Here is a 144,179-nt window from a genome sequence, read left to right as displayed (position 1 = left end):
AAACGCTGTTTTCCAGACCCTGAAAAGTCAGGAATTTTGTGTGAAAGTCTTAATAAAGTATGGAAAAAAGTTTCTCTCAGTTTAATTTTTGAGTGTGTTCAAAGGCATATGATCTTGTAAGATAAGAAATACATGAGGAAAGCATCTGAAAAACTTTGTATGATTTCATTAACTGGTCGGTACTGGAATGATTCTAGTGAAACTTGTTTGTCTGATATCCATGCAGATTTGTGATTTTCATTTTTTGAAAACCTTTCGGTCTATAAAACATAATTCACTCCGAAATATGCATTCATTCATTCATACAATTATAAAAATGAACTATTCTACTATACACAACAGGTACAATCTCAACCAGAAAAATTGTAACACAAGTATAAAACTACATAAAGTCAAGGTCTTGGGGGGGGGGGGGGGGGGGGGGGGGGGAACTGCAGTTTTGTGAAAGAGCGAGCACTCTGTCATAGACGGCATTGTGATGTAGCCATCTTGATCAAATGCCCAAGACCACTTTCACTGGCTCCATTCAGTAGATCTGTGTATTTTCATATTTGTGCATCAAACTCATTTTGGCTGCTTGTGTTAATGATTCCACGCTCGTGTTTCCAATTCAAAGCTCACAACTGAAATGATCATGATTCTGCACCAGCTCTTTCCTCTCCCTTTTTGGCCCCCTTCAGTCCTTTCTCCCTATCTTTCTCATCTGGTTTTCATCAGTCCAGTTCCAGTGTCCACATTCATGGACCCACCAATTTTAAAATGTGTTTCCATGAAGCCCGTGATGACTTTGGCTGACAAATCAACTGAATGCAGACTATCATGCAGACATTTCAACCCCTTTTTTTTGCACATTTACCGCATTTCAGCAGACTTTGCCTGAGGGACTTACCCACAGTGCATGGTGTTGTGACGTTACCAGAGGAAGCCCTGAAGCATTTGAAATGGTAAACAAGCATATTTACAAAGAAAGACTACACTAAGTACTTAAGATGGTGTAAAAAATTGAAATCAGAGGCTGTGATCACATGACATTTATTATTTATGTTTTGCCTAATAGGGCTGTTTTGGAAAAAAAAAAGTTGGAATTATTATTTTATAATTACCTCTCCTTTACTATGTACGACTAAAATGTACAGTACAGCAAACCATCTACTCATTTAAGCATTTAATGTCATGAAGGAGGTAAAAAACTGTTACCAAACATTCAGGAATCAATACTGATACTGCTAAAAGTACATGATTCTCAATACCAAATCGATACCACGGCAAAAAAAATAAAAATCAGAAGAACCCATGAACTTAAACAACAAATACTTTATGTATCTGCATATAAATGAATATTGCTATTGCCTCTAACTCTCATCTGTTGCACTGTCAGTCACAGTTTACTGTTTTGAATGCAGACGTGACTGGCTGAGTGGTATCACGTGGGATGGTCCTAAATACATGCAACTGGTCTGTGCGTTTCCACATCTACTCTACTGTAAGCTGTGCTGGTTAAAATAAAAGCGCTCCACCACCGGCTGTAGGTCCAGGTCCGTATGGGACAGCTTCTTTGTCCAGACCTGGACCATGGTCTGCCTGATAGTGACCGCTGGTATAGTTTCTTATTGTCAACATTTTGTTTCAGTGGTGGTCTGAACGGGCCAGGCTGTAAAAACTGCATCAGACTATGTTTAAAACTAAATAACAGAACTCAGCTTTAATTCTTTAAACAGATCTGGGTGCCTGTCTCGAAGGTGCTTTGCTAGGTTTGTGGTATTCTGCCCCTTTGTTTGAATTCTGCAGTGGCAGCGTTTACACAGTGGCTTAAGCATGTCCATAACCACGCCGTGGTCGTCTACCTGAAATACTTCCACACACGACTTTTGGTCCTTTTTTGTCCATTAGATGAGACGGAGCATTAACTGCAGCTGTTCCCATTCTTTCATGAGTTCTTGTACCTGTTGCATGTGTACTGTCAGCACGTACTGCCCCCATCAGTTCCGGAAGAGTAGTAGCGTACTGATGGTATCGATTCTTATGCAGGCATCGGTTTTTCTGTTTATTAAAAAAAATTAGTATCGACGATTCTTTTCTTTTTTTCATCATAGTATCAAATGGTATCGTGAGTTTAATTCCCATAAGATCCCTAGTTTGCACTATATTGTGACGTTTAGGCAGGATTAAGTCACAGGAGAGGGAGCTAGGATTGCACTTCTCAGGCCCCAATACACCACACGACAACAAGAAGGCAGTTTTAGTGACTTTCTGTTTTAACAACAACACATGTGAAATACGGCACATAGTCTATTGCCACAGCACAGACCCTTCAGTCATGGTGTCAAACTAAACATTGCCTCCACCCACTCAACTCAGCTGCTCTCCCCCATAGGCACAACATAAGTCCCATAACTGTGCAACACAAAACATGAACTAACTTTTAACGCATATTTTCAACATGCAATGTAGCACACCATCACATAACACAGTAACACTGCAAATCACATGGGTCACATGACTCAGCACAAACCAATCAGTGTGGTTCGCTACAATATGTTAAGTGTAATGTGTTCATGCCACACTCATGTCTAAAAGATGACATTTGGCTTGAGTTTTGACCACAACTCAATGATAAATCAGTTCATTGTTGAGTCCAAGTGAATGCTTGTGCCTAGTTTTAATAAATCCCCTGAAGATATCACAGTCATAAGAATGAACAGATACGGGGTCACAGTGATCTGACCTTTGACAACTAAAAGCTTGGTCACTCATCCTTGAGTCCATTCTCCGTCGATTCCCCGCCTTCTGCTTATCTCCTTCAACTGTTTTCCTAAGTAGACTCCAGTCCAGCATTTCAGTCACAATAAACCTTTATCTGCCTCACCTGAGTTCTGCATTTTGTCTCCCTAAAGCAGTATACTGTTTATACAGTGAATATTGCCTACCATTGTGCTTTACCTTTTATTACTGGCTGTAGAAATCATGTTCACCACTGGACTCTGTATGCCATTTCCAAGTCTCCTTCTCCATATATTCAGGGATTCTCACATTAGTTGGCCTTTATTTATAAATCTCACCATGCTGTACTGCTGCTACTGCCATTTTATCTTGTACAATACAGTTGTGGAAAAAAATATTAGACCATCAAAAGTCATCAAAAACAATGGTTAAGCAATCAAGTGTGTAACTCCTGTGTGTATCATGTGACTAAAACAGACAGAAAAGAAAACATGGAATGTCTAAAAGCACGTTTTTTTGTGCATATGTGTATGTTATTAATGCTGCTTATAACAGCACATTTCTTGTATCTGAAGAAAGGAGACTGTTGCTTTGGCAGGGTTGTAAAAAGCATACATACTTACTTTTCAAAGCTAAATGTGACTTAAGATTTTTGTATATTTCATTTCCTTTTTTCTAGGCATTTTTACATCATCGGACGCTTCTACAGTCACGGAAAAAATGATTAGACCATCAAAACTCATCAAAAACAATGCTTATGCAATCAAGTACTAACTCCTGTGTGTATCATGTGACTAAAACAGACAGAAAAGAAAACATGGAATGACTAAAAACACTTTTTGTCAGTACAATGCCATAGCTATTGATGTAAGAACTGAAGTGATTTTGGTTATTATCAAGAAAACATGGAAAATGTCTAGATGTCAGCTCTGAAATTAAACTCTTAAGAACTAGTTTTGTTGTTATCATTATATTTGTCCAAACAAATGTACCTTTAGTTGTACCAGGCATTAAAATGAACTAGAAATTGAAGAAAACAAGGGTGGTCTAATAATTTTTTCCACATCTGTATATGAGTAAAAGGAGGCGCCCTATTGTTAGAAGGCCTGTCATTCAGAAATTTCTGACTAACTTTTCTGACTAACGAGCCTTCAAACAATAAGATGGGCACCACGAGTAAAAATCAAAAGCAATATGGTCTGACAGCTCTGAGTTTCTTGAGTCAGAGAGGAGTTTGGTACAGGTTTATGTGCTGATTTACAGAAGGTTCTGAAACTGTTACCTTGCAGGGATTTATATCTGTTTTAAAGGATTGATAAAATACTTCTCTTGATCATTATAACCGCTTCTAAATGTGCATAGGAATCGTTTCTGCATTTTGTGTTTTTTGTTCTTGATCTTTCATTACATGCAACTAGATTGGTATTCATTGATTTGTTCTATACAAAAGTGGTTTGATAAGATAAGACTTTATTTATCTCAGCACGGGGAAATTTCACAGTGAACAGCAGCAACATACAACAAGCAAGTGCAGAGAAAAAGACAGGTAGAAAAACCACAAATTAGTGAAAAATGAAAATATATGCTTGTTTGTTTTCTCACTGTTGTAACACTTTTTATGCTGCTCCCTTAGCCAGGTCATTCTTAGAAAAGAGTTTCAATCAATCACTCACTCAGATTTTATTTATATAGTGCCAAATTATAACAAAAGTTATCTCATCACACTTTACATATCGAGCCGGTCGAAACCAGACTCTCAAGCCAGTTTCAGTTGTAGGCTGATGTCCTTCATCACCTCTGGCCAACATTATTACAGTGCCACTTCCTATGTAACAAACCCTGCCCTTTTAAAATAAAATGGTATTTATTGGTGAAATCATCTTCACCGCTTTGTTTTCCTCCTTGGTGTCATTTGTTGGTCTGGCACAGTTCCAAAACAAACTGCACACTGGGAGCTAACTGTCACTAGTTATATAGCAGTAGTAGAAACTAAGTGGTTTTCTATCACAGAAGTGTTATTTCGTAACACCAGACCTTCTTCCTGTATCTCCTCTCTTACTCCTACCTAAGGTTCCTCTGACCACTAAGCAGAGTCAACATTCTCACATAGTTTTTATTGTGTGAAAATAAACTATTCCAAAGGGAAAAACACCAGGCTTACAAACTCATCAACTGATCTGGACCAGAACAAACAAACTCTAGGTGTGGAAAAAGTAGTTAGAGTGTAACATTGGCAAAGGTTTTGTCAAAACACCAATCACAAAGATTTACTGACGGTTGGATTTCATTACCTGGTACACAGGGCTGTTTGAGGTAACGGCTAAGTTATGAAAGACCAGCATGATCTGTAGCTATTCACTGTTTCATTGCTTCGTAGAAACAAAGGTGGGAGGAATAAGTTTCATTTTTAAAAATCTGAACACAGTGTTGGTATCTCTGTGCACAAGTTGCATCATCAAATATGCCCAAAGGAATAAAGTTCCTGCGCCTCTCTGATCTCTGAGCCCCAGTTTGAGTGCCTGAAACTGATGGAACAGACCCTTCATTGCATTGCATACTACACCTCCGCTTTATCCCACTCCACTGAAACTGCAAACCTTATCCTCTGTATTCATCCCATTCTTGTCTTTGGTCTTTTGTATGCCTAAACCGCACCAACAAACTTTTTTCCAAGCCTGATCACGACACCCTTTGATTTTGGAAGCTTAACAATGAAATCATCTTAAAAGTGCCACACTGGGGATATTATTGGAGATGAAGCAGAGTGCGCTGTTAGGAGGTTCCTTTAAACTTCATAAAGACAAGAATAGACAGATTAGGAACATAGGATGCCAATGACGAACCCAAGAGAACACTCCTCATTATGATATGTGACCTCTATAGTACTTGATTATAGGTGAGAGTTTATTAATCCTGCATTTTGGCATAACCTTAGGGTATTAGAGCACAGCAGGTTTTATAATAAAATATAAATAAAGTATTAAATTGGTTCATCAGCTTTGCATTAATATTTCCTGTGATGAGATGTACACTGACTCCAACCCCCCGTACTACTTTACCTCCCTCTAGGTCCTTCAAAATATATCAACCCTCAATTCCAAAAAAGGGGAAAAATTGTGACTTTGCTGACTGCTGAATACAAAGTGAAGTGATTACATGGAGACCTCCCACTGTTCTCAGCAAACTGCTGCTTCTGTAACTCACACTGACATAGAGGTTTGGCACCAGCTATGCCTGGGTAGTGTGCCCCCCCTGCGCCGTTATTAGCATACAGGCCATGTCTCACTGGCTGCCAACCTTTAGGCAGTGATTCCATCTTGTCGTGATACGCAGTGAGGGAGTGCAGTAAAACTGCCATGCTGCCAGGCTCTGACGGCTACAAAATTGCAGGAAGGCTGTGAAAAGAAAAAAAGAGAACAAAAAAAAAATTACAACCTGCCTGGCAGAATGTCAAGAAAGAAAGGGGACTGAACTCACAGAGGAGCTACTTCACCTTATTTTCTTCAGTTGGTGTTGTTGTTGGGAGTTATTGATGTAATTGACCAGCCTAAGGACAAGGGAAAAATCTATAGTGGAAGAAGATTTTCTTTTTCTCCAAAATGGAGGTATCAGTGAAGGCAGCCAAGTTCCACTCATGTGTTGTAGGTCATCTTATTGATTGTAAGTTAACCGTAATTGAACGAGACTTTGCTCTGTTGTTAAGAAGAGACATGGCCCCAAGGGTCTTTGGCTTGCTCACCCTAAAGGTAGTCCTGCTCTGTTGGTTTATGGCCGTCAGAGTTACAAAAATCAGATCAGATTGTTTGTATCCATTGCAGGCCTTAATCACTTCTTTTTCTGCTTCCCATTCATTTTTCTTTTAACCTTGTGTTCTCAATTTCTTTCAAGAAGCAGACAATATTTAGCAAACTGATCAGTAGCAAGCCCTATTTGAAGTCTTTAACCCTGCCTGAGGGCAAGCTGTGTTGCATTCATAAAAACAAGTTTTCTGGTCCGATAAGCCTTGATGATGAAGAGCACATTCAACGTGTGATGCTTAAATGCACTAATTATGTGACCACATGTTGTGAAGGAGAAGGAAAATCCGAAGCTGTAGACAGCCCCTATATTCTCCACTAAAATCTTTTATCTCCGATAATTTGCATACTTTTGCATCTCTAAAATACCATAACCTTCAAAGGACACTGAGCAAATGCAAAACACAAAAATCCAATCTTTTATCTTCTCCAGTACTCACCCTACTTACCATATGGCAAAGTAAGTCAGATGCAGACAACAGGATCCTTTTCCTCTGTCTCCAGTGTTGTCGACATACCTGTAGTAAGCAGATATAAAAACTAAAAATAAGAACTTAGGGCCACCTCTGTTACTGTTTATGTACAATACTGTGCATTTTTTTTTTTTTTTTTTTTTACAGCTGTCTGTCTTTTCTCCTATACATAACTTCTTCAGAAGCTGCTCATCCTCCCCAGAGGGAAAAAAAGAAACATTTTATTTAGCTATGAATTGAATTATGACTCCAGTGTCCATGTCAGTGCATTCACATTTAAAACTTGGCATTTTAAACAGCCTGCTTCTTGTTTTTAAATCATATTCAGCCCCCTGATGGCTTTGGCTGACCTAGTGTCAGCCGTTTGGGATTTGTCTACATCACACCAATTCAAACAGTCTAAGTGGTATCAAGACTACTTCACCTTTTCTTGACTCTGTTGACAAGTTGTAGAAAATCTGCAGAGTGATGGAAGATCAGAGGGTAGGTTTTTAGGGTAGATGCTATTGACGTGTTTTTAGACAGACGGTGGAGGAATATGTGATTGACAGCTTTAATTTCTACTAAGTACCCCCACTTCACAGCTCTCTGATTCATCACAGATATGTTATATTGATATTCCAAATGCTCAACACCAGGGGAGTGTCGTGTTCCTGAACATACTTATGACTGATAAAACCACCAGTGGATCAACACTATGTATCCACAGACTGTGTCACTCACTGAGTAAGTATAAATCATTATGGTTTCAAGTATGTAAAAATTAAGACTGTGTCTTATAATCTTCACATGCCAGTGTCATTTCATAGTTTATATTACAGCTCTGTTAGTTCTCTTTATAGACAGAAAACAGCCACAGTAAAACCACAAATCTCATTTGTTTTCAGTATGTCAATAGCTGCAAAAAAGATTTGTTTGGAATTGTCTAAACAAGGTCAGAACATTGTCACAGTTCAGTCTGAACTGTGGCTCAACAAATGGCAACTTAGCAAGGTCAATAATAAGTTTAAACATTAACAAGTGGTGCCAGGCACAACAAACCCCGCCCCTCACACATATTTCACCTAGTATAAGTAAATGAGAGGATTTGAAAAATTCATAAAAAATGGTAACTTTGACTTAATGTTCCCAAATGTAACCACATCTATTCTGGGTCACTGGCAATCTATAAACCCAATTTGGTATGAATTCAACCAACAGTCATATGAAATTTTGCCCATTATAAGTAAATGGGAAAAAAAAAAAAAAGATTCAGAAAATTCATAAAAAATGTAAACTTTAACCTGCTTTTCCCAAAGTGTAATGAGATTCTAGGTCACTGGCAATCTATACACCAAATTTGGTATGAATTCAACCAACAGTTTTGCTGCTAGAGTGTTAAACAAATAAACGAACCAAACCAAAGGCAATACCCCTTGCCTAACCTGCGGGGGGCGGGGTAATAAGCCCCATAACCAAACTCAGTCATCAAGAGGAAACACTGCAATTTTAGCATCAAGCTCCATTCTTTTCATTCAGAGCTGTGTTCATATAGAGTTGTGGTGAAAAAGTTGTTTCTTAGCGGCTTTCATCTCATCACATAATTACCTCCGCCAAGGAGGTTATGTTTTTGCTAGGGTTTGTTTTTGTTTGTTTGTTTGTCTGTCCGTTAGTGTGCAACATAACTCAAAAAGTTATGGACAGATTTGGATGAAATTTTCAGGGTTTGTTGGAAATGGGATAAGGAAGAAATGATTATATTTTGGTGGTGATCGGGGGTGGGGGGGCCCACGGGGGGGGGGGGGGGGGGGCACTGATCAGCCTTGGCGGAGGTCTGCGCTCTCCGAGTGCTTCTAGTTTTCTGTTGCTTTGGTCAGTGACCCCTATAGCATTGTCTTAACCACAGGAGGCAGAGGGACTCACTACTCCCTCTAGTGGACATATAAACCTACCGGACTGTTAGTCTGGATAGATTCACTTGTATCATATCTGTACAATCCAACACATTAGCATGTTTAGTACAACTTCAGGACTCTTAATACTGAACACTCTTAAGTCATACCATTTATAGTCTGTCTTTTGATTTAGTTTTCTACTTCCTGCAACACAAGGAGACATCTGGAAATGGTTAAGGTGTAATTACTATAAACTTGAACATTTTAGTATCCGGCTTCATACAAGAATGTAAAGTTGAATGTATGTTACAGTCTTGTTTCCACCTTATCAATATCTATTCCTAACCCTAACCAAGGCAACATCTCTTTAACTATTTGCACTTAGTTTCTTTCCTGTATGAGAAATCGCTACAATTAACCCATGAAGAACCACATAGACACCAGTGACGAAAAGCATCCATTCATCGGAAATTTTTAACACCTGTTGATCCGCTAATCCTATCAATACATGGAAATAATTAGTGTAAAATGCAGTTTGTCATCTTTTCATGGTCATCAGACATGACCCATCTTCTACAACACTGATTCACCACTAAAACCTATGGAGTTTGATAAGTGACAGTGGTTTTTGAGGTTTGTTTTTATGTTCAATTAATGATGTATTTTGCTGAAAAGTCTCTTTTTCTTCAGTTTTCTCTGTTTTTACATAACAGAGACTTTTCATGAACATCTATATGATCAGTTAATTAAATACAGGGAAAAATACGTTATTTACAATGCAAAATACATAGGATAATATTAAAATCAATGGTGATAAATCACTTAAGAAAGGTTCAAATGAGAGAAAAATCCATTTTGGAGCTGCCATAAAAGTTACACTGGATCTTTATGGGTAAAAAATGATTAATTATGATGCATTTTTTTTATTGGTTAAACATGTATTTCTGTCTAAGTAGCAATGTTGGTATGGCCTTAAACATCTTTTTTGACATGTTGCTAATATAAATTTCCAGTTTCCTTACATCCACAGTATTGGTCTCAACTTTTCATCCTACTAGTTCTGCTCTTGACAGTGATGATCAAAATGTATTCTGAATTGGTCCAAACTTTGATCAAACGCAGCTGCCACCGTTCCAAATTACCAACTGTAAAATGATAGGGTTTGGCCTCGTTTAACTAACTGATAAAAAGGCAGCTACATTCGAATCCCAGTCCCTCTGTCAAAAGTAATTCCCTCTCTCATTCCATCCTTGAATTTCGAAGCAGGATGAGTCACCACCATCTTTCTGCCGACTAAAATCTGTTCACGTATGTACACATAGAAACACACACAAGGACAATTTTTATCCATTGACTGTGTCCCTTTAAGCATTCAGAGCACTGGACTGGACTTACCCGTCTTCTTTTCAATAATGCAACAAGTTCTCTCAAGCCTCTGCACTTCCTCTTATGGAGCACTTAGAGAAATAATCTGCTGTGGAATTGAGTCCTGTGCAGAGTAAAAGGGAAAATAATATCTCTTAACTTATTATTTTCTGTCTCCGCTTGCCCTCTTTTTTATTAGTTTGTTGTCAGCTTTCTAACCTTGACTATTTCTTTGAGGCTTTTTTCTCATTTATTTCATCATGTCGTCCTAACCATGTATAGTTTATATAAAATACAATTCCGTAGGAGAATTATTCATGGTCTTTTATATGCATTTACCTTTGTCAGAGGTATGTGTCTGAAAGAGCTTGATGGTGATGGGGAGAAAAACTACACACACAGTATAAAATGTGTTGATTCACCAATTAATCCATAAAGACCCCTACAGCCACTGGTGACCAAAACCATCTGGGTGCTTCTATGAAACTGGGTTCATTTTGGTACCTGGCACTTTACTAGCTTTTAGACCCAATAATAAAGAGAAATTTAGACGTATTTCCCCCCAGGATGTACCTAATGATAACCTCAGATAAATGCAAAAAAAAATTATACTCTTGCTCTGAGCCATCCCAAAATTAATGAATTTTTAATAAAATATTGGGGCCAAAAATAGGACCAAAATCAAGACATGAAAAACTACCTAGGTGTCAGTGCGTTTTATTTTGAAAACATGGCTTGAAATGATCTTATATACCGCTATAAATAAAGACACTGTGTTAAATTTGATGATCCTAGTGGTTTTTCTAATCCAGACATGGATTTTTCATGAATATTCAGTCTCATTCCAGGTTTCGTGTGTAACCTATCATGTCCACTGGCGTTACATGCAGAATCTGCCCAGTTAAACACATATACATTGCAAATGATTTTGCAACAGAAATCATTTTTGTGAAACCCTCTTCCTTGTATAATTAGTTCAATTTCCAAAATGTACCTGTGAGAAAATAAAGAGATATTAAAAAAATAGTAGCACTTAATTTTGGGGTCCTTTTGACCATGTTACATACAGATTTTTGTATTGAATATAATGTAAAATAATATAAAATGTGTTTTATCTGAAAAATAGTTTCTCTTTTATCTCGGTAAGTATTTATTTTTAAAATAGACCCAAAGTGCTTCCAAACTTGCTTCATAACATTAGTCTACATCTGGTTTGAACTTTAACTTTTAGCCCCCATGTCCTGTTTTTAGGGACTAGTTTCATAGAAGCACCCATCTACTGATCTAAAATGTTTAACCATCATATTATCCTTGGAGTCAATTTGACTTCATTTAATGTTGATGATTCAAAAAATAACAGTTGACTTTTTTTTTGCTTCATATTTCATGACTTCTCCTAACTTGATGGGGACAACTGATCAATGTTTTCTCAAATTATCATAATGATATTTTTTTAATGTGCTGAACACATTGCATGCATTGGTGTTCCTCTGGGGTCAATTTGAGTCCAAGCTGTTTTAGCTGTGTAAAACTGGTGTGTGTGTGTGTGTGTGTGTGTGTGTGTGTGTGTGTGTGTGTGTGTGTGTGTGTGTGTGTGTGTGACCTAACATCCCCACATCTGCAGGTCTACAGTTGATACTTTTGAGTTGATACATAACAGGGGGGTGGGGAAGACAACTGTTCCCACCAGAACTTTGATACTTCTCGTGGTGTGGGCATGTGGGAAACAACTGGACTTGTGAACTTTTGCCAAAATTAGGAAGCCAATAGTAGGTTTTTCGCTGGACATATGTGCAAAACTTGTAACAAGGTTTTTTTTTGTTTTGTTTTGTTTGTTTTTTTTTCACGTGGCTGTAGTTGCGGAAAAAGGTCTTTTCATTGCAGTTTTACATAATAAACCAATTTTGCTACCCCTGAAAAACCACCTCTTTCTTTATGTTCATTTAATGACAGATTTTGCTGAAATAAAGTGTATTTTTCTTCAGTTTTTTCTGTTTCTGATAAAATAACCCTTGAACCCTCTGAGCGTTATTGAACATCTACATGATTTCGGAATTAAATATAGGAAAATACATGATTTTCACTGAAAGAAACAAAAAATACAGTAGATAATATTATAATATATGGTGCTAAATCACTTAAAATAGGTGAAATCTATAGAAAAATTCATTTGGGAACTGCCACAAAATTAGCACTGGGTCTTTATGGGTTGAACTTATAAATGTAATGTACAGGTTGGGTTTCAGCTGCCATGAACTTAAGTCTTGTATTATAATATGATATATCCAACTCTTAAATATAAAAAGAAGTAAAATCCAGTTAGTGCATTTATTTAACATGTACAACAGTATGCAGGTAACTTTTTGAACCATTGTAAATGATTATCAAAACCAATTCTGGAATGTCAGAAACAATAATAATGTGGAAACTGCATGAACAGAATTCATTTACAAGTGGTTCATTGCTCATGTATATGGTTTGAATTGAGGTAATGAACATTTTAAAAGAATAAAAAATAGTTTTCATAGCATTTTAGCTGAATTTATTTTGCCCCTTCATGAGTTTGTATCTTATGACTGAAAATAAATAATGGCACCACACAATGAATCAGCACACACTGTTGAATGCTTTAATAATGTGTGGAGTATCATTTATGCATGTTTTGGTAGCTCCACAAACTTCCATTAACAGTCCTATTTTGTGGAGTAATGTGGCAGAGTGTGGGAGTCTTGATAGTGTTTCTGACTTCAGAAGTTAATTTCTTTGAGCAGTTTGGCTTTCACTTGTTCCCAGGGACACAGAGACAACTTTTTCATGGCCCATTGGCCTGATCTAATTTGGTGGAAGAGAACACTCTATGTCTAAATTTGTCACTGCAGCCACCAAGGTTGGCACCAAAGGATGGATCACTAAGCAGCGCCCCTGTCTCCCATATCAATTTCAAACCAAACCCTAAAAATACACCAGCCAATTACACGGAGAAGAAAGAAAGTGGCTGTTGTTGGTTTCTGAGTGTTCTGACCCCAAGGTGCCACCTGGATGAAGCTGTGTCAAATATAGAATGTGCTAAAGGGATGAGACATATGGAGAAAATGTCAATTGCTACCCATGCCATATGTCTAGCATATTGCATAAATCACGTTAGAACTCAACATGTGAGACATGGAAGTGGAGCTTATGTATATATGTATATGTTAAAAAAAAAAAAAAATGGTTATACTTCATGCTACTACTTTATTTCCAGTCCACCACATTTAATCCACCTTCAAGCCTTGGGATTCCTTCAAGAACTCCACCAAGTCCTGCTCATTGTGAGACTGTGCAAGCTACACACTTATAAAAAAAACTAGGACCAATGGCCCTGTAGCTTACCGGCCAAATTAAAAGCTTCGGGAAATGTATCCAGATGCCATTTATTATTATTCAGTTCTGTGTATTTATTACATTAAGAAATAGCCCATGTTTTGGTCATATTCCAATCAGATCTGTAAAAAAATTCTAATTCCAATTTGATATCATTGATACTTACTGATTTATTGGATCAATCCACTTCCTATCTCTTATAATAGGGAAATATTTCATAGTTGCACCAAATCCAGAATCAGATCCGGATCCCAAAAAATTTAACTAACTTTTGTTGACATCATCATACAGAAGCTGTATACCAAGTTTGAAGTCAATCAGAACTGTAGCTTCGGAGAAGAAGATGATTGAAATTTTTTCCCCATAAGAGCCAATGTTAAATTTTACGTAAGTTCCTGGATCCAGAAGAAGATCGTGATCAGCATGTGGCCATTATGTTTTGGTCATCTCCCCATCAGGGCTGGACTGTAGAAATGTACACTTGATATCATTTATATTTACTGAGTTATTGCATCAATCCACTTCCTATCTCTTATAATGGGGAAATTTTTCAAAGTCGCACCAAATCCAGAATCAGATCTGGATCCAAATAATTTCACTAACTTTTGTTGACATCATCATAAAGAATCTGTATACTAAGTTTGAAGTCAATCAGAATTGTAGTTTCGGAGAAGAAGACGATTGAAATTTGTGTAACGGATGACAGACAACGACAGACGACGACGACAATGACAGACGATAACAGACAACAATAGCTTACAGCCTGTCGGTCGGTAAGCTAATTAGAAAAGCACTCGGAGAGCGCAGACCTCCACCAAGGCAGATCAGTCCCCATCACCCCCTGGATCACCACCAAAATTTAATCATTTGTTTCTTGTGCCAGTATCAACATTTCCTGAAAATTTCATCAAAATCCGTCCATAACTTTTTGAGTTTTCTTGCTAACAGACAAACAAACAAACAAACCTCAACGAAAACATAACTTTTTTTTTTTTTTTGGAGTCACAGTCGAAACTGTCAAGCTGGTAACATCTAAAAACTACACCTTGTCTGAACAAAAAAAAAAAAGATAAAAAAAGAAAAGAATAATTACATTAACAGAAGACAAAATGAACGTCAAAACCGACGAAAACAAAAAAGGTAAAGAGGTAAAAAAAAAGAAAAGTCCAATTATATCAGCAGTTCCAAGCACTAATGGATGATCCTCTCGTTTCTTCTGTCAACTGACAGCGTTTCAGGGTTGTCAAATCCACCCGCTAATCAGCTAATAACACCAACAATTGGTAATTAGGCATCCCCAGAGTAAGCAATTAATTATCGGTTCACAACGTACCCCCCCCCCCCCCCCCCCCCCCCCCCAAGCTAATAGTTTGGTAAAAAAAAAAAAAAAAAAAAGACAGCCCACTTGATGTTACATTTAATAGTCATAAACTTTTATTGCCTCTCAAACACAAAGAGTCAATTACGTAGGCGAATGAAGATGCCTGCTACAGAGCCTGCTGGGGAGAGAGGTTGATTAAGGGTGTTAAAGGCCCTGCAGCTTTAAAGGGATGGATAGAGAGTAAATAAACAGAGATAATTAAAGATTGGCAGAAAACAACAAGCTTTACTTTGTCTCTATCCTATATCTGTGTCTGTCTTTCCCTCTAATGTTCCCTTCATCCTTTCCCTTTGCTCTCCTCCTTCCATCTGATAATTTATTCCCTCCCTGACATTTTCAGAGAGAAGGTTTATGCTGTTTTTGTGGACTTTTTATTTGCTTCTTCCTAACGATTCGCTGACCTTTCCTATTGGTCTCTTTAATAGCTACATAATAGTTCTATTCCTAATTGTTACAGAATGGAGTATGTGGTATGACAGCTTCACCTCACGTGGACTTTTAAGCTTCTTTTCAGTTTTTCGTAAGCTTTGTATTCCATTGTACCAAAAAGAACAGTTTGACATCTGCCAGTTATTTTTTTATTTTTATTTTTTAAAGCGGATTGTGGATACTGTTATGGATAAGCACACAGATCAAACATATTTAAGCACAGTTTAATATAATAAGTTTCTTAGGATTCAAATGGTTTGTTTAATTCATCTCCCATGTGCACAGGATTTTAACGCTTAACCCAGTGTTTTTCAATCTTGGGGTCATCTAGAATTCAAATGGGGTCGCCTGAAATTTCTAGTAATTGATTAAAAAAAAAAAAAGATTCAATATATATTTCATTATAATTAAAACACTGTACACTTTTCCTAGTAAAAATCAAGTTGAAATAAAATGCAGGATGTAATATCTGAGACGGACTATCTTGATTGACCATGTGGCCGCATGTGTTACTATGCAGTCGCAGTCAGAAAAATGGACCAATCAGAGAATGGAAAGATTTTTTCGCCCGCCTGGTCCCACTAAAAAGTGCCTCTGTTTTGAATGTCTGGGGTCGCCAGAAATTTGCAATGTTAAAATGGGGTCATGAGCCAAAAAAGGTTGGGAACCACTGGATTAAACAATGTTGTAAATTTTACCAGGAAGGTCTGAAACATGTTGAGTATTGCACAACACCAACTATGTTTTTATTTTTTTCTCCCATAGTTTGTGCTTTTTCCTCTTTGCCCTCTTTGTCACTAGACCTTTCGCCAAGCATCGCTATTGTAGAGCTTTATGTTTGTGTTTTTATCTGATGTGCTGTTACTGGTCACTCCAACCTGCCCATTGTTAGTTTGTTGTTTCATCTTTATCTGCTCTCCACTTACTTCAACCAGTCCACGCAGATGGCTGCCAAACTTGATCCCGGCTCTGTCTGAGATTTCTAAGCATTTACAGGAAGCTTTTCCTCTCTGCTGTTTCTAAGTACCTGCTGAAGGGGATTTTTGTTGTGATTTGGCATTACATAATCAAGAACTGCAAGTACTGTTAAGTTAAACTCACTATTATTGCATCTGTTCATGCAGATCTCACAGTTACTTGCAGTTATGGAAAAAAAAAAAAAAGATTTCTGACATGACAGTGCCCTTAACCCTATAACGCCAAATGTATCATATTTGATACATGAGTTTTGAAGTCCTCCACATGCAAAACCTGATGTATACAATTAGATACATGCAATACATGGATAATCCTCCAGGGGGGAGGAATTCATTCACCAGAGGCCTTTCCAGTGACACTACAAGATTGTCATTAATGAGGAAGGAGGCAGAACTTTGCCAATTTTGAAAAGGAATTACCAATTTGTTAGACATGTTTGTGTTAAATTATGTTTTTGTTTGTTCACAAATAATAATATTTGAGCATTGAGACCCAATGTATCAAATATGATACAAAATTGAAACTCATACAAGGAAATTGACATTTGAAAAAAATAATTTTGGGTTGTCCAGAAGGACCAATAAAGGCTCCAGTTTCAAAGAACTGCAATTTTCTGTCAGTGATTCAATGGTTTGGGCTTTACAGGGTTAAATTAACCTGGACATCTTTGAGTCCATAAAATAAATAAATCCTCCAAGGTGTTTAGGTGACAGATATAACATCACACCAACCTTTGACAAGTGCACCCTTACGTCCAACCTTATGTCAGTGCTTTTGCTACATTCTTTTGAACTGTTGCTGAGGTATTTTGGGTTTAGTCATACTGGGGAATTGACAGACACACTTTCTAGAGATGCACCACGGACGAATTTAATAAAACTGGACTAAAACCTGAAAATTGTCCAGTGGAACAGGAATTAGCTTGTGCATTAGCTTCCATGTGTTCCACATCAACATCTGCTTGGGCAAGACACTAAAACTGGAAAATCTAGTGTTAGGATTCTCCACTTTTCCCATGATATGATGGTGGACATCTATGCTGCTTAGGTATGTGTGAGTCTTTAGACCAAGTGTGGTTATGAAGTCACTAAAACTCAAAAAGCACTTAAATTACTTAATGATAATAATGATGATGTTGAAGATAATCATTATTACTGTGATGATGATAATGATGAAATCTATCTTTTAGAATGTACAAAACATATATATTTATATTTTTTCTTTCTTTTTTTTAGTATGCACATCTTGATATTAAAGTGGCCAGTTACTGCTTTTACATGTGTAGCTCTACCCTTTATCACCCTTTATCTCAACAGTGTGGTGTGGCATGGATCTGTTTCAATGCAGAACCCTGGCCTTTCTGATCAGTTAATTGTTATTTCATTCAGTTTTCCAAATTTCAGAATCCAAGAGCATGTAATTAATCCCATTCAATTCATTTTGATTGTTTTGTTTTCAGTCAGTGCATTTGGATCTGTCAGTCATTCCTTTTGTTGCTCTGAAGTCAACAGAGCAAATGCATCTGTCCTTGCTCTGTATTTGTTTAGTTTGTATTTTCTTTTCATTCTTATTTTCAGAATATTTTCCTTTCGGTAACCTGTAGGCTGTAGAAACTCTACTGAAGATTAGGCCTGTTAGTTTCACAATGCTTTTGTTGCCTTTAGTTTTTTTTTTCTCTTGTAGAAGGTGCTATTTGAGCTTCTCTAACCATTATTGTAGAGTACTACTTATAGTCTTGCATCAAAGTTCATCTAATTTTTATAGTAGATTTTCTTTGGATTGCGGGAAATGAGAGAGCTCTATACAGGAAACATGAAACAAGTCAAGACGGATGCGCCCAAAAAAGTCGGGAGTGGAAGCAAACTAGACAAAAGCAGAAATCAGGTAGAAAGAATGAGAATGGGCAGCGAGCAAGACAGAGATAGAGAGGAGATGGGAGTGAGCTATGAGTGTGATGACCTTCCTCTTTGTAGTCGGGGTAAAATAAACCAAGCAGCCACTTCCCCTCTAGCAGGATCAGACTGCCAGTCCATCAGCTGTCCCATTAACATGTCAGAACAAACAAACCAAACAAAAACACATAACGCAAGCGGGTAAGACGACGGATGGATGGACGCCTTAGCTCGGAGGGGGGCTGGCTGTACGGCTGTGGAGCGAGAGATGTACTGCTGAGCATTGTGGATCTGTCATCAGTCATTTCTCCCTGTCTCGCTTTCTTTTCCTCTTTCTGCCTGCATCAGTCTGCAAACAGAGAGCGGGAAAGCACATCAACATGTGAGAAATATTATTCAAGATTTATGAAGAAGTACGCTCTGAAATATTATTAGAATGGTGCATCTTTAAGTCAAAGTGGGTCACATTTTGTGATCTTGTAAGCAGCCCTAAATTATGCTCCAACATTTCAACACTTTCCCCATCTCCTCTGCGGTTCTCGAGGTGCAGAATAAGACGGAGGGAGGTGCTGGGCTCCATGAAGCTGTGCAAGCCAGGATGCAGATTGTCTATTTGTTTATATGTTTGGACTTTTAATCTTGTCAAGTGGGTTATAGAGCACAGCTGTCGGTATACAAAACCAGTGGGGTGGTTGATCTAATACATTGAGCTTTTTACCTCCTTGCAAGCCCCCCACTCTTTTTCTGTCTGTCTACGTCTTCCTCTATGGATCTATAGTGGCTCCTGGTGGACCTCTGAAGTACTGCACTAGAGGCCTAAGCATGCAGAAGATGTGCGAAATCCTTGACCTATTTCTTCTACTTGTGCACATAGCATGTCTCTTGCTAATCAGATCAGTGTTTGGAAAACTGGTAGACCTCTTTTAAATGAACAGCGGATGAAGGAGACTAAAGCAGCCTCCTCGGTTGGACCGATTAGCCCGGATCTATCAATTCATAACAAGGGAGTATAGCAGCAGCCTGGCACTGAGCACTGCTGTTTGCATGGATTCGGGCAGCTGGCTGAGGGTTACGTCATATGAGAAAAACTCTACATGCTGAGCTGTAGAGGCCTTATGTGGAAGGAGACATTTTAAAAAGAATCTATCCAGCAGGAGTTTTTCTTATAGACATTCCTTGGTGAAAACAAATACAGCAGGCTTTTACTGCTCAACTCCATCTCTTGGGGACAGCTGTGAGAGATGTGTTGTTTGTGTAAGTCTGCAGCAAATGTAGTTCTTTCTTTTGCTCGGTTACAGTATTGATTAAGTCAGTATATGGGCAAAATCCTGAACATTAGATACTTTAAGGTATAAAGCAAGTAAAGCTTTTGGTATATTCTGGGGAGCGAGGGCACAGCAAGTCATCGTGTTTCTCAAGCTCAGAGACAGTTCATCTTTTTTTCTCGTTTTAACCTCTATCTCTTCTGGCCGGAGGTGGTCAGAGGAATCTTGCACTGCTTGTTGGATGGTACACATCACACGGACTAAGAATTATTTAACTGAACAAACATTAAGTCTTTGTTTTCTTATTTGGACTCAGGTTTACCTTTGCTTTGTCTTTCCTCCTTAATCTCTAGAGGCATTTCTCATGAATTTGTTTGAGTTACTGACTTTCTCTCTCTCTCTCTCTCTCTCTCTGTCTCTCTCTCTCTCTCTCTCTCTCTCTCTCTCTCTATATATATATATATATATATATATATATATATATATATATATAAAAATATATATATATATATATATATTTTTTTTTTTTTTTTTTTTTAATAATATTTTTTCACTGTAAACTTTGAGATGATTCAATACATTCTGCTGGTTGTTTTATGTAACCATAGTGTGTGCACAGCTATATGACTAAAGTCAAATCTCTAAGGGATGAATTGGAGGCAACCCCATCCCTAGGCGCATCTTTCTGTCCCTAAGAACAAACAATATATTTTTTTTATGTCCTCTAGAACAAAAAGTATACATTAATAAATAAAAACTTGAAACGTAATTTCAGCATATCGAAGATAAAACACCCTTCTGATCCTACATTTGGAGGGGTCAAGGCAGTGCCTCACATGGCAGGGAGGTTGATGAAGGGCCCACAGCACTCTGACAACTTATTTTCGGTAGGTTTATCCGTCAACCATGTTGATTCCATTAGCTGGGAGCTGACAGCGAGTGGCTGTGCTCCAAGCTCTATCAGTCTTACATCAGAAGCTAGTGAGAGAAAGAGAAATGGAAAAATAGGGAGAAAGCAACGGCAGGAGGTAAATAAAGGCTGGTTCTTCTACTGTTTGACTGGCGTGTTTGCCCCTCCCCATCCTGATAAAAAAAAAAAAAAAAAAAATCCTATCACAGAGTGGAGGTAGCCACTGTAACATCACCCACTGGCTTGAGGATTGCTGTTTTTAAGCCTCGCACTGGCATTTCACTATTGCCGTCTTGGTTTATTGGACCCATCGCCACCAAGACATGTAGATTCAGGTGAAAAATCTTTAGTGGATGCTGGATAAACAGAAGTGATAGAAGAAAAAATGGGCACACCAGTATAGTTCCTGTCTAAGTGTTCATAATGGCCATGATATTTATAGAAACATTAATCTTCTTCTAGAGCACAGGTGTCAAACATCCGGCCCGAGAGCCAAATCCGGCCCGCCAAAGGGTTCACTTCAGCCCCTGGGATGAATTTGTGAAATTACAAAAATTAAACAGAAGATGTAAACAGTCAAGGATGTTAAAATCATTTTAGGTCATTTCAGTCTAAAGTGGATCAGACCAGTAAAATACTATCATAATAACCATTAAATAATAAAACTGTACATTTGTCTCTTTGTTTTAGTTTTAAAACAGTAAAATTACACAAAAATGTTTACATTTACAGACGAGTCTTTGACAAAAAATGTGAATATCTGAAATGTCTTAAGAGAAGTATGTGGAATTTTAATAATATTCTCCCTGTTATTTAATATTTTGTGTATTTGTAGATCCACTGTGATCTGTAAGTTGTGATTCACATGTATAAATGATAAACTAAGGTGTAATATTGTTAACATTGCACTTATTTTATGAAATAATTTTAAAGTTGTTCATATTTGTTCATGTCATGTTCAAGTACAATTCGTAGATCTAAACATTTTCATTACGGAATTTACTTTTTTCACTCAAAAGTTCTAATCCTATTATTTATACTATTTTACTGGTCCGGCCCACTTTATACCATGTTAAGCTGGATGTGGCCCCTAAACTAATACAAGTTTGACACCTGTGTTCTAGAGCATCACATAGGCTACAGACGCCATCTTAAATACCCAAAATCCATTATATTGCCACTCATGTGATCAGTCACCTTACAAGTATACACATAATTTACCAAAATAATGATTCACAACAAGTAATAAGTATTTACATCATGAACATGACTTTTTTTTTCATATATATATATATATATATATATATATATATATGTATATATATATATATATATATATATATATATATATATATATATATATATATATATGTATAAAAGTTTTATTATTGGATTTGTATGCACACATAGCAGTATCTGACATGTACAGTGTTTCCAGGTGTTCTGGTTGATAGGTAATAGGAAGTTGTCTATGTATGTATATTGAGAACAACAACAGTTTTACTCTAAGGCAAAACGGCTTCTATGAATGAACCATAATTAACTATTATCCCTTCCCACCCACTATTGAAAAAAACAAAACAAAACAAATGACAGATAAATAAACTCAACTCAACCCCATACATGACCACTGTTGGATTTACAAATAAATTAAATGAAATTTGATTTTGGAGTAAATACCCACAAAAGGAATATGTACACAAGAAAAAGAGGACAGATCAAATATTTACTGACAAATCAGGCTACATAGTTGTCATAAGTAATAAATACCTAGAACATCTCTGTAATGTTTTTTAGTGTATGAGGGCTCAAATAAAGACAACACTTACCAAAGTTAAAATGAAAAACAGCTGTATAGAGGCACTGTTTGACCATAAGGTGGATTAGAAACAAATGCAGGGTAGCAAACTTAATGAAAATATCAATCACACCAGTAAGTAACATTTATGATAAACACTTCTGCATATTTTCAGCTATTTAATAAATGTCAGAGTTCAGATCCGATTAGAGGTAATTTAAGCTAATGATGCTAAGTCGTGCTTATAGGATGTGAATGGTAATAAAGTGCCAGGGATAAAAAGAACTTGTGATTTTCTTTTTACTGTAGCTTTTAAATCACAAATACAGTAGACTAGTTGAAGGAAAAATAACTTTTTATTCAATAATTAGAAACAGGTGAGTAGGCTTGTCAGGGCCCACGCACATGCAAGCAGCAATTTCGTGTCACTCAATGTGTCCTTTACATGACTTTAAGCCATAATATAATGTAAATAGTTGAGTCACTTAGAAACTAGCTCCCATACAGTTGCCATGAGCATGGTGATATGCAGTACAGACTGAAGAGGTTTTCTGTGCTGGTCTTCACGGATGTACATTTCTGCTGTAAAAATACAATAGAAATGCTCAACGTTTAATACATATATGAACCTAGCATTTAGGAGCATGCCAAAAAATCGATTCATATAAAAATCGTGATTCTCATTTAATACAATTCAGAATCAATTTAAAATGTCCCAAAATCGATTTTAAAAAATAAAACAAATCTGCTGGCAGTCTGCCTCCGTTTTGTATGCAGGACGTCCTGATGTCATCACGCAGCCGGTTCTGGAACATATGCATGCGTGGTAAGCACCAAAACAAAGAGGAAACTAATGGAGGAGGTAGGGTTAGTGGTTAGCAATTAGCAGCTAGCGCAATTAGCGGTTAGGGTTAGTGATTAGCAGCTAGTGCATTGACACGCCATCAAATGGTGTAACACATGAAAGGATGAAAATGCGTATGTATAGCACGCCAAATGCAATAAACTGGCGTCACATACAACGCAATTTCATGAATTCAGTCTGTCAGCAGGCATCACCCAGAGCTTAAGGACACGGTGCCGAGTCAGCCACAAGCAGCAAACCAACCCACACTGCTGCGAATCACTAAACTCCCTGCCAAGCATGGATAATTGTTTAAAACTTAATAATTGTGAAAAAGACATTTGAATGCCTGCATTTGTCATTCTGTCTTGCAAAGCAGACTGAAGTAGGTCATGAGGTTCCTTTGCACACCTATAGATTGAAGCAAAAATAATTATGAATCTAATCATTTTGAATGGAAAATTGATTTTGAATTGAATCATAGCCCCAAAAATTGGAATCAAATCGAATCGTAACATAGTAAAAGATTCCAACCCCTACTAGCGTTCTGCGTTTATTACATGCATATTTCTATACATCGTCTTGAAGCTTGCAGATACATACCCAAATGGAGGAAACAGAGCAGTATCGTTGGAAATCATAGGAGTACTGTTGAGATTTGAAGAGAATAATTTCCAGAAATGGAAGAATTTTTCAAAAAGCAATTTTGTGAGTTGGTGAGAAATTACCGACATATTTCCAACAACTAACATTCTCAATATGAACATTAGTAATACTTCCTCTCTCATCGCCATGTTTGTAATTATTAATGCTCTTCTTCTTCTCCTCTAAAAAACTCTACTCATCTTGGTGTTTGGCCAATATGTTATTGTCTGCAATCAAATGAGCATTTGTTCCTCTTTGTGCCATTCGCCCGAACAGAGCTGGGCAAAAGGGCATTTGTATACTCTGCTCCTTGCTCATGGAATATGCTGCTAAGAGACTGGAAACTGACTGAACTGATCTCTCTGAATGCTTTTAAATCCAAACTCAGAGTGTTAGAGAATATCTCAATGACTTGCACGTGTTTTACATAGGTTGACTGGTCCTGTAAATGATTGTATGATGTAACTGTATGTTGTAACTATGTGTTGTGCTGCCTCTTGGCTAGGACTCCCTTGGAAAAGAGGTTCTTAATCTCAATGGGATTTTCTTCCTGGTTAAATAAAGGTTAAATAAAATAAAATAAAAATATGTTAATTAAGAGCAGCGCCCACTGGTGCATTGATTACCAAATGCTCATTCCGACACAATAGAGTATAAAGCCAGTCACACTTGACGTTATTTGACATGGACATACCTATTTACATATCTAAAATGAGCATAAATGGGCCTTTAAATGGGCTTCACTGAAAACTGGCTTACTTCTAAAGTACGCCCCAAGTGGCTATTTAAAGAACTGCAGCTTTTGACACATCATAAACCCTTGAGTTTCCAGCCCTGGAGGTTGTCGCTTGCTCCAGACACATGTAAGAAAATAATAAATGGGATGACATAGAAAAACATTAGTAACTCTAAAAGTTATTGTAGCTCTTAGGGCAAAATTGTACTAGTGAATATGATGACAGCGACAGTGAGAATTAAGTTGACAATGATGACAATGGCTATTATTGCAGCATTACGGATGCAGCAATATTCTTGCCTGGCTTGAAGTGGGTCAGGGCCCTAATGCCTTCTTTGTGCTGGTGACAAAGTGTAAAGCGACTGCCACTGCCGCCTTATTATACACTTTTCCCACGCACAGCCACATAAATCTCCTCCTCATTTACTGCTCACACGATTGAAATTCAATTCCCCAGAAACTGGTTCTAAAAAGACACTTCAGGTCCAGCAAGTTATCGGTTTAGGCAATACCCATCCCCATTTAGGCTGAGCTGAATTAGATTTGGGGAAAGGGAATGGGGTCAGACTGCCGTATTTCATCTTTAAACCAAAGCTCATATTTTTGTCTGAGTTTCCTCACTGCTCAGCTGTCTTCATGAAAGCATCCAGCGCTCAAATTTTGTCCCAAGTCCTAAATTACCTTTCTTATGTGCCGCATCTTTTTCCCGTTTTCAGTCCATCAGCCTTGACTTGTTATTACAATTTCCCCCCAAAATGTGTCAGCGATGGAGCCATCTAGTGTAATGATGATGGAAGTCAGACTAAACAGGTCAGCAGTGTGTGTCACGAGTTGAAAGGCAGCTTTAACTACAAAAAAAAAAAAAGCAAAACTGACTGCAAAGGATGAAACATTACTCAGTTTGGGGGTAATGAATTTGAACATGATTAAAAGTCCTTTATTCTGTTGAGCTCACACCCAAACAATTCAAGCTGGCAAGAACTGGCTCAAAGTCAGGGTTTGACAGAACAATTTGTATGATGCCTGAGAACTCATTAGCTTGAGAAAGCTAATTAAAGCTTTCTGAATGGTTCCTTGACCTGTGAAATCTGCAGGCCAGGCAACCGTGAGAGAAGACTGAACAAAGTAGAAATCTTGATTAAAACTCAATAAGAACTCACTACTGGAATTGATTGTTTAAGCTCATTCCAAGTCATGTGTGTTAGACATTGTAAGAAACTAATTGGAGTAAGAGCAGCGGCTATTGAGAGAGGAACGACAAAAAAAACGTTACACCACTGAGCTGATCGATTAGTCAAAATTAGAGCGGTCGAAAGGAGTATATCACAGGCTATTAGTGTGGAAATAGTGTTCCTTTGGTTCAGAGGCTCGGCAGATGTGACAGCAGCGTTAAAACTGTAAAACGTGCCGCTTAACCCAACTCCGTCACTCAGACACGACATTCATCTGTAACTAAAGTGCACCTGCAAATAAGTTTGATGGGGGAAACATGTCAGGGCTTGGTTTAATCAAGAGGCAACAAATACAGCATGAAACTGAATGTCAGGGTTTCTACAAGTTAAATTTAAGACTGTTTAAGACTTTTTTAAGATGACTTAGAATGGAATTTAATGCCCATTTCACAGCCTTTTCACGACTATGCTGGCAAAAATTTGTGACCCCTAGAATTTAAGAAAATGTATTTATTTACTCCAACGCAAGTCATTCCTCATCAGGGGCTGCAAAGTTAGTGATAACTGGTTCCCAATTTCAATATAAATTGTGCGGTTGGAACGGATGGAACTGAGTAGACTAATGTTTCTTTGTTTTCAGATTGGACATTTCTCATAAACATTTATTTATTTATTTATTTATTTCTATAACCTTTGTTTAACCAGGTAAGTTAGTTGAGACTGAACACATTTTACGATGGCATATTAGGGCAACATAAGAAAATAAAAATACTTGTCACTACAAGAATGAAGTCGTAAAATATCGAGATAAAACCCGTAATTTTTGGCAAGTACGAAAAGAGTCATAATTTTACGTGAATGAAGTTGGAATGTTATGAGAATAATGTCATATTTCGAGAATAAAGCGATAATATTACGAGAATAATGTCAGTAATTTATAAACAGGTGGGAAAAATATCATCATTTAACCACCAATAGCCCTTTCAGTCAGTTCCTCCTCCACAATAGAGGTAATTTGCTCCAAATCCATTCGTTTCTTACAATGAAACAAACCCAAACGTGTGCAAACTCGTTTCAAAGTCCTTAGACTAATGATAATGTGTTGATAGTGGGATAATAGGCTCAATATGTCGCCGTACGTAAACCTCAAATGAAAGTATAACCTCACAAAATGTTCCAAATTCTCCATTAAGCAATAAATGGGTACAACTTTATTCTCGTTAACTGTGATATTTTTCCAGCCTGTTTTTAAATTATGATGCTATTCTTGGAATATTATGGCTTAATTCTCAAAATATGATGACATTATTCTCATAAAATTAAGACTTCATCCTCGTAAAATTGTGACTCTTTTTGATATTCGACTTTATTCTCACAAAATTACGGGTTTTATCTCAATATTTTACAACTTTATTCTCGCAGTGAGAAGTGTTTTTATTTTCTTATTTGACCCTAATACGCTATCGTAACATTTAATCACAATACAGTGAACAAGTTTATGGTAACATAACTTAAGACCTACCCTATCAAACCTAATTTGACTTTTTTAAGGTATTAAATGCAGATGTGTAAATTCAAGACTTTAAAGACTTTTTAAGACCCCATGGAAACCCTGCTGAATGTAGATGCAATGCAGACACATCTCAAAAGTGCAGTGCTAATGATGGTGGATGGATTCTGGCTGCAGATCCAGTTGAATCCTGGCTCCAGTTGACTTTCATTGCAATTATCTCTAGAGGTTAAGTAAAAGTAAAATGATTAAAGTTTATTTATTTATTCAACATTTTTTTTTTTTTAAATGTTGCTATGTTTGAACTTGTAATTGCACAAATAATTCTCTTATAAATTGTTTTAGGGTCAATATGATGCCTCAATGCTCTTAAATGTAGGCTTTGATAGACAGGAGATTCTGTAAATTCAGTAAAACATGTTTTTGGTAAAAGCAGTAGTCTAATAATCTATGGATTTGTTCATTATGGTATGCAAATGCCACTTTCTTGAGGCAAAATTCTAGATTTAGTTTTTCCACCATCTGCTATCTGTCCTCACATCCTTCTGCCTATTGAGGAATGGGAAAAATCTGGATCCTACTGACAAATTCAGTTTCCCTGCAAAAAAACCAAGGCACTGGTTTTACATATGTAGCAAATGGAATTTCAGTGGCATTAAATGTATTACCAAATGTAGTTTGATTTACTGTTTTATAACAGCATCATTTCTATATAGTCTGATTGTTTCATGTGGCTGATGGTGTCACTTTGAATGTTTTTCAAAGTCAGTAGAAGGGTCAGTCACTCTTCAAGCTCATGTGTCATGAGAATATCAGTTTGTAGAGTTCACTCCAAGGTAAATCCTCCCAGACTGAGAGATAGATGATGTTTTATTCAGAGACCCCCTACTCTGACATTTTAGAAACAGTAGGTGTATGAAATATCATAAATGCAGTTATGGACCCTGATGGACCTTCCCGGAATATCCATACTTTCAATTTCTGCATGTCAATTCCATTTGAGACAGGAGACCACAGCCAGCAGGAATACTGTAACTGGGAAAGAAGAGCAATGGGAAAAAAAAAAAAAAAAAATCTATGTGTCCTTGGTCAAAAAAGGTGAAAAGAGGGGACAAAAAGGGATGTGAAGAATGAGAAAGAAAAGAGTTTTTTTTTTTTTTTTTTTTTCAAAGGGTGAATCCCACAGGTGTTCTTCCTGTCTGACCTCGACAAAATGAAAGAAAATGGGCTAAACTCAACCGGTGCCTGTAGGAAATTCAAGTCAGAGACAGAGAGCAGAAGGAAAAAAGGAGGTGAGCGCCCTCCATGGAATTAGAGGCAGCGTTCCCCTGACTGAAGGCTTTGGAAGACACAGACGTTCACACAGGGGATTGTCTGGTAAAAAACGGGATCATGATCTTAGATACTGCGATGCATAAAAGATTGCATTGCTTAGGCGGCTGACTGCTGTGTGGTATCAATTTACACAAGTTATCTCACTTTCAGAACTTTTGTTGTTCACCAAGTAAAAGTGGAGCTCCCTTGGGTCATTAGAGTCTCTAAAAGTCAACAAGGACTTCTAGTACAAGTTATTTACCTTTGCAGTTAGTCTGTAAAAGACTTGTAGAAAAAAATGATCAGTTTGTAAGACTAAAGGTCATTATACAGTTGTTTGGAAATTTACATACATGAATAGACTTTTATTATTGCTAGTGTGTAAACATTCACATCCATCTACAGTATATGGCCCCTGAACTACAATGCTAAAAAGTTTAACACCCCTGGTTTATCAGGAAACTAGTGCTTAGTATTAGCCCACATATAACCTCTTGTACTGCTGTACTTCTGCCTGTTTGTCCAAATACGATCACTTCTGACTCCAAAAACTCAACATGGTGATGCAAACTATTGACTCCAAAACTCCACATCAGCAACATCATGGTTCCTCAGTCCATTAGTTATATACAGGCTACTTTCTGAGTTAACAGTAGCTAGGGTTGTTCTTTGGGTTGATTCGGGGGTGAAGAAGAAGATAGGCGAAGATAGATTTTCTCTACATAGACTCAACCTGCAGTCTATTGTACAGGGGTTGGACAAAATAATGGAAACACCTTCACCTCAAGATGATAATGCCCCAATCCATACAGCTAGAATTGTTAAAGAATGGCATGAGGAACATTCTAATGAAGTTGAGCATCTCGTATGGCCGGCACAGTCCCCAGACCTCAACATTATTGAGCATTTATGGTCAGTTTTAGAGATTCAAGTAAGACGTCGATTTCCACCGCCAACGTCTCTAAAATAGTTGGAGGGTATTCTAACTGAAGAATGGCTTAAAATTCCTTTGGAAACAATTCACAAGTTGTATGAATCAATACCTCGGAGAATTGAGGCTGTAATTGCAGCAAAAGGCGGACCTACACCATATTAAATTATATTTTGTTGATTTTTTAAGGTGTTTCCATTATTTTGTCCAACCCTGTACGTAACGTTTTACTACTACTACTTTATACATATATATATATATATATATATATATATATATATATATATATATATATATATATATATATATATATATATATACACTGCTCAAAAAAATTAGAAGAACACTTTTTAATCAGAGTATAGCAACCTATCAGTCAAACTTCTGGGATATTGATCTGGTCAGTTAAGTAGCAGAGGGGGTTGTTAATCAGTTTCAGCTGCTTTGTTGTTAATGAAATCAACAACAGGTGCATCAGAGGGGCAACAATGAGACAGCCCCCAAAACAGGAATGATTTTCCAGGTTGAGGCCACTGATACTTTTTTTTCCCTCCTCATCTCTTTTGGCTGATTTTTTACTGACTGTCTTTCTACTGCTGTAGTTTTTCATTTGGCTTGGATCAGCATCTCTGTTGATAGCATGGTGCGGTGCCTGGACACTACAGAGGTTGCACAAGTAGTCCAACTCCTCCAGGATGGCACATCAATACGTGTCGTTGCAAGGTTTGCTGTGTCTCCCAGCACAGTCTCAAGAGCATGGAGGAGATTCCAGGAGACAGGTAGTTACTCCAGGAGAGCTGGACAGGGCCGTAGAAGGTCCTTAAACCCTGAGCAGGATCGCTATCTGCTCCTTTGTGCAAGGAGGAACAGGATGAGCACTGCCAGAGCCCTACAAAATGACCTCCAGCAGGCCACTGGTGTGAATGTTTCTGAGCAAACAATCAGAAACAGGCTCCATGAGGGTGGCCTGAGGGCCCGACGTCCTGTAGTGGGCCCTGTGCTCACTGCCCATCACCGTAGAGCTCGATTGGCATTTGCCATAGACCACCAGAATTGGCAACTACGCCACTGGCGCCCTGTGCTCTTCACCGATGACAGCAGGTTCAACCTGAGCACATGCGACAGATGTGAAAGGGTCTGGGGACGCCGTGGAGAACGTTATGCTGCCTGCAACATCATTCAGCATGACCGGTTTGGTGGTGGGTCAGTGATGGTCTGGGGAGGCATATCCCTGGAAGGATGCACAGACCTCTACAAGTTAGATAATGGCACCCTGACTGCTATTAGGTATTGGGATGAAATCCTTGGACCCATTGTCAGAGCCTACGCTGGTGCAGTGGGACCTGGGCTCCTCCTGGTCCACGACAATGCCCGACCTCATGTGGCTAGAGTATGCAGGCAGTTCCTGGAGGATGAAGGAATTGATACCATTGACTGGCCCCCACATTCACCTGACCTAAACCCAATAGAACACCTCTGGGACATTATGTTTAGGTCCATCCGGCGCTGCCAGGTTGCTCCTCAGACTGTCCAGGAGCTCAGTGATGCCCTGGTCCAGATCTGGGAGGAGATCCCCCAGGACACCATCCGTCGTCTCATTAGGAGCATGCCCCGACGTTGTCAGGCATGCGTACAAGCACATGGGGGCCACACAAACTACTGAGAATCATTTTGAGTTGCTACAATGACATTTTGGCAGAATGGACCAGTCTGCTGCATCATTTTTTCACTTTCATTTTTGAGGTTTCTTTGATTTCCCCCCTCTGTAGGGTGATCATTTTCATTTCTGTCAAATTATGTGGCATCATTTTGTTACTAATACATCACCTAGTTATTATCAGGAAAGATATTCAAGATCATTTTTCCCCCTGTTTAGATCTGATGTGTTTTCGAAGTGTTCCTCTAATTTTTTTGAGCAGTGTATATATATATATATATATATATATATATATATATATATATATATATATATATATATACAAAACACTTAACGCCTGATAAGACAAACACCAAAGTCTTCTATTTGCCCTGAGATCTAATTAACACAGAAAACAAATTAAAGCTAGACCACTTATAGAGGCTCCAACTAAAACAGATGTGACCAGAATGAGTCCTGGAAAAAATGGTTGACGTCAGTAAACACCCAACAATGAGCACAACACACACTCCAACTTCACATAAGCACATGAGCGCATACACTGTGTTGCATATTGCAACTTTAATTTTCTGAATCAGTGAAATAAATAAATAAACTGGGTTGGATGCCATGTGTTTAATGTTGTCCACACATTAGAGAATGGCAGAAAAATGAACATCAAACAGCATAAAACTGCAGCCTTTGGATCTGCTGATAGGTACTCTTGTAGTTGCAGCTTCACAGTAGCGGTAGGTCCTGACATTAAAGCAAATATGATGTGAATGTTCACATTTATGGCCATGAACTTAATCAGTCTAAGTTTGGAAATGGGAAAGTGCAAATATAGTGAAACATAACATGCTGCACACTTTTAATACCCCTCTGCCAAATATAACGTAAGATTGTGTTGAAAGTTACTGCCCTATAATGTAGATTAGATTGTCTTTGTGTAAATCTTATAACATACATATTTATATTTGAAAGTACTCAGATATTAGAACTGCACAAGGCAGACGACAAAACGATTACAATACCCCTTGGGCCAGAAGTTGGCTGAGGGGTAAAAATTGCTGGAGGAAGATGAGTTCAAAGTGTGTCTGGCACCAACAGGAGAGTCCCACAAAGTAAGGTGTAAGTTATGCCATAAAATGTTCACTATGCACTATGGGGATAAACTTCGATCCGACCAGTACATGTTGAAAATGTGTATCAAATGAACATGAATTAATAACTAAATGAAAGCGCAGTTTACAAAAATAGGTGAGAAATTTAGGAAGAGGCAACTGAGCTGCATCACAGATCTTTAATATAATTTCTTTTTGACTAGATGAAAATGGGAAATGTGTTCTGAAACGCTTCATCTCTGGGCAATGGATCATTCCAACATTGTTTGGTCTTAAGTTTTTACTTCTTTAGGCCTTAAAAGATCTTAAAAGGCATTGTTTTTAAAGCAGAAAAAGTTGCTGTTGAAACAATCCGAACAGCCATGCTTGAAATGCATGAGTGAATATACACCATCCTGTGAATCAATAACTGGTAAAACTCTAAGGCTGACCGAAGGAAGACAGTGTAATGGACACAGATCCAGGAAATTCCATAGTCAGGGGAGTGTATTAAATATGTTATCTTTTTGCATAGTCAGCATTCCTTATTTGATCTTCACATCTTTTTCCATCTTTTCATATCATATACAATATATACTGTTTTATTCTGCCTCCGTCTGGCGCTCATTCTCTCTCGCACACACAAACACACACAGTGCGACGAGTTCGACATGATCTTTCATTCAGGCCGGCGGCTGAGCTTAATGTGGTCCTGGGCTCCTGAGTTCCCTTCAAATGAGTTTTTCTATTATGCTTCTCCTCTCAACCCACTGCAGGGCTATTCCCTCACAGAGATGTGGCCAAGTGTGAATACTAAGCTGCCAAGTGTGAGCATCAACATCAGTATGTGTGCCTTTTGCGTGTGTGTTAGAGGTAGAAGAAGATTTGCCACAGGCCTGTATGCAACCATAGTCCCTTAAAACAAATAATTGTTCTCTGAAACTACAGCCTACATCCTTTACGGTGTATGGTCTATCCAGCAACTATGAATTAGGTTTGGAACATCTCCTGAAGACAAAAGATGAATCCCTTTGTGTTAAACTTTGGCACATCTAATAGAGTCCCAAATTAAATCACAGCCATTGATCATTTTTTTCTCGTTATCTTCTTCCTCTGATTTTGCGTTGCGATCCTTTTCCTGTTGCTCTGCTCATTAGAATCTCTGCAACCCAGCGACTATGATCCCCCAACGCTGTTCACACTGCTCGGCACCCTGGCATTGATCTTAGATCTCCTTTTACAAATAGAAAAACTCACTAAAGCATTATCATATGCACTTGCTAACACACATGCATATATATATATATGTATGTATGACCCAGATTATATTCTCATCTGAGGATTGCTAATTAACCCGATTGTCACAAAACCACAGCCTGGTGGCACATCTGTCTTTCTCTGCTAAAATGCACACCCATTGTTTCAATGGCAGGACAATTGATAGAATAACACACAGAACAATTATTATTATCTGTATTTGTGTTGTTTTCTGTTCTCCTCTCTGTGGATTGTCAGTGCCAAGGGGCACCTTAGCAGGTTTTTTAATATATTCTCAAAACAGCAGTAATCTCTATAAGACATCGACGCTTGTGCTGGAAAGCTTTCCAGCATAACAAATACTCTGGATGAGGGCAAATCATTTATACACGCGCAAGCTGCTTCACAAACCTAATACATAGTATTGAAGAGTCCTGAAATGTGTCATCACAGATAAATTTCAAGTCCATAAGCCTATATTTGGCAAAATTTTCTGTGATCATTATCATCTTATAATCGCCCTCAGAGTATTTTATGTTTTTATGCAATCACAGACAGTGTGACACAAACAGAATGACTAAGTAGAGGGAGAGAGAGAGAGAGAGAGAGAGAGAGAGAGTGAGTGTGTGTGTGTGTGTGTGTGTGTGTGTGTGTGTGTGTGTGTGTGTGTGTGTGTGTGTGTGTGTGTGTGTGTGTGCATGCCCATACACGAGTGAGCATTACAGAAGGGTAAAAAGATATGCCAAGTGTGGAATAATGGTTTGGCATGTGTGAAAATGAACACAGTGATTGGGATTAATGACCTTATGGGAGTCTAAAGTGGGCATAATGAGCTGGAAAAGGCATATTCTAGATAAACCCGCTGGAATGGTAATGGAACAAACTGCTGGAGTCAGGGCCCAGTGTTGAGAGATATCGATGCTAGATTTAGACCTGATGGATTTCATTTCTGTGTACCATAGGGTGATGAAGCTCTCGGAGCTCTCTCACTGCATTGTACCCAGACATCCTCTAGTGTAGCTGCAGTATCAAGTTGAATATATCAAACATTTTTTTTTTAATCAAACACTTTCTTACAATGGACACCTGTTTTTAAGAATTCAGCAGGTTGCCGGCATGGAAACCAGACAAATCATAGAGTTGATGTTTAATTTGCTCTGTAGATCGCATCGCATCCTCGCTCCCATTTAGACAGATTTCCACCTGACCAGGTCTGTGGCAGGCCAGTCACAACTGTTTATCTGTTATGGGGTGGGTTACACATAATGACTGGAAGAAGAGAAGCACTTTTCTACACAATTAAGTCAGCTGGCGCTGACGTTGTATTGCTGTATTTGTTACTGCATCAGTATTAACCCTATAACGCCAAACATATCATATTTGTTACATGAGTTTTGAAGCCCTCTACATGAGCAGTGTGATATTTTTTTTCTGAAAAACCTGATGTATACAATTAAATACATTCAATACACAGATAATCCACCAGGGGGGAGGAATTTGTTCACCAGAGGCCTTTCCAGTGACGCTCCAGATTATTAATGAGGAAGGAGGCAGAACTTTGCCAATTTTGAAAAGGAATTACCAATTTATTAGACATGTTTGTGTTATATTATGTTTGTGTTTGTTCAAAAATAATATTTGAGCATTGAGACCCAATGTATCAAATATGATACAAAATGGAAACTCATACATGGAAATTGATATTTGAAATGATTGAATGGAATTGATTTAATGGTTCAGGCTTTACAGGATTAAGCAGCATATTTTCTGTAAAAGAAGAACAAACGACTGCACTTAAAGCTTTTAAAAACAAAAACAAAACAAGCAGGATTTGGTAAGAATTGATGCTCGCAGAAGCATTTTGATCTGCAGAAAATGTTGCCCTTTTTATACAGTCAACATCTGTGAACCCATACATTTCTTAACTACTGTACATCTCTACATATCAGTAGCCTTGTAGCATAACTGCCTGAGACATATTTTTGGCAAAATTGTGATATCTGCGTAACTTTACTCTCCTGACACTGCTGCTTCAAAAAATATGACTTAGGCAAATATACTATGAGGACAACAAAGTATACCCACAGTATAGTTTAGAATTTTTGCTGCTTTGCAGAAGTTGCTGCTGAAAGATGTACTTTTCGGCCTCTCCCAACGGGAAGTGGTATCAAGACGCAATTCCATCAATTGTTAAGTTTAGGAAACGTGCTTTGGTTTAACTCCTAAACACATCGTGACTTCTATGGTTTATCACTTGCTGACTTTTTTTCTTGGGCTGAACTTGGACTGACAAACTTCTTCACAAACAAGATTTGAGAAGTTGACTTAAATAGAAAATCTTCGTCAGCAGCTGCCCCTTGGCTCCTTGTAACTTTCTTCGGTCTTTTCTTTGAAGAGTCCTCTTTCTTGTGTACTGCTGGTTCTGAGCACAGATGTCTGCGGTTGTCACTCACTATGAGGTTTCAGTGGGGGTTTGCAAACTGGACGAGAAAGCAACATGAAGAGGAAGTGAAGGGTGTAAAACCAGCCCTCTGGGGAGATCACCTGTTCCAAATGGAGTAGCATGGGCCAAAGGAGAGAAGAGCTGGGTGGGCGAGAAGAAAAGGAGTGAAATGAAGGATGAGGAGGATGAAATGAAGCAAACAGACTTTTTGGTGAACATGTGTCATGCACAGCTGCTGTCTCAGTGCCTCCTAGTGATGCTCCAGGCTTTTGAGCTTCATTATGGCCAACTGACGTCCAAAGTGGGGTCAGGGTAGCCATGTAGGGAAGGGGGGTAAATGTTCAAGCTAGAGAGGCCATAAGCGTAAAAATGCTGCAGGGTGATGGAGAAAAAAAGGAAGAAAAAAAGACAAAAGAGATGATTTAAAAAGAATGTCCTGTTCTGTTCGAAGCACAAATTCTGCCCCCGATCCAAGCTTTGTTCTCCATCCTGAAATCACTCATATCTTCCTCTAGTCTCACCAGCCTAATAGTCTTCGATAACTTTTACTCGGTGACATGCGTCAGCGGCATAGGCCCATGGGGACTGGGCCGATGAATTTATGGGGCCAGGTTAGTGAGTGGTAAAGGAGATGAGTCTGGGAATGAGTGGAGGGCTGTTTAGGTAAGGCTTCAGTTGCTCTCCCATGGGTCCTCTTGATCATTGTACTTGCCCCCTGGAGACTATGACTCAGTTCAGCGCTCCCATGCTCCTGTCACATGCTCATCATGTCACAGAGAGACGGAGGCGATGGGGTAAGATCAGACGCAAAAACACACACACAAACATATAACACACATATATATAAACCACACCGTTCCACTTCTTTGGTGTGATTTTCCTTGACATCTGGGTCTGTTGTCATCACTCTTATGTTTGTGTCATGTTGGTAAATGGCAAAGTGGTTTGAGTGCTGGCTTGTGTATGTGTGTGCACATGTGAGTAGTTATGTGTTTATGTGCCATATGTCTTACAATGTTGGTAAATGGCCTCCCAAGCTCTCCAGGGCCTGATTCCTTTCTGAGAGAGAAACGACCATCCTGACCGTGAGGATAAACCAATAGTCTTCACAGATGGATGTGTGCACTCTTAGTGATGAAGTGACTTCATGTCATCTACACCAACAGTTAAACGGGGGGTTGGGAAGCCACTGCTGCGGTTATGGGAGGTTTGTTCCTTTGTGAATAAACCACAGTCTAAATAGGTCTCAGGTGGGACGATCTGTGTTTAATCTGTGACAAAAATGAAGACAGATGATTAGATTATGTTACAGATTTACACCTTTTTTTTTTCTAGAAATGCATGTCTAGAGCAGTTCTTCATGAAAACTCTTTTTTTTTTTTTTCCTGTTTGGCGTGCTATATATACTTGTGTACTCTCTAATAATATTAATAACACGACATGTCCATATCTTGTGTGTAGGATGTAATTGTGAATAAGCAGAATTTTCTATTATTAGGCTGTTGTTTTTCTTTTCTTTGCTTCTATTATTTTTTCTTGTTTTAATTTTATTTCCTTTTTGCTTTATTATTTGTAAAGTGCTTTGGGTGCCTAGAAAACCACTATAGAAATCTAAGCCATCATTTTTTTTTTTCCCACCTTTTTTGCTCTATGAGTACTTTGCTGTTTTTTGTTACTATTATTAAGTATGTTATGTAGGACCAGGAGTGGGAGGGTGAGGGGGTGGGAAGAATGGGACATGCTTAATGCCTCTGAAATTGAGTATTCAAATGTTCAGTGTAACTTAAATCTGCACCAAAAAATGATAAATAAATATGTGAAAAAAAAACAAAAAAACTCCCACTTTACATGCTTCAACAAACAGAAAAAAATATGTATTCTAATTGGGTTGCACCAACAATAAACTATTTTTTATCCATTACAACTACAGTTTACATCATATTGTATGACAACTTAAGTTCAAAAAAGCTTAAAATGAACCCATTAAAGTTAAACCTTAGATTGAATTTAATTATGTAGTGTTTCCTTTCAATCCAAATAAAAAAGTCTATATAAATATAGATGACTTGATGTCATTTCATGCCATTATGGAACAAGGTTATAACAGTTTTGGATTTTTAATTATAGTTTAGTTTTAATTAGTTTTGACTTTTTTTTCTCTAATTCAGTTAGTTTTAATTACTTTTTAGAGCAGGTTTGCTAGTTTTTATTAGTTATCATTTTTTTTCTGAATGCTTAGTTTAGTTTAGTTTTAGTATTAGTTTTAGTTATTTCATGTATTTTATCTTCCTCACCATCCTATTCAAAGAAATTAGTGAGGTGCGGATATGGGTTACCCTGGACACTTTACTTAGAGGTCGGGTTAGAGCGACTCATTGACTGAGCAGAGACACAAACACATGTACAGTACAATGTATAAATTCCCTATAGCAGGTTGGGGGGGGGGGGCATCCATACACAACATCACTTATGTGAAAACAATGCGAAGATGTGCAAAGCGTGAGAGGAGATGCACAAAGCAGCCAGCAGTAAACCAGATAGAAACATATATCAACCACTTATAAACATATATAACCCAATCCATCATCACTAAACCACACCTTAGCAGATATCTCATATCTTAATCATCTCCAGTTCCATTATTAGCCAACTTTGCTTCATTTCAGTTCAGCTAGCTGTAGCTAGTAACATCAAACATTTTTTTTTAACATTATAACAGGTTCCATACCTCTGTAATTGTATTAGTTTTCATCCTCCTCTTCTCTCCTCTTCTAAACTGTGCAGTTAAGGCCTTGGAAGGCCTTTTCATGGTGATAAACTCTCCAGTCTTTACCTGGATGCTAGTCTTGTCTGTCACTGTCATTCAGCTCCACTCTGTCTCTGTCACTCACACAGTGAGCAAAAACAAACAAAAAAAAACAAAAAAACAAAAAAAAAAGACCCCACTCATCACTAAAGTAAATCCCAGACAGGACTGTGCTGCTGTGTCCCAGCTTTAGTCTGTATGTTCCAGGTAGAGTGGGGACCAGAAGACGACTGGAAACCACCAGGGACCAGACATGACACTGTGAAGTGTCTTATGGTGCTGCTAGCTAAAATTGCTGGAGTGAAATAAATCAATTTGATATCAATCTGACATTGACAAAGATGAAAACGAAGGGAATTTTATCCATAATTTTTATATACGTTTTAGTTAGTTTTGTAAGCACACAATACAGTTTCAGTTAGTTATCGTTTTTTTATTTTAATTAGAGTTTTTATTTATTTCAGGTGACGAAAATGTTTTTTCAATTTTAGTTTTCATCATTTCGTTCGTTTTCGTAAACGATTATAACCTTGTTATGGATAAATTGAGCCACTTTTTCCAAACTTCAGTGACAGAGTACAGCAGTCATGTCACATCCTGGTCACATTTAATGGAATCTGATCAGCGATTGGTAAATACAGCTGTCGATCACATGTAACCCACCTACCAGCCTGAAAACACCTATCATTAGCTAAAATTATGGCATTATAGTTATTATTCATTCATTCATTCATCTTCTGAACCCACTTTAGCCCCACTAGGGTTGTGGGGGTTACTGGAGCCTATCCCAGCTACCTATGGGTGAAGGCGGGGAACACCCTGGACGAGTCACCAGTTCTATAGTTATTATTTTACAAAAAATACATTTTTGCCCAAATCATCAAACACTCAACACTTATTATTTTACAAAGGCGACGATTGGCTGAAAGTTAATTATGGATATTTTGCAAAATGACACTGAAATATTATCAAGTACTGCAGCTTAAATTTCAACTTTACATTAGCCCTGTTGTCTTTTGAAATGGACTGAGCAAAATAATCAAGTTCTTTGAAGAAAGTTGAAGGACCCACTCAGGTTTCCAGTTGACTTTTACAGTACTGCTGTATTGCTCTTATGAAACCTACTCAACAAAGTAACTGGACCAACTATGTCTGTGAAAGACGTGCACATGTACAAGCTCCATCTCCCAGTGGTCCTGAGAGTTTATTCTACCAGATGTTTCCAGAAGATGGATGGAAGCTGTTTGTCAGCTGTATAATATGTATCTATTTTCAGGTTACATGCAATAAACATGTATATGTCAAATCTGGATTACCAATTACATTTACTGACTTTTCTTTTCCAAACCTCTGGTTTATTTTCTTTATGTATTGGTGAAACAAATCACAGTATAAACATTATTTTAGCATCCACAGCCATACCAAAGATGATTTGGAACAAGACAGTCCACTGAACAGTTATTTCCTGTTTCTGTCTTGCCCCGTTAACAGTTATGACCAAGGGGCACAGATCTCGACTCCAAAATGAGGCCAGTGCAGATGTATCTGAAATGATAATACCACTGACACCAGTATGGTTGGCTCCATAAAGTCCCACTTCACATTGATCTACATAGAATTTCACTCTAAAGATACTATGCCAGTTTGTGTTTTTCTCCAGGACTCAATCTGGTTTCATCTGTTTTATTTGGAACCTCTAATATGTAATGTGGTGGTCCATCTTTAAGTTATTGCTGATAATAAGATGCTCAGTTGAATAAAGGACTTTGTTAGCTTCTTTGGTTGATTGACAGCTAATGCAGAAATTAAGAGTTTATTCAGTTTTTTTTTTGTTGTTGTTTTTTTACTGTCGACCGTCAGAGCCTAGGTTTGTTTAATTAAACACTTTCTTTTTTCCTGACAGCTTCTCTGTAGTTGTAGTTAACAGATTCCAATAACAAGTCTATAAAATTACTTTGCTGCACAGTGCTTGATAGGGGAGTCAGTCGTCTAGTGTTCTAGCTCACATCTGAGCCCACTGGTTTCCTTTAGTCCAAATATGGTCAATTTTGGCTCCATGAAGCTAACATGGTGACGACACCATCACTGACTACATGCTTCAAAACTGAAGATCAGATACCAATGGATGATGTCACCATTCGTCTGCCCACTCATTATACATTGGCTCTATAGTCTAGATATTCCAATGGGGGAAGTGAACATGAACACAGACTGCAATAAGTTACCACAAACCAAAAGTCACTCAGAAAAAGGAACCCATTTCCCACAAGAAGTACATTTTCTGGGCAGTCTGAGAGTGGAATTGTACTTGGTGAAATTATTACTTAAAGCTATACCTACCTGCTGTGGCATTTCTCACAGCACTTAGTAAAAGTTTGAACATGAACAGCCCGCCTCCCTCCAAAGCCCCGCCCACTTCCCTCTGCCTGAGCTCTGACGCTCTCCTCCTTTCACCTGATGCACACGGTGGAGGTGGAGGTGTGAATTCTCTGTGGACATTTGAGGTTTCCTAGTCCATACATTTATCATCCTACATCATCCTACATTGTGTGACACCAAGTGCATGTACGTGTATGAGTCCCACAGTCATAAAAGCTGACCTTTGTGCAGACCTGTCTGTGGAGTCCAGTACACCACACTGTTAAAAAAATCTGTAATTTAACAGAATTTTCACTGTGTATTTTACAGATTTTTCCTGTATTTTTAAGATACAGGAAAATATTAATGAAATGGCAAAAATAGACTGTGATTTTACATGTCAAATGTAAAATAAAACGAAAAAACTGTAACTGTGAATAACCATAAAATTTCCATTTTTTAAAAGAATTTTTTCTTTTTTCACAGAAAAATACAGTTAAAATACATCTGAAAATGTATCATAATTTCACAAATATTTCTTTTCTATTTATGAGATTAAACTGTTAATTTAGAGTTTAATACTATAAAAAAAAAAAAAAAACAAGATAAAATTACTGACAATTAACCATAAAAGAAGTATTTGTTCTGTAAGTTTAACAAGTCTTCTTTGTTAATTGACAAATATCTTGTGTAATTACGGGAGGTTTCACAACAAAATGTTGAATAAATGTATTTTTGTGAATGTATAACATGTATAAGCACTGATAAAGTGTCCAAATAGTTTTTATCAATAGATTGTGCAACTTAGTCTCATTGAAAATTATTTATTTATTTATTTATTTATAGGTAATTTGATTGTTTTAATACATGTAAATATTCTTTATTAAACATTAAAAAGTGAAAAAAAATATGCAAAATCTCATGTAAAGTTAGGGCAAAAAACTGTATTTTAATTATGGGAAATTACCGTATTTTTATGAGATGGTTATTTTCTGTTATTTTACAGTATTTTTTTGGCACCCCTGCTGCTGGAATATTACTGTTTTTTTTACGTTTTTTTTTTTTTTTTTTTTTTTTTACAGTGCAGACCAAGGTTATAATAGTTTTGGATTTTTCATTATAGTTTAGTTTTATTTACTTTTGACTTTTTTCTTCTCTAATTCAGTTAGTTTTAATTAGTTTTTAGAGCAGGTTTGCTAGTTTTTATTAGTTGTCGTTTTTTCTGAATGCTTAGTTTTAGTTTAGTTTAGTTTTAGTATTAGTTTCAGTTTTTTTCATATATTTCATCTTCCATCCTATTCAAAGAAATAAGTGAGGTTACACCGGACACTTTATGTGGGGGTCAGGTTAGGGCGGCTCTGACTGAGCACAGACACAAACATATGTACAGTACCATGGATAAATTCCCTATAGCAGGTTGGGGGGGGGGGGTTAATGTAGGTGGGGGTGCGATCCATACACAACGTCACTCACGTGAAAATGAAACTGAAACTTTCCATACTTTCACCGTTGGCCTCCCACCTTCTATACCTCTGTTATATCACTGATCCTAGATGAAATTTTCACATTCTATCCTATATCAACATTGACAAAGACGAAAACTAAGGGAATTTTATACATAATTTTTATACATTTTAGTTAGTTTTGTAAGCACACAATACAGTTTCAGTTAGTTATCATTTTTTTCTTTTAATTTGAGTTTTTATTTATTTTAGTTAACGAAAATGTTTTTTCAGTTTTAGTTTTCGTCATTTTGTTAGTTTTCGTTAACCACAATAACATTGGTGCAGACTTCCGGACTTTTATCTCCATCCTTCATTTGTCGGACTCCTGTTTGTTCCCCTTGGTTGTTGTTTCTGTTACTAAATCCGTTTTTTCCCTTCATGTGCATTTCAGTTCTATCCATACACATCCTAGACAGTAGACTGTGGTCAGTAACAGGGGAAGCAGCATGAGTACAGCGTCAGATTCAGAAGTACACATATCGAATGTGGAGATGACGATAATGGATTGGATACGGGGACGGCCGCAATGGATGATTGACAGGAGGCTCAGCCAGGTTCGGCCAATTATTTCATTCAGACCGAATAAAATGATTGGTCAGAATTTTATCAGAAATATGAGCAATATATGAGAATGAAACATTTTTGAGTGCTAATACCTGGTGGATTTCTTTTACAAATTTGGTATGAATTCCACCAATGGTTTTGCTGCTACAGACATTTGAAATTTCACCCATTATAAGTAAATGGGGAAATAAAAGATTTTAAAAATTCATTAAAAATTTGAACTTTGACCTACTGTTCCCAAAATGTAATGAGATCTATTCTGGGTCACTGGCAATCTACAAACCCAATTTGGTATGAATTCAACCAATAGTTTTACTGCTAGAGTGTTAACAAACAAACAAACCAAACCAAAAACAATACCTCTTGCCTCCTCTTTGGGGGGCAGGGTTATAATAAGTGAAAAATAAGTGGGAAACTAGTGTGAATAGTTATGCTAAAATAATGGTAGCAATGGTGGCAGTAAAATTATAATACCAGTGTATTATAATTTAATTTAGCCCTTATTAATATACTTTCATCCACTGATATGGCTTCCTTTATCATTCTGACTGCATTTGTCTGTGGGAGACAAGAAGGATAATGTTTCATGTCGCTGGTGGAGTGTAGAATTTACTGTATTTGTTCAGGTAGGTCTTTGAATGTACATGATTTTAGTGTTATTAGTAGTAGTTTTTAATTGAAGTATTATTTGTCTAAATGTTGGCAGTTCCCTCCTTTACTGCCATCATACCACTCTACACAGTAAACATACAGCTGCATACCGGCTACATACTGGCTGATAAAAATATATAGAAATAAGTAAATAGCAGAACTCATCTATTTTTAAACTTTGGATAGAGTGGGTGTCATTTAAAATCAAATATTTGATGACTACAGCATACTTTCCAAAGCTCAAAATATTGCTGAACTTTGCGTATCACAGTGAACATTCATGGGTCTATGAATTATTGAATTAAAAATCCTTGCAAATCTATAAGTCTGTCTTGTTTCACTGACAACATCATGAGAGATTAAAATATCAGTCTAGTTACTATATTTTTCTACATGTAACTACAGAACTTTTAGATTTGTATCTCTTACAGCAGCACCTGGGATCAGTTACACATTTTAATATTCATCTTTCACTACCCTGAATGAAGACATGACTACTGATGGACGCTGCAGACTATGGACGCAGCTAAATTAGTCAAATAGTCTCATGCACCATGTGTTGACAAGTCTGATTGGATTTACTGCTGATGCAGATCTCACAGGCGTTAGTCAATCCCTGTCAAACACACCATGTTTGTCTTTGCCTTTGTGCTCGTTTTCATGTGCCCTTGGGGAGAAGCCAGATTTCCTCAAGACCCCATCGCATCAAGTCCTTGATCCCTGCACACAGACAAGTAGGACTGAGCCCCTGAAAATGACAAGTACTTTGTGTGTGAGTCAGTGTGTTTGTGTGTGTTTGCTGACCCACTTTCACACAGTGAGGAAGAGGTAGAGCTGTAAAAGTACTCCCCCTCATCCCCACCCCCACCCCCACCCCCCTGTTCTTCCTCTGCTCTACCTCCTCTAACTCTTTCTGCCTGGCATCCTAAGATGCAGTGGTGGCTATGGCAACGCTGCAGTAGTGAGTAAAGAAGAGGAGGATCTTCTTCACTTACTCCCTTTTTTTTTTTCGTCTTTCTCTCCATTTTTTTTTTCTTTGTCAGCTCAAGGCTGTGTCACGGGTATGCATCTAGATGTTGTCTTTATAATTACAAAGATCCTTATCTACTGATTTATTTAGTATGCCTGCATCGGGATTTTCCCCAGCACTGAGCATCTCATTTAGCCTAATTTGCATCAAATCACTTTTCAACACTATTTTGGGATAAAGTTTTTGCACACACAGAATTTGTTTTAGTAAATGAACACATTACATTCCATTTTCCACTTATAGGGTACTGATGGCCACTAGAAAGGGATTCAGAGGCCTGTTCGGATGCTGCCCTGGACACTCTGCGGCTGTTAAAGGATATTGTTGTTGTGCCATTAACTCTCTGTTCAGCTTCCTCTTGATTCCTAAATAACATCTCCCCTGGCCCTGTTCTTCCTTGTGTTTTCCATGTCTCTGTGTGTGTATTGGTGCCTACCATCTCTTTGGCATAGTCCCACCGCTACTGCCCAGCAGTTTGAGGCTGAAGACTCCTGGCAAAGACAGAAGGGCTTTTGGGACCTGCCTCTGTATGAATTTTTCATTTACTTCCCTCCGCCAGTTCTCACTCCCTTTCTCTCTTTCTCACTAGCTCCCTCTCCCTCCCTCTCTCTGACAAGTATTGTCTCTTACTCGGTCCGCAGTAGCACACCTGGTACCTGTATGAGCAGGGGCAGTAAACACAAAAGCATGCACTTCCACACACACAACACACAAAAATACACATTCACGCTTGCTCAAACACAACATGTAGCCTGCAGACAGAGTAAACAGCTCCGAGACTATGATGCCTGGTATTCTACTTTCCACTTTATTTTCTTTACCCCCCCCCCCTCTGTCCTCTCTTTCTTCGCCGGATCCCTGAGGCCGAGCATGCGGAGAGAGGGCAGAGGAATGCAGAGGAATCCTTTCTAGGAGTGGTAAGAAAACACAACAGCAGGAGCACGCACTGGAATCACATAGATGTAACAGAGCAGACAAAATCTCAGCATCAGCGGATCAACAAGCATGTATGCTAACCTCACAAATCTGTTTCCCTGGTTACTTTGTACTTGAAAATGTCTGATATATATTATAAGAACCGAGACTAAAACCAGTGTTATGCAAGTTATTTCCAAACTGTAATACATTACAGATTACTTGTTACTGTTATTTAATAGTAATTTCTTACCTTACAATATTACTGTCTCAGAATTGTAATGTGTTACATGACTCCCATATTATTTTTGAGTTACATACAGACTCATGATAAATTTGTGTGCCCCATGACCACCACCACCAGTACAACAGATTGGAGAGCCTTGGGATGCATAAATTTGCCCCCCAGTGTACAGTACATGTGGACGGATACCTCAGTAAGTAACACTATGGTCTACAATGTTTGAATCCCAGCAGGAACGCTTGCATTTTTTTCAACATTTTACATGTTCAAACATCCACAGTCAATAAAGAATTCTAGCTAATCACAGAAACATTAGCTTACCTTGTCATTGCTGATCACAGGGATCATGCTAACTAGCTTCTTAAAGCAGGGTTAGGGTTAGTAATGAACATACGTCCATGTGGACGATGTACTGTCTTCTGTACGATGTACTGTCTTCACCCATTGGCTGAACACCAACAGGAAGTAGAACTTTACTGATGCATTTTTGATTCCTTAAGGTCTTGCTGTTTTTTATTTTTATTTGAGCAATTAAATTATGTGCGAAAAGTGTGTTATAATGCAAGCGCTATTAAACATGTACCGAGTAAAATATTACTGAAAATTTATTAGTAATGCCTTACACTACGACGTTACAGCAAAAAGTAATCTGTTACTGTAATGTATTACCCAACACTGCTTCTAAGATATCATACAGGTACAGGTGCTCTGTTTTGCTTTGTTTTGTTCTTTTTTTTTTTTTTTTTTTTTTTCTATGGTGCTAGCTGCGATTCATTCACACCCATGCTTACTTAAGATTTCTGTAAGGACCATTCAGCACTACACTTGTGTTATATTGAGAAAACTTCAATAAAAAGATCTTGATAAAAAAAAAAAAAGAAAAGTAATCTGTTACTGTAACACATTACTTTTGTAACACGTTACTCCCAACACTGACTAAAGTACAGATTTAGCGTTTAAAACATCTCTGTAGAGCCATAGAAGCTAATCAAACAGATAAATATAAAGGAACAAATCTAAAGGATTTCACTTTTTTCGTCTAACTCGCGCATCACTTCTGCATCCGTGGACGCACAACAGAGAAACAACCACTGCACATGACAACCTGACATGTCCTTTTCATGGGCCAGAAAATAGAGCTGTCAAGTGGCAGTGGCACAGCCAAGCCATTGAACCTGGACAGATTTCTCAAGCAAAATTGCCCATCAGGAAGCAGTTGAACCCCGGGGCCATGACATTTTAGATCTCAGCTCCCGAGACATTTGAGATCTCAGTAGGTGACATGTTACCTTGGCCTGCTGTCTGAGGCGGGATGTATATGACTTGGCAGGTCTTAGAGCTTCAGGTAATGTCACACATGCGGAGATATTGTGTCACGTTATCATGGTTTGTTTGGACGGCTTTCCTTCAGAGGGGTGGAAGCGGCTGCTGGGTTTCTGTTTGCTGTGGAACTTGAGGGGGGGAAAAAAGTGAAAGTGGTTGCCTCTACACGCTCCTTGCACTCTTTGAACAGTTAGAAGATTCTCTTGATCAATAATTGATCAAAGCCATTACAAAGCTCTGCGAAAAGTCGCGAGTGTGTAGTGTGATTCATGGTGTCCGTGTGTTTCTGTTTGTGTGGTGGAGAAAGAGAATCTGAGGAGAATACAGATACTGAGAGAAAAGAGATAAAGAAGCAGGTTAGGGATAAAGGAAAGCAAAAAGAACGGCACCTGCTCCAATGGCTTTATAGACCAAAAGAGATTTATTGGAGGTATTTTAGGGTATTTGCAGCTCTATGTGAAGGAATTGTATGGGTTCTTTGAGGGAAATGAACCAACCATTACTTTCCTGATCTTTAAATATTGTCCTACAACATTCCCTGCTTACTGAAAATGAAGTTTTGAAGTTTATTTCAAACATAAGCAGAAACAAAATACAAAGGTGAATGAAAGGCAAACTGAAACCACAAATATAATCAGAACTTTCCAGAGAACAGGTGTCAAACATGCGGCCCGGGGGCCAAATCCGGCCCACCAAAGGGTCCAGTTTGGCCCTTGGGATGAATTTGTGAAATGCAAAAAATTACACGATATTACAAGATATTAACAATCCTTGTAGTTCAGGTTCCACATTCAGACCAATTGAATCTCAGGTTGGTCAGACCAGTCAAATACTATCATAATAACATAAAAATAATAACATCTCCAAATGTTTCTCTTTGTAAATGTAAATATTTTCATGTTTTTACACTAAAACAAAGTATAATTTTGCAAAAAATATGAATAACCTGAAATGTCTTAAGAGAAGCAAGTACAGTTCTAACAAGATTCTGCCTGTTATTAAATGTTTTAAGTGTTTGTAGATCCACTGTGATCTTTAAGTTATTATGTACATGTGTAAATGTTAAACTGAGACGTAAGATTGTTAAAGTTACACTTATTTTTTCAGTTTGTTTATGTCATTCACATCTTTTGCAAGAATAGTTTGTAGATGTAAACCTGTTCATAATGTAAATTAACTTTTTTCGCTCTAAAACATAGAGAAAAGTTTGGAGTTGACATTATTTATATATTATTATGTTATTATTTCACTGGTTCGGCCCACTTCAGATCAAATTTAGCTGAATCTGGCCCCTGAACAAAATGAGTTTGACACCCCTGGTCTAGAGTATCAAAGGCAGTAAGCCAACCAAAAAAAATACAACACAATGTTCAACAACGCTTTATGTCCAAAATGGAGTAGGAAAAAGCCAAGTTTATATTGTCCTACCTGAACTTTACATGCCTAACATATACAGTCCATAAAAAAAGAATAGGTCAGTACTAAGTTACTGAAAAAGTAACTATACCATACCATAGTACCACAGAAAACATAAGAGCACAAAACAATCCAGCCGTATTTCCTTCTTTGAACACTTCCATTACCATCCTGTGTTAAACTGCTGTTCCTCATCCTTATATTTATGAAACCATACATTTCACATTGTTAAGAGACTTCCACATTTTTTAACATTTCTTTTGACTTTGTTCTGATTTTCCATAGTAAACTCCCTAACCTAGAAATCAGAGCAAGCTATGATGTCATCTGTGACATTTTTGGGCTCTGGTTCATTGAGGATGTGTGACAGAGTCCATGCCCTTACAGAATGATCCAAAAATCAAAATGACTTACATTTGCACGAGGCCTGAATCAGAACATGTTCCTATTCCTGCTCAATCACAGTGGGCGCTGTCATACAGTCTTACGATGTGTTCTATTATTAACTGACTATGGAGCAGCTCCAGTTCTTGTAAATCACATACTGCAGTCTTGTCTCCCTGCCTCCTGGCTCAAGGAGCGGCTCGTTCAAGTCCAAAATTGAAAACTGGGCAGCTCTGTGTTGTTGAGAAAATGTCATATCGTTTCATGAGTGAATTTTCTCAAATTGACGAGGAAAATGAAGTCACAGATAGAAACTCTCAAACAAAAAGACAAGTTATTGTGTATTTTCCTTATGTTTCCAGTAAAACTACAAAGAACAGCCCTCTGATGGCTCGTCTGTTCTTGTCTTTCCCACTCTAACTGTGTAAATCTTAGAAAATATCAATAGACATCGTTACGTAATTTATATGTCGTATTGACTGACAGAAGTAAAGACTTAAATCTTTGAGTACATGGACACAGGTTTAAAAATACCTATAGACTTTCAGCGTTCACTGATATAATTATTGATTATTTCAGTGTGTATTGGTGATTTGTGTTTAGTGCTGCTGCGATTAGTCGACATAATTGACCATGAAAATTAGTTGACGCAGTTTTTTTAGTCGATGTATTGTTTTACTATTGACCGCTTATTTATTTTTGCTCTCCCTCCCGTCTCAAACACAGTAGGAGCAGGATCTCCTTGTGACCGCTGCCAGAGACACGCCATGGGTATGGCTGCGGCTTCGTGCTACAGGTATGCTGCGATACCACTGACATGCCACGGGTATGCCATGATAGCATGGGTGTGCTGTGGTGCCTGTGCAATCCATACATTGGCTCCTGCAGCCGTACCTCAAAGAGGGAGAGAGAAACCCCCATCTAATAAGCGTCTTAAGTTTCACACCCCCGCCCCCATCCGCGTACCTCATTCACCCCCCCCCACATGATTCAAAACAAAATGGATACAACAAAATAACAAACACTTGATTTTTTTTTATTTTGGTTGTTTAGATTAGTCGACTAATTGAAAAATTAGTCAAAAGATTAGTTGATAGAAAATTAGTCATTAGTGGGAGCACTATTTGTATTAACCCTCCGGTATCTGGGTGCGCCTTTTAGGCACACTTTGCACTTCATGTTAAAAAAACTTCATATTATTTTTCACAATTTAAATAAGGTTAGAATCCAAAAGTTGTTCATTTTTGCATGATCTTTAAAATTCTGGCCACCAACTAAAATGTGCACATTGTAAACAAAAGAAAAGTACAAGACTAGCATCTGTCTCCCAAGTGTGCCAAAAACGCACTATTTCTTCCATTTGATATGTATGATTAGGGCTGACCTTGATTTACAAAAATAAAATCAAATTAGAGCAGAAAAACAAATCAATATATAATAATTAATAGTTTGATTTATAGGTGTGCATTTTACGCACACTTGGTGACAAATGCTAGTATTTTTGAACGTTTGACCTAGCACCAAAAATGATAATGCAAATTAACCAGTGTTGGAGTTAATCATTGACATATGCCAGGATGAAAAAATCTAACAATATGTGATCCACTTTTTATGTAGTATATTGAAAAAAAAAATTTTTTTGTGTTTTTTGCATCCAAAAAAAAAAGGTTTGTTTACATTACAAACACGGCATTTAAAGGGTTAAAAATGTGACAGTTATTGAGTATTTGGTATTTTTATTTACAGCTCAAGTTGATGAAATAGAAAATAAGTGTAAAAGAATTAAAAACAAACTGTATGAAAATTTTTTTGACATTATTCCACAAGTATGCCAAAAAGTCACACTTGGTGCTTAGTAAGGGCCTTGGTGGACGGGATACCGGAGGGTTAACAGTTTAACCCTTTATCTGACAAGTGACTATTTTTGGTAATTTCCACGTGCATTACAAGACAGTGACAAAACCAGTTACAGTGAGTCAACGATCTCAGGTCCAGTGTGGTCTGCAGGGTCTGTAAGGTCCACCTCTGCATGAACAGCGAGTGAGGTTCAAAGGGAGAATGTGGATGCGGACAGGTGTCTGGATCAGCATTTATGTTGGTCTAATGTTCTAAAATATATGTTCCTTTCACCTTACACATGTTTTTCTTGTATTTTTTTAATATATACTTAATGGAATTTTTTTTTTTTTTTTGCCACTTATGGGTAAGGAACCAAATATGGTAACTTCATTAACCTTGATTTTCTACATAACAATAAAAAAAATGAAAAAATCTTGTTATGTCCTCCAATAACACACTAAAGTTGAAATTTAGAATTTCAGAGTATTTCTATGAGCGTCATATAAAGGGTTAACTCTTCCACAGCAGGACACCCAAAGCTTCATGACACCTTTACCTGCAACTAATAATAAACATAGGCGATCATTTGGTGATTTATCAATTTCTATATTGTATTGAAGAAGCAAGCAGTAACTGAGTAATTTATTTGGAATCTAACTGAATATAGACACTCACCTCTGCCTGTTCTCCAGTCCGGTCAGATGTTCAGGGCAAAAGCTTCCCAACGGGATTTGGGCATCTGATGAATGGTTCCAGGAGGGTGGAAGCAGACAAGGACATGGGTAGAATGGTAAAGTGTAAATATGTGTATGTACGAATTACAGTATGAACTGTGTTGGTTTGTGTGTTACAGTTTGGATTGTGTAAATATTTGTAAGTGAATATGGGCATTGCGGTGGTATAGTGGTTAGCCCTTCTACCTCACAGCAAGAAAACGAAATAGAAAATTAAGTACATATTGGATAATTCTCCTGTCAGTGTCCTTGAACAATATACTGGTTCCTGATCACCTCAATGGCAGCTCACTGCTCCTACACTGCTAATTATTTAGTTCTTGCCAAGATAAAAAATAAAAAAAAAAATGATTAAGAAGTCTTGTTTTAAGAGTTAATTTCTTATTTTAAGTGTTCATGCATCTGTAGACATGCTTATTTCTAGATTTAACAATCTTAATTCAAGATGTAGACCCCCCCCCATCCAACAGATCAACAACATAGTGAATTTTATGAAGGGTCCACAATGTTTACCTTTCATGGGGCCAACAATTGGTAGCAGAACCCCTAATAATAGCAAATTAGTTAAATCTCTTAGGAAAGGTTTGAGATTTTTGGAAATCGCTGTAAAAAAAAAAAATAGTTCTAGTTTTTGTTTTTTATCTTTTTATTAGGACACATTTTCAGTATACATATCCTCTCAGCACAGGTATAAGCATGTCCAATTTTTCAGTTTTCCAAATAACCAACTAACAACAAACAAAAACATAAACAAAAAAAAAAAAAAAAAGAAAGAAAGGAAAGTAGTGCCCTCCACCCCCCACCCACATTGGTTCACATTCACTTAATTCCGAGTGTTATAGCTATTCTATTATGTTATGATTTCTATAGATGTTTTATCAAAGTAAGAGAGGAAAGGCTATTTCTCAGTTGATCTTCTGAGAGGAAATTAGTGCCAGGTTTTCAAGGGTTAATATAGTTTGTTCATGTTTTTCTACAAGTGCAAACTCTATGTTCAGTTTGTATGTATCGCATTTAACCCCAGACAAGTGGTAGAATCCTGACAAGTCCATCAGCAGCCTCCCTACATGAACAGTCTGTTTCGATTGACGTGGTGTTGGTATGTCTTTGTTGGTCGTGTTCATGCCAGTCCACAAGAAAAATAAATAGAATTTCCTTGTTGCAACAAACCAGGGTCAGAACAGCTTTCCATACACAACATCCACTTGATCTAACATAAAAGACTACAGGGCTGTCCAGCTCCAACATTTGTCCTCACTACAATAACACTTAAAAGAGTTAAGAGCCTCTTGTTTGTTCATCTTGCGTTTTCATTTTGCTGCGGTACTTTCTAGAATACCATGTTTGTGATACGGTAGTGCTTGTAGATTGCTAAGAAAAGCCCTTTGATTGCTGTGACCACCTATGATCAAGAGCCCCACAAACAACTCTCCACTTGAATTTTCTTGAAAGCTCCAGGGCAACAAGAATCCAACCCTGGGCTGAGAATGTCAATGTTTTACAGCCGTTTCTTTTTCCGTTTGATCATGGAAATGGTCTGAACATAGGGGTGAGCGACATCCAGGCAAACCTGGCCTGATGTCAAAGGGGTCACATCTTCACAGCGCTCTGTATTTATCTTCAATGATGTACAGTTGTGATTGACAGATGTAAACTCAGACCCCGCTATGTTGTCGCCCGCATGCTGGAACAACACTGATTACAAGTATTAGATGTTATGAAGAGTGTCAGGGAGATATAATGACAATTGGCAGTTGGTATAAATAGGAAAACAACAACAACAAAAACACACCACTCAATTAACAAAGATGACAACACACTGTATAACAATTTCAACTGATAATACAGTCGTAAATGTTTTCACAGTAGTTTCACAGTATTTCAACTAAAGCATTATTAATGTTGTGAACATGTTAGCGTGACATTCACTTATAGTCACATATTAAGGTGAATATTTTTCTCCATTAAACTAACAAGATGTCCATAGATTGGGAACTAGCGATACAAGCAATATGATGTGAGTGTGTTCATGACATGTGACAAGGGGGCAGAGGTGGCAAAAGTACTCACATTCTGTACTTTAGAAGTACACTTACTTGTGTGAAAAATACTCTTGTAAAAGTACAAGTACTGATTCAGCTCCTTTACTTAAGTAAAAGTAAAAAGTATAACTTCTCAATTGTAATAAAGTACAAAAGTAAAGCAGCATTTTTTTGTCATGAATGAACTAATACTTATTTCACCAGACAAAATCATAAAAGTTTCTGTTTCCTAATTCCACAGTAAATGGTACTGACCAGAGTCCTACACTGGGTCTGGTACCCCACAGACAGGTAACCTGCAAAAACATGGGGTGGGTAAAAAAAAATAAAATTATATATATATATATATATATATATATATATATATATATATATATATATATATATATATATATATATATATTTATATATGTGTAGACACAAATTAAACAAAATGCAGGTGGGTAACGGGCAAGGAGGTGAAAAAATAAAAGAAGATTCATGGATGAAAATAATTGTAGGGATATTTAATGATGATGATCATCTAATTTGACCGTGGGTGAGCCACAGCTGGTTTGTTTAATTGTGAAGTGTGTTTCACCTCTGTTTATATCAGACCAAAGACGTGATTGAGCAGCACATATTAGAGATTTTGTGATGGCATGTGATTTAACCAAAAATAAAGCCATTAAAAGTGAGTTAGTGTGTATACAATGTGTTTAATCACGGGTCAGGTCGTGGTACTCAGCTTTGTGGGTATGGGTGGAAAAGTTTGGAAAAAGTGGACCCCATGCAGGACTCCGGTACCAACCCTGTGTAGGACTCTAGTACTGAGTCCTGCACATTTATTTATTTATTTATTATTTATTTATTTTTTCACTTCCTTGCCCGTGCAGGACTCCGGTACCGACCCTGTGCAGGACTCCGGTACCGACCCTGTGTAGAACTCTGGTACTGACCCTGGTCACAGCCTGTGCTCCTTCTCTCCTCCGCTGATTTTCCCTCTGAAGTGTCATATTTTACATCCTGTCACATCTGTTTAGTTTGAAAAAGTAACAAGCCAATTCTGAGAATGTAAGGAGTAGAAAATACAGATATTTATGCAAAAATGTAGGGAGTAAAAGGAAAAAGTTGCCAGAAAAATAAATCCTCAAGTAAAGTACAGATACCTAAAAAATCTACTCAAGTACAGTAACGAAGTATTTATACTTTGTTACTTCCCACCTCTGCAAGGGGGCAGGAATATATAAGTTGCACTTCATCTCACTCCTTTTTGAATATGTTTTTTTTTTTTTTTTCCTTTGTTGTTTTTTATTTTAAATGTTGGTATTGGAAATAAAAATAAACAAACAAACAAGTATCTTTACTTTCAAGACAGACAAGGAAAAACTAAAAAAATAAAATGTTTTGTGATTGTGTAAGGAAAATGCATTTACAAAGAACTCACATCCCATTCAGCTCTAAAACACCCGGGGCTGTATTCATAAAGACTCCCAGTGTAAAGAGTTGGTCCTAGTGAGGAAATTCTAAGGAAATCCCTAGAATTACAGACACAGTCTAAGGATTTGCCCTAAAGTTAAGAGTAGCTCCTAGTGAAGATAAAAGTTATCACAAAGCATCTTAACGCTTAAAAGAGTTCCTGAGGTGAAAACTGAAGAAGGACTTTTAATAGGTTTAATAGTTTCTTTGGCAGAGAAAAAAAATCCTGAGAAGACAGAGGCTGAGTTTTTATAAGCTATAGCAGAGAAAAATAATTAAATTAAAATTTTTAATGTATAAAGTGTATAAAAATGTAAATAAAAATGACGGTTTTCCAAATTGTAATCGAAAAGTACAACGAACAATGCAACATAAATTAAAACAATACAGAATTACAGATGAAAACAGCATTGTTTTAGTTTCTCCTCAGTGTTAATGGTTCATGGCATACAAGATTAAAATGCTTTTGCACATTTAAAGCAGTGTATGACTTTTTTTTTTTTTTTTTTACTTTATTTTTATTGCTTATTTTCTGTACATTACAAAACAAAACAAACATAGGGGACATTTGGGATACCTTGACCATAATAAACCTTGTGACTAACAACTGTTTTTAGTAGTGTGACGTTGAATTGAAAATTGTCCATTTCTTCCATTTTTCATGACACTGCTCTTCTTGAGTCCTCAGTCTGTGCGTCAGAATCTCCATCTCAAATATTCCATTTGCAATTTGTATCCAGTCGTTAGTTGTAGGTGGTTCTAATCTGCACCATTTTTGGTAATAGCCTTTTTACAGGCTGCTAATAGTATTTTAAACAAATATCTATCATTTTTTCTTACATTATTATCAATAATACATCCAAAATGCAGTGTATGAGTCTCATCACATTTTTTTTTTTTTTTTCAAATTTGTAAAATCCCAGTGATATCCTAATTATCACTAATCCATTAGTCTTTCTGAGCTTACACACCTGAATCACTTCCATCACGGTGAACATCTTCGAAGATGAATCCACCATAAACACAGTTGTTTATATAACAAACCGAAACGTCACTCAGGCCTTTTCGGTAATTTTGTCTGGAAGTGCATTGTGGGAATGGGAATTCCATGCAGCAACCAAGCAGAAGTGGTTTCTCACAGATTCGGCAAGAAAACGGACCAGATCGCTACGATGTAAAATTCTACAGTCCACCAGGTTGTTTTAAAGAATGAGTATAGTCTGTGGACGGAGGTAAAGGCGACATTTGGGTTCAGCACTCATGATTAGACAGACAAATTGCTGTTTGCTTGTTTGCTTTGCGCTGCGGAGTCACATGACGGTACCATATCGAAACACAAGAGGGGGGAGGAGAAGCAAAGTGTACCTGCTCTGCAGTAAGACAGAAGGGTGAGTCCGGCAACCTGACTGTCACCTCTTTGACGAAACTGCAGCAATGTGTACAAGAGAAAAACTGAAACTAAAAAGTACCGATCTCACCACGCTAGTATCAATATACTGATACTGATTTGGTATTGATACTATCGATATTTGGATCAATCCGCCCACCACTAATGACATCTATCCTGGGTCACTGGCAATCTATAAACCCAATTTGGTATGAATTGAACCAATAGTTCTGCTGCTTAAATGTTAAACAAATAAACAAACTGAACCAAAAACAATACCCCTTGTCTCCTAATTATGTCTAATGAACTAACTGTGATATGATCAAATGACAGAATTAAACGTGTGTGACTTTTGCTAAAATGACAGATTTTCTCAAAACTGGAATATTATTAACCCTTTCATGCATGAATTATTAGAACGTTTGTCGAGATCTTTTCTTGAGTGTTTGGGCATGAAAAAACACTCCAACTGAGTTGTTTTTTTTTTTTATGGATTTACAAAAATGTCCACTCAGCTACACCATGCATTTTATTCTTGAAACACAGAAACATGTATTTAAAACCCAATATCAGAAAGTGATATGAAAACAATGAAATAAAAACATTTTTAATACTGCTAATCTGATGTTTTCTCACATTTTAACATACTCTAATACTAGTTATGATTCGATTGATTGATTTGATTGATTGATGTATTTATTTCGAATATGAATGTCAAAACAGAAGAAAAGAAATAAACAAAACACTTCAACATAAGACATACAATAAATATTTGAAAAGGAGTGAGAAGAAGCATAACTTAAAATCCCACCCCTTCTTCTTAAATAATTAATAACAGTAATAATCTTCCTGGGTTACGGAGATAATATGCAAAAAAAAAAAACAAAAAAAAAAAACCCTATTAATTACATTACAGTCTAACAATTAACAATTGATTTACACTCAAACATATCACTGCAGATCAGGTTTGTCTAGAACAGCAACGTTACAGTAATGCTATGAATGTCAGTGTATTGGATGGTGCATAAGTGTCCACTGTGTCGGCTGATATGGAACTAAAACAACAAAACCTGTGAATATACAAGAGAACAGCTGGAGAATAACTGTCCACTGGAGTGTCCAGTATGCATGAAAGGGTTAACAACATTTTAATGTAATCTAAGTACATAAGTCAACAAATATACTATATAAGTTCAGCCTGTTTGGTTTTAGGCCTTTTAATGCAAACACCCATGCTCTACCATTTATGGGTTAAAAACATTAGTAAAGGACTGAGGTTATTTGATTGAATTTACATCTGTCTGCTGTACGTTTTGCACACTGACTCAAGCTGAGTACTAATGGCCAATTCAAGCCAATTACAGCAGTAATTGTGGAGCTCTTGGCATTTGGCCTTATGAGGAGAATAACCTGTACTGACTGACCTAACCAGGCACTAAACAGAGAAGGACAGAAATAGAACCGTTTGGCAGATATCCATTTGTGTTCACGAGGCTCTATGTGTCACATCTGAACACTTTTTGTTACTGTGAAATCAAAAGAGGAAACATCATATCCAAGTTCACTAGAATATTCCCAATGAAAAGAGAAACACTTACCTATATCTTTCTGAAAACATTCCTCATACATTGCTTTGTTCTCCGCTGTGATTTTTCCAACTGTCAAGGAACTGATGGCTCCGGAAAGCAGTTTTTTTTTTTTGTTTTTTTTCTACCTGACCTGACCTGAATAATCTACAGGCACACCTACACAGACATATGTATCTCTCCATAGATTTCTTGCAGTGTAAAAATGTTCATGCATTATTAGAGGCTTCCTGGAGTGCACACAGTACTTTCAATGACTTTGAAATGCGCAGTTTATCATTGCCCTCAGTGTACGTTAGGCCAGGGGTTCCCAAACTTTTAAACTTGCAACCCCCAAAATAACGGTGCCAGAGACTGGTGACCCCCACTATCCCCAAAGTGACTGAAACATTAAAAAAACGGGTGTTATGGAAAAAATATTACTCTACTAATTCGTCTATAATAAAGAAGGATAAGTTCAAACGTTCAGTGCCAAAGAAATCCCTTTATTTGGAGCTCCACAGAAAGAGATACCCCTCAGACAAAGACTGAGACGGTCTGACCCCAAAAATACAAATCACCCTGTAGTCTTCTGTCTCCCATGAGAAAATTATGATGTGTGGAAAGTGTTTTGGTTAGTGTCAGGAACTTAGAGATAAGACCCCTGTGAGAAATGTTGGTTTGGCCTTCTACTCTGGACACAACACAAAAGAGGTCAAAACTGCTCTATAATACACAGTGACATGAATATATCTGAAATACCTATATGATATATGAAATATATATGGATATAAGTAATTTTGCCATTACACGGGCACACAGGACTCACACACTAAAAGGTGTATCCAAAAACATAACAACACAAAGGAACAGAACAGCCTGACAAGCATGATACAGTTTGATAGATAACAATTTAAAAGAAAAATACATTAAAGTAATCTCCGTGTAACGTATGACATTGTTGCTGTCTTACGCAAAACTTATTTTATTTTACTACAAACATGGTTAAACATACATAACACAAACAGCAGGATCAGGGAATCACAACTTACACAGGAAAAATACAAAATAAGTGAGTAAAAATGAGTACATAAATAACTAGAAAAGCACTCGGAGAGCGCAGACCTCTGCTAAGGGAGATCAGTGTTCATGTTTATTTAGGTTAATGTGTCTGTTTTACAATGTTTATTGTCCTTTTTATTTGTATTTGTATTAATGTGACACTATCAGTTAAACTGGTAGAATGAACAATGCCTTACCTGTTTGTCAAACAAAGATTAGAATTTGAAGGAACTGTTTGACATATTGACTTTGTAAAGTATAATTACACATTGTATTTCTTATCTCTCGCATAACAAATATACAGAATTTCAATCTTGGGAACCCTTCCTTTAGTGATGGGAAGGCTGATTCTTTTTTAGTAACTCAGTTCTTTCCGTTCGTTCATCTGTTGCAAATCAGTTCCGAAGCGATTAATTTGATTCACCAATTAAAAACAGAACATCTAGCAGGTGTTGGTCATGAACTGGCAGTGCCAAATTGCTAAGCATGTGTTTATTCCACTACGCTACTTGACAAACAGAAGTGGGATCAGGTCTAACTGTTAATATCTCTCTTTTCTGTCCATCTATGAATAATGTAATTAGAAAATAACAAAACTTAATAAAGATTTTCCACTAGTATATCAACATAGTACAACTTTGTCAACAGTTCATTGTATTTCGTATGTTTTTGACTTTTTCTGTCTATCAATTTTATGTTGCTTAACCAACTTTGTGCTCTGAATGTTTAATTTTATTTTATTAGTGTGCTTTCTTGCAATTAAACTTTAACCTTTTAAACATTACAAATATTGTTGACTTCAGATCGTTACATTCCACCTTGTTTGTTCATAATCTAATATGGCTTCTGTTCTGTCTTCTTGCGGTAGGAATATCTAGTCTTGTTCAGCGGTTCAATAGACTCAGCAATTTGCGAAGCGATTCAATGAGTCATCAATTCATGAACGATTCATTGAGTCAGTGATTCGTGAACGATTCAGTGAGTCATGAATTTGTGAACAATTCAGCGATTCATGAACAATTCAGCGAGTCAGTGATTCGTGAATGATTCATTGAGTCATCGATTCGTGAACGATTCATTGAGTCATTGATTCGTGAACGATTCAGCAAGTCGATTCAGCAACTCGACTCTACTTGGCCGCTCTTTCATTCAGTGGTTCACTACCTCAGCTCAGTCTGTCTGTCGCCAGCAACTAGTCTCGCAATACAATCAGAGATCTTACCGTTTTGAATGATTCGTTTGTGAATCCCCCATCACTACTGCATTAGACCAATGTAGTGCAAACTTGACTGTAACACTTTATAGGGCACTCATAGAAATCCTCTGAAATTCAATATTTCAACCTTAGTGTGTTATTGGAGGACATAACAAGACTTTATTACTTTTGAGAAATTTTTCAACATTTTTTATTTTTATGTAGAAAATCAAGGTCGATGAAGTTACCATATATACCATTTATTGTTTTACGTGCTATTTTTATTTCACTGTTTTTAATTGTACAACTGTTTTTATGTCTTTTTAATCTATTCTTGTAGTTTAGTCTGTCATTTTGCTTTTTTTAATCTTCTGTACGACACTGTTTTTAACTGTACAGCTGTTTTATGTCTTTAATCTATTCTTGTGTTTTATTCTTTTATTTTGTTTTTTATTTATTCTTCTGTACAGCACTTTGGTCCACTGTGGTTATTTTAAAGTGCTTTACAAAAGAAGTCAGCAGAGAGAGCTTAATTGTTAATCTTCCCCAGTTAGGTGCTTTGGAAAAAAGCATCTGCCAAATGTGTTAATGTAAATGTACCATATTTGGTTCCTTGCCCATAAGTGGCAAAAAACAAAAACAAAAATTCAAGAATTATGTTTTAAAAAATTAAGCGAAAAACACATGTAATGGGAAAGGAACATGTATTTTAGAACATTAGAACATCACTTCAAGTGCTGGTCCAGACCCCTGTCCACATCCACATTCTCCCTTTGAACATCATTCCTTACATTAGTACCATTACTTCATGGTACCTAACAAAGCAGGTACACTCACTGTTCATGCAGAGGTGGACCTTACAGACCCTGTAGACCACATTGGACCTGAGATTGTTGACTCACTGTCCTCACTGGAACTGTCTTGTAATGTGTGCAGAAATGACCAAAAATAGTCACTTGCCCGATAAAGGGTTAAGGTGACTGTCAATAAAATGATTAAGTCAATACAGTACGAGTCCTTTTTTCTCTCTGACTTGATTATTAAATCACACACACACTTAAGGGTCAAGAGGTTACTGACAGGTTTCTGGATATTTAGTAGAAGAAGAGTGTCTGACTGAATGAAAATAACACATACTTAGAGGCAAAATGTGTGTGTCTTTTTTTTTTTTAAAGGTTAAGACTGCATTGTGCCTCTAAAAACAACCTTGAAGTAGTGACTCACCAACGTACGTGCTGGAACCTTTCCATAGGGGTCTTGAACAGCTTGATAGCATCACACAGTTCCTGCAAATATTTCTGGGGGCGCGTTAATACACCTGATGGCACATTATCCCACTGAAGGCATCTATCTGGAAAGGAATAGACTGGAGTGATAAATGGGTGAAGTGAGCAGCTACACTTCTGTAGTGCACTGTGGAGCTGAAATGACGATCAGTCAGAGTTGTGTGCTGGGAATTTTTGGAACAAAGTGACACATTTATTACTTCCACTTTCCAGGTATCGGATATGTCACATGGCCATTATGTTGTTGGCCTTTGGAGGTAGTGGTGGAGCTGTGAGTATAGTCCATGTGCTGAAGTCAAGTTGTGTGTGGACTGAACCTTGACTCCTTCCTTCTGTGATTGTAGCTTTGGCCTTGATACTGGGAGAGATTTCAAAGCGGGTGCCTACACAAGAGTAAAATGTACTTAAATTGAAGAAAATTTTACTCTATTCAGATAACATTTGGTCCGTCTCTAAAATGAGGAAAAGTTAGTCTTTCGGTAGAGCTCTCCAAACACAACGTAAAACCAAATTTACTCAATATAGGGCGAAATTTACTCAATAATGATACCAAATTTACTCAATATAAAGCCAAATTTACTTAATAATAGAGCCAAATTTACTCAATATAAAGCCAAATTTATTCAATAATAGAGCCAAATTTACTCAATATAAAGCCAAATTTACTTAAAATGAAGCCAAATTTACTCAATGTATGGCCAAATTTACTCAATATGAAGCCAAATTTACTCAATATGAAGCCAAATTTACTCAATATAGAAACAAATTTACTCAATAAAGCCAAATTTACTCAATATAAAGCCAAATTTACTCAATCATAAAGCCAAATTTACTCAATATAAAGCCAAATTTACTCAATATAGAGCCAAATTTACTCAATATAAAGCCAAATTTACTCAATAATAAAGCCAAATTTACTCAATATGAAGCCAAATTTACTTAATATAAAGCCAAATTTACTCAATATGAAGCCAAATTTACTTAATATAAGGCCAAATTTACTCAATATATATAGCCAAATGTACTCAATATAAAGCCAAATTTTCTCAATATAAAGCCAAATTTACTCAGTATAGAGACAAATTTACTCAATATAGGGCCAAATTTACTCAATATAGAGCCAAATTTACTCAATATAAAGCCAAATTTACTTAATAATAGAGCCAAATTTACTCAATATAAAGCCAAATTTATTCAATAACAGAGCCAAATTTACTCAATATAAAGCCAAATTTACTCAATGTATGGCCAAATTTACTCAATATGAAGCCAAATTTACTCAACATAAAGCCAAATTTACTCAATATAGAAACAAATTTACTCAATAAAGCCAAATTTACTCAATATAAAGCCAAATTTACTCAATCATAAAGCCAAATTTACTCAATATGAAGCCAAATTTACTCAATATAGAGCCAAATTTACTCAATATAAAGCCAAATTTACTCAATAATAAAGCCAAATTTACTCAATATGAAGCCAAATTTACTTAATATAAGGCCAAATTTACTCAATATATATAGCCAAATTTACTCAATGTAAAGCCAAATTTTCTCAATAGAGAGCCAAATTTACTCAGTATAGAGACAAATTTACTCAATATAGGGCCAAATTTACTCAATATAGAGCCAAATTTACTCAATATAAAGCCAAATTTACTCAATATAGATCCAAATTTACTCAACAATAAAGCCAAATTTACTCAATATAAAGCCAAATTTACTCAATATGAAGCCATATTTACTTAATATAAGGCCAAATTTACTCAATATGAAGCCAAATTTACTCAATATAAAGCCAAATTTACTCAATATAAAGCCAAATTTACTCAATATGAAGCCAAATTTACTTAATAGAAGACCAAATTTACTCAATATATGTAGCCAAATTTACTCACTATAAAGCCAAATTTACTGAATATAGAGCCAAATTTACTCAGTATAGAGACAAATTTATTCAATATAGAGCCAACTTTACTGTTTTTGAGGAAAATACTTTTGACCCTGTCAATGAAAAAATGCAAAATACAGAGGATAATGTTATAAAAAAAATGGTGATAAATCACTTACAGAAAATTCCTTTGGAAACTGCATGCAAATTTTGGAAACAAGTAGCACTGCATTTTTAAGTGAAAATCGTGTATTTTCCTGTATTTAATTTATTGATCATTTAGATGTTCATAAAAGCTCAGAATAAATTCAAGTTTATTATACCAAAACAGAGAAAACAGAAGAAATAGTGACTTTTTCAGTAAAATATATCATTAACTGCACATAAACCCAGTGTCTCCATCACTGTCATTTGTTCAACTCCATGGGTTTTACTGTTGAATGAGTGTTGTAGAAGATGATGGTGTTTCCACGGTAAGTACAGAGCCTCTGAACGTCCAAAGCGTTCATATCTGTTGACCATGAAAAGATGACAAACTGTATTTTACACTAATTATTTACATGTGCTAATAGACTTAGTGGATCAACAGGCATTAAATATTGTACATCAGTGGTTGGTTTTGGTCACCAGTGGATGTTTGGGGTCTTTATGGGTTAATTTAGTCTTTATTCATCATTACTTTTGCATGAATCATAAATCAGCAATTGCCTATTTTTAAAATATTCACAAATCATGTTTTCATGACAGCTGGTGTTGTATTAAATCTGTTGTGCTTGAAAGTTTTTTAGTGTCATTGAGCAAAAATTTCATAATCCCCCTTCAGCTCATTGTGATTGTAATTCAAGTAGACATGAGACTTTTGCATCTACGTCTTCCACATCATCGATTTTGTCTAATCACAGTTATTTTCAGACGGGTAGGAGGGTTGAATACAGTAAGTGACTGACAGAAGTGATTACCAGTCACTGATCAGAGTCCATCAGATGCATCCTGGACATGATTCTACTGCTCAACTCTGTGCCTTGACACTGAAACTCTCAAAAATTTCTTCACGTTTCCATGACACCCTGTAATGTACATTTCCATTTAATTTTTTGGTTTAGAAAGAAGGCAAGTATTCTGCTAGGTTTTTCCGCCCTGATTTTCGCTCTTGCAGGTTTAAGTGAAGCTCAGTTCACCTTGTTCCCCTGTCATTTGCAATCAATTACATTACATGTAATTCAGTAATTCACAATTAATCTATAATAGCACTGTGTTTAATTGCACTATTATTTAAAGACCTTACCTGACCTTGGTCCAGCTGCTACTCCCATAACAAGCCCTGTAGCATAATTGATTTCTCAGGTTAATGTGTGTAATAAAATGATGGATGTGATGCATACAAATATATGGTCGATATTCACTGCACTTGAGTGAATACGATCTTATAAAACCAACACATTATTGCAAAATAAACTGATGTTACCTCTTAAAGACTATGTGAGCTGAACATTCTCAAACAGTAACGATGATGCCTCCCTGTCATTCCGAACCATAATTCCTAATTAAGACTATTACTATTCATAATTAGGCTTTCACCTGAACCCCTGAAGATGCACCTGTTTCTTTATCAGTCTGCTCTACTTTTCTACTCTGCTGCTGTGTTTTCTGCATACAAAATGAAGTCATTAACAGTGGCATTTTTATGGATTTCTAGACAGGAATTTAACTTCACTCTGACTGCAAGCCTACAAGTAACAGAAGCCAGGGTTAGTTTACTAGTAATCACAAGTATACATGATTAAATAATGGAAGTTGACATTGGTTTGTACGTAACAAAGGTCTTGTGGATGTGTATTGGTCAGCATGTCTGTCTGTCATCGTACTGTTTCTATAATATAATTTAACCCTATAACGCCAAACGTATCATATTTGACACATGAGTTTTGAGGCCCTCTACATGATCAGTTTGATTTTTTTTTTTCTTGAAAAACCTGATGTATACAATACAATGCAATGATAATCCACCAGGGGGGAGGAATTCCTTCACCAGAGGCCTTTCCAGTGACACTACAAGACTGTCAATAATGAGGAAGGAGGCAGAACTTTGCCAGTTTTGAAAAGGAATTACCAAGTTGTTACACGTTTGTGTTATATTGTGATTTTGTTTGTTCAAAAATAATAATATTTGAGCATTGAAACCCAATGTATCAAATATGATACAAAATTGAAACTTATACATGGAAATTGATATGTAAAAAAAAAACATTTTTGGTTTGTTCAGAAGGCCCAATAAAGGCTCCAATTTCAAAGAACTGGAATTTTCTGTCAATGATTAAATGGTTCAGGCTGTACAGGGTTAAAAATCTTTCAATAATTAACAATAAACGTGGTTCCTTTTGGTACTCTGCTCTGTGTTTTGGTCATCCATCTTGTCCTTTTGCCACCATTTAGTTATATCTGTCTTGGCAGTTAACTCTTGCATGTGGATGACTCTATCAAGATGCCATTCTCTGAAACTCCTCAGTCCATCAGTAACAAATACCACTTTCAGTTTTTGGGAAAATACCATTCTCCGATAGCTCTTGTTTGAAAGTGGCATGATATATACAAATGACCCCTTGTGGAAATATAGCTTTCTTTATCAACAATGATGTTTCCATAAATGTTTCCTTATATATACAGGGTGGGGAAGCAAAATTTACAATGAACATTTAGTTGTTTTTTCTCAGCAGGCACTACGTCAATTGTTTTGAAACCAAACATATATTGATGTCATAATCATACCTAACACTATTATCCATACCTTTTCAGAAACTTTTGCCCATATGAGTAATCAGGAAAGCAAACGTCAAAGAGTGTGTGATTTGCTGAATGCACTCGTCACACCAAAGGAGATTTCAAAAATACTTGGAGTGTCCATGAAGACTGTTTATAATGGAAAGAAGAGAATGACTATGAGCAAAACTATTACGAGAAAGTCTGGAAGATACTATTAAAGAAGAATGGGAGAAGTTGTCACCCGAATATTTGAGGAACACTTGCACAAGTTTCAGGAAGCGTGTGAAGGCAGTTATTGAGAAAGAAGGAGGACACATAGAATAAAAACATTTTCTATTATGTCAATTTTCTTGTGGCAAATAAATTCTCATGACTTTCAATAAACTAATTGGTCATACACCGTCTTTCAATCCCTGCCTCAAAATATTTTAAATTTTGCTTCCCCACCCTGTATACAGCTTCGAATATATAATATTAAAATGATATCTGCTTTTTTATATGTACACTATTTATATTAACCCATAATGACACAGTGCCACTCTTATGGCTGTTCCCAAATGAATATCTCATTTTATTTAACCTTTCTTAAGTGTTTAATCACCATTTTTTGTAATATTATCATCTGTATTTTGCATTTTTTCCAGTGAAAATCATATATTTTCCTGTATTTAATTCACTGATCATGTAAATTTTCATAAAAGCTCAGATTAAAGCCGAGGGTTAATATATTAGAAATAGAGGAAACTGAAGAAAAAGTGACTTTCTCAGCAAATATATCAGTAACTAAACATAAACCCAGCGTCTCCATCCACTGTCACGGATCCAACTCCATGGGTTTTATTGGTGAATCAGTGTTGTAGAAGATGACAGGGTTTCCACGGTAACTACGGAGATTCTGAACGTCCAAATGGGTCATATCTGATGACCATGAAAAGATGACAAACTGCATTTTACAGCAATTATTTACATGTATTAATAGGATTAGTGGATCAGTGGGTTTTAAATATTTTACATCAGTAGGTGGTTTAGGTCTTTACGGGTTAAAACACTTTTTGCAAGTTGTTGCACATTTTGAGGTTTCATATATAATTTGTACATCGTCATTTCATATGTAAATGTACTATTTTTCACATAAGAAGTTAATTCATGCTGATATATATTACTGTTCAAAAGTCTCGGGCCACCTTTAGCTTTGTTGCTTTTGCAGGGTTGAATTGAGCATAGGTTTTTATTTCTCATTCCCTTTTCTTCAGATACTATGACAAAAGACAAAAAATATGTGCACAACCTTGAAATATACACACAATTGGACATGAATTAATGGGTTCTAAAGGTTAAAGTGACTATGATAAAACGCAGCAAAAACTGTTAGAAATTAATTGAAATCTGAATGAAACCTGGTATAAAACATCCGAACATAAATTCAATACATCTCATTTTGTCTTAACAAAAGGGTTAAAGACATGAAATACTACCACTTTGTATTTAATGTTTTTAATGCTTCACATGTATCCAGATTGGATCTTAATACAGAGACTGAGAAATGTGTGGTCATTATATGTTTACTGAACCAAGAAACCTAATATTGGAATTTTTTGCACAGTACTGTATTAGGACAAAAAGTGTGTGAAAGTACATGGAACTGTATGAACGGAACTCCAGGCACATGCCCTCTACCAAACTGAGTTAAGATAATTGGTTAAATACTGAAGGGGGTAGGTCTGTCCTTCCAAAACACTTCTGTCCATACATAGATTTTCATCTCCACAACTTTTGCTTCCTTCAGGACATTCCTTTTTTTTTGTGAGTTTGTTTTGTTTGGACTGCTTTTCTCAGTAAACGCTGCAATCTGAGAATACCCCAGTGTGACGGCTGCTTGTCGGATGGTAGAATCAGCACGTCTGTAATGATCACGGCGCATTCAAAGCAACTTAAATCTCACGTCTTGCCCATTCCAACATTTAGCTGAACAGCAACAGTGCGTCTCGACTGTATCTCCCTGCCTTATGTCTTATTTACACATCACTCAGTTTGTGGAGGCAAGCTGTTTGAATAAAAAGAGGAGGGGTGGAGGTAGAGAATGTATTTGTTTTTTGGTTTTTTTTAGGAAGATGGCGATGGAGGGGGGAGAGAAACAGAGGGAGAGACAAGCTTATTGTAATAGAAATGCCAGACATTTTTACCTTTTATCAACATTAGTCAGATTGTGCAATCGCTTGTTTTTGTTTTTTTTTTGTTTTGTTTTAAAATAAAAGCACTAAAGGTATTCATCTCTTTGGTTATGTGATGTGATCTCTCCAATTGACCGCCCCCTCCCTCCAAAAAAAAAAAAAAAAAAAAAAAAAAAAAAAAAAGACTGTGCAGCATCCACATCCACATCTTCTGACACTAACTACAAGAGAGAACAGTAAAGGTGTTCTTTGGGCCACCAGTGCCCCCAAGTGGTCAGTGAGGGTATATATTCCCTTCTTCTCCCTTTTCAAACATGACATGACAACTGCTGCTTCGCCTTCTCTCTTTCTATAAAGAAAAACTCAAGAGACATAGGAGCTGATGTATCGCACGGGACAGGCTGATACAGGGACGGTATTGCTTTGTCGATGGCTGCTGTTAAACAGGCAGCGTGCTGACACAGGAAACCATACAGAGACCGACCAATACAAATCAGCGCCCCCCCCCCCCCCCCCCCCCCCCCCCCCCCCCCTCCTGTCCACCCTTCCTTTTCTACCCACCTGCCCTGCCTCTATTCCTCCTCCTGCCAAAATGCCATACCTAGCCCTTGCCCTGGCCAGCCCATCATAGCCCTTATGAATCAAAGACACTAGAGCAGAAGTAGACAGAGACAAGGACTTATGAGCACTTGGCTCTGCCTCCATTTTCTCCCCTCTTTCGCTCCAACAGTACAGTATGTACATTTTTCTCTGTCCTGTTCTGCATCTATCTGTCTTGCTTATTTGAATGTTAAATCCTTCAGGCAAAGTTTAAAGCACCAGGTTACATCCATTTATACACACATCTGATCAGCATATACAAAACTCATTCGTGTCCACCACCTCCTCTATCCTCCCACCTAAACACAGACACATTTCTCTTTCTGTCTCTATATTATATTGACACAACTATTTGTCAATAACAGTACTGCTGACGTAGAATACAAAAAAAATTTACATCACAATATATGCTACTTTTGCCTGTTCTGTTGGTCTATGAAAGGTCAAAGGCTAACCCACTTTTTTGTCCCCATAGGGCACAGGTGTCAAACATGCAACTCGGGGACCAAATCCGGCCTGCCAAAAGGTCCAATCCAGCCCCTGGGATGAATTTGTGAAATGCAAAAATTACACTGAAGATATTAACAATCAAGGATGTTAGAATCATTTTAGGTCATGTCAGTCTAAAGTGGATCAGACCAGTAAAATACTATCTTAATAACCTATAAATAATGAAAACTGTACATTTGTCTCTTTGTTTTAGTGTAAAAAAAAAAAAAAAAAAAAAAGGGAAATTACACAAAACTGTTTACATTTACAGACTAGCCTTTTACAAAAAAAATGTGAATATTTGAAATGTCATAAGAGAGGTATGTGGAATTTTAATAATAATCTCCCTGTTATTTAATGTTTTGTGTATTTGTAGATTCACTGTGATCTCTTGTTGTGATTCCCATGTATAAATGATAAACAAAGGCGTAATATTGTTAACATTGCACTTATTTTACCAAAGAATTTTCAGGTTGTTCATATTTGTTCATGTTATGTTCAAGTACAATTCGTAGAAGTAAACGTTTTCATTATGGAATTTACTTTTTTCACTCAAAAGTTCTTATCCTATTATTTATATTATTTTACTGGTCCGGACCATGTTATATCATATTAGGCTGAATGTGGCCCCTGAACTAAAATGACTTTGACACCCCTGCCATAGGGAAATTTGATCTATGCAATATACCCATCCTAATAAACACACAGTTCCTAGCATTAGCATTAGCATGTAGCAAAGTGAGCTGCCATTGAAAGGAAAATCAATAGAATCAAATCTTTATCTGGTCTCATATAAACATGCACCACATACTGAAATTTGTCTTCTGCCTTTAGCCCAGCACTGTATCATGCTTCAGCCGTCAATGCTCTGCCAGTTTAAGGAATGGAACCAGCAACCCTTTGGTCACAAGCCAACTTTCCAGCCATCTAGGCTGTGGCTGCCCTGTATGTACTTGCATACCTGAAACCTACATATTGTGGAGAGAACAGATACACTCAACATAAACCACCACATTAAAGTTACTGAATAAAAGAAAAGTGAACATGACTTCAGAGCAAGTACCAAATTGAACACGTATTTGATGTTTTTAAACCTTCTGTACTGGAGTTTTGAGAATACCCTGGGATTTAGTCGAATTTGAGCTAAAGCTATGTGGATTTGCTTGTCCAAACACATGGATTTGCAGTGATGTAGACGCCAAAGGAAAGTGATTAAGTTTAAATTAGGCTGTAAAATGGTTTCCATTGTGCATGTGGAGATAATAGAGGTGGAGGTCAAGTCTTTAATCATTGGTCTTTTTAAACAATTCTCTTTTCTGAGTAATATCACAGTAAGATATTATGCTAGGAATTCCCCTCAGAGACCGCTCAAGCATCGTTACGAAATTCTAACTGCTCTGTTTCTGTGCCTCTCTTGTCTCTGCGCCTACAAATAACCCCTCTAATAAACAGGGACTGGGACAAGTAGATGCAGTCCAGACTGTAGTCTGCTTCACTGGACCTGAACACAACCATTTCATCTGTTGAGCCAGCAGGCCAAATCAAGTGGTCTTTATTAAAGTCGCTTTGATGGATTCACCCCTGGCCTCCCCCGCTGTGATCTATCGCCTGTCCAGCCCTTGGAGGTCGTAATAAACTTGTTTAGCAATGGGGTCACCGCATGCAAGCAGCGTACGTACGTGTATGTGTGTGTATGTGTGTGTATGTGTGTGTACTTGCCTTTACAGTATGATATAACGTTCACTTCTGCCATCACAACTGCTGCATGTGTGCATTGTATATCAATAGCTGCAGGCGCTCGATGCAGCTGTGATGATATCTGAAGTTTATTCACAAATTCTCCTGTGATTGCATCATATATTTATACAGTTACATTTAAGATACAGTCAGGCACAGTAGCAGCACCATTATCCCTTTGAGTTGTTTTACTGTCTTGAGCAGTCCCTTCGTGTTTTCTAATGGAGTAGTAAATCAAAAGCAGTTTAGGCCGGGGTAAGTCAATGAACCGATGCACAGAAAAGCATTTTGTTTTAAAAGGAAAGGGAAAGTATTTCTTGTCATTTTGCTTTTTTTCCATCTAATTTTTTTTTGCCATAAAAAAGGAGCTATTTACAATGAATGTAACTAACCAGGACATGTCTAAACATCAGGACCTGGTCTAGAATTCATTGAGCTGTCTCTTACTGTTTTAATTCGGCTTCAGTCGCATAGAAAGGAGTTATATGGGAGCTGGGACAGGAAAAGGCAGTGAGATGTTTGAATGCTCGGACTGTACGTTCTTTAGTGATGCTGTGTCATCTTCCAGTTAGCAACTGCAGCTGTCCCCTGCGTACGCGCACATCCAGGTCATTGTTAGTCGAGGTGAAGCCCATCTGCTTTCTAATGGGTACCGCAGGGACCGGCGTTATTGGATGATTCATCAGATCAGTGGTGCAGGGCAGTCTCCATCTGACTTCATGAGTCCGGCATGTGTGGCTTGTTGGAGTTTATGTAACTTACATGGAAACAAGCACCTGGCACTGTGGATTATAGGTACCAAAAACCATATATGAGTTTATTGTTTTAACAAAGTAAAAATTGACTTTACAGTTTTGTTCCCAGATGTTATTATAAATGCCCCATTTTTAAAAGTAAATCACACCAGTGGAAGTGTATGATGTACTTTTATGAGCAAAATCTCTCACAAATAAAGTTTTATGAGAGGTGTGACTGGAAAGAATTGGGGATATTTCATTCTGAAAAGCCCTTTGGAAGATACAGCAAAGGGCAAAGCCTGTTGTTGTGGCTGTTCTTTATGGTGTTGTTTTACTAACAGTGGTAAACCATTGAAGTGTGCTATCTTACATGTATGGATTGTACTACAGCTTTAGAGGTGTACTTTGGCTTTACAGTCCAGCAGTGCTATTGGAATGAAGTTACAAGCTGGGCATACCTTAATATTCGATTTGCACTTTTGACATTTACAGTAAATATCAAAAAGCTATACATATGTTTGTAGCTGTTGCAAAGAAAAAAAAAAAAGAGGCAACTTTGACTGCTATTTACAAACAGACAAACACACTGGTAACAACATATATTTTCATATTTTAATATCAAAATAGGTATTACTTTAATGTGTAAATCCGTTTTTTATTCATTACTTTGGGGTTGAGTAAATGTCATACTGAACTGCATAATTTGATTTTATTCACTGGTGTTCCTGCAAAATTTGATCTCCGGCAAGACCTCGACAGAGCATTCCTTATTAGAATATGATCTAGACCTTTGTAATAGATTTAACTGGAGAAACTCAGCACTCAGGAATTCACTAAAAGCAGTCTTTTGCTGTAATTCCCCAGTCATCTGATTAAGGAGGATGTCCAGAAGCTAAATCCACCAAGAGTGCCATTTGAGTTTCTACCAAAAATATAACATTTCTTTATATTGTTCGTTATAATGTTTGTAGTCACATTTTCATTGGTAGTCGGACGTCGTAAACGGGCTTTGTCTTCAGAAGCTGGCCGGGCGCACCATCATGGTTGTCATGGTAGCCATCAGATTTGGACCCTTCCAGTAGTACCACTTAATACCGTTGTAGCGAACCACATTGGATGAACTGGGGTAGTACATGCCATTCAGGTTCGAGGGACCACACGCCTCAAACCACCAACCTGGAGAGGATATATACCAGAGAGTTCAGGGAAGAAGTCTGAATTAATTTATTTCAAGCTCGTGAAATGTAACACCTAAATCTACAGCTGTAAGTCAGCAGTAACTTTATATTACTGCAGTGGGAAAATGAAATGTACTTTGGGGACATTTACAAGGAGGTGGATTGAAATGTTTAACAAGATGGGTTATAAGGAGGCACAGATTGAGACTGTGGAAGAGAAGGGGGAGTTGAAGGGAAGCAGATACCTCCAGATGCGAGTTGTGCGCACTTGCAGGTGCAGCGGTCGTTGTCTCTGTCCTTGGTGCTGAACGGGGTGCTGGTGTGGGTAAGGCTGCTGGTCCGTCCAGCTGTGCCACTGAAGCCCTCGGCGTGAAGGCTGGGATTGTAGAGGAGGGAGGAGAGGAAGTTATTAACCCTGTAAAGCCTGAACCATTAAATCATTGACAGAAAATTCCAGTTCTTTGAAACTGGAGCCTTTATTGGTCCTTCTGAACAACTACAAAAATGTTTTTTCAAATATCAATTTCCATGTATGAGTTTCAGTTTTGTATCATATTTGATACATCGGGTCTCAATGCTCAAATATTCTTCTTCTTCTTTTTTTTTTTTTAACTCTTTATTTATGAGAGGTTTTTTTTTTTTTTAACAGATTCAAAAACAAAAAAACTAAAACAGGTCGTGACATCAAGGGATTACATAGATTACATGGCTTAAACAAACAACACAGTCTTTCCACTTAAAGGTTTACAAGTTTGTCGCTCAGGTTATGTAAACGTGCCATTTTTCCCAAAGTTCTTCACCCAGTTCTTTCTGAAGTCGTATTGTGTAGGTCATCTGTTCTAGTAAATGGACATGTTTTACAATACTGGTAAAGACAGTCATTGGTGGACATTCTCTCTTAAGCCAGTATTTTGTAATGGTCTTTTTACTCACTGTCAGCAAGATCTTTAGGAGGTAAGCCTCATTCTTACAAATATTATTATTTTTGAACAAACAAAAACATAATATAACACAAACATGTTTAACAAATTGGTAATTCTTTTTCAAAATTGGCAATGTTCTGCCTCCTTCCTCATTAACCCTTTCATGCATGAATTGTGAGAACCTTAGTCAAGATTTTTTTCTTCAGTGTTTTTATTCCTCCTTAGGCATGAAAAGAAACAATGTGATCAAGTTTTGTTTTTTTTTCTGTGGAGTTACAAAAATATCCATGCATTTAATTTTTGAAGAAAAGAAACGTGTGTGAAACCCAATATCAGAAAGTGACATGAAAACTATGGAATAAAAACTTTTAATGCTGCTATTCTGATGTCTTCTCACATTTTAACATATTCTAATGCTAGTAATTACTCACTTCATGGAGATAATATGCAAAAAAAAAAAACCTTCTTGTCTAACAAATAACGATTTACACTAAAACATGTTACTGCACATCAGGTTTATCAAGAACAGCCAAGTTACAGTAATGGTATGAATGTCAGGGTATGAGATGGTGCGTAAGTGTCCACTGTGTTAGCTGATATGGAACTAAAACAACAAAACCCATGACTATACAAGAGAACAGTTGGAAAATAACTGTCCACTGTAGTGACTTATGCATGAAAGGGTTAATAACAATCTTGTAGTGTCACTGGAAAGGCCTCTGGTAAATGAATTCCTCCCCCCCGGTGGATTACCTGTGTATTGCAAGTATCTAATTGTATACATCAGGTTTTTTCAAGAAAAAAGTATCACTCTGAGCATGTAGAGGGCTTCAAAACTCATGTGTCAAATATGATATGTTTGGTGTTATAGAGTTAAAGTCCTGCACACTCAAGCATATTTTTTGGAACTGTAAAATAAATAGCAACATTAACCTTGTGGCGTTAATATTGACAGTCTAATGGCTCAACATATAACCTGTTGTTCAATCAAGCACTATTCTGGGTCACTGGCAATCTGTAAACCCAATATGGTATGAATTCAACCAATAGTTTTGTAGCCAGATTGTTAACAAACAAACAAACAAACAAACAAACAGAACCAAAAACAATACCCCTAAAAATTAATGTGGAACATTTTTATGCTGCTGTGAAAGGGCAGCACCAAAATGTTATTAAGTTAATTAAAAGATTCCACATGAACTCACTTCAAATACAAACTGTACTTGTATTTTGCCTGCTTTAGTTTGCCATCAGACAGCCCTTTCTGATGGGGAATTAAAGCCTTGAAGGTCCCTTCAGAGCCAAAAGACTTGGAGGTAAAAACAGCACTTTTACCTCACTGATCACAGGGTCACTGGTCTATGTCTACCTTGAGCTGTTAAGGTTATTTTTCTTATTATGTGTCTTGGTGTTTAAACACCATTATCAACATCTAAACAAACAAACTCACCAAACAAAGCACTTTTTGTTGAGGGGAATCTGAAGGGTTTGAAGACACAGTATAATAGCTTTAGTTACCCAACAGAGAGGGCGGTCTGACAGCAGGGGCAGGCCGACTGGACACCCCTAATTAGAAGGTGATGAACAAAAATTGATTCAAAATCAGGGAGGTGCCTACAATTCCCACATGTGTGGAACAAACAGGTTTCCAGTAAAGGTCAGGTGGTGAAATGTGGTCGTCTCAGAGCTGGGGGAGGGTTTCATCTGTTCCTTTCCTCCTAATCTGTGTTAATGTTTGGCTGTTTACCAAAATAAGTTCCAAAGCTTTTAACTGAAGAACCACAAGACCAAAATTAATCAGTGACACCTCATTTGAAAAACAATAACCTCTAGTTTCAGATCGTTGTAGTATCTGGCTAAAAGTATTCCCATACACACCTTTTTTTTTTCTTCCTGTTTGGCGTGCTATATATACTTGTGTACTCTCTAATAGTATTAATAACACTACATGTCCATATCTTATGTGTAGGATGTAATTGTGAATAAGCAGATTTGTCTAATATTAGGCTGTTGTTTTTCTTTTATTTGCTTCTATTCTTTTCTTTTTTTCACCTTTTTTGTTCTATTAGTACTTTGCTACTTTTTATTACTATCATTAAGTATGTTATGTAGGACCAGGAGAGGGAGGGTGAGGGGGTGGGAAGAATGGGACATGCTTAATGCCTCTTAAATTGAATATTCGAATGTTCAATGTAATCTAAATCTGAACCAAAAAATGATAATTAAATATGTTAAAAAATAGGAATGTAATTACTCATGGAGTGGAGCATGGAGAACCGGTAGAGGGTCCCATTAGCTTTGGTCATTGTTCAAGTGATTCTTTCAGTAATTATGTTTTGTTGCTCAGGAATACTGTAAAATAAAGTGAGCAACTCAACTGTGGAGAATCTAAGCTTTCTAATAAGGTATAAAGTTTTATTGTAGAAACTTTATTGTATTTAATATAACATTGCAAGTGAAAAGTGTTTTGGGTAACAAATAGTATAAAACAACAATAACTCTAAAAACTTATGTCTGTAAATTGAACATAACTGTAATTAGTTGATCAGTCTAATGTGGAATAGGTTGTTTCTCACTTGAGTTTTTGATTAGAGCTGTTGTATCACACTAAAAATCTGTCACTTAAAAAAACAAACAGTCATTGCCCAATATAAGAATATAATTAGGTAAAACTAAATAAATAAATAAATCGACAGCATCTTAATTAGGCCAGGATCCTGTGCTCCTCTGTATTGGAGCTCTATTTTTGTGGTTTTCAATACAACTTGATCAATATTAAATTCAAACAACCCTTTATAAAAATCGTATAATCAATGAGAGCAAAGATGAAAAGCAATCAAACATTAATAAGTTCTACATCATGTATGAGGCACAGTGGGAGATGACAGCCTTTTAAGTGTAGGTAGAGCTTTTGTTACAAGGTGTTATCTCCTACCCACAGTATCCGTTGTTGCTAAACATCAATAGAAAAACTAACCTAAAGAACTTCTCATTATTTTTCCTCCATGCTGTGCTGTGTGAAACAACCCAAACCATCTAAAGGAAATTTCTGCCCGAGTTAAACTGATTTGCACAACTATTTTCAGAGGCCTAGCATTGGAGCGAGTTTGCATGTGTATGTATATACACATTTATATATACTTTGTGCCATTAAAAACACATGGGTCAGAATAATATGCATATTTGGAGATATAATAAATTAATTGGTTTGGGGTTACCTTCATATTAAAGAGGGAAGCATTGGTCATTTGAGAATGAATTTGAGAATGACAATTGTGATCAACTAAACACATTTATTCAGTCACTGAATACAGATACTTAGAAACTGAAAGTGTCATCATTCAATATCAGGTGTGTCCACCTCTGGCTTCCAAACAAGCAATGCAGCCACAACGCATGGAACTGACAAGTCTCATGATCCTGTCCAGAGGGATCTGATCCCATCCGATCTGACACTCAGACGACTGATTGTACTGCGATGACAGCGCAGACGACGAGTGACTTCACCATAGCTCAGACCTGCTCGTAACATGCCACTGGCATGTTCTCTCTGTATTGTAAGTCATAGCATTTTTAGCTGCAAAAATATTTCTGTGTTTTCTTTTCACCCTTTATTTAGACTATTGACCACGCCTAAAGTTACTGGTCAAGTGTGACTCTGTACAAGAGATTCGACACAATGTCCAACCTTAAGGGATTAGTCCAAAGGCAGATGTCACACGCACTGGGAATAAATAAAATGCAGCTTTTAACTGTGTTTCTCATCTCATGAGAAACGAATACAAAATAGGCACCTGAGCAAAAACATTTTCTGGAAATTACACCATATGTGTTAAGTGTGTGTGTGTGTGAGTGTGTGTATATATATGTATGTGTGTGTGTGTGTGTGTGTGTGTGTGTGTATATATATATATGTGTGTGTGTGTGTGTGTGCGCGCGCATGTCCGTCTGAGTTTCTCAGTCTGTTTGTCCACTGTGTCAGTAGTGGTTTGAAGACTATATACGTGGAGGTCAGGCCTGCTGTCTGCCCTCTCCTCTGCCCTGTCATTCTGTTTCGACTTCCAACCAGACTCTCCCTGGAGTACTCTGACCCCCCCCAGTAGCCCAGGGCATGCTGTCTGTGATGACTAAATGAAGAATCCTCCTCTTGTAAGTTCACAGGGCAAGACAACACATCATGAGGGAGTGGCAAGAAAAGGGACTGAAATGACAGTTTGGGGAATGATGACAAAACAGGAAACATGGAATTATATGTTTGGTTTGAGGACTTTTCTGCTCATGATGGATCCAGCGATATGAGGAAAGTTAAAAAAGGATCAAATTTGACAGGATGGCAAGCACAGACTACAGGATATCCTATTGGAAAGGATGGTGCCAGCACTTCCAAGTGTCCAAAACATTAGCATTAGCCTTGACTTCCAGATTTATTTGTCAAGTTGTTCCACCAATACCACAAACCACAAGTTAATCCTTTTCAACGTGCCTCTCTTTTTATAATGTTATTCTATTATTTAATGACAAATATACTGTTACAATAAAATAATCATCTTTAATATAAAAATGGCTATTCTTGGCTGCCTCAAAGGGGAAAGTGGCCTGTCATGCCGATGATTAATGCATGAGTAATGTTACTGAGTTTTAGGTGAAGACCTCCATGTTTCCCTGGGGAGCACGCTGGATGCAGTTGAGCTTTGGCTGACTAGCTGCATAGCACCGTAGCGCTGCCTTGGGACTTATAATATAAATCCACAGATGAAAACAGATGAGACTTTAGTTCTGCTAGTAGAGTTGGTACATATTGAGTTAGTTAAAGAGAACATGATCTTGAGGGTAGCAAGCTACAGAGGTGATTATATTCTTTCAGGTGCTTCACCTCACACAGTGTAGCCTACAGCAAACTGTGAAACATTCAGTTTCGCTGCGCTAATTATGTGGAACAAACTCAGGCAAATGCAATTTGCTGCACTATTAGGGATCTTGGAACGCATGCACCCACATATGATGATGATTTGTCATCTCTCAGAGCATCACATTCCATAAACTTTCAGAAAACAAGAGAAAATTCCTCTGACTTTATATGGGATCCAAACTGCGCTACTTTGGCTTATTCTATTTCTGTCTGTGTTGCAGAAAGCATGGTTTCAGCACACCCACACATAATCTTGTTAGTGATTGCAGGGTTACCAGGGAGCTTTGTTTGAGTTGTCACTTCCTGGCAGAGGCAGGTATTGTCGAGTATTCCTGTTATACTCCAATGGATGTGACTTCCCTTGGGGATTTTTCAGGGGCAGCGGTAGCGGTGATGGAAAAGAAAAATGGAGGCAGACAAAAGTGGCTGCATGCCCTCAACTGAGCTCATCATTTTGAATGAATGATATTCTTAAAAATGGTCCAAGTGGTTCCTTAACTTCAGTGCTTGAGGATAAGAAAGCTTTGAAAAAGAGAAAATAGAAAAGACTATGAACTGTTGATAAGGGTTTCTAATCTGTCGTGATATTATAGCCAGAGGGAAAGCAGCAATTGACAGGGTGTTCCTGCATTGCAATTATGCTTTACACAATAGAAGGCTGTTAATAAAACACTTTAGTCAAATAAAGTGCCATTATTATGATCCTATTCGTTTCAGATCGCTGACAGAGTAGAAGAAGGGGTTTAATTAGAGACCTGAGTGTTTAAGGAGTATTTTAGTTCCATTTTGTCATATCATGTAATATGATGGACTAATTAATGAGCATTTAACGCTTCATCTGAGTAGATTTTTGATCGCACCATTACATCAGTGCAAACTTTTATTATCTGCTCATGGGATACCTGTAGTTGCGGTGCTCGCTGTTTATGTAAAAAAGATCATAATGTGAGTAGGCTTCGTTCCCGTCTCTGTCTTTTAACTGGACATGCAGGCTGTATTCCTGGGAGCTGGTCAGCTTGTGGATGATATCATTCCCCAGCCAGTGTTCCCCATGCGGCTCTCCAAAGCCCTGGATTAGACACAAAGAGAGAGAAACAATAGGAAAAAAAATCAAATATTCTAACAAGGGGGATGATTTTACCAGCAACCTGCCAAGTGTTTTTGGAGTTAATAGGAAAATGAGCCACAATTTAAGAAGTCACATTTATCATTCAGATGACCCAAGACAGTTAACTGGGTTTATAAAGTGAAACACTCCACTCCCCAAGTTAAGGGCCAATTGAATTTTGGCCTAATATTCTAATGTTCCATCTGGGCCGGCAACACTTACAGTAAGATAAAAACTTGGTAGACGTATTCGTTGTTTATTTGAACTTCACAGCTGGACGTGACCATGTTCTACCCGAGACACTGTTTTCTGTTTCATTTTGGCCAAGGAAAACAAATAATGAATGAATAATCGCTAAAACAGAAGTAACTGCATGGGGGAAAGGAATGATGTATTTTTAGGGAGGAATTCATTGTGGTTTGCTAATTAAAGACATGCTCAGGTGATGAAAGATGGTAGATGTTTTAATGCGGGTCATTGAAGGTAACGAAATAGCTTGACCTTCACCCTACTAAAAATGTTAATGTTGGTTTTTCCCTTTAATGTGCCACCCATTTGGATTTAATAAGGATGAAGCTTATGCAGAATAATGCCAAATATGCCATAGTCTGAGTCACTCGTAGATAAAAAATGTTGTTAACAGGTGAAAGGTACAGAGAATGTTAACTTGATGTCTCAAAGGAATTCTCTACATGTAATGAAAACAATTGCAGCGTACAATGGGTGTGATGGATTTGGCAGAAATGGTGCACAGTGGGAAAGGATGTTGTCACTCTGGGGATATGATAATAACAGGCAACGTTCTATTCAAAGAGACAGTTTTAGACAATGAACAAAATATGGCTTTTATTAATATCAAAGAGAGCTGTCAACTACTAAATGTGTCTTGTTTGATATAAAAGGGAACACTCCCAGTATGAAAAGGCCACCACAAAATACATACGTAATTTAAACGTCATCAAAATGATGAATTGGCCAACCCTGAAGTTAGCATCACCTAGGTTCCCCAGACAAAATGCAACTGAACTTTTTGGTTATTAGAGAAAACAAGCTACTTCTTTGCTTTTTCAGGGAGAAAATGCACTATCTATTATTGATTATGACTATTTATTGTGAAGGAAGAGCATGCAAAAGACAGTATTGTTAAGATGCATGAAAGTGAACCATACCACACCCACAAGGTTCAGCATCACCACCACTAAACTACCAACAGCTCAGTGTTTTCTAATTGCATGTGAATACCACTCCTACACAAACCCTCCTTCTTCTAAGAGTTCAACACTGTAAAGATGTAAAGGTAGTCTGGAGGGTTTTCATGTTTTGTGCAATGATGTAGTTTCATTTGACCGCTAGCAAATCCTGTTTTAAGACAAATAAAAGCTTTAGATCATCATGGGTGGATTATTTACTAGAGATACATCATTCCGTTTTCATTAATTCTGATTTAGGCCCTGTCCATACGAAGATGGATTTGGTCGCAGCTGCCAACGTTTTGTATCAGATAGGCCTTTCGTCTGCAAGAAACCAGCATTTTCAGTCACTCAAACAGCAACTTTTTGAAACCGGGTCCCAGAGTGGATAAATTTGAAAACGCCGGTTTCGCCTCTTCATTTGTACAACAACAACAACAACAATGGCGGACTACAGACTAGTGCTCGTGCTACAGCAGCTATTGAGTTTATTGGAAATATTGAATCAAAATCTTCTGCTACTCTGTCATTATAATGAGCAACAATCATCCGTAGTTAACAGTATTCACTACATACTCTTGGATCTACCACAGAGAGGGGCAACCAGGAAGAAATACTGGATCAGACCCAGTAGAACCAAGGAAGCTTTATGCACATGCTCCACGTCTTCTCCATTTTTTACTAGAGCAGGGGTGGGCAATCCTGGTCCTCGAGGGCCGGTATACTGCATGTTTTAGATGTTTCCCTCTTCCAGCACACCTGAAGGTCATTATCAGTCTTCTGCAGAGCTTGATGATAGGCTTATCATGTGAACCAGGTGTGTTGGAAGAGGGAAGCATCTAAAAGATGCAGGATACCGGCCCTCGAGGACCAGGATTGCCCACCCCTGTACTAGAGCATTATGCATACACCACATACAGGCCTGGCATTTGTAGTACATCATTTTCAGTCATTTTCACTGGTTTTGTGTGGATGCAGATATTTCCTGAAACGACTCTGTGTTTACGGAGCACTTTTTTGAAAATGACAAAAAAAAAAGATGTGGTTTCATGTAGACATAGTCTTAATTCTAATACCTGAATTTGGTATTGGACCTTTGCTCCTTTTTTTTCTTGTTCATTTATTTTTTTCATTTTGGATGGCACAGTGGTGTAGTGGTTAGCACTATTGCCTCACAGTGTGAAGGTACTATGTTTGATTCCAGTGTTGGCCAGTGGGGCCTTCCTGTGTGAAGTTCATATGTTCTCTGTATGAGTTGTTTGCAGGTACTCTGGCTTCCTCCTGTTGTCCAAGGACACTGCACCTCATTGTCAATGGTCAATCTAAATTCAACCGTAGGTGTGAATGTGAGAGTGAATTGTTGTTCATATATAGATGTCATCCCTGTGATCAGCTGGTGACATGTCCAGGGTATACCCCATCTTCACCCATTGGATAGGTTCTTAAGTGCATTAACCCATAAAGACCCAAACAGCCAGTGGCAACTAAAAGCATCTGCTGAACTATAATATTTAATACCTGTTGAACCGCTAATCCTTTAAATACATGTAAATAATTGGTGTAAAATGCAGTTTGTCATCTTTTCATGGTCATCAGATATGACACATTTGGGTGTTCAGAGGCTCTGTAGTTGCCGTGGAAACACCGTCATCTTCTACAACATTGATTCACCAATAAATCCCATGGAGTTTGATAAATGATGGACACACATGGTTTATGTTCAGTTAATGGTAGATTTGACCAAAAAAGTCACTTTCTCTTGAGTTTTCTCTGTTTGTGATATATTAACCGTCAACTTTAACGTGAGCTTTTATGAACATCTACACGATCAGTAAATTAAAAATAGGCAAATACATGATTGTCACTGAAAAAACACAAAATACAGAGGATAATATTTGCATAAATGATGATAAATCACTTAAGAAAAGTCAAATATAGAGGAAAAAAACATTGGAACTGCCACAAAAGTAGCACTGGGTCTTTATGGATTAAGTGGTTCAGAAAATGGATAGATAGATTGCTGTTTTTGTAACGAGGAGTCGTAATAGCAGTAGTGGTAAACAGTATTCCTACCATTAGTAATTAAGTCAAATCAATGGATGCAGTTTTACCAGAGAAGATGGCTCACTCAGTAGTGAACTACAGACATGCTTAGTCTGTGCTGATTGAATAGCTGTGTTACATAGTATGTTATACACATCTATAGCTGAGTGCAATAAGAATTCAGAAGAATATGCACAAATCCAACGTTTGTTTCATTCAGTTTTTTGTTTCATTTTTCTGTCATCAAGTTTGGTGACAGATTTATTGTTAAAAATGCTTTATTAAGATGGAGCAGTAACAAAGAAGAGAATCTGTCTTGTTTTTCTGTTTTCTGTGGGCATACTAAGTTGGGCTGGAGCACTAGCATACTCATGTGTAGACAGCGTCATCTTAAATTGCTTCCACTTCAGATGATGGAATCTGATCAATACCATTAGTCTGGTATCTGATGAGTGAATTGCCATCGTATTCCCAACAGGATCAGTCTAAGTCTAGTATTCACTGGTGTATTTCATGTTGAAGAAAACATGAATATTCCTGACAACTTAACAGACTTTAATTCACACATGTAATCAAAAACTCATTCCCAAAAACCTGCCACATTGCCAGGTTTTAAGGCTAATCAGCATAACATTCTATTGGACACAAAACATTTTGAAGATAAGATAAAGCAACAGTCAAACTGTGCTTCGACGGACATTAAGTATTTTCCCCATGTGGTCAGACGTGCACATTTTGTTCTCTGTTTACTTCTGAATTCTTAGTCACTTTGTCTGACTGCCAAAACTCTGTTTGTTATTGAAGTTAAGTGAGAGTGAATATATATAGTGAGAGTCCTGGAGCATTTATCATTATACCTGCAGGCCTTCGCTGTAGCGTTTGATCAACACTGACCACTGACGGCGAGAATATGGAGTGTGGACCAAAGCAGTGGAGCATTTCAGTACATACGTTATCTACCATCTACAGGGCCTCAGTGCTCCCACGCCCCAACTGGAGACAAATATTTATCATCCACTTGTAAAAATATTGTTCTTGAAAGAGGTTTTTAGGCTTTGTGTGTGTGTGTGTGTGTGTGTGTGTGTGTGTGTGTGTGTGTGTGTGTGTGTGACTCTCTTTATCATACACTCACTCTGTTTGCAGCCACACTCCTCTGCATTTACTTCCATCCAAGCTGTGGCAATTGATTTCTTTGGCGTGGGTGAGAGACAAATTGCTACTCTGTTCAATCAAAAGCCCAAACTAACCTCACTCATTTGTTCTGTGTGTAATTTAACACAGTTAAAAAGGGTTTGCAAGCACTTGTTTTCCAGTTTTCCCCCTCTACTGTGCAAATAGAATATTGATTCTATTGAGCAAACTTTTTGATGAGATTAGAAAAAAAAACATACAATCTAAAAGTCAAGTCCAAGCAAAACTAAAGTCAAAAGTGCCAAAATGAGAGGCTTAACTTAACTAAAGATTGTGTTCTATTACGTTCAGGACTTGTATTTGGAAATGCTGTTTTCATCACAGCGTAATTTACTGATGCAGGAACGCTTTTGAGATCTTAGGGATAAACGGTAGTTGGGCATTGCTGATTAACCCATAAAAACCCAAACCTCCACCGGTGACCAAAACCATCTACTGATTTAAATATTGAATAACTTCTGATCCACTAGTTCTATCAATACACGTAAATAATTGGTGTAAAATATAGTTTGTCATCTTTTCATGGTCATCACATATGACCCATTTGGACATTCAGAGGCTCCGTAGTTACCGTGGAAACACCATCATCTTCTATAACATTGATGGAGTTTGATCAATGACAGTGGATGGACACTAGAGCAGCACAATATATCATTTGAGTATCGGCATGGCAACGTATGTTTCCGCAATAGTCACACTGCAATTCCTGCAATGTAGGAGGGAAATAACTCAATGTGTTCTCAACTAATTTCAAGGCTACCTGACACACACTGCACAGTGATCCACCAGTTACAATCGTTCTTAATCAGTTTGCTGAAGTGGACCACGTCCTTGCACATGGAGTGAGTCACTGGTAACAACATTGAAAAATGAGCGACGAACAAGAGAAAATTACCAAAAACAAAGACTTGGTGCCAAAAAGAAAGGCATTGTCAGTTATCTGGAATTATTTCAGCTTCAAGAAGGAGGATATTGAAACACGTGTTCTGTATTGACAGTACCTTCCACCTGTTACCACAACTAGAGGAAACACAACTAATTTGTTTGATCATTTACGTTGGCACCAAACAGCTCTTATACCCTCCTGAGTATTTTTTCATATCGCAATATAAAGCAGAGTTAAAAAAAAAAAAAAAAAGTCTTTGTCCGCTTTTTTTCCAATATGGTGCAGCCCTAATGGACACATTTGTTTTTATGCTCCGTTATTGATATATTTGCTGGAAAAGTCCCTTTTTCTTGAGTTTTCTCTGTTTTTGATAAAATAACCCTGAACATCTACACAATCAGTAAATTAAATGTCAGAAAATACCTGATTTACACTGAAACCAACAAAATACAGAGGATAATTATTATAATAAATGGTGAAAAAAATATTTAAGAAAGATTAAATATGGGAAAAAAAATATTTTGGGATTACCACATAAGTAGCACTGGGTCTTTATGGGTTCAAGTGCAAAAATTGTGTATCCATGTTTGTATCAGTGTGTTGCACAACTGGGACATGGAGCGTGAGCAGGTGCAATAACATGGCAGCATGAGGGAGGCCAAACACAACAACAGCAGGTCACCTGGGATCAGAGTTTAGTTGGTATCCCATGACGCTCTGTGCCAAACCACCCATGGACAGTTATTGAAACCTCCTGTCAGTCCTCCAACACTGGACACATCTTACCTACAGACATTATGATGCACTCTACCTTTTGTGGAACCCACCATTTTGTAGTCCCTCCACCCACGATGGAAGTCAACGGAACCGTTTCTGCGATGCTGCAGCACTGTCCATCCTCCACCTCTGGTTTTCATGTCACAGAAAACCTGTGGATAAGAAGACAAATTACTTTATGCAAACAGATCTCTTTGGAGGTGGTTTTGCAAACATTGTTTTGATCTCTGAAGGGAAAGCTCTGGGAAAATTAAGAGACAAATTTTCCAGACCTGAATCTATTGAAAACCCCTGGAAGGCAACCAAGAGGAAGATGGATGTTCATAAGCCTTTTAACGAAGCCATTTGGAGAACAAGCCAATACACATGGAAGCTCAGAGTTGTTCCACTAAATAATGATACCTGACCTCTAAATTAAATACATTAGACAGATCTGAAAACACAGCAAGGCAAGGGGTATTGTTTTTGGTTCGGTTTGTTTGTTTGTTAACACTGTAGCAGCAAAACTTTTGGTTGAATTCATACCAAATTGGTTTTATAGGTTGCCAGTGACCCAGAATAGATGTGGTTACATTTTGGGAAAAGTAGGTCAAAGTTCCAATTTTTTATAAATTTTTTAAAATAATTTTTTTCTCCTGTTTACTTATAACTTAAATATAATTAGATATAATTTCACATGTCTGTAGCAGCGAAACTATTGGTTGAATTCATACCAAATTGGGTTTATAGGTTGCAGATCCAGAATAGATGTGGTTACATTTTTAGAAAAGTTGAATCTTTGTATGAATTTTTTAAAATCATTTTTTCTCCCATTTATTTATAATAGGCGAAATTTCAAAGGTCTATAAAAACATACATTTTGTTTCAGTTTACTTCAAAGTTGGCACATAGATAGAGGCAATTGATACGTTGACATCAGCACACGGATAGATATGATGACATCAGCTGGATCAATGCCAAAATAAGCTCCAATATGTGCGAGGGGCGGGGTTTGCTGTGCCTGGCACCACTTGTTTTGGTTAAATAACTCTGGTCTGTATTCCACTTATTGAGTCACAGTAATATACCTGTTCACTGGATGGTACTTGCTACAAAAATGAAATGAAGAAGGAAAAGTCATTATTTGAGCTTGTGCAGAATCAAGGTGGTGAAACAGGCTAAAACATATCCAAGTTAAAACATAACGTGCCTGCACTTGAAAACCCTCGGCCTTCAGTCCACGCTAAAGTTTTTGCACATACGGACGGATGGACGGACAGATGGACAACGAACTGATAATACCCTGCACCGAGGGCCGAGGGTAGAAACACAACCCACTTGTTATTTTCAGGTGATGAACTAATGAGAACATAATTATTCCTACTATATTCTATTTCTGCAATTAATGCAAAATCTTAAACGGCCAGTTCTTGAGCCTGTGTTTGTTTTCACTGCTGTAGAAGATTCTGTGTGCATCATGACTCGCTGCTAAGAGGAGTGTAAAGTTACAGAAACAATCATTCTTAATTTCAAGTGATTATACACAAATGAAAGCATGATAATATTCAGTCTCTGTCACTCGATCCCCTACAGACTACACACTGCATCTTTACAATCTGAACCTGACACTGATATGTCATTTTGTCATATTTCGTTTTTTAAAAATTGTTATCTATCAAAATAAAGGATTGATGGTATCTGGGCTAAAAAAGCTTATTATATTGGTACTGATTTTGACCTCATTTTGAAGGAATTAACTTCTTCATCTGTAGGTATGTCAATAAACTAGGATTAGTTTAAAAATATTATATCTTACTGCGCTAGAGCCGGCAAGAAGAAAAAAAGAAGGGAGAATTTCGAGAAGAACGAATTCATAATATGAGTTTTGTGTTATTTGAGGGATGCTTTGGAAGCCTCAGAAAAGTGAGGGGGGGGCAAGGCAACATTTCAGGGTGTCACGCAATGATATGACCCAGGTGGAAAAGGAAAAACTAACATATCAGCATGTTCTCTTATCCCCCTGAGTGGGGGTTGAGTGGAGGCATCTGCGTTTTTGGTTACACACACTTGTTTTCTTTCTTACTTGGCTGCACATTCGTCATATGCAGATATGTTTGAAAGAGCTAATAGGAATAAATTACACTTATTCATCTGCTGACAGAACATGAAATTTATACTTGTTAAGGGAATGGTTTTACATATTCAAGGTGTTTGACTGGACATATTCCAATCTCGCTTACAGTTTCAATGTGTATGGTCTGCACATGCTCATGCGCTTACGTGAAGTTTGTGTTGGAGTCTGTGTTGTGCTGGGAAGTGGTCGTTTTGTTGACATTAGCCATGTCTGTTTCTATGCTAACGGTAGCTATTGTTGTACATTGTTGAGAAGCGCAGACCTCTACAGTGGCCATGAGGATTTTTGCTGGAAAAGAAAGCCATCTTTACAACATAAAAATGTATGTAAGCACTGTTAATATTTAGGATAATGGTCGATGTTAGCTTAGAAATGGAGTTATCAGTTAACCCTGTAAAGCCTCAATCATTAAGGCATTGACAGAAAATTCCAGTTCTTTGAAACCGGAGCCTTTATTGGTCCTTTGAATAACCAAAAAAAAATATTTTTTTCAAATATCAATTTCCCTTTATGACTTTCAATTTTGGATCATATTTGATACATCAGGTCCAAAGCTCAAATCATATTTTTGAACAAACAAAAACATAATATAACACAAACATGTCTAAGAAATTGGTCATTCCTTTTCAAAATTGCCAAAGTTCTGCCTCCTGACAATCTTGTAGTGTCACTGGAAAGGCCTCTGGTGAATAAATTCCTCCTCCCTGGTGGATTATCTGTGTATTGCATGTATCTAATTGTATACATCAGGTTTTTTTTAGAAAAAAAAATATCACAATGATCATGCAGAGGGCTTCAAAACTCATGTATCAAATATGATATGTTTGGCATTATAGGGTTAGCTCTATATATTAGTCCCTTCAGAAAAATGCGGACAAAAATCCATGATAAAATTATGTGACCATCATCATAGATGGAATATGCAGGTTTTTTTATGTGATTTTATGGGGTGAATTTGGAAAAAATGCACAAAGTTGCGAAAAACATGCATTTCAGTGAAAAGAACTGATTCCTCTCCCACACCCTGTTCTAACTAGGCTATTGCTAAATTACATCCTATGATAAGCAAACATGCAAGAAGTAAGCATACGCTACATCACAGAAAGTACTGGTTATGTTTTAGTTCTTTATTTTCTAAGCATGGCTCAAGCATGGCGTTAACATTCCTGAGTCACAAGTGTCAAAACTAAAATAATTGCTTCCTGCTTCAAAACAGTGAGGCAGAACAGGCCATTTGTTTCAAGGCTATTATAGCCTTTATGTTCACATAACAAATATTTCACGCTGGAAAAGTGGCTCCAGTGTCAATTTTCTCTTATGTTTCAATGTACAGTTGCATGGGATGTAAAATAGTAGGACCCACTTTCTTGTAGGACATGAGGGTACTAGTTTGCTCTGTCTTTTGCAGATATTTTTGTTGGCAAATGAGCTGCATTTTTCATCATCTTGCAGGATGATTAAATTAAGATTTGATGCTTTTTGTTTGTGATCAAGACAGACAGACAGATAGACAGATAGATAGATAGATAGATAGATAGATAGATAGATAGATAGATAGATAGATAGATAGATAGATAGATAGATAGATAGATAGATAGATAGATAGATAGATAGATAGATAGATGTACTTTATTTAGCCCTAACTGTAAAATTACAGTATAGCAGCAGCATGATACACATTCAATACCAATATAGTGTCACAGCAAACATGAGTAAAGACAATATAACACAACAGCAGACACTATACACAGTACACTATAAATTAGTATAAAAGATCTGAGTGGAATCTGGAAAACTATAATGTACTGAAAAATAACTGTAATGTGCTTAAGATAGACCTGTTAGGTGCAAATCCAACCGGAAATCAAGGTATTTAGTTTGCATAGATATTTTCACTTCATTTTATATATTTGTGATTTTTTCCACATCAGTAACGACGACTACAACTTAAATATACTGTAAATGATTTGGTGGGGTTACTTTAATATTACTCACCAAACCACCCAGCCCATCTTAAGAGTCATGCAGTGGGGACGCTCGTCTTTGTACAGCAGCGTCCCAAGAGGTCCCTCAATTTCAACATCCCAACTGGCTATTTTCTGTCAGAAATGAAATGAGAGTTTCCAGCACTTTCCCACAACAGGAAAGCTAAAGCAAGGTCAAAAGGCACTCAGGTCTTTTACCTCAGACTGGCAATGTGCTGTGATTATCCTCTGGCACATTAAACCAATATACTGGCCTTAAAAGCATCACACCAAATACAAAATAGGCCTTGAAATAGAATTCTCATTTTAAGTCATTTCCCAAATGCGGTCGTTATTCTGATTTAGACCAGATCCGTACTTAATGGTCCAAATTTTCTTCTTATTAGCCAGCAAGATGTTGTTTAGGGCCAAAGCTGTAACAATAAAGTGGGGGGAAAAAAATGCACACAGCTCAGATATTATGATTTACACTAGAGATAATACTATAACTATAATTGAAGGGGGTTTTTAGGGGATTAGTAGAAAATTTTCGGTATGTGTTTACACATACCGAAATTCGTGTTTAATTTTATGAGCCTTGTGCATGTGTTTCTCTGAAAAATATACACAACAGGGTAATAAAAAAAGCTTTGTAAACATCATCATTATTAATAATCTTGAGATAGTAAATGAATACCCCATGCACTGTGAAAAACACTTCACGTATGTAGGTCTTTTGTCTCTTGTCCAACTAGGAAATCCCACTCTCAGCTTAGAAAATAGGGCAATTTGTATCTGCCCCAGTTCCATGCCACCACCAAGCACGCCAGCCACGTTGGAGTTAGATGGCATAGACTGAAAGCAGTGCTGATTTGGCGACGCAAACTTGCTTCAGTGAAAACGCACACTGGCCCCAGTTGGCAGGAAACACATGGCTCCAGCGCCTAACACCTGGCTGCCTTGCCCACAGGAAATAAAGAGGAAGAATGGAGGAAAAACAGCGGCGCTAGATGATGTTGCCAAATAACAAACCCAAGTGAAAATAATGCATTAAAAAAAAAAACAACACTATTTCCCTTTCTTCTTTTTTTTCCCCCTTCCTTGTAAGCTCTTGCAGTGTGGATACTTGTCAATAGCCTGCTGGTGCATGCCATGGTTGGGTTACTGAGGTTTAGCTACTTCAGGTCATTGGAGATACATCCAAAGCTTTTCTGACCTTGTATTCAATAGCATACACTCACCATGGAGCCTGCAGGGTATAATGCTCCTGTTGCTTATTATTTCAGCTCTCTGTAACCCAGCATGGCATTTCCATCTACCTCCATACCACAGCCCCAGCAAATTACCATTACATCAGACTAGTTTATCCTTCCAGTGTTTACTCTAGTCCAAAAAATAATGATAAGACCTCTGAATGTCATGATATATGGCTCAAAACTCTTGCAATACACAAAGCCAGAGGAGGCAATCAGTGGTGGCAGTACTCAGACCATTAAAATATTAATTCAGCAATATAAAAAAAGGTCTTTCATTAGAGTTAAAAGTCATTCATGAAAATCCCTGAAATGAAAGTACCCAAGTATAAACAGCAAAACAGACTTTAAGTGGTGACACAAAAGTGCTGGTTTGGTCTGACTGATGTATTATTACTCTTTTTGGTCCGGTTTGTTTGTTTTTTAACACTCTAGCAGCAAAACTATTGGATGAATTCATACCAAATTTGGTTTATAGATTGCCAGTGACCCACAATAGATGTGGTTACATTTTGGGAAAAGTAGATCAAAGTTCCAATTTTTTTATGAATTTTTTAATGAATTTTTTTCTCCTGTTTACTTATAATGTGTGGAATTTCACATTTCACATATCTATAAAAACTTCAAACTTGGCACATATATACAGGGTGGGGAAGCAAAATTTACAATGAACATTTAGTTGTTTTTTCTCAGCAGGCACTACATCAGTTGTTTTGAAACCAAACATATATTGATGTCATAATCATACCTAACACTATTATCCATACCTTTTCAGAAACTTTTGCCCATATGAGTAATCAGGAAGCAAACGTCAAAGAGTGTGTGATTTGCTGAATGCACTCGTCACACCAAAGGAGATTTCAAAAATAGTTGGAGTGTCCATAAAGACAGTTTATAATGGAAAGAAGAGAATGACTATGAGCAAAACTATTAGGAGAAAGTCTGGAAGATACTATTAAAGAAGAATGGGAGAAGTTGTCACCCGAATATTTGAGGAACACTTGCGCAAGTTTCAGGAAGCGTGTGAAGGCAGTTATTAAGAAAGAAGGAGGACACATAGAATAAAAACATTTTCTATTATGTACATTTTCTTGTGGCAAATAAATTCTCATGACTTTCAATAAACTAATTGGTCATACACTGTCTTTCAATCCCTGTCTCAAAATATTGTAAATTTTGCTTCCCTACCCTGTAGAGACAACTGATATGCTGACATCACCACACGCATAGACATGATGACATCAGCTGGATCGATACCAAAATAAGCTACAATACGTACAAGGGGTGGGGTTTTTTGTTGTGCCTGGCACCACTTGTTATAGAGGACTTTATTAGGTGCGTAAAGGTCAGTGGAGTCACAACTGGAGACCGCTGGTTTAATCTGTAACAATGGTCACATCCATCATGTATAATGTAATTCTTAAGGGAAAATAATGGCTAAAGATGTCAAATCATTATGGTTGAGCAAAAAGTATGATATTTTTTTCTGAAATGCAATGCTTCAATAGAGTACTGGGTAACTATTCTACTTTCTACGGGTGGGTTTAATGTAGGGTAAATTAATAAAATGTTTCGTAAAGGTTTATAATGCAATGATTAATATCATTGTTCCAAGAAAAGGCCAGTGACCTTAAAACCTCACTACCTTGACAGTTTGGGTGGAGTTGTGCAGACGTATGCTATATATTCCACTCTCCGTCACACCAGATCGCAGGATAGCTGCACAGTCCTTGAAATGAAGCGTTTCCTTCTTGGGCGTATTGGAGATTTCTGCAAAAAGAATGAAGGCATATGTTTACAGATGGCCACCTTATGGGTTTTGCACACAAATCTCGATGCCATATGTGAGGTATTTTGTAATGTTAATCTCTGGCTTAAGGCCGTGAAGTACCTGTGTGTTCTGCGTGGTGTTGCTGTGATTTGAAACTATAGCTGCTGAAGGTGGTATTTTTAAATATGGACATTTGTCAAATCACAGGTAGCATCCCATTAGCTGTAATGGAACTCCAGTGGTCATGACATATAACAGTAGTATTTGTACTAAAGAGGTAATGAAGCGCTCCTAGCCGCCTCACCATTGCAGTTGCTGACCATAGCCAGCAGCTGCTGAACGGTGTCCGTGAGCGCTGCCTGCTGTCTCTGTAGTACGGAGCTGTTGTGTGTGGAGCTGCCCAGTTCACCCTGCAGCTGACTGACCAGTCGACTCTGCTTTTCCAGAAGCTCCTGAAGCTGCTGCTTTTCGCTCTGTAAGCCTTGCAGTTCTTTCCCATACCGAGCCTCCAGCGCCAGAAGCCTCTGTTCCAAAAAACTGTCAAGGACAAAAGGCAAAAAATACATCAACATGAGTATTGGCTTATTTTTTAAAAAACAGAAAAAAAAAATAAAATCCAATCTTCCTTCTTTCCAGTGCACTGGAGAGAAATAAAATGCTAAGACACAATCTTATATCAAATGAAGTGTAACAATGCAACTTGTATAGGTGAGGAAATAAGGCAGAGCTGGTGCCGATGCACAATCCACACGTTCACAGCAAACGATCAGATTTACATGGAGATGACTAATAGACATGAGTGAGACGACCTCATCAGGCTAACATCATATAAACACCTGTACTGCAGCAGAAACCACAGATGGGCCTGCATGCTAAGCCTCTCCATCACAGCCATGGGGCAACAGTCTGACAATGTGTGTGTATGTGTGTGTGCCACACCCCCCACCTCCAAATGAAGATCATAAATCCCCGCTGCCTGATCTTTATGGCTTTGACTAACGACTCTGCAGCAGTTATTTATTGAAACAATCCAGCCACCCAGATTGAACAAGCTACTTTTCAGCCCCATACACACAGGCTGGCCAGACTAAGCGTGTATTCTCAATCTCCCACTTTAGGCAGCAAATCAGTATGTGGCCTAGAAGGAAAACTGGATCAATCCAAATCATCTTTTTTCTTACATCACTTCCATTTCATATTTGCTTTGTAGGAGAACACTCAATAAAAGTGGCAAAGCAAGAAAACAAATTGGTCTTCTTTTTGTGTATTTTACCGATAATGGAAGAAATACTTAGATCCTTTATTTGAGTAAAAATACCAACACAGCATTGTGAACATAGTCCACTGCAGGTAAATGTACTGATGTCAAATAATCACCTGAAGTGAAGTTAGTAAAGTAAAGCACTCAGTAAAAGTACGGAAGTAAAAGCAAAATATCCTTTCCCTTGAATGAGAAAGGTCATTCTTAAAGGTCACTGATTCACAAACATGTGATGAGCTTATAAAGGGAGATCCTTTTTTTGTAAATTAAACTCTGCTACAGTATATAAAGGAGTTGAAATGAGTTCAACCTTAAATGTCTCTTTAAAATGTAAGCTATCTCCAAAATACAGCCCTGTTATCAGCTGTGTAACAGTGCATTTCCAACATTACTCTACATTTTTTGGAAATGACCCTCTCCAGAGATAAAATGGGCAAAATCCTGCAAACTTTGATAAGATGAATCAGGAAAAAAATGACCAGAGTGCTGGTTTGATAATGTTTTCAAGATATGTGATAATGTTTTACTATACATAGGTTCATGTACACTTCCAGTCAAAAGTTTGGACTCACCTGGTTTTTCTACTGACTATCACTATTTACAGTGTAGATTCTCACTGAAGGCATCAAAACTATGAATGAACACATATGGAATTATGTAGTTAAAAATAGTGTGACATAATTCAAAGCATGTTTTATATTTTAGATTCTTCAAATAGCCACATTTTGCTTTTATTACTGCTTTGCACATTCTTGGCATTCTCTCGATGAGCTTCATGAGGTAGTCACCTGAAATGTTTTCCAAAAGTCTTGAAGGAGTTCCCAGTGATGCTGAGCACTTGTTGGCCATTTGTGGTCCATTTCATGTCATTTAAATGAGAAGGTGAGTCCAAACTTTTGACTCGTAGTGTACATATATATACAGGGTAGGGAAGCAAAATTTACAATGAACATTTAGTTGTTTTTTCTCAGCAGGCACTACATCAGTTGTTTTGAAACCAAACATATATTGATGTCATAATCATACCTAACACTATTATCCATACCTTTTCAGAAACTTTTCCTCATATGAGTAATCAGGAAAGCAAACGTCAAAGAGTGTGTGATTTGCTGAACGCACTCGTCACACCAAAGGAGATTTCAAAAATAGTTGGAGTGTCCATAAAGACTGTTTATAATGTAAAGAAGAGAATGACTATGAGCAAAACTATTAGGAGAAAGTCTGGAAGATACTATTAAAGAAGAATGGGAGAAGTTGTCACCTGAATATTTGAGGAACACTTGCACAAGTTACAGGAAGCGTGTGAAGGCAGTTATTGAGAAAGAAGGAGGACACATAGAATAAAAACATTTTGTACTATGTAAATTTTCTTGTGGCAAATAAATTCTCATGACTTTCAATAAACTAATTGGTCATACACTGTCTTTCAGTCCCTGCCTCAAAATATTGTAAATTTTGCTTCCCCACCCTGTATATATATATATATATATATATATATATATATATATATATATATATATATATATATATATATATATATATGTATATATATATATATATATATATATAAAAACTCTAGAAGGAATGTAAAATGTGCTCTAATGTCCATAGAGTGTTTTGAAGTAAAACCTTTAGCTCAGAGACCAATGGTCCATTTTGTCATTCATTTATAGAAGTTCATTTTGACCAAATACTCTATATTCAAAATTTTGGCCAAATACGACTTTTGATATTTGGTAAAATTACACTGCTTTTATTCTTAAAGTATTTTGCTTGTAGACCAGTGTAACAAAATTGTTTATTTTGCTAGACTCACAAAGACCCGAACAGTCACCGGCAACCAAAAGCATCCACTGATCTAAACTCAGAGGCTTTGTTGTTACTGTGGAAACACCGTCATCTTCTACAACATTGATTCACCAGTAAAATCCGTGGAGTTGGATCAATGACAGTGGATGGACACACTGGGAATATGTTCGGTTATTGATTGATTTTGTTATAGTTTTCACTGTTTTTGATGTAATAACCCTCAACTTTACTCTGATCTGTTATGAACATCTACACAATCAGTGAATTAAATGTAGGAAAACGCATAATTTTCACAGGAAAAAGTGCTAAATCCAGTGGATAATATAGTAAATGGTGACAAATCACTTAAGAAAGGTTAAAGAGAGAGAAAAATTCATTTGGGAACTACCACTAAAGTAGTACTGGGTCTTTATGGGTTAAAAAGGAAGAAAATGTCTATATCGTTCCATAAACTAACACTTCATTCTTCAGTTTGTCAAAAATTTACCATCAACACATTTGAAATATAGTTTTTCACTAAACAGGAAGGGCATGAAAAACTGTAATCTCAAACTTTACAACTAAAGCTGCTGGCATGTGTAGTGAAGCAAAAACTGTGTTTGTCTATGACAGGGGTGGCCAACCCTAGCCCTGAAGAGCCACTATCCTGCATGTTTTAGATGTATCCCTCTTCCTACACACCTGATTCAAATGATAAGCCTATCATCAAGCTCTGCAGAAGACTGATAACGAGTGTTAGGTGTACTGGAAGAGGGAAACTTCTAAGACATGCAGGATAGTGGCTCTCCAGGACCAGGGTTGGCCACCTCTGGTCTATGAGATGATATTGAATAGCCTAAACTTGTATAAAACTGTTTGACAGACTAAATATGTAATTTCAGATCTCATTACATCTTGCACAATTATGCATATGATCTTGAGCTATTCATTATTATTGTAATATATATTTCTGTTCAACGACTTTCCTGCTGCAATGCACTGTTCTCCCTGCCAACACTATTTTACATGTGCTGCCTGTGAAAACAAACATGTTTCTTTCTGCCCTTGTTAAATGGAAACAGTTTAGAAACCCGGTCCAAGCCCTGAAGCATCCGCAGCAGTAGCCCATCACAGCCTAACAGAGCTTGTTTCCCTTTTACTCCACCGCTGTTTAGCTGCAGATCTGCTACGACCTTACTAATTTTCATGCATTCTGTCAAGCTGTTTACCCTTGTGGAGATGTATTCAATTATTTACATGTCAGACCCATGTCACCAACTTAAAGGATGAGGGCCAAAGGGCAGAGAAAACTCCAAGCAGGGCCAGATGTGTAACAGGTGGTGGACCTGGGGCACCGTGTTCCTCCAGTCATACTTGGTACAGATGAATGGAATGATAAACAGTCAGATAAAAAGAGAGAAAACACCCACTCCCTTCACACTACAGCAGCACCCTGTCTATAACCCCCGTTGCATTGGCCGTTGGCCCTGAGCTGACCTTGTGTTCCTAGAGAGAAGAATGGGAAACCCCTCCTAAAGTGTACTGCCTATTCACTGCAGCCACAAACACATGCATGGCCACACAATGCACATTGTATTTTTGTTAAGTGCCCCGTAAGTCTGTCCGTCGGAGTCATTCTTTGGAGTCATTACACACTTATACACGTCGATATAGAGTGTATTACACCTATGTGGGTCTTTATATTCCTCACCCTAACATGAAGTAGGTTTTTCCTGAGAGAAAATCCTTTGCAGAACAGGAAGTGATACATTTATATTTCCTACAGCAGCCACAACAACTTATTAGGAATTAAGGGGGAAAAAATAGGCAGCTAAAACTTCATAGTTCAGAAGCATGGTTCTTAACGGATACCTGTGTTAGACAAATATAATATCAGACTATTAGACTATATTCTGTAAACACCAAGTGTCCAGAGCACAAGTCATGGATGGGTTATGATGACATATTCTGTAAGAATGTCCAGACATATCCACTCAGGATATGTCTACCATTTCTTTGCTATCTGCTTGTTTTCCATCCAGTTTGGGACCAGCCCTTGAGGAGATCAGGCCACGGTGTAGGTGGGAAAAGAGTACAAACGTGGTCACTGAGCCCATGCATCACCATGTTTTGAATACCTAAGCCAATGGTGAAATTGATCAGTGTCATTATGTTTGTACACTCGGACCACTGGTTGTAATATTCATGTTCTTTTATAAGATCTTAAACTTCCTGGTGTTAGTCAGTCAACTGCTGCATCTCACTGTATGTACTTGACTCCTTGCAAGTAAAATCTTCTGATTCCAGAATCCAGTGACTCCGTCTTTTGTCTCAGCGTGTATCACAGAATTTGTCTGTCAACCTGTAAGTGATCTTAGAGGCAGTGTTGGGTAATGCATTACAGTAACAGATTACTTTTTGCTGTAAAACAGTAGTGTAAGTCATTACTAATCAATTTTCAATAATATTTTACTCGGTACATGTTCAATAGCAATTGCGTTACAACACACTTTTCGCCCATAATTTAATTGCACAAATGAAAAAAACAAAACAAAACAGCAAGACCATGAGACCTTAAAGCCTTTGCCTTTATGTGATGTTGTCTCTTTTTAATGTTGAATATTTCATTTTACCCTGTTTTTGTTATTCATTCATACTGACATACATGATGTTTTATTTTGTTACTTCATTTTTGCATTGATTGACAGCATCATGTTATGTTATTTCAGCCCTCTCTACTTCTATACACAAATTTATTCAGTGTCATGTTTTCGCGCTTGCTGTATATATATATATATATATATACAGGGTGGGGAAGCAAAATTTACAATGAACATTTAGTTGTTTTTTCTCAGCAGGCACTACGTCAATTGTTTTGAAACCAAACATATATTGATGTCATAATCATACCTAACACTATTATCCATACCTTTTCAGAAACTTTTGCCCATATGAGTAATCAGGAAAGCAAACGTCAAAGAGTGTGTGATTTGCTGAATGCACTCGTCACACCAAAGGAGATTTCAAAAATAGTTGGAGTGTCCATAAAGACTGTTTATAATGGAAAGAAGAGAATGACTATGAGCAAAACTATTAGGAGAAAGTCTGGAAGATACTATTAAAGAAGAATGGGAGAAGTTGTCACCCGAATATTTGAGGAACACTTGCGCAAGTTTCAGGAAGCGTGTGAAGGCAGTTATTGAGAAAGAAGGAGGACACATAGAATAAAAACATTTTCAATTATGTAAATTTTCTTGTGGCAAATAAATTCTCATGACTTTCAAAAAACTAATTGGTCATACACTGTCTTTCAACCCCTGCCTCAAAATATTGTAAATTTTGCTTCCCCACCCTGTATATCTTTGACTCTGTTGTTTTCTATGTTTTTGTGTCTTTGCTTGCATCTTGTATTCTGCTGTTGTGCCCTTCTGCTTTGTCTGTCAAAGCACTTTGTAAACTCAGTTCTTAAAGGGGCTATATAAATAAAAGTTACTGTTATTATTACTATGATTATTATGATTATTATTGTTATTATTATTATTATAAAGCAGTGTATGACTTTCACTTTTTTTTTTTTGCCAATTTGTAAAACCCCAGTGATAGCCTAATCATCATTAATCCATTAGTTTTTCCATGCTTACTCAAGCCTTTCCAGAAATGTTGTCGTGAAGTGCACCCACTATATTCATTCTTTAAAACAACTCTGGTGGACTCTATAACTTTACATTGTAGAGATCTGGCTCGTTTTCTCGCCGAATTTGTGAGAAACCACTTTTACTTGGTCGCCATTCCCACAATGCACTTGGCGACATAATTTCCAAAAAGGCCCGAGTGACGTTTCAGTTTGTTATAAAAACAAACAGACTGTGTTTACGATGGAGACATCTTTGAAGTTGGTGACCGTGAGAGAAGTGATTCAGGTACGTAAGCGAGGAAAGACTAATGAATTAGTGATAATCAGGCTAACACTCGGGTTTAACAATTTTGAAAAAAAATTTGTGATGAAAGTCATACGCTGCTTTAAGGAATCAAAAATGCAGCAGGAAAGTTCTGTTTCCTGTTGGTGTTCAGCCAATGAGTGAAGATGTCAGAAGACAGTCCATTGTCCACATGGACGTATGCTCATTACTAACCCTAACCCTGCTTTAAGAAGCTAGTTAGCATGATTCCTGTGATCAGCAATGACATGGTAAGCTAACATTTCTGTGACTAGTTAGAATTCTTTATCAATTGTAGATTTATTTACCAGTGTCCTCGGTGCCATGCCCCCTGTTTGAACATGTGAAATGTTGAAAAAAATAAAAATGTTCCTGCTGGGATTCGAACATCATAGACTGTACTGTTACTTACAGAGCTATCCGTCAACATGTACTTTGAGGCGCAAATTTATTCATCTGAAGGCTCTCCTATCTGTTGTATTGGGAGGGGGGGGTTTATGATGATAGTCTGTATGTAACTGAAAAGTAATATAAGAGTCATATAACACATTACAATTCTGAGACAGTAATATTGTAAGGTAAAGAATTACTTTTAAACAGTAACAAGTAATCTGTAATGTATCACAGTTCGAGAGTGACTTCCACAACACTGCCTAGAAGTGGTTGGGAATATTTCTTTATTCTGAATCTGATATTGTTCATACAAACAGCCTCTTGTTTATGCTTACATGAAGTTTATGTCTTTTTTGTGCTGGGAGTCACATGTTTGTTAGCAGTAACCAGTAAAATAAGGTTCTCTGCATATCTTCCAAAAGACAAAAGAAAAATAAGGGGCTTCTCAGCTTGGATCACTTGAAGCAAATAGAAGAAAAAATGCTGGAGCACACACTTTCTTGACAGTTTCAGTATATTTTTGATTGTGCAAACACATTAACGTTTCAACACTGTTTTGTCCTCTTCATAGTGAGACAGAAAGAACCTGCAAACAATTTGCAATCAACGTAAATTTGTTGGAGGTTCCCATTGGATGGCCGGTTCACATGAGATCCAAGTCTAAGGTCCAAACGCTAAAATAAATTGAAACTGTCAGTATGCTCTAGCCTTTATTCGTTTTTGCTCCCACTGCTGCTGCTGTAGAGGCTCTGCAGAGAAAGGCAATAAAGAACAAGGGACTGTACAGGTTATTAACTTAAAAAATAGCCAATGAGGACAGTAGATAGAATGGAGTTAGATATGAACGACTCCAAATACAAAGTAAACTTCATGTAAATACACCAGGAAGAATCAACTGTAGAAGAAAAGTGTAGACATATGGTGCGATCCAAGGTAGTGATAAGAAGCTAACAATAACTGGAAGTGTACCAATCAGATATATGATGGATCTATTTATAGATACTACCATGAACAGACTCCAAATCTGCAGAGTATATGTAGTAAATGTAAATCGACTAAAATTTAAAGGCGCCATATTTTGCTAAACCCACTTTTATTAGTCTTTGGCAAATTTTTTTTGTGTGTTTGGACCTTAATAGTTCCAAAAGTTTGAATTGGAACCCTCCAGGTGCTGCAAAGCTATCTTTATTTTCATTCAAGTGGATTTCTACAACCTGTTTCAATTCCTTCTTAATTTGTAATGTCTATAACTAGTTACGTCACGACATTTGCACATATAAGGTCAAGAACATTTCTCTGACTACACCATAATTGTTCGTCAGCAGCAGCGGTTGTAGTCCATACTGAAAATATGCCCAGACTTTGAGCTGATTACCTAAAATGTTCAGTTGTTGGTTGAACTGGACAGAGCAGCACAGCCAACATCCTGGGGGGGGGGGGGGCGTGAAATGGCTCATTTGCATTTAAAGGGCCAGCACTCAAAACGACCTTTCTGGTGTCATTACTCAGAAATAGGGTTGAAGATGGACCTGTTGAGTTGAATTAATGAAGAATTCAGACCCAAGCATAGCATTTACAGTTTATGTAGACCACAGGGAAAAAAATGCATGATTCCGTTTTTTTTTTGTTTGTTTTTTTTTTTTTAAAGCTAAATATCACTCCTTTAAAACCCTTAAGATCATCTGTTGGATCTTTTCACATACTCAGCCCATTATTGAAGTATCCTGTTACAAGATACTGGATACAAATTTAATTAAACTAGATTATCTGCACTATGCTTTATGTGTTCTATTGTTTGAAGTATTTTTATGGTTTTAATATGTTGTGTTTTAATGAAGCACTTTGGTCAACTCTCTTGTTTTTAAATGTGCTTTATAGATGGATTGGATTAGATTGGATATCTGTGGCAGATGTTTTTTTGCATTTATTCAGTATATAAGTTTATATTTGTTTTATATTTTTATGCTCTTTTTCTTTTGCATTCCATTTTTTTTTATTTAATTTTGTCTTGGCTGTTGTAATTCCCTAGTTAAATTATTCTATTAAAATTTTTTATACTTATCTTAAATTCTTGTGGAATCCAGTGTGGTTGGCAAAGTAAGATTTTCATTGTACTGGGAAATCTGTTTCTTTACTGCACACATGACAATAAAACACTTTGAATCCTTTGAATCAAACCTAACATACTGGACCTTTGACAATGTATTTACCCATAAAGACTCAGTTCTACTTTTGTGGCAGTTCCCAAATGAATTTTTCTCTCTATTTAACCTTTCTTAAGTGATTTATCATCATTTATTTTAATATTATCTTCTGTATTTTGCATTTGTCACTGTAAATCATGTATTTTCCTGTATTTAATTTCCTATACTTAATTTAGATGCTCATAAAAACTCATTAAATTCAAAGGTTTTTATAGCAAAACAGAGGAAACTTAAGAAAAAGTGATTTTTTCACCAAATATATCAATAATTGAATTTAAAAACAACCATCTCAATCCACTGTCTTCTATCAAATTCCACTTGTTTTACAGGTGAATCAATGTTGTAGAAGATGACAGTGTTTCCATGTTCACTACGGAGCCCCTGAACATCCAAATGAGTCAAATCTGATAACCATGAAAAGATGACAAACTGTATTTTACACCAATTATTTACATGTATATATAGGATTAATGGATCAACAGTTATTAAATGTTTTAGATCAGTAGTTGTTTTTGGTGAATGTTTGGGTCTTTTGTATAAAGCTATAATAATGCATTCATGGTTGTACACAAATAAACAAGCCAACAGTTTCAAAGGCTGTATACCCAAATGAAAAATCCCTCCAGGAAGAAAGGCACCTACTTCTAAGCCTAATGAAAGACTCAGGTTTTAGATGTGCACAAACATCACAACCCAGACCTTTTCAAGAAGGTGGCTGAAGAAAATGAAGAGAGAGGGTGTGTTTACTTAGTTGAACAAATCTTCCCAGGATGAAAAACTCAGAAAAAACAACCTACACTAATCAGAGTATGCACGGCTGCATGTGAAGAGGAATATTAGTGGAATAGTCATTTTCACAATCCATGTAAACAGCTTAGTAGGAATATAATTTTTTTCAGGATAAAGAAATGGATGCAAATAGTACTGACAAACCTATTGGTGCTCTAAAGACAGGAGAATATAATTTTATTAACCGTTTAACCCCTGAGACATTATTCCAGGTGAATTTGCATGTGTTTCAGCGTCATAAAAGCTGCTTGTGTTCCTTTTCTTCAATGGTTTTGTTTTACTGTGTGTTTTAGGGTCAAAACAGGGTGGAATAACAGAAAAAGATAAAAAGAGGAATTGAAGTTTGACAGGTTTTTACTAAATAAAGCACTTAGAATGTACATCAGTAACAGATTTAGGATGTTGAACATGAACTGTGAACTGGAACACACTGAACAAGTATTTGAAGTTTGGTCCAGTAGGTTTTGTTTGGGGGCTCTTTTTTTTCTAAATCAGTCCAGCTGTTTTTTGGCATCTGGTTGAACTCTAAAATGCAGTTACACGGTCAAAACTCAGTAAAAACCTTCATATAGAGTTGAAACCTGAGCTTTTGGTTGTACTTGGAGCCTCAAATCAGTTTTCACAACTTAACAAACACCACTGTCAACTGCTATCGTATGCATTTATTGTAGTAAAAAAGCTTGTTTTGTTGTTCTGGGAAAAAAATGAAGTTCTTACAGTTAAATTATGGCTGGAAGAAGTGGTTAAACTCTCTCACCTGGAGAGAATATGGTTTTCATTGTTACATAAACGACACTAGTTTAATCAGATTTGGCAACCCCTTCAACAATATATTGTTAACTCAACCTGAATATAATTGTAATTATGTGGCCATATCATAAGTCCTGGGATGGGGGGTGGATGAGGGTTGTTAAATTGTGTGTTTGTTATGTTTGCTTTCCTCTGTTGTACTTTTGGTTTGTAATTGTAATAATAAATGTTTTTGTGACTAATTTCTGAATAAAAAGTTTGACAACAAAACTCGGTAAAAACACAATTAAAAAATAAAGGAAAATCTCTACGCTATGAAGCGAATAACCACAAGTTTACAACTAAAGATGGACACTTTTGAACAAAGATGGAACTGTATTACTTGGTATTTGGGCGACTGATGAAGGAATGGGAGCTATTATAAGATTATATCTCTCTATGATATTGTACTGCTGTAATTTTCCTTGGTACAAACAAATATTTGTTTTCCATGTGATTTCTCTTTATGGTATTTCTATTGTATTCCATTTACTTGTGCTTTAAAAGTAGGGTAGGAGATCCTAGAAAAACAATTTGAGCAAGCTACATTTTGAAAATACACAGTTCATTAGTCCAAACTCCTTTCTTCAGACACCCCCCCGAAGCCATGCCTCCATTGTATTGATTGTACTCGCAGAGGGGGGAGGGACAAATAGCAGTTGAATTTGATAGACATATCACCATTCAATCATTTCGATGGGCCAGTTAAAATGATTGGATGGTGTTTTTTCAGTCCTGTCCGTTCCACAGGTGAATAAAATTTTTTATTTTTGTGTTAGAACATTTAATTAATTGGTTGTAACTGGGGTGTGAAGGGGATTTTAAGCAATATAATTAAAAATGCTCCAGGAAAACATCTCCTACCCCACATTTAATTCATAGGGTCCTATGTGAGAGAATGTTCTGCTTTGTGGAAAAATGAAAGTATCTAAATAAAAAGTAAAATAAATAAATAAAGGAAAATCACTATAACATTGCAAACAAATTAAAAACAAAAAAATGAGGAAAACCGTGTAAAAAAAAAAAAAAAAAAAAGTGAGTCGATCTCACTCACTGCTCTGTGTTTTGTCCCCCATTACACAAATGCTGGGGGGTGCACTGAGCATGCTCAGATATCTACAGTATGTAAGCAATAAGATCTATTCTATCAGCCCGCTTTGAAATCTTTCGTATTGAGCAAACGGTTGAATTTTTATGAATATTCAGAATAAATCATACATTCAGAATGCTCTCCACAGACACGTCAGGGGTTAAACGGTTAAGCAAACATGACTTGGCATTTTCATTTTGCTGAATAGTTTTTTACTTTAAATGTGTGTGTGTGTGTGTGTGTGCGCACTCACTTGTTTTTATCACCGAGGCGTGAGATCTCTTGAGTCTGCAGCAGAATATGTTTCTCCAGTCGGTTGGTGAAGAGCGAGTACTCAAGCAGCTGGATCTCTAGACGACTGGTCTGGTTTAACACCTATGCATTAAAGAACAGAAAACTATTTCTGTTTCAGTGTGTTGTGCAGGCTGAGGAAGGGATGACAATAAAAAGTAATGATATAGAACGTGCCTAAAAGGTGAATTCACAAAAGAACCTTTTTGAGATAAACAATGTTGCACAGTCCGTCACATCATAAAGTTCATAATGCGTATTCTTTGATCTAACAATGAAACCTTCAGTAAAAATTATCTCATAAGCACCTGTGACATGTTTTGAAGCTGCAGATAAAACAGAAACTTGAACAAAGCAGCTCAGATGTTTGTACAGGTTGTGGTTTCATGTTGACTTTGATAAGTGTATAAAGGACCAAAACAGCTCAGTCTGTAATAACAGCTCTATGGCCTGATTGAAGACACATCTGTGTTGTGCTACTGAGCTTTATGTTTTAATTGGCTTGTTGTCAGACGCCATGCTCGACTCATTGTGTCAATCAAAGCGCGGAGAAGCAAATAGCAGCTGTTTTAACGCGGTTGCGGCCACGTTTGGGCACGGCCTCATGGTGGGTTACATTTGATTTGCATTTAATTAGGTATTCGTCGAGTCTTCAAAAATGACATCATTTGTTTTTGTATGGGTGTGACCCCGCAGTTGTTCCATTTGGATTGGCTGCAGATTGACTTCTCGAATGCTTCCTGAAGGCCTCACCTGGGTCTCAACGTCTGTCAGTTTGCGAGTCTGCTCTGCTGATTGGCTGAGGAGGTTGGTTCCCATCTCCAGCATGGCGGCTGTCTGGGTGTGGACCGCAGTTCTCTTCATTTCCTCCATCCCAGAGCGTACGTTCTCCTGAATGAAGTTCTCCAGCTGTAGGAAGAACAAACAGAGGATGTCAGAATGCCTCTGTATGATGATGATGAGACAGTTATATGGAAGAGGTTATTATTCATAGTCCTGTTGGTTTTATGACCTTCCAGTCATTTGACTCTGCTGTACTGTATTCTCAAGAATATATGTAAGATGTCAATGTTTTAACCTTTTAACATCCACTCCGTTCCATGGGTTAGAATTTAACAGAAGACCTGTACACCCAATGTGCATGTTATTAGGTTTCATCATCTAGTTTCAATGTTTAACATGTGACTGATACACAGTATTTAATAACTTAATACAACACTGAAAACATTACTAACCATAAAACTGTTTTTCTGGTGACCTATGAGATGTGAACATGTTAAGGCATAGAGGCATTTTTCATAACAAGACATAAAATGAGACAATACAGTTCATATAAATATTAGTGCTGGGCAGCGATTAAATTTTTTAATCGCAATTAATCGCATGAATTTCTGTGATTAATCACAATTAACCGCATAGTTATGGGGGGGGGGGGGGGGGGGGTTGCCGGTATCAAAAGCCTGTATTACCTTTAAGTGATATTTCAGACTTGAAATACTCCGGTGATAAAAATAATTCCACATGTCAGTGCTTCCAAACAACTGTGTCCTTCTCAACCCCACCATCTGAAGACATTTAAAATGAAAATGTCCATGGAAAAGACCACTACTTTTCTCCATGTTTATGTCCACACCAGTTTATTTCTGCTTGTGAGTGATTGACAGGAGTCTTAAGCCCACTAATAAGTACTAATACTAATAAGCCCAATAATATGTGATGTTCAGTTGTTCAACGCAAGCAAAGGGGGCCCTCTAGTGGTTGGAATAAATTGCACTGATGTATGTTTTGTACTTGTGGTGTTCCCCTAGCCAGTTCGGACATAAGAAGGAATTAACAGACACGTTTCTTTCATTCTGTTTGTATGTCCCCAAAAACGTTTGCCTGCGAGTATTTTATGTTTCGTTGTTTCTCTTTTATCTCATTAAATATTTATATTTTAAAATAGACCCAAAGTGCCTCCAAACTTGCTCCACAACATTAGTCTACATCTAGTTTGAATTTTTGGCCCCCATGTCCTGTTTTTAAGAACCAGTTTCATGGAAGCACCCACATAGCAAACTAGTTGGATACCACTCCCATTTTTTCTGTACAGCTGACATCAAAATGAGAGCATCATAGTGCTTGCTTTTCTTCCCTCTCACTCTATTTGTTCATAATGAGCAAAATGTACTTTTTATGCATCTCATAAAAACTTCAACAATTTCTCATGTTTTGCAATGTTGCTTTAACAAACAAAACGTACATCTGCTGCCATCCACAGCTGAGCTACTGTAGTGAAGTGGTCTCAACTCATCCAACATGCAGCTTCATTTACAATATTTCCTCAGTTGCATAAACTTCTACAGGTTAAGTGGACAAATCCAACACTTACTGTACTTACTGTAAACACAGTACGGACACACAACTACAGAACACATCAATCAAACTTATTTGCTGTAAAAGCAACATAAATTCCATCAACCCATTGTGGAAATCGTTTCATAAAATACCATAATGACAGTGGTCATTGTCCCTTTTAAAATGAATATTAAGAAACTAAGATGTTTGGACAGTTATAGAGATACGTCTACATGCAGTTGCGGAAAAAAATATTCGTCCACCCTTGTTTTCTTCAATTTCTGGTTCGTTTTAATGCCTGGTACAACTAAAGGTACATTTGTTTGGACAAATATAATTATAACAACAAAAATAACTCATAAGAGTTTAATTTCAGAGCTGATATCTATCCATTTTCCATGTTTTCTTGATAATAACCAAAATCACTTCAGTACTTACATTAATAGCTATGGCATTGTACTGACAAAAACAGTGCTTTTAGACATTCCATGTTTTCTTTTCTGTCTGTTTTAGTCACATGATACACACAGGAGTTAGTACTTGATTGCATAACCATTATTTTTGAGGACTTTTGATGGTCTGGTAATTTTTTCCATGACTGTACATTGGTCAGAGGATTTGTCTGTTGGTCAGCCTCCTAATATATCCTTTTTTTCAGCTAATTCTACTCTTTTCTAGCTGATTTTTTTTTCAACTCTTTTGGTTGAAATGTAAATGCAATTATAAGCTCCTCTATATTTGATCTTTTTGTTATTATTGTTATTATTTAATAACAGCTATTTTTCGTATGCATATATTATTTTCATCAGTTTCAGAAATCAGAAATCTTGTCTTTACTTTCCCATCAGTGTCTTTTAATGAAAGTGCTTGTGATATCTCACATTTGGCTTTGACATAACAACACCTCATTAAAATGCAGATAGATATACACTCACTTAAATTGTTACACCTTGCTAGTACTGGGTATACCTAATAAAGTGGCCAAGGAATATATATATGTATATATATATATATATATATATATATATATATACTTCTTCAAGGTTCAACATGTTGTGTGTTCAGTGATGCTCTTTCGCATACCTTATTTTATACCATTAGTTATTTGAGTTTCTGTTGCTTTTCTATCACTTCTGACCATCATCTTCTGAACTCTGATATCAATAATGTATTTTTGCCCAGAGAACTGCCACTCACTGGATATTTTCCCTTTTTTGGACCATCATCTGTAAACCCCCCAGATGGTTGTGTGTGAAAATCCTCCAAGATCAGCAGTTTCATGAATTCTATCGACAACCAAGTCACTTAAATCCTCTTTATTCTCTATTCTGATCTTGGTCTGAACTTCAGCAGATCATCTTGACCATATCTACATGCCTATTGACATTGAGTTGCTGCCATGTGTTTGGTTTATTAGATAGATATTAGAACATATGTATTTAACCCATAAAGACCCAAACATCCACCACTGACCAAAAGCATCTACTGATCTAAACTGTTGATCCACTAATTCTATCAATACATGTAAATAATTGGTGTAAAATGCAGTTTGTCATCTTTTCATGGTCATCAGATATGACCTTTTTGTACTTTCAGAGGCCCTGTAGTTACTGTGGAAACACCGTCATCTTCTACAACATTGATTTACCAGTAAAACCCATGGAGTTGGATCAATGACAGTGGATGGAGACACTGAGTTTATGTTCAGTTAATGAGAGATTTTACAGAACATGTCACTTTTTCTTCAGTTTTTTTTCTGTTTTGATACAATAACCTTTGATTTTACTCTGAGCTTTTATGAACATCTACATGATCAGTTAATTAAACATAGTAAAATAGATCATTTTCAGCGGAAAAAATGCTAAATTCAAAGGATAATATGCTAATAAGTGGTGATACATCACTTAGGAAAGGTTAAATAGAGAGAAAAAATCAAGAATTGACACAAAAGTCTCACTGGGTCTTTATGGGTCAATAATGTGGCTGGTGACTGTATACATCATATATCATTTTCACCCTAGAAATACAGGGGTATTATTTTTTTTCTCCATATCACTCAGCCCTTTCAGAGCAGATTCAATGTCTTGTACTCATTTTTTCAGTCTATCCTTGCATCTGCACAAAACCTTTCAATAAAATGATGCAATGTACAGCACAGGCTTTTAATAGGAGAGCAGTAATCGTATAAACCAGGAGCATGACAAAACAATATTTGTGCTAGAATACAGGAATAGTCCCCTCAACTCTACAATCAATCACAAGCTCTCAGAACAAACATTGGCAAAACCCATCATATGTTACAGCAGGAGTAAACGTGGATGGATGGCATCCATCTTGCTTCAATAAATAGATTTTCTTATTAATGTGGTTGGTTTGTGCAAACGGCATCTGGAAGACAAATTCAGCTTTTCCTGCCATGAAAGATGGAATTTCGTTTGACGTTTAACGGGCAATGGCCTGTGCCTTGCAATAAAGCGAAGTAGACTATCGAACCGGAGCACATTAATATATGACGTTTCTGGGGGAGAAAAGATCAGACTTTACTCGTTAAACCACATGACTGGAAAATGAAGTCTCTAAGGAGAAAGCAGTGAAAATGATCCAGCTAATGAGTGGCTATCCGCAGAAATCGAACAGAATTCAAAAGAGACTGTGATTGTTTGTTTGTTTGTTTTTTTAATGCAAATGGCCATTTCAGAGTGCAATGAGATTATGATAATGCATTGCCACAGGAGAGGGCCTTTTCTGTTTTTTATGGGGTGTAAGGAATACTGATCCGAGCGGGCAAATAGAGATGAATAGGCAATTAAACTGTTTGCCTGGTAGTAATCTTTCTCTCTTTGTCTCCTACTTCTTCTTGATCCCTTTCTTCCTCGCTTACCCCCTCACTCTTACACTGTAAATCCGTCTCCACATTCGGACGTTAAAGGACAACGGAAGAAAAAAAATCCCATCATAGCGACTGTTATGCAAAGATTACCAAGCAGATTAAAACCAACTACAGAGGAAGAACCATGGATTCTTGCGTTGTAATCAGCCTTGTGCATTCACACCGCTATCTGCAGACCGTCCTGATGAAGGGTTCCCATTACAGTTCTCTGTAACACAACTCAATCCAGAGGTCCTGATACACTCCCTCTCCAACTGCCAATTGCATTAATTAGAGCGCTTTCACATACTGTACCGTGCATAAATCACATTTGGGTTGTAGCTTTCTACTGAGGAAAATGGGAGATCACAAAAGTTGCATCAGTTGATATCCTCATGGTTGAGCCAATAGGCAGATTTGGTACAAGTACAGAGGATGGGAGAAATATTTGCTGAATGTTCCGGCAGTCTATAGAAGATGATTTAGTCCAATCATGGTAGCTAGGCTTGTAACAAAACAGAAAATAATATCTCTATCAACCTTAATTGATTGTGTGTGAAACACTATGTAAACCCACAGTTGAATGTATTTCTGATCTTTTACTTGAATTAAGGATCCATCTTTACTGACTCCATCTAGTCACGTATAAAGCCTTCAATTTATTTGGATTTACTGTGTCTACAAAATAGGAGGGCATTTTTCACAGCATTGTGATTTAGGCTGACTGAGGAAGTCTTTTGTTCCCCAGAACATACAGCTATTCATCTCCTCCCAATGATGGCAGAATGGAGCTGACTGGAAGACGTGATTACACTTCCATGTGTTTTTATTATAGATCTTGTGTTAGGTATTTTCTTATTCATTACTGCTTTGTTGGTCATTATTTTTTGTATCGTGTGTTAGTCATTCTTCATCACTCTTTAGTCGTTCATTACTATTTTATGTTTTTGAGTCAGTTTGGGTCTAAAATATTTCACCTTGTATTTAGTTATCTGAAACTGCATAACAACACGCTATAAAATATCGAATCTACTCTAATGTAATGTAATGTAATGTAATCTTGTCTGATCTAATGTAATCAAGTCTAATGTAATGTAATCTAGTCTAATATAATGTAATGTAATCTAGTCTAATGTAATCTAATTGTATCTAGTCTAATGTAATGTAATGTAATTTAATCTAATGTAATTTAGTCTAATGTCATCTAATCTAGTCTAATGTAATGTAATCTAGTCTAATGTAATGTAACGTAATCTAACTACAGTGGGAATCTAATTTAATTTAATATAGTGTGATGTAATTTAATCTAGTCTAATGTAATGTAATCTGATTTAGTCTAATGCAATGTAATCTACTCTAATGTAATGTAATGTAATCTAACTACACTGTAAATCTAATAGAATCTAATCTAGTCTAATGCAATGTAATCTACTCTAATATAATGTAATGTAATCTAACTACACTGTAAATCTAATAGAATCTAATCTAGTCTAATGTAATGTAATCAAATCTAGTCTAATGTAATCTAATTTAGTCTAATGTAATGCAATCTTAACTAGTCTAATGTAATGTAATTTTATCAAGTATAATGTTATGTAATGTAATCTAATCCAATGTAATGTAATCTAATCTAGTCTAATGTGATGTAAGGCAATTTGACTACAGTGTGAATCTAATGTAATCTAATCTAGTCTAATGAAATCTGATTTAATCTAGTGTAATATAATGAAGTCTAATCTACTCTAATGTAATCTAATCTAATCTAGTCTAATGTAATGTAATCTAGTCTAATGTAATGTAACGTAATCTAACTACAGTGGGAATCTAATCTAATTTAATATAGTGTGATGAAATTTAATCTAGTCTAATGTAATCAAATTTAATCTAGTCTAATGTAATGTAATCTGATTTAGTCTAATGCAATGTAATCTACTCTAATGTAATGTAATGTAATCTAACTACACTGTAAATCTAATAGAATCTAATCTAGTCTAATGTAATGTAATCAAATCTAGTCTAATGTAATCTAATTTAGTCTAATGTAATGCAATCTTAACTAGTCTAATGTAATGTAATTTTATCTAGTATAATGTTATGTAATGTAATCTAATCTAATCCAATGTAATGTAATCCAATCTAGTCTAATGTGATGTAATGCAATTTGACTACAGTGTGAATCTAATCTAATCTAGTCTAATGTAATCTGATTTAATCTAGTGTAATATAATGAAGTCTAATCTACTCTAATGTAATCTAATCTAATCTAGTCTAATGTAATGTAATCTAGTCTAATGTAATGTAACGTAATCTAACTACAGTGGGAATCTAATCTAATTTAATATAGTGTGATGTAATTTAATCTAGTCTAATGTAATCTAATTTAATCTAGTCTAATGTAATGTCATCTGATTTAGTCTAATGCAATGTAATCTACTCTAATGTAATGTAATCTAATCTAACTACACTGTAAATTTAATAGAATCTAATCTTGTCTAATGTAATGTAATCAAATCTAGTCTAATGTAATCTAATTTAGTCTAATGTAATGAAATCTTAATTAGTCTAATGTAATGTAATTTTATCTAGTATAATGTTATGTAATGTAATCTAATCCAATGTAATGTAATCCAATCTAGTCTAATGTGATGAATTGCAATTTGACTACAGTGTGAATCTAATCTAATCTAATCTAGTCTAATGTAATCTGATTTAATCTAGTGTAATATAATGAAGTCTAATCTACTCTAATGTAATCTAATCTAGTCTAATGTAATGTAATCTAGTCTAATGTAATGTAACGTAATCTAACTACAGTGTAAATCTAATCTAATTTAATATGGTGTGATGTAATTTAATCTAGTCTAATGTAATCTAATTTAATCTAGTCTAATGTAACGTCATCTGATTTAGTCTACTGTAATGTAATCTAGTCTAATGTAACGTAATCTAATCTAACTACTCTGTAAATCTAATAGAATCTAATCTTGTCTAATGTAATGTAATCAAGTCTAGTCTAATGTAATCTAATTTAGTGTAATGTAATGCAATCTTAAATAGTCCAATGTAATGTAATTTTATCTAGTATAATGTTATGTAATGTAATCTAATCCAATGTAATGTAATCCAATCTAGTCTAATGCGATGTAATGCAATTTGACTACAGTGTGAATCCAATCTAATCTAATCTAGTCTAATGTAATCTGATTTAATCTAGTGTAATATAATGAAGTCTAGTCTACTCTAATGTAATCTAATCTAATCTAGTCTAATGTAATCTAATTTAATCTAGAGTAATGTAATCTAGTCAAATGTAATGTAATCTGATGTATTCTAATCTAACTACTGTGTGAATCTAATAGAATCGAATCTAGTCTAATGTAATGTAATCTAACTACAGTGTGAACCCACTAGTATGTGTATTACTTACTGCTTCCAGGTAAATATTACAGTGCACAAACTTTGAACACTTTGCTAGTATAAATATCCCATAATGCAATGCAGTTGTGGCTAAAACAGACTGATAGAAGCTGAAAAGAGCCCGGTAGCCAATCATCAGAAGCATTACACAGACGCCAGTAGAGATGAGATGGTCCAGTTACTATGTTTATGTACTGGAAACTTGTAAGGAAGTTCTCAGTAGGTGACATTTATTCACACCCTGAACAGTCCATCTAGAAAGAGGCATTCTACTGTTTATTTACACTAAAGCACGCTGAATGTGAGTATAGATTTTGTGTATGTAGTACATGGCATGGGATTTCAGACAGACCCCTAGACATCAACACAAGAAAAATCTATGAAGTTGGAATGCTTTTCGAATTTGTTAACAACTTGTAGTGGTTGTTCCCAAAAGTAGAGGAAATCCTGTGATGTTGCTCTACACTAAAAAAAGAAAGAAAGAAAGAAAAGTCAGACACAAACGACAGCTGTTAATGTCCTTTTTCAGACCGACGTTGGTCTTTTTGTCCATAATTGTGTTTGTCATTGTAACTATTCAACAAAGGACCTCTACAATTTGATTTCGACATTATTTGTGATGCGTTCTGTACGGTTATTTGAACTATGGTCTACTGAGGAAATAGTCTCTATGGAAACAGCCCCAATTATTTTTAAGCTGTTAACACCACACACAGAAAAAAATCCATTCAAACCCTGCAGAACTGGATGCTGAAATATCCTTGGCAAACAAAGTGGAAAGTGTCTGCATGACTCCGTAACATTGGAGGTTAATGAGAAAATATGATTTTTGTGTAATTTGGATGAACCTGACCAACGACAGGGTTTGACAATTTTACAGTCAGAGGAAATGCTTGCATGCATAAGGAATTTAAAGAAAACTGATGCATAAATGAATTTAATAAGTAGTCTGTGACATCCAGTCGTATTGTGCTTAATGAAACATAACTGGGCCAAGAAATCAGGTCGCCAAGGGTTTCCTGACCACCTTGATCTCAATGCAATATTTCTACATTAGCATAATCCTCACAGGCACTTAAAAGCACCAATAAAAGCACGCTCACATCCCCTTTGCCAACCCCTCAGGGCAGCAGAAGGCAAAGGGGACTAGACGGGGGGTTACATTGGGGGTCAGAGAAAAGGAAAACAAACACTGGTTTCTTCTTGGAAGTGCAATAGTAGGAAATTTGGAACATTAATACCATTTAGTTGAACCATTTGCAGATTCCTCTGTAGCCAACATGGTGGATTTATTTGTGCGTCCATAAGTTTTGTGTGTGTGGGTGTGTGTTTTCCTTCAAGGGGTTCGGCTCACAGTAAGGGTCATTTCAGTCCCAAGGGAGCTTTGAGTGAGATCTCCAAACTTTCACAGCAACACACACATGCCCCAAGCTTTTTTCTGCACCCGTATGACAAAGTTCTGCACAAACTTAAGCAGATAGCCGTAATTAGCTTCATGACGGGCCGAAAAGGGCCTTGCCATCTGGGGTCAGAGGTCAGCATTCCCTTGTGGGTATCTAAAGGAGACTCTCTAAAGTCATGCTCTGTTTTTGTGGAAATCCCACCAATGCTGTGATCAGTTATGGCTCACTTTGGCCTGGTGGGGGGAACTTGTTGAAAGGTTGGATCTTTGTGTTCATTCCACACATTATGTGGAGGACGTTTGGCAAAGGAGCAAGATGTGTCAGCAAGGCTTTTTTGTGTATGGGGGGATATAACTGCATCTCCTTTATAACTACTTTTATTACAGCTCTGGTGGACTTTACTACATTGAATGTAAATCTACCATTTATTCTGTGCTTTGCAGATGGTATACATCAGCGGTTGCCAGCTGGTGATCCAAATGTCAATCGTGATATGCTTCCTTTTGACACTGTGGAATGTATTTTATTTTGTTATTAATTGGACTTTTTAACAGGGCTGACGAGTCAAACCTTGTCCTTTGACTATGCTAGCGCTGTTTACTATGTGCATAATGTTGAGGTTCAGAGGCAATCAGTCTGAGGTACATGGGCAGATGTACTGTTGGATTGAATGTATTCATTTACTTGGATGAAAAAGAAAGATGTCATTATCAAATATGTGAAAAGCTGAAGGTGAAAACAGGTTTTATCTGAGATGACTGGGCAGGAAAGAATGCACTGATTCTCCCTGCACTGAACTCTACAAGGCCGGTGTGTCGTGGTTGTCCAGAGTAGAAGTAATAAACATCAGTACTAGGGATGGGAATCAAGAACCAGTTCTTTTTGAGGACCAGTTCCCAGTAGCTCAATTCCTTGGAATCGCTTACCTGCCTGATTAACGATTCTGCCTTTGTTGCGCATGCGTGATGATGTCACACGTACGCTACAAGGAAAATGAGGTGCACAACAGCAGGAGACATAGAGGAATTAGTAAAGCGTCTTAAGTTTCAATTTCACTTTGTACAGTTGTATGGTTTGACCCAACCCCCCCGAACAAGGCCTGACGTCATCCGTTATTATTATTTGTGCATACTGTATATGTTATATTTTCTGTGTAGAGATGGAAAAATAAAAGACAGTTAATCCAAACAAACCAGTTTCTACTCCCTCGAAAAATGAGAATCGATAAGAGAATCAGATCGATAAGCAAAATCGATAATGGAATCGGAATGATTAAATTCTCATTAGTTCCATCCCTTAACCAACGGTTAGGGGTAGGGTTAGTTGAACACAGACACTTTGAGGAAATTTACCCACAGCATTCTGAAACAAGGATGCAGAAAAATAAATGAGCTCAAACCCCAGTGTTAAAATAAAATGCCTATTTTGGCCAAATATGATGGATGAAAAACAAAAAAATGACAATAAACCTTTCATCACATTCCTTTCGGACCATAAAAGTATACCATCCTCAAGAGCCTCAAAAATCTACATAAAGTTCTATTTTAGACTGAACTGGCCTTAATAATAACTTGAAGATGGAAGCACAACCTTCTTTGCTTAGAAATAAATCACATTCATATGTTGACTCACAAGCATTTCTCTACTTCTCTAAATGTATCTGATCTTGAACACTGGTTTCTTTTCATCCAGGTTGCTTTGGCAAATATCAAAAATCATTTATAAACTCTAATAGGCATTTTTTTTTTATTCATTTCTGTATTTATTGAGTTTATGCAACCCAGATGCCAGGTAAAAATATTCCGATTATAGTTTCTACCTACTCTCAGATGTCAAAGTTTGTGATTAAAAACATGTTTGCTATTAACATTTGTACATACACGGTCAAAGTTTTAACATTTTACCTCCTCCACAACATTTGCAGTTTTTCTTAATACATCGGTGGAGTGGATGGTTGAGATACAAAATCTATCAGGGCCTGGACCCATGAGTTTTCAGTTTTGGGCAATAAAGGTGCCTTCGTTGGGACATTATTGTGATTTGGTATAAATGTCTGTATATTGTTCATGAGTATTTTTGCAGCATCTTTTATTTTTAGAAACTTTGCAGACTGATTTTTCAGATTTAGTGGCTCATTTTTATCTCATTGTTGTACATTTTTTTCAGTTTCAATGGGCCACAGTGTTCATAACCATACAATGTGCAAGTTTCTTGTGACTGGAATGGTTTAAGATAAGATAAGGTAAGATAAGGTATGCCTTAATTAGTCCCACAAGGGGAAATTTGAGGTTTACAGCAGTAAAGTACAAGCGCACAAGAGCAAAGAAGTGCAAATAAAAATAAACCCAAACAAGTTTCTTTATGTTTGGGTCCATAAAGACCCAAACATCCACCATCGAACAAAATCATCTACTGATGTAAAATGTTGAATAACTTCTGAACCACTAAACCTATAAATAAATGTAAATAATTGTTGTAAAATGCAGTTTGTCATCTTTTCATGGTCATCAGATATGACCCATTTGGACGTTCAGAGGCTCCGTAGTTATCGTTGAATCTACAACATTGATTCACCATTAAAACCCATGGAGTCTGATAAACAACAGTGGATGGACACACTTGTTTTATGTTCATTTAATGGTATAGTTTAATGAATAGGTCACTTTTTCTTGAGTTTTTTTCTGTTTTTGATATAATAACCCTCAATGTTAATTTGAGCTTTTATGAGCATCTACATAATCATTGAATAAATCTAGGAAAATGCCAGATTTTCACAGGAAAAAAACATGAAATAAAGAAGATAAAACTACAATAAATGCTGATAAATAACTTAAGAAAGGTTAAATATGAAGGAAAAAGTCTTTTGGGAATTGCTACAAAGGTAGCGCTGGGTCTTTATGGGTTAAAAATGAGTCTGTATTTTAACTGAAGAAGCCTGAAGGATGGAAGACAACAAAGTCATTTATAAATCACCTTTAGATTTTAATGTAGGACTGAAATATCTCATTACCTTAGATTATGGCTGATTTTAATTTGGCATATGATCCAATTTTCAGAGGAATTTCACAGGGAATATGTCATGAAAAACAGTCAAACCTTTCGTACTCAGCTAATATTTGTTTTGAATGGCCCATGTGCTACTATCATTGAGGACTTTTATAGAAAGCGTTGCACTAACCTGTGGGTTTGTGGCATTAAAGTTGCATGCGTTGCTAGGCTAGTGAGTTTATTTCAGTTTAATTATATCAATACTTTTAGGATCTTTCAGCACTGAAGAGCTTGGTTTGTCTCTGTACTAATTTGCAGAGTTTGTGTTACATGTTTTGCTGCTATTGAGGACATAATGCTGAAGAACTGAGTCTTTCAGCTACTGTTCCAGCTTCTGGTCTACACTGTGCAATGAGTGTGATTTACACACATGCTTTAGAGGTATTATTGATTCATTCTAAAACTCAGATGGGTTGAAACATACTGCCACAATCTGTGTAATGAATGTAAATACTGCAGCTCTATGTAACGGAGTTAAAAATGCACTTGTATTAATATTTTATTTTATTCTACATGTTTTTGGGTTATTTTTGTGAATTTTATCGTTTTGGTATTTTATTTTGAAAAACCGGAAGTGCGCGGCTCCCGCGTGGGTTCTGTGCAACGCTTTCACTTCCTTCATCACAGTAGGGTGAAATACTGACGAGGTTAAGTTGTGTCTGTGAATAAGAGTTTTTTTTTTAGTAAATTTTACTCACTGTGTTTGTGTTAACGCCAATATTTGATTGTAAGTGGACTTTTTGTGATGTTATGGACCTATTTTCACGCTAACTTATTCGCTACTTTTCTGTTTTATTAGATTTTGTGAAGTCTGTTAAAAACTGCAGTAAGCTAACTGCCGCCTTCTGGTTAGGCTACAACATGGTTAATATGACACTGCAATGAACAGCCAATGTACACTGCTGTTTGTATTTTGTAGGGAGCCAGGTGTGTTGCTAATTGTGAAGACACTAAAAAGTGTGTTTTTATCTCTGTCACAGGTATGTTTTATTGTATTTTATTTTATTTTACATGCCAAACAGTCTATTTGTGCATTTAATTTTATATTAGTCACATCCACTATACACCAAATGTAGGGATGCACCGATACCACTTTTTTCCAGACCGAGTACGAGTACTTACATTTGAGTACTTGCCGATACCGAGTACCGATACAATTACTTAATAATCCCATCCCGGTTTTTAGTTCCTTTTGTAAATGTGTTTTATTGTCATTGTCATTAGTCTGACTGGAAAGAAGTGCTGCTACTGACATTTAATGTGTTGGAATGAGTGTTTCTCAATTAATTCACCAGGGGGTGCCGCTCTGAATTAACCATACTGGACAAATACCACGAAGAAGAGTAAAGTTTTTTGAGAAGAAGAAGAAGAAAGTCAGTAATAATAAACATGGAGACGACAGAGGTAACACTAATGTGATACTAATGTTGCAGCGTTTTCGCTGGTAAGGTTTAAAAGCTTAGCGTCAGCAGGTAGAGAAAAGAGAAATAACTGATAAGTTTCATTTTCACTTCCGCTGGCGGGGGTCCGCACCGCTCCGTACTCCTGGTGGTATTCTCTGTCTGGGTACGCATTCGCCAGCACCTGGAAAACGGATGGAATGTACGCAGAGGACGGACAGAGCGCTGCGTCCATATCTGTCTGTGTCTGTCATGTTACTTCCAGTCAGCGTTACTTTTATCACCGTCATTTGTTTTGAAAAATCTCCACACTCTTCACACTCCACACACATTATTCCACCGCCGCGTACCTGCTGCACTGAACAGTGAATGTCACACGGCCATAAGTGGTATCGGTGCTTTTGTATCAGATATCTTGTACGAGTACGAATATGAGTACACACACTGAGTATCGGAGCCGATGCCCTATACTGGTATTGGTATCGGTGCATCCCTAACCAAATGTAATTGTCTGAAATTTTTATTGGTTACATTTGTTCAGAATATATAAAATACATTTTTGGGAATTCCCATGGTTTATACCCTCTGTAATACATATGTAATATCAAACTACAGCCAGTGTATGATAAAATGTTAGCTCCCTCCCTTCCTCATAGTACAGTGAAATACTGATGAGGGGAGCCAGGCGTGCTGCTAATTGTGAAGACACTAAAAAGTGTGTTTTTATGTATGTCACAGAGTCGCAGAATAACCGTGACCGCGACGTTGGAACTTGCCAGTATTCTAAAGGTGAGAAAGTTATGACTCAGATCGTCAGTTGTGATTTTACCTCAAAGATTGTCAGAGGTGGGTAATCCCTGCTCCATGTAGTAAAAGTCCTGCCATGTATTTGTTCCAACCATTCACGGAACCAGCCCAGTTTGATGAGCAGAACTCCTCATCCAGGTAGATGAAAGGATAATTAGTGGAATCATCTGTGTTAAATGAACAGGTAGAACCAATACATGGTAGGACTTTTACTCTGTGGAGCTGGGATTACCCACCTCTGAAGATTGTCATATAATCCTTTGGTCAGATCACCTAGCCCTGCCTTAAAGATTACCTATGTCATACCAAAGATATGTTACTAAAAAGCAGAGAACATTCTATACTTTGCTCAGTAATTGCTTTAGTCTGGTTGAAAGCATGTAAAAGGCCATAGTTGTAATTGTTCTGACCTTAGCCAGAGGAGGGCTGACTTATTCGACCTCTTGCAACGTTAGTTAAAAACACCTGGTCTACATGAATATCACCGTACATATGAGAAAATATAAGCACTGTATTCCCGTCATTTTCTCTCTCCATCCTTGAAATGCTCACATACATATACCCACTGAGCATCAGTGAAAAGAAAGCACCGGGGGATTTCAGAGTGTGTTTTCCGACGTGAGTTTCTTACCGCGCGTCAAGTGAGTGCAGGGAAAGAGTTTGAGATCTGATGGTCGACAAGTCAAGGTGTGAGATGAGACACATTCATCACTGCAGAGGTGCAGAACGGTCCAGATAATATAGTGAAAGAGATGGATAGAGAGGGGTAGGGAGTGTCGGAAGAAAAAGGAGACCGGGGTGAAAGCGGTGGAAGGAAAACGCACAGACAATTTGCAGCGAGCATGTAAGGGAGACGGGGAAGTGACGGGAGCACAGGAAGCTACTTTGGTACACATAAGATCCCATTTTCAGATCCTGAAATATAATCAACATGTTTGCACTCAGTCGCCCAGTCTAAACACTCACCACAAATGCTTATAATCGGCTGGAGGATTAGCGTATACCATAAATATTCCGAGAGAGATGCAGACAAGAATGGGGAGACGGGTGGAGAAGGGTGGCGTGTCTGTCAGTTTTTCCAAGACAATAGCACTGATTCTGTGCCCTGATGACCTTAGCAATGAAAACACTATTGTGAAGCCGCTTTTAATCACATCATTTCATTTTAGTCAGTCATAATCCAGCCTAAATAGAACTGCAAAGGCCAACAGCTCAGAGAGGAGATATGCTCCAATGTGTCTCCCGCAGATAAACATAATTTTTTCACTGAGGAAACATATTATAGTTTTATGTAATCTGAGTTTAATACACAGCTTTGGCTTACAAATTGACTAAAACTTCACTCAAGAGTGAAGTTTCAGTGTGTTTATTGCCTGTGGGGGGGAATACTCATTTAGAAGGTTTAACTGTGTGAGACATATTTGGCACCGTCTCATATTAGCAAACTTATTTCATCTTGTCTCTCTCCTCTCGCATGCAATAGGGAGTTCTGGCATCCCAGTGGTCTTAAATACAGAAACACACACTCGTACACCAGGCGTTGTCATGGAGCCAGCTATGCATTCAGCGAACAACCAGGAAATCCCAGCTAAAGCACTGAACTTATCAATAATGAAAGCTTGTCAACAGATGTTATAAGATATGCATGGCCCATGTATAGACCGGCCCGTGAGTTTTTTTTTTCATTTTCCCTCCCCAGTGCAGTGTTTGAAGATGTACAGGCATGTGAAAAGGACAAAACATCAACACAGCCACTATGCTTGCATGCACACTAATGTCTCTTTACTTTGAATATCATACGGATCACGCATATTTAGACATAATTTGTTCCTAACTTCAATATACAGTCGCAGAAAAAATTATCAGATCACCTTTGTTTTCTTCAGTTTCTTGTTCATTTTAATGCCTGGTACAACTAAAGGTACATTTGTTTGGACAAATATAATGATAACAACAAAAATAGCTCATAAGAGTTTAATTTCAGAGCTGATATCTATCCATTTTCCATGTTTTCTTGATAATAACTAAAATCACTTCAGTTCTTACATCAACAGCTATGGCATTGTACTGCCAAAAACAGCGCTTTTAGGCATTCCATGTTTTCTTTTCTGTCTGTTTTTAGTCACATGATACACACAGGAGTTAGTACTAGATTGCATAACCATTGTTTTTGATGACTTTTGATGGTATAATAATTTTTTCCTTGTACATGTTAGTTGGGGTTCATGCCACAGTTTGCAACACTTGACCACCTGCTCACAGTCAGTAACCACATTATAGCTGCATATTAAGGACGTAAGTGAAGTTTGTCTTGGAGTCAGTTTTGTGCTGGGAGCAGGCTAACGTTAGGTAACTCCATTGCTAAGCAAACAAATGTCTCAGATGTGTGTATTCATGACAACAGCCTCCAGAGCAGAGGTCTCAAACATGCGGTCGGGGCGCCAAATCCGGCCTGCCAAAGGGTCCAGTCTGGCCCCTCCCTGGGATGAATTTGTGAAATGCAAAAATTACAATGAAAATATTATTCATTTTAGTTCAGGTTCCACATACAGACCAATTAAATCTCAAGTGGGTCAGATCAGTAAAACATTATAATAATAACCTTTAAATACTCACAACTCCAATTTTTTGTCTTTGTAAATGTAAACATTTTCATGTCATTTTACTGTATTTACACTCAAACAAACTATCATTTCACAAAAACACAAATAACCTGAACAAATATGAACATTTTGAAATATCTTATGTGCAAGTTTACCAATATTCTGTCTGTTATTAAATGTTTTGTTGTATTTGTTGATCCACTGTGATCTGTAAGTGGGAATTTTTTTTACATGTGTAAATGATGAACTGAGACATAATATTGTTAAAATTTCACTTAGTTTTCTTAAGAAATTTCAGTTTGTTCATGTTATTCACATTGTTTTACAGGACAGTTGCTAGATGTAAACATTTTCATTGTATAATTTTACTTTTTTTCACTCTAAAACATAGAGGAAAGTTTGGAGTTGATGTTTTTTTTTAAAATATATATTATTATGTTATTATTTCACTTGTCCAGCCCACTTCAGATCAAATTTGGCTTAATGTGGCCCCTGAACTAAAATAAGTCTGACACCCCTGCTGTAGAGTGATTTCCATGTAGAGGTCTCTGGTCAGTTTTCGTCAGATTCCTTATGCCCACTGCTGTGTTCTTCAGCTCCTCTCATCTGCTTCTCCACAGCATCAACACACTAAAATTAGCTTAGAAATGGAGGTGGCTGGGAATATATAAATCTTGCATATTGAACCTCTCATCATGTATTAATCTAGTTCTAATAATACATCCATAGTTGTACACAAACCGTCTTGCATAGTGCAAGACTGAGCAAGAGATGCACAGCCATCATGACAGAATTAAACATGGAGAGGTGTTAATACAGAAAGTATTATGACAGTTAAAAATATTCTACCATCGGTGGAAAAGTTTGATGGTGCATTAATCATAATATGCACAGGAGTTGGCGGAGTACTCATTTTCATTATCCATGGAAAGCGCTTCATGGGATTATTGTAGTTTTCAGAATAAAAACAAGAACTGGGATATACTGTATGGACAAATATATTGCGACACATCCACACACACCTAGTTTGTAAAAAGAAAAAAGTGCATGTCAGTTGTTCATAATTGTGTTAATAATGTTGAATTAGAATTGGGCTGTATGAACTAAAACTCATCAAAAACAGAAAGACTATAGCTGTATGTCATACACTTGTTTGACTGAAGAAACACCTGAAGAATTCATATATTACAAGAAATAAACAGGTTGCATTTTGATTTGTTGTTTTGCAAAATAGGTCTCTTTGTTTTGTTTTGGTGATTAAGGCATTTTTTGTGATTTTCTCAAAGAAATCAAAAACATCAGTTAATCTAATTTTGTAAAAGTTTAAGTTTTTTTCTTTAGGTTAATTATCATTTGTTACCAATTCCTGTCTTTTCTTTCATCTCTTTCTCTCTCTCTCTCTCTCTCTCTCTCACACACACACCAATGTACAATAATGAATATGTAGTCAGTATGTTTTTGTTTTGTCTTATTTGTTAACATGTCTTTCACTTTTTATGTACTGCATCACTTTTCACATTTTAGATAACAAACATGGAAATATGAAATAAAATGCAAAGTACAGTTGTGACATTTGTCATTTTCACAAATTCTGTACACCCAGGTATGAAAAAAGAACCTAGTTCAGTTATAGCCCAGTTCCTTTTAATACTTTTGTCCATGTAGCAGATGTTGTGCATGCAAAATGAGTTGCAATGAGGTAGAAAGGACAGGAGACAGGTGGCTGTTTCCATCAGATGTAAACAAGTCAGAGCATTTACCTTCTGCAGCCACTGGGTGTTATTCTCCATGGCGCTCTCTAGACTCTCCAGCTTCTTCTCTTGCCAGGAAGGCCTGTCTTTTTGAGCTTTGCCCTGCTTATGTTGGCCGGTGTCGGGTTGGTCCTCAGGTGGGGAGTCCCTCTGGAGGGTGTTGGTGACCTGGAAGTCCTTGAGGGGGTGACAGTTCTCCACCTCAGGAAGGATGAAGGTGTAGCTGCAGGGGCCGTGCTGCACGTGGTGCTTCTGGCGCTCTGTGCCAATCGCAGTGGCCAGCAAGTAGGCCAGGTACGCAAGGGTCAGGGCCAGCCGGCGGCCCATGTCAGGGGGAAAAGAGGGGATGGGGAGGGAGGGAGGGGAGGCAGAGAAGAGAATGGAATGGTCCACCTGGCAGAGTCGATAAGTGGGTCAGGTGAGCGCTTCCTCTTCCTCTAAATCTTTCTCTTACTAAGTTGTCCCCCAAGACGTGGACTCTGTCTTCTTTTTGTCTTCAGTCCAACCCCTGCTGTTCCTCTCTCTCTGTTTTCTCACTTTTCCTCTCCTGATTTGGCCTGAGCTTCTCTACGCTTTTTGCATCCAGAAGTCCTCCACAGCACAGGTTCTGCTCCTGCTGTTTCTCATGAGGGCAGACAAAAAACACATACAGGAAAAGGGGATTGCCTCCTATTGTAACTCCAACGGTCGGCCAGCACATGCAAGCTCAGTCCAGGAAACCGACGGCAGACTTCCCTCCGACCATTTATCCCTCTTCTGAAAAGTTGCTTTCCTCGCTGTCTTCTTTTCAAGCTGCTGGAGTCCATGCGTTGGTGTGGAGAAGAGGAGAAAGGAGGGGTCGAGTACAGAGCGGCCCGTTTCAGGATGTTGGCTGGAGTGGTAAAGCCCTTAGAAAGAGAGAGAGAGAGAGAGAGTTGTGTACCTCTTCACACACACATAGTACAATCACACTGCACCTCCTTAACACATAATCACTCAAACACCCGTCCCTCTTTCACTTTCTCCCTCCCTCTTACTCCTGTTTGCAGGGGTTAGAAGAGGAAGCTACAAAAATACACACCGCTCCCCACAACAGCACTAACTTTCTCCGACTACTTTCTCTGTCTCTCTCAGTTAATCCACTTGTCTTCACTAAATACCCCCTCTGTGACAGGCCAAAAACTGTTTCCTTGTTTTTTTTCAGAATGTAGAAGGCCCGGACAGGAAGTTTAGCCGCAAATGGCCCATAGCCACTTTCAGATTTGGTGCTGTGTGAAATAATCAGAATGCAAAGAAATTACAACTAATTAAGTTTGTGCTTGGACATGCAGAGTTGATTATGTTATAGTGGAAAACACGATAGGAAACTGCTCTTTTTTTCCAACCATTTCCTGTCTTTGAAAGGGCAGAAAAAAGGAACCAATGCCACAAAAAGTTCCTCTTTTGTGGCATCAGTGAAAACTCATTTTTATTGCATTTTAGGTTTCACAACACCATCAGTAGACTTCATTTGACAGCAGTCTGGTCAACAAGACATTTAAGAATATGGACTTTTAACCAAGATAAGATGAGGTCAGATGAGATAAGATGAGATGATGTGAGATGAGATGAGGACAGATGAGATGAGATTATTTGAGATGAGGTCAGATGAGATAAAATGATGCGAGATGAGATGAGGTCAGATGATGTGAAATGTTAGCAGTAATCCAAAAGCATGTTGTATATGCTTTACCTTTAGGATGCAAAGCAAAAAAAAAAAAAAAAAGGCTTGAAATCCAATATTCTGAACTCCATTTCAGACAGGTTTCCCCAGAAATCTTTACATGGCTTTCCAGACAGTAGATGGTAAGAACATTCAAGATACTGTCTAGTTAACATCAGTTTAGTAGTAAAAAGTAAAACTGTTATCAAATGTTTTGTCATGACTACAATATTGCAATATCTTACAATAAACATTAGTTTCAATGGACTAATTATACAGTCGCGGAAAAAAATTATTACACCACCCTTGTTTTCTTCAATTTCTTGTTCATTTTAATGCCTGGTACAACTGAAGGTACATTTGTTTGGACAAATATAATGGTAACAATAAAAATAGCTCAAGAGTTTAATTTCAGAGCTGATATCTATCCATTTTCCATGTTTTCTTGATAATAACCAAAATCACTGAAGTTCTTACATCATTAGCCATGGCATTGTTTTCTTTTGTCTATTTTAGTCACATGATACACACAGGAGTTAGTACTTGATTGCATAACCATTGTTTTTGATGACTTTTGATGGTCTAATAATTTTTTCTGCGACTGTATGTCAGGTTCCTTCTACTTTGTGACATCATGGAAACAAAAAACTAAAAAATTTTTGGCTCAGTGAGTGGATTTTTTTTCCAAATACCCAGATGGGTATTTTGTTCAATCCTGTGGACATCAGGTCTGAAATATCACCTCATTGCAAAGTACTTAGCAGCAATCCTCCCTAATACTAATGCAAGTGTGAACATGTAGGATCTTCAACAGACATTCAGGATGTCCATCTTTACTAGTGATTCACTCACCTATTGTAGAAACTTCATAATCTCTCTCATGTTACAGTGTTTGATTCATTTAGAATATCACAAAGCATACAATGAATTACAGTCTACTCTCGTTAAACCGCCCGCCGTTATACCGCCATTTTCGCTCACCGCCGACCAAAACCATTGCACAAAAATCCCCAATGCATTATTCCATTAGCTACTGCCATTTCCGCCTATCGCCATCTGCCAGCCCAGTTCCAATGCACAAACAACACTTATACCATTGATTTCCCGACCGTTATACCGCCAGCGTGATTGCCATCGAGTACACATAAATTTTAACAATGCACTGAAACAAACGCGCCAGATGCTGATCGCGACAAGCTACGAGTAGGTCTACGGAACGGCCACCGTTCATTTATCGCAGAACACTCAGTAGGTCAGGATGTCGGGAAGAGGACGTGGGATTAAGCCAAAGCCTCAAGATGATGGGGTGTCATTTCCCGACACGGTATAATAATGCTTAAAATGTTTCCCCACTTTAAATGATCCCTTACAACATAACAGAATCAAGATTTATTTAGAAACGCAATTAGAACGGGTTAACGGAGGCAGCATAGATATCATATAGTAAAGACATGCACATTATGGACGCAACCCGTTGTAACGCCATTTTCGCTATACCGCCAATTTGGCCGTGAACAGAAGTTGGCGGTATAACGAGAGTAGACTGTAGATATATCTTCTAATCACTCGACAGCCCTAGTTCATTTATAGCTTGCTGCCTTCAGGGCATTTATAGGATAGTTTTGTTGGATATTAGTTAAAAGTAAGACTTGTTTGTTCTGATTCTGTGTACTCATGTCACGTTCTCTTTGCCTCCGTCTTTTGCAGTTGTAAGCAAAACCCGCCACTCTATTTACGTTCCATTTCCTTCATCCACACAAGGCTTTCATTAATACCGCTGCTCTTTTCTGATGCTTCATAAATGCCCTCCTGGCCCAGTCTCCTGCCGTGCTTTAAATGACCTCTTCCACACCGCAGCGTAGATTGTCCACTTAATCATAGTCTGTATGGACAAAGTCAGAGCAGGGCACCAAACTCAATTATAATACATCCTGCTTCTCTTCAATACTCTCCTTTGACAGTGATCAAGTACCACGGACTCAAACAAGCAAAATAACGCTCTCCAAGGGAAATAAGAGAGGAAGTTTCTCCGTCACACGTCCGACATGAAGGCTGTTTGTTTGCTTCCTGTGATCAATACTCCCAGAGAGGATCAAACCAGCATTAGACTTTCAAATTCAACATTTTTCTCTCCTCTTGTCTCTGTATTTTCTTTCTCTTTCCCATGTTAATATTGGATTAGGACATGAGGGTACAGTATAAAAAAAGTCTTAAGCTTGCATATACTTGTCATGCTCCGGAGAGTCTCGGCCCTTATCTTCCAAGCATGATGAGCATTCCGCACTGCCACTGTTGTGTGGACATTTAATGACCCAGCAGCTTTAAAACCCAGTGTGTGGCCACATCACTCAGCATACCAATGACTCGGCCATATCGTGAAACGCAAGAACTTATGGAGGCAGCCCCGCATCCGAACACAGCGTGATTGATTGAATTTCATTAGGAAATTAGCTTCATTACATGGATGTTGATGCTGGTTCTTCCACTCAGGCTGGGATCCTCCTAGTGGTATTGGAAAGTAGATTCACTCTATCAGCAGGTGGAAAACGATGAGACTGGGTTTATTTTTACACACTGACTTATAAAGAATGTGTTTGATTGTTTTATTTCAAAATAGGTAAAATAATGAGATATTTTCACAATTGCATTTTCTATCAGGGTTCCTACAGGTTTCTACAAGTTGAATTTAAAACTTTTTAAGACCTTTTAAAAACTACTTCAAATAGAATTTAATGCCTATTTCATGGCCATACTTGCAAAAATTTGTGTCTCCTAGAATTTAGGAAAATGTATTAATTTACTCCAAGGCCTTGATTCCCACTGTTCCAAGTCATTTCTTCCCGAGGGCTGCAAAGTTAACGATAATTGGTTCCTAACTTCAATATAAATTGTTGGGTTGGAACAGGTGGAACTGAGTCAACTAACGATAGATAGATAGATAGATAGATAGATAGATAGATAGATAGATAGATAGATAGATAGATAGATAGATAGATAGATAGATAGATAGATAGATAGATAGATAGATAGATAGATAGATAGATAGATAGATAGATAGATAGATAGATAGATAGATAGTTTTATTTATCCCACAATGGGCAGAATATGGCAACATAAGTTACCGACTTACCGTATCAAAGTAATACCTTTTAAAGACTTTTTCAAGGTATTAACCCTGTAAAGCCTGAACCATTAAATCACTGACAGAAAATTCCACTTATTTGAAACTGGAACCTTTATTTGGTCGTTCTGAAAAACCAAAAAAAAAAAAAAATTCAAATATAATTTTCCATGTATGAGTTTCGATTTTGTATCATGTTTGACACATTGGCTCTCAGTGGTCAAATATTATTATTTTTGAACAAACAAAAACATAATATAACACAAACATGTCTAACAAATTGGTAATTCCTTTTCAAAATTGGCAAAGTTCTGCCTCCTTCCTCATAAATTACAATCTTGTAGTGTCACTGGAAAGGCCTCTGGTAATGAATTCATCCCTCCGGTGGATTATCTGTGTATTGCATGTATCTAATTGTATACATTAGGTTTTTCAAGAAAAAAAATATCACACTGATCATGTAGAGGGCTTCAAAACTCATATATCAAATGTATGTTTGGTGTTATAGTGTTAAATGCAGATTTGTAAATTCATGACTTTAAAGACTTTTTAAGATCCCATGGGAAACCTGTTTATGAGAGAATTTACGTTAAGTGGATCCATAGTTACAGCTATTTTAATTTGACTTCATAAGTTCATAACTATTTTTAACCCAAAAAGACCCAGTGCTACTCTTGTGGCAATTTCAAAATATATTTTTCTCTATATTTCACTTGTCTTAAGTGATTTATCACCATTTATTATAATATTATCGTCTGTATTTTGTGTGTTTTCAGTTAAAATCATGTATTTTCCTATATTTAATTAACTGATCATGTGGATGTTCATAAAAGCTCAGATTAAAGTTGTTGGTTAGTACATCATATGTATCATAAAGAGAAAACTCAAGAAAAAGTGACTTTTTCAGTCAAATCTACCCTTAACTGAACATAAACCAAGTGTCTCTATCCACTGTCATTGATCCGACTCCATGGGTTTTACTGGTGAATCAATGTTGTAGAAGATGATGGTGTTTCCACGGTAACTACGGAGCCTCTGAATGTCCAAATGGGTTATATCTGATGACCATGAAAGATGACAAACTGCATTTTACACTAATTATTAGTATATATACATAGGATTATTGGTTCAACAGGTATTAAATATTAAAATCAGCAGATGGTTTTGGTTGCCACTGGCTGTTTGGGTCTTTATGGGTTAATATTCATACCAGTTCTCTGTGCTACAACTTAGGTATTACAAAAAAAGAAAAATAAACAATGCAACAGGCAATTTTAGATTCTGTTTTTCATTTATAGAGAGCAGAATTCTGGTCCCTTCCAGTTGTGCCCCAGGGATTTTATTTCGGGGAAAAAAACTAAATTGCATTAGTCGATTTTTTGATCTCATTTGCATTAGTATGATGTTTGTCAGTTTAAAAGATTTTTACAAGTCAAGCGAGACACAGTGTGGTGAAACTGTTTGACTGTCAGACTGTTGAAATACCTGAATATAAGGACTTACACCCAAAACTCATGGAAGTGATGTCATCGTAACGGTCTGTCCTCATGATCTGTTCAGAGTGGCTGAGGGTGTCTCTGCAGCTTTGACATGACCAGACTTTTCATCGTCTGATACTTTTTCACCTGAGTCAGAGAGTTTGAAGTGAAATGTGTGTGTGCAGCAGCTGCTTTGGTGTTGACAACATGCAGTGGGGGATTGTAACAAAGTATTTGTACTTTGTTACTGTACTTAAGTAAATTTTTATGTATCTGTACTTTACTTAAAGGAATGATATTTTTTTGCTTTTTTAAATGGAATTATGCATTTTAAAACATTTCCCTGTGGTCTACATAAACTGTTAATACTATGTTTGGGTCTGAATTCTTCATTAATTAAACTCCACAGGTCCACCTTTAACCCTATTTCTGAGTAATGACACCAAAAAGGTCGATTTGAGCGCTGGCCCTTTAAATGCAAATGAGCCACTTCATACCCCACCCCTACCAGGTTGTTGACTGTATGCTCTGTCGTGTTCAGCCACTTATGTTCGTTAATACAACCGACAACTGAACATTTTAGGTAAAGTTTGGACATATTTTCAGTATAGATTGCACCCGCTGCTGCTGATAAACAATTATGTCGTACTCTGAGTTCATCGGAAATCTTGACCTTATATGTGCAAATGTTGTGATGTAACTAGTTATAGATGTAACAAATTAAGCAGGAATTAAAACGGGTTGTGGAAATCCACTTGATTTTTGCAAAAATGAATATAAAGATAGCTTTGCAACACCTGGAGGGTTCAAATTCAAACTTTTTAAACTATTAGGGTTCAAATACACAAATAAAGGTACCAAAGACTAATAAAAGTGAGTTTAGCAAAATATGACCCCTTTAAGTAAAAATAATAATGCATATTTTGATTTTACTCCATTACATTTTGCAGCAGTTATCTGTACTTTCTACTCCACTACATTTCTACAATTCATGACATTACTCAATACATTTTATGAACCCAATTTCCTCAAAATCTTGTATGAAAAAATAATTATCCTACTGATTGCATTGTGGCACTGTTTGCCATTGCCAACCAATCAGCTGGCTCTATTAGTTCCATTGATTTCAGAGTGTGTGTCTGGTAGCAGTACGAGTGGGAGGACTGGCTTGATTCCGAGAAAAAGACAAGACATTCAACATGGACCCAGAGCCAACGTCGACTGAGCCTGAGCCTGAGCCTCTAGCTCCAAATTAGAAAACCATCCTTGGCCGTATTAATTGGATTAACTTTATGGTAAATAAGTGGGGTAATACCTAGTAGATAACTTGTCATCCACAGAATTATAACTTAGAGTATGCACAGTATTTCAGAGAACACAATAAGTACACCAACCTTTAAAATACACATATACTGTATAGTTGGTTGTAATTATTACAGCAGTGACATCGGCAGGGGCATAAGTTAGTATATGTACAATCTTAATCAAAATGGCACAGCCCAGACATTGAAACTACCCATTGCATGAGTACTTTTACTTAAAAAACAAGAAAAAAAAAATTAACCCATAAACACCCAAATACACACAAGTGACCAAAAGTATCTACTGATCTAAACTGTTTAATACTTGTTGATCCACTAATCCTATCAATACATGTAAATAATTGGTGTAAAATGCAGTTTGTCATCTTTTCGTGGTCATCATATTTGACCCGTTTGGATGTTCAGAGGCACCATAGTGAACATGGAAACATCGTCATCTTCTACAACATTGATTCACCAGTAAAACCCATGGAGTTGGATCAATGACAGTGGATGGAGACATTGGGTTTTATGTTTAGTTAATGATAGATTTTACTGAAAAAGTCACTTTTTATGAAGTTTTCTCTTTTTTTGGTATGATAACCCTCAAATGGAATCTCAGCATGATGATTAAGTACATGATCAGTGAAATAAATACAGGAAAATACCTGATTTTCACAGAAAAAATACAAAATGGAGAGGATAATATGATAAATGGTAAATCCCTTAAGAAAGGTTAAATAAAGAGGAAAAATTGATTTGGGAACTGACACAAAAGTAGTTCTGAGTCTTGATTGTTGATGTAGTACTTCTACTTGAGTATATATTTTGCAGATAATTGTACTTTTACTTAAGTACTAAGGTTCAGTACTTCCTCCACCACTGGTGACATGTAACATATGCAATGACAAATGAAGACTGTGGGCCTTTGTAACACTAAACTAGATGTTTCTTTGCTATCTTGTAATTTTGTAAAACATCATATGTGTAATTGTATTTGTCTCTTATTATTGACCGCCATTCATGTTTTTTTATCTGTAGTTAGGTCACTAGGAGGGCTGGAACTTTGGCTCTCTATTAAAGCTGTCGAGCTGAGGAGTACAGATTCATCTGATGGAGTCTTTACAGTTATTATAGCTGTCAATCACCCACTTTTATATCCTCCATTTCTCTGAAAAGACCTGTAATTTGCCAAAGTCTTCCATCATGGGATAGATTTTCTAAAGCCTGAAAACAGAGCCAAGATGAGGCGCAGACATCTCTCAGAGCACTTGAATTAGAATATACTGAAATATTGTCTTTGACTTTATGAATACTGATGAAAAAAAGAAGAAAATGTTCCCTACAATCACACTATGTTTAAGTGATTATGATTACATACTATAATTTAATTCCTGCAGACTTGCAAAAATGATTAGCAAAGAGGGTTTTTTGGGGGGGTTACTTTTTATTTGAGAATGTCTGAAATCATAAACTTTGAAATAATTACTTAAAGTGAATGAATAATAAAAGGAAGGACGTGGTTGCTCAACAGCCATCCTAAAACAGAATTATGGCTACAGACCTGTCGTGAAAATAAACCAGAAGCCCTGGCCGGAATGAGTGACTGAGGTACCGCTGCCACGTCCACTAACAGAATCCCACTGGCTCTTTCATGAGCTGTCGATGCCTGCAACAAAAAAAAAAAAAAAACGACAAGTGGTGCCAGGCATAACAAACCCCACCCTTGCATGAATTGTAGCTTATTTTGGCATTGATCTAGCTGATGTCATCATGTCTATACATGTGCTGATGTCAGCATATCAATTGCATCTATACATGTGCCAGGTTTGAAGTAAATGGAAACAAAAATTCATGTTTTATAGACATTTGAAATTTCGCCTATTATAAGTAAATGGGAGAAGAAAAAAGATTTTAAAAAGCCCCCCAAAAATTGAACTTTGACCTACTTTTCCCAAAATGCAACCACATCTATCCTGGGTCACTGGCAATCTATGAACCAAATTTGGTATAAATTCGAACAACAAATTTGCTGCTACAGATGTGAAATTTCGCCCATTATAAGTAAATGGGGAAAAAAAGATGTAAAATTCATAAAAAATGTGAACTTTGACCTGCTGTTCCCAAAATGTAAACAGATATATTCTGGGTCACTGGCAATCTATAAACCAAATTTGGTAGGAATTCAACCAATAGTTTTGCAGTTAGTGTTAACAAATAAACAAACTAACAAACCGAACCAAAAACAATACCCCTGGCCTCCCCTTGGGGGGATGGGGTAAAAAAAAAAAAAAAAAAAATCAAGAAAAAAAGACTTTCCTTTTCCTGAGCCACTAATTATGCCGTGGTTTTGTTTAATTCTCTCTCGTGTCTTTTTTCCAAATATGGGTGGGACATCAAACTGACTTGTATGGTGATTAAATGAAATGACTTCCATCTACTGTTCACCAACTGAATTCCCTGAAGTCTCTATTCTTGCCACAGATAATAATCAGATGTCACTTGTTATTCACTACTGTCTCCAAAATGTGAAATTGGGGAGGTGTGGATATGAAAAACAGAAGTTAACCAAAATAATAAAAGAACAGATTTATGCGACGACACAAGCATCCTGCTGTTTTTATGTGTAAAACATGTTAATATGCGAGGGTTTCAGCTTGCATGAAGTGGAATAAAACATAGATATATCAAGTATATTAGGTAATGGCATGCAACAGAATAATGATCTCGTGCAAACCTTGACACTCTGACACACTAATATCCAGAGGGAGAACTCTGAGCGTCGTTCCCCTTGTGCCCTCGATCTGGAAAATAAAAAGAGCACAGTCACATTTTATTGCACTTAGTTTTTCATATAAAGACAGACTTGAGAGGAAGATGGGATTAGATCTTTTTGGCACAGAACGCTGAGCTGAGCAGAGCAAGAAATGAGCAGAGTGGCAGTCTAAGAAAGTCACGTTGGATAGCCATCGGTATGATTGACTGCCTGACTGCCGCAGGTCTGTTCTGTTGTGTGTCCAAAAATGCACTATGTATCAACAGCCTGTTTCAATCACACTGCTAGAGGAAATATTTAACATTAAAAAGAGTCTGTTTTAAGTTACACGACTGGGCCTGAGTGGATGTGAAAAGCGGAGAGGAGCTGGCCTGCTGTCCAGTTTTGTAAGACAAAAATTTGGTCATAAACTACGCTAACCTCCTATTGTAAACCAGCCTTGTATCTTGCATAATATACTGTATTCTTCTGAAACGGTACATATGGAACAAATAGTCATCACTTTGTTTCTTCACATATGATTCTAATTCAGCGAGAACAACAGTAAAATTATAATCCGCCATAAAAATTTACATGCTTAACCGCTTGGACATCAAAATGTAACATAAATATTACACGTATGAAAGTGCGACATGTGATGGATTATGTGCAAGAACAAAAAACCAGTCTTGATCCACTTTCATACGAGACATCTGCTCTATTTTTAGCTCCGTCCCAGAAATCGAAAGGAAACGTTTCATATAGGTTAAGTGCTTTGTTTATTGGAATGTACTTCTCAAACATAAACACATTTTCTGCCACATAAAACAAAGTATGATGTAAAAAGAAATTGCCCAAGGCCCATAAGTCAGAGTGTGCCGCACTTTAGGAGTCTCTCAGGGGAATGCTGGTTGTTTAGTTTAGTGTCTCCTGTCAGGCCGAGGTATTTCCCTCCACTCCCCGAAGGCCCTGAATCAATCCGCCTGGTGGATTTGAAGGTGACATTCAGCCTCCCCTCCCTCTGCTGTGGGTTTAGCAACTGGGTTTCCTCCTTCTTTCTGCTGCTTGTCACCCAGCCCTGTTCCCCTGGGAGAAAAGCTATCAAAGTGACATTAAATGTGTCACAATTTAAAGGTTCAATATGTAAGGTTTGTACATTTTTGGTGCTTATTGTTCATATCACTGTGTATCAATTTATATACATGTATACCATAAAGATGCCTAATATTGTTAAATATAACGATATTGTCCTGTATTATAAAAATAACAAATGGTGCTAGGCACAATAACCCCTGCCCCTCGCATGTATTGTAGCTTATTTTGGCATCGATCCAACTGATGTCATCATGTCTATGCATGTGGTGATGTCAGCATATCAGTTACCCCTATATATATATATATATATATATATATATATATATATATATATATATATATATATATATATATATATATATATATATATGTACAGGGTGGGGAAGCAACATTTACAATATTTTGAGGCAGGGATTGAAAGACAGTGTATGACCAATTACTTTATTGAAAGTCATGAGAATTTACTTGCCACAAGAAAATGTACATAATAGAAAATGTTTTTATTCTATGTGTCCTCCTTCTTTCTCAATAACTGCCTTCACACGCTTCCTGAAACTTGCGCAAGTGTTCCTCAAATATTCAGGTGACAACTTCTCCCATTTTTCTTTAATAGTATCTTCCAGACTTTCTCGTAATAGTTTTGCTCATAGTCATTCTCTTCTTTACATTATAAACAGTCTTTATGGACACTCCAACTATTTTTGAAATCTCCTTTGGTGTGACGAGTGCATTCAGCAAATCACATACTCTTTGACGTTTGCTTTCCTGATTACTCATATGGGCAAAAGTTTCTGAAAAGGTATGGATAATAGTGTTAGGTATGATTATGACATCAATATATGTTTGGTTTCAAAACAATTGACGTAGTGCCTGCTGAGAAAAAACAACTAAATGTTCATTGTAAATTTTGCTTCCCCACCCTGTATATATATATATATATATATATATATATATATATATATATATATATATATATATATATGGCAAGTTTGAAGTAAATTGAAACCAAATTGAGACTTTTGAAATGTCGCCCATTACAAGTAAATGGGAGAAGATTTTTTTTTTTTTTTTTTAAATCATAAATAACTAAAACTTGGACCTACTTTTCCCAAAATGTAACTCCATCTATTCTGGGTGACCGGCAATCTATAAACCAAATTTGGTAATGATTCAACCAATAGTTTTTCTGCTACAGACATGTGAAATTTTGCCCATTATAAGTAAATGGGGAAAAATATATTTTAGAAAAAATCATAAAGAATTGTAACTTTGACCTACTTTTCCCAAAATGTAATGAGGTCTATTCTGGGTCACTGGCAATCTGTAAACCCACTTTGGTATGAATTCAACTAGAGCTGCAACCGATTAATCGACAAGGTGCTTGAAGTCAATGCAAAAAGTCCCATTTCGATTAATCGACTCGAATTGATTGAAGGGAGATATTCTGTTGCAGTTTTCCTGAATTGAAGCTTCTTTGTGCATCACAATAAGCGTCTGTGTGAAACACAACAGTGGAACCAATGTTTAACAGCAGAGAAATGAAGGACACAAAGCTTTGATTCAGGAGAATTGTGGTTGAATGATTTTTTTGGATTACTTTGAGTCGATTAATCGGTTGCAGCTCTAAATTCAACCAGTAGTTTTGCTGCTAGAGTGTTAACAAGCAAACAAACAAACAATACCCCTTGCCTCCCCTTTGGGGGGTGTGGTAATTAAAAACTGATAGACAACACTCGGCCTTAGAACTAGAAAAAAAGTTCCAAAATTTAAGCTAGATATGCTAAAATTGAGCATTTGTGCATATGGTCTCACTCTAAATATAAGGAATACTATTACACCTCTCAACTGGGAAGCTATGTCAATTATTTTGTGACCTTTTATGGATTAAATCTACCTGCCAAAATATTAGCTGGAATATCTTATTGAAAACAAAGTTAGACATGTTTTCTTAGAAGGGTTCTATGTAGTATTGGTTTTCCAAACTCTCCTCAACAATAGTGTCACATACCAGAATTCACATAAGACCAAAACCACCAACGAATCAATGCTGTGTATCCACAGACTGAATCACTCACCTAATAAAATATAAAGCTCATTGTTTACACACGTCTGTATTATGGTATCATCAAGTTTTCTTCTTTAAACAAAAACTTACAGCATTATTATGACAAAACGTCAAAATAACACTGTGTCTTGTAATCTTCATGTGCTGTGTCAGCTGATAGTTTACATTAGAGCTCTGTTAGCTTAGCTCTGTTTTTAGACAGCCACAGTAAAACCACAAATCACCATCCAAACAAGGCCAAAACTGTCAGAGTTTAGTTGTGGATCAACAAATGGTGAACTCAAAGATAATAACATTATATAATAACTTTATACCTCCAAAAACCTCATAATCAAACCCAGCCGTGTCGAAGAAACACTGATTTTAGCATCAAACTCCACTTCATTTATAACTGTGTCTAGTGGAGAAAACAACAACAATACTTCTAGTTTTTACCCTTCCGCAAACTTCTGGCTGAAGGGGTGTTGTAATTGTTTTGTCATCTGTCTGTCCGTCTGTCTGTTCATTCAACAACATAATCGCATTTCTGAAGAATGCATTGAGATATCTGCACCAAATTTATATTGTGGATGCATCTTGGCATGGAGCAGAAGCCTATTGAAAATAGGTGACCTTGACCTAATTTTTTAAGGTCAAATGGCCTTGTGCAGTTATAATATCTGAGTACTTTCAAATATAAATATGTATGTATTAAGTTTTACACAAAGACACTCTAATCTAAATTATAGGGCAGTAACTTTCAACAAATCTTACACTATATTTGGCCAAAGGGGATTAAAAGTGCACAGCATGTTATGTTTATTACTTACTTTCTTTGATGCTAAAAGTTGTTTCTTGGAGGTTCTCATCACATCTCCTCACTTTGTACCACTTCAGCAGAGTGACTCGCTACTCCCTCTAGTGGTCACATATGTTTACAATCCAATATAGTGTCAGTTTTTGTTTTTTGTTTTTTTAATAGAACTTTTCAGCATTTATAGAACTTTTCATTTAACAAATATAACATTTATAATTTTAAGTAATGTGTTCATAATACAGAGATTGACACCGGACATGATTAACAAACAGAACCCATGGAGAACAAAAAAAAAAAAAGACAATGCAAACAAACCATACACAACAAGACAGTCAAGACAATGCATTTTGGTACATTTAAGGAAATAAATAAATAACTGAATAAATAAAGCAGGTCAATAACAGTATAAACTAGAAGTACTCAGAGACCGCAGACCTCCGCCAAGGCAAATTCGTGCCCTGGATTTTGATGAAATTTTCAGGAAATGTTGATACTGGCACAAGGAACAAATGATTAAATTTTGGTGGTGATCGGGGGTGGTGATCTGCCTTGGCGGAGGTCTGCGCTGTCTTTTCTAGAAAAGCACTCGTAGAGCGCAGACCTCCGCCAAGGCAGGTCACCACCCCCGATCACCACCAAAATTTAATCATTTGTTCCAGTGTTGGAGGTGATGAGTCATTTCCATTTGAAAAGACTGGTATGCTCAGCTAGTAAAGATGAAAAGGCCACAACTTTTTGTAGGTTAGCGGGAGAGATTGAGTCATCTGTACATGAAATGATACCAAAAATAGCAGTAAGGAGATACATTGGCATTTTTGGCATAACTTCAGAGCTCTTTTTTATGTTTGAAAGTAGGAACAGTACATAAAGTCCCTTTAAAATAAGACTGCATTTCTAATGAAACTTGTGGAATATGCCTTTTTTGGAAAAAGGACATTTGTATTTTGCTGTGTAAGTCAATTGGAAATATGCTTACACACTGTTGCTGTGCTGCAGAAGGGCAGACGAAAGAACTGAAGCATTCAGTGGTGAGCATCAGGGTTTCTTCTACTTACAAATCTGTCAACAGGCCATTATCATGGATAGAGGCAGAAATGTAGTTAGCTATCCTTAACAAACAACCAGCTCCCACAACAGATACCATCCCATACTGCCTTTAAACAGATGTCACTGCCTCGTGTTAATTTTAGGATCAAGACTAAAACATATCTATTTATTTGTAAAAAAGTTTCTAGTGAGCTGAAACTGAAACAATTTTGTTTTTCTAGTGGAGTGATGGGGAGTATCCACCCAGTGGGATCCATCACTCCACACAGCAATCTAAACCTTCCTCCTGGGCAGGGTGGATTGACCAGAGAAAGAGAGCAGAATTGCCCCAGATTCTCCTTAAACGTTCCTCCTTTAAGGACTGTCTAAAACACTTAGTACACTCATTTACTCTCATCCACATAAGCCGTCACTCATCAGCATCCATCTGTTTAAAATCTGTGTGTTCGGTCTGGCAAATGACAGAAATACGAGTGCCCAGCTCAGGCTGCACAGGGTTAATATTAACTACGATAACAGAGCTGGTGATGCATAGTGCATGCTGTTACTGAAAGAAAAGAGAAACAGGCGATGGAAGCCCAGGGGAGCTGTTCTGTAGAGAAAACAAAGTTTAGCTGCACTAATTTGAACTGGAAACGAGATGAACTTGGGTGAACCGCATCTGACAAACCAAAGAGTGAGAAAAGCTCTGCTAGTTTTCGCTCTTTAAACACATGTAGGGCGACTGAATCAAACTCCTGATGTGTGCGCTCCATCGTGGGTCAAATCACCGGGGCAAAGGTGCTTGAAGATGACATAATCACAAACTGACAGGTCCAGAACAAACAAAGCTCAGTATTCACACATCTGAAATGCAACGGAGAGTGATTCACCCGTGGGTCCTTTCAATTGTGTACACAATGAAACGCTTTCATTTCCATGGAGACTAAACAAATATATCAGTCGGTAGTCCTCTTCCCCACAGCAGTACAGCATTACCTCCCCTGACCCCCTTATCAAAGCAATTGGGCCATTCCAAAGTAGAAAGTTCAGTGCTGGCAAAAAAATAAGGTAAAATCCAATAACAAAATAAGCAGCAATTTACTTGCAATTTGAATATCCATAGTTATAAATAATAATAAACTGAGGCTGACAAAAAGGGACGCATGAGAAATTTCAAATAACTTTAATTTAACAGTGTGTAATTTATGAAAAAAATACAAATTACTGAAGCAAACAATGTCTCAAAAGTAGGATGTATGTCTTGTAAGTAAATTATTGTTGCCCATCAAATTGGAATAGTTTGGTTTTCAGACACATTGCTTTTTTTATTCCTATTTATACGCATCACCTTTGACCAGGTGCAATGATTACAGAGTGCGTCCCAGATGCACTTTATCTATCAAGAATACATCACATCATTTCATGGGAAGAGATAAAACAAACAAAAACAAAAAATCCAACTTTATGTGCAGTAGTGTGTGCCAAATTAATGTCTTTTTTCCTTTATTACTGTGTTTATTTGATTCCAGTTTATCTGTCTGTCAGCAGAATTATGCAAAAACAAAACATTTCCTTGAGATATGATGGAAGTATAGGGCATGGACAAACCCATCCTACCCAAAGTTGGAGCAATTCTATATAAGAGGACGGAAATTGAAAGGGTAACTATACACATCACATACAGTCACGGAAAAAATTATTCGACCATCAAAAGTCATCAAAAACGATGGTTATGCAGTCAAGTACTAACTCCTGTGTGTATCATGTGACTAAAACAGGCAGAAAAGAAAACATGGAATGCCTAAAAGCACGTTTTTTGTCAGTACAATGCCATAGCTATTGATGTAAGAACTTCAGTGATTTTGGTTATTATCAAGAAAACATGGAAAATGACTAGATATCAGCTCTGAAATTAAACTCTTATGAGCTATTTTTGTTGTTATCATTATATTTGTCCAAACAAAAGTAGCTTTAGTTGTACCAGGCATTAAAATGAACAAGAAATTGAAGAAAACAAGGGGTGGTCTAATAATTTTTTCCGCGACTTTACATTTGCACTGAAATTTTATTATTTTTTTTCTCATTTCTAGTCAAAATATCTTATCGCACTTAAAATGAGACATAATCAGCTAAAGAGTAACTTTTCAGTGAGATATAAGAACTTATTTTTAGTCAATATTCAAGAAATCTTACCAAGATAATTTTCACTTCTGCCAGTGGAACAAGAGGAACACTCACTGAAAAGTGAGTGTAATGAGATATTTTGACCAGAAATGAGAAAAATACACTTGGTAAGATTTTGATTTTTTCCAGTGTGGACACATAGTGTACCCCTAGAAGGCCATTTTTCAATGTGTGCAGGAGAGTTGTCATTTTCCAACACATGCAGTAGTCTTTGTTAGGGTTAGGGAAGGTTTAAACAGTCAGGGGAGTGACTACAATAATACAGGGGGAAAATGCGCAAATAAACACAGCATGGTCTCATATGAAGTCCACATACAGTACTTTCATGTGCTACCATAGCCACCTCAACCATCTCCTATTTAAGGTTTTGACCTACTTAACATTATCACCGGGCCCATGTTGTCAATTCCTGACTTCTAAGGATTTACAGTAACTTCTCTCTGGTATCCTGTACATTAGAAATTGACGCCAAGTGCTCGTGACCCAGTGGGATTGAGTGGAGTGAGCATAGGCTATGGCACCAAATGACAAAAATGAGGGGGAAATCGGTCATAATTTGTGGTTTGTTTGTGTTTTAATAATATTGTTGAAAAAGAATAAGCGGATGAATAGAATAGAATACAGTACAATACAATAGAATATCTTTATTGTCATTGTGACACGTAACAAGTGCTATCCAATCTGTACATCATATATAAAATGTACTATAAACATACAAATAAAAGCTGCTAAAATAAATAGGTAAAAAAAACCACAAGTAGAAACCCATCACTCACACACAAGCATACATTCTGTTATTGCACTGATCCTTCATAGAAACGTGGCGCAATGACTGGCCTTGGTAGAAGTCTGAATGCTTCAAGTGACCTTAACCTATAAAGACCCAGACCTCCACTGGCAACCAAAACCATCTACTGATCTAAACTGTTTAATACCTGTTGATCCACTAATCCTATCAATACATGTAAATAATTGGTGTAAAATACAGTTTGTCATCTTTTCATGGTCATCAGATATGACTCATTTGGACGTTCAGAGGCTCCGTAGTAAACGTGGAAACACTGTCATCTTCTACAACATTGATTCACCAGTAAAACCCATGGAGTTGGATCAATGACAGTGGATGGAGACACTTTTTAATGTTCAGTTAATGGTATATTTTGCTGAAAAACTCACTTTTTCGTCAGTTTTCTCTGTTTTGATGT

General features: G+C 37.0%; 1 protein-coding gene across 1 annotated transcript; it reads right to left on the bottom strand.

The window, feature by feature from the left end:
- Positions 1-72,013: 72,013 nt before the first annotated feature.
- angpt2b (angiopoietin 2b) lies at positions 72,014-126,533 on the bottom strand. The gene is made up of 9 exons (XM_030148238.1): positions 125,479-126,533; positions 106,588-106,743; positions 105,797-105,918; positions 93,596-93,828; positions 93,166-93,290; positions 86,241-86,342; positions 79,898-80,064; positions 73,409-73,539; positions 72,014-73,161 (listed from the first exon to the last, which is right to left on the bottom strand). Exons 1-9 carry the CDS (start codon positions 125,794-125,796, stop codon positions 73,001-73,003), a joined length of 1,515 nt encoding a protein of 504 aa, XP_030004098.1. The 5' UTR covers positions 125,797-126,533; the 3' UTR covers positions 72,014-73,000.
- Positions 126,534-144,179: the final 17,646 nt, after the last annotated feature.

The sequence above is a fragment of the Sphaeramia orbicularis genome, chromosome 11 (genome assembly GCF_902148855.1).
Source record: "Sphaeramia orbicularis chromosome 11, fSphaOr1.1, whole genome shotgun sequence".
Lineage (NCBI taxonomy): Eukaryota > Metazoa > Chordata > Actinopteri > Kurtiformes > Apogonidae > Sphaeramia > Sphaeramia orbicularis.
Note: the sequence above shows the minus strand (reverse complement) of the source record. Positions and strands in the feature narration are given on the sequence as shown.

Bases quoted from the DNA above. Each gene is read 5' to 3' on its own strand.
- angpt2b (XM_030148238.1), bottom strand. From the start codon at position 125,796: ATGGGCCGCCGGCTGGCCCTGACCCTTGCGTACCTGGCCTACTTGCTG. The intron at 106,744-125,478 runs GTAAATGCTCTG...TTCTTCCTACAG, and splicing joins ACACCCAGTGGCTGCAGAAG to CTGGAGAACTTCATTCAGGA. The intron at 105,919-106,587 runs GTGAGGCCTTCA...TTTAATGCATAG, and splicing joins TGACAGACGTTGAGACCCAG to GTGTTAAACCAGACCAGTCG.